Source organism: Gouania willdenowi, chromosome 19, assembly GCF_900634775.1.
Source record: "Gouania willdenowi chromosome 19, fGouWil2.1, whole genome shotgun sequence".
In the NCBI taxonomy this organism is placed as follows: Eukaryota; Metazoa; Chordata; class Actinopteri; order Blenniiformes; family Gobiesocidae; genus Gouania; species Gouania willdenowi.
Genome location: NC_041062.1, coordinates 20,347,608 through 20,491,786, shown reverse-complemented (window position 1 = coordinate 20,491,786; position 144,179 = coordinate 20,347,608). Strand labels below are relative to the sequence as shown.

Here is a 144,179-nt window from a genome sequence, read left to right as displayed (position 1 = left end):
GTGCGCGTTTTGCGTAAACTGTGCACGGAAACGAGGCAGTGCGTCTCAAACAAGTATCACTGAGCACCATAGGGTCATGGAGGAGCACTCCCAAACTCCAGTTATCCATTCTACGATTGCCAACGTATAAAGCTTTTACTAAAAAACAAAAGAAAAGTCCGGGTACAAAACTTGTGGATAAACGTCTTTGTGACCGCAACATAATTTATCTCGGCGCCGCTTTTCAAAGGTGGAGGGACTTTTGCTGCTTTTAAAAGCATTTCGAACGGACCAGAATTCGGTGACATTTCTCGTGGACAGGTAATAAACATGTTTTAATCAAAAGTTATGGTACTCTAACACTAAATGTGTAGTTATTGAAGTTATGCGACTTTGTTATGTTTTGTAAGGCGTGCACAAATGTAGAGGCGTTGCTTCTGGTAGATTGGCAGAGGCAGGGGAGGAAGTAGAGCTGTTGTGGGCAGAACATCAAGACGTTCTCTCAGAAACTATAGCAGCTTCAAGGCATAGAAGAACTTTTAAAATTATAGAAATGGAATAAATAGAAAACTTATGAATTAATAATAGAAAAATGTATATAAAAATTGTAAATTAATAAATAATCAGTGGATTTAATGAACTGTCGTTGATTACTTGGGATGAAAATCCTTTGTTTTTAGTCAATAATCCTCTTGCAGAGGAAGTTCCTTATTGTTGTATTTAACACAAAACGCAGCCATACATCCCATCATTGTCTGCGGCTACATGGTGTGTGTTAAAGTGTACTGTAATGCAGTCTCTGTTTGGACCTTGGCTTTTATTATTGCAGAGTAGGAAGCTAAAGGTACGGCTAATAGCTCATAGGAGACCCATTAGTTCCCCTCTCATCCACGCACATGCATGAGTGTGTGCACGGCTACACACACACACACACACAAAGTACACACTTAGCTCCTGTTCCGTTTGGCTTACCCCTGTCATTATCCCACAGCAGATGTGACCCATGTCATAAAACCACTGCATTGTCCTGCAGTGACTCCATGAGTCTCCTCAGTTTTCTTAAATCCAGCCCAAACTGTGGGATTTAATGATCCTCTCTAACGTGTGTTTATTATTCATTCAGCAACGTCTGATGACAGTAGGAAATGTTGTGTGTGATGTCATCAGTGCAGAGGAGAACAGGTCTAACAGTGGAGCTCTGTTGTCATCCTGCTATAATTTGACTCATTACCACTTTATTGATCAGTTTCCGTCAGGCTGCAGATTAATTCCTCTAAAAGTAAAACACGCTGAATGTCAGACACACGTGCACATTAACAATGTGATGAGTAAAAACATCATTGTAAGGTTGATCGCCCAGCTCAATAACACATATTTCCACTGTTGTTGTTGTATCTGATTCTTCACCTTGACATGAAAAACATGGAGGAAGAGGAGGAGACTGACACCCCACAGTGATGAAGAGCATTAGATAAACATTTCCTGTTAGTTTTATTCTTCCTCCATTGATCACAAGGCGGGCCTTTGTCTGCAGCAGCGCCTTCAGATTGTTCTGTGATGAAGTGGTCAGCTCCAAAATGACGACCCTGAGGTCAGTGCTTTATTATCCAACAATGATTAATGCACTGCTGTGTGAAAAAGAGGAGGTTGGTTTTAAATGCATTTACATTACTTTTCTAGTCCATCAATTGATCCATTTTCCAACCTGCTTGCTTCTTTTCAGGGTAACGGGGGTCTGCTGGTGTTTATCTCCAGCTGTCATTGGTAGGTGGGGGCGTCCCGATCCGATATCGGTCCGATATCAGCCAGAAAACGAGTATCGGTTTTTATCGGACTGCATCTAAAATCTCCGATATAGTATACAGGTGCTGGTCCTAAAATTAGAATATCATAAAAAAGTTGTTTTTTTTCAGTACTTCCATTCAAAAAGTGAAACTTGTATAATGTATACAATCATTACACACAAACTGATATATTTCAAATGTTTATTTCTTTTATTGTTGATAATTATAACTGACAACTAATGAAAATCCCAAATTCAGTATCTCAGAAAATTAGAAAATTAGCTTAAAAACAAAACAAAAAATAAAGATTTCTAGAAATGTTGGCCAACTGAAAAGTATAAACGTGAAAAGTATGAGCATGTACAGCACTCGATACTTAGTCGAGGCTCCTTTTGCCTGAATTACTGCAGCAATGCGGCGTGGCATGGAGTGGATCAGTCTGTGGTACTGCTCAGGTGCTATGAGAGCCCAGGTTGCTCTGATAGTGGCCTTCAGCTCTTCTGCAGTGTTGGGTCTGGGGTCTCACATCTTACTCTTCACAATACCCCATAGATTTTCTATGGCATTAAGGTCAGGTGAGTTTGCTGGCCAATCAAGAACAGGGATACCATGGATCTTAAACCAGGTACTGGTAGCTTTGGCACTGGGTACAGGTGTCAAGTCCTGTTGGAAAATGAAATCTGCATCTCCATAAAGTTGGTCAGCAGCAGGAAGCATGAAGTGCACTAAAACTTCCTGGTAGACGGCTGCGTTGACCTTGGACCTAAGGAAACACAGTGGATCAACACCAGCACATGACATGATAATAATAATAATAATGCATCAATTTTATATAGCGCTTTATCATAGATGGCATGGCAAACTACTGTTGTAGCCACAGCTGCCCTGGGGCAGACTGATGGAAGCGAGGCTGCCATAGTGCGCCATCGGAGCCTCCGACCACCACCAACACTCACTCACACACTACGTTCATACTAGGCAATGTAGGTGAAGGACACAATGACAGATACCACTGCAGCGACTGCCACCCCACTGTGGCATCTGGGATTCTCAGTGGTCTCCCATCCAACTACTAACCAGGCCCAGACCTGCTTAGCTTCCAAGATCTAACGGGATCGGGCAATGACAGGCTGGTATGGTCACTGACTGGAAACTTTACACTCGACCTCAAGCAACGTGGATTCTGATCTGATAAGATTTTATTTTTTTAATATCTTCAATTTTATTTTTTGATTTATTTCATTCAAACATAGAATATTTCTATTCTTAAAGGTTAATTATATGTTATCCATTAATTTATAACAAATGGGTCTGTTTTTTTTGTTTTTTTTTTTAATAATCGAGCCTTTCCTAACATTCCACACTACAAATTAAGTAATAAAAGTATGTATGATATCGTATGGGATCGATATCGGCTTTGGCCAATACTCAAGGCTGCAAAATTGATATCGTATCGGAAGTGAAAAGGTTGTATGGGGACATCCCTAGTCATTGGGCTAGGCGGGGGTACACCCCGGACATGGCGCCATTCCATCACATACATTTCTAATCTGTTCTGTCCATTTTCACAAAGATTCAAATGCCAATCATTTACTCTGCGTCATCAGTGACAGTCTAATTAGTAATGGTATAATTAACCATGTCTACATTACAGCCATAGGTCACCGCACATTGGAGCCTTGTAGGTGCGAGACAATGTCAAACTAATGAAGCCTGGTTGCGTTGGTCAGCAAATGTCTCTGAACAAGTTGTATGACAGACAGCATTTGAACTCCTTTGTTTGGGATATTTTCTAGTTATGACGGGCATGAGGTCATAGGATTAAGATCCAAGCTTCACTCAGAGTTAGCACGTCTACTCATACTTCAGCATCCTCAAGCTACAACCATATCCTGCTAATGTGATCTAATAGTCAGTCTATGTAATGTAATAGAACACCAAGAACAGGCTCCAGAGCTGACTTTTAGAAATGTGTTTGTGCATTTGTTAGCAAGTCAAACTTGGACTACAATAGCAGCTCACATACGGGATCTAACAACACTATCATCATTTACTAAAGAGGAAATGAGATGCAAAAAGAGCAAGATTGTAACCATTATTTACAATTCACAATAGCACCTTACCTTGGACATCAACGATTTTGTGAATTAGAAACACTATATTTGAAGTTGTTGGTTTAACTGCAATAGATAGATATTTTGTTCTTGCAAGTTACATATATTTTATATTATATATTAATATTTGGAATATTTCTATGTCCTTAGACTTTTACATCAACCTGCAAACAGGCTATAGATTAAAATGTACTTGTTTAATTTCATGTTCATGACTTTATATGGTCCCTTTTATCAATAAACCAATAGACCAACCATTAGGACAAATTTAGCATTGCGTTAGTTCAGGATGGCATGGAAGTCAAGCTAGCCCAGCCCCATCAGCTGACAGTAGCTGTTAACAACTGACAGCATCCATCCCCTAATTCAGTTAATCATCCAGTTGATCATGTTCCATACTTTCCACTGGTTAGAGTTTAGTCACGGCGGTGAATTTAAACTACTGCAACACGCCTACTTCCACTCGCTTCTTCCGCAATGCCTCGCAACCCACCCCCACCCCAGCTCCTCCTCTTCTGTCTAATTAAACAGTGTCTCCTGTTGGCACCTAACGTCTGTGCTTCTGTTTGACTGGGTCCTGCTAACCGCTCTCTCTGCTCATGCCTCTCCATGTAGTTAATGGAAGAGCGAGGGGGAGCTCCTTTTGCTTTGGGGTTTCCACGCAGGAAAGAGCAGAGAGGTCCCAGAAGGGAACCTTACCGCCATATCTAAACTGCATGCTAATAAACAATTTGACTAAAGTGATCCTGACAGAATAAAACTAGCTTGCATGTTTTGGGGATTTGAGAGATCTCGGAGATAAGAATGTGTTGTTTGAACATTCAGACTCTGCGCGAGATACACATCCACCCACCCACCCATATCTCCAAGTCTAGCTACACTAACCTGTGGTACAATATGGGACCTACTAAACATGACTGATTTTTTTAAGCATATCTGCATAATAATAATGGCTTGAATTTCTATAGCGTTTTTTTCGAGGAGACTGAAAGAGCGTACAGAAATCATTATTCATTCACACTTGTCATTGATATCAGTCATACCTGTGGTGGTAAGCTACATTGTAGCCCCAGCTGCCTACGGCCCCTCTGACCACCACCAACATTCATGCACAATTCATACGGACACAACGACAATGACTTGGATAGAGCTGAATTCGAACCCCAAACCCTAAGGTTGTTAGACTACCCACTCTACTGGAAGTCAAAGTATTTAGTTTAAAAATGTTTTCACAGAGAACTATATCTGCTGGCACTGAAATGACTGGTTTGGGGAGGTGGTCACCTCACATTTAACTATTCCTGCCATCATTCAGTGATGTTGTATTCAGGTGTTTAGTTGTTCTTCAGAACGTTGACATCCCGCCAAGATTCCAGACTTAGAAGCCTGCAGGGCCACCAGAGCCACGCCCAGATCAGAGCCCTGCACCTCATGTTTCCCAGAATCCTGGCATTGGTCGACACACATAAAGCAGCGTGGGTGTGTGCGTCTGTGTGTGTGTGTGTGTGCCATGGGGAGAGGGAAGATCAGAGTACGTGCCAGCTCAGATCAGAGCTTAGCACGAGGAGATAAACTGGATATATGCTGCTTTAGGGAGGTTTTGTTTTGTGTGTGTGTGTGTGTGTGCGTGTGTGTGTGTGTGTGTGTTAGTGCACTGATGAGGTTTCTGTGCAGGTATCACACACACAGGTCATGGTTCACTGATCCACAGGACCGTTTCACTTAGGCCTGCTTGTTTCTACATGCTTTTCAAACCTATACAAGGAATTACTCCTTTAATCTCTCTCCCATAGAATTAGCAGTGGGAATATGGAGGAGAGCCCAGGATAGACACACGAGGTCCTGAAAACTCATCACAACCTGTTAAGATTAGCTCATACTTATTATTTTAAGGTTAATGCACTTTAAATTTAGGCATGTTTAACAGGGTTGGGGTCAATTCCATTTTCCAATTACAATTATCTTTTTAAATGGCCTATGTTACAACTCATTTATGATTATAGTGATCGGCATTTTTTCCTTGTACAATTGAAATGACAATTATTAATTTCCCCTGAAAGTACGTACAATTACGTTCTCAATTTGTAAAGTTCAATGAACATGAATCACAATTATTCTCTGATGACAACGGGTCAGTTTTCATCCAATTTGTTGGATGATCGCTTGGTTACCTTGTTAGGCTTCTGTATCCATGAAAATATTGGAATTATTAATTTTGGTATGGTCGCTTGAGCCTTTTTTTTTTCAATTTTTCAATTTTCAATGTTTAAATGGTAAAATGATCCTTAAGAGAACTGACAGGTAGTGGGAAAAGTTGATATGAAACATATTTATATTATTGATTATTAACTATGTATGTATAAGCCATAGAACTGTATCATGGTTCCCCAGGTTTGCATTTAATTAAAATGTAAATGACAGTGTTTAACTCAATTACAATTCAATTATGATTACAACAGTAATGTATTTTTACACAATTACAATTATAATTTACCCTAACCCTGATGTTGCACTCAGCATTTAACACCAATTAGATGAAAATTAGAGCTTATAAGTTCTGCTAAAGAGTTAAAAGAAAAGAACATTTTGTAAATATATTTGTTACTGATCTCCTTAAAATAAACCCAAGTTTAAAACCAAAGGTGAATAAAAAAAAGAGGACACAATTCTTCATTACAGCTTTTCTCACATGTATTTGTTTTATTGTTGCTTTAAAGATAAGATGAGATAAAGATAACCTTTATCAGTCCCACAAGGGAAATTTTGCACAGTTTCATCGGCAGATAAATAAAATAAATACAGCGTAATAAAAAAAAAAGGGTTCTGTAGCCTGCTCCTGGAGAGCTCCTGTGTGTGTGTGCACTTTTTTTAAACCACACCTCCTCATTAAGAGTAAAATCACTCTCAGAAACTTTCTGAATCACTTTTAATCTAAGAATCTTTGCTAGAAATGTTTAAGCTAAAGCCCTATTCGTTAGGAGGCTGCAATGGAGTGTTTAGAAAACCTTTTGGGTCCCGGGCCAGTAAAACCTTATTGGCCCGTAATGTACGGTAACAAAAAGAATCTTTTGTAGCCTTCTATTTAATACAGCTGGCTAACGCTAGCAGTAACACAGCACCGTGCTGTGGTCAAAAGTCTGCGAAGTTTCACATTTTCAGATGTCTGTAAATTTCAGCAAAATCTCAGGCTTCAGTTATCCCGTGCAAATGCACCACATACTGTAAAAAGCAGACTTTGGGGGGTCATTTATTTATTACATGTGGTCCCTAGGTCAAACTAATCCCGTGCGAATAGGGCTTAAATTAGAAGCTCTCTGAGAGACTCTGAGACGCTTTGTAAATACGGGCACAAAATGCAATCTCAGTGTGAACGGCCAAAGTGGTTTTAGTGCACGTTTGATATGATGACATCACTTTATACCAACACACATCATCATTCTGCCCATATACAGTACTAATTAGTATATGGGGTGACACCACCATACAAGCAAAGCATGAAAGACATCATTTCAATTGTTCTTTTGCACATAGGAGTTGCATATAGTTCACACTGGAATCTGATACAGGTCACATTTTAAATGCTAACGTCAACTGCCAAAAAAAAAATTAGATCTGAGCAAAAAAAATCAGAATTGAATATTAAGGCTTGCAGTCTGAACCTAGCCAAAGTGGATTTCCACAAGGCCAGTGCATGCAAAGCTCAGATTTTTACGACACGTTGTGTTGGGTGGTCAGTGCATCAGACACTGGCTTCATTATTCTTTTCTGCGCAAAGTGTAAATTGATCTGTTCCTGACACAAAATGAACCAAGAAAAGTTAGTGCATGTTCCCACAAGGTGTGAATCATTATTAGTCTGACCTGTTTAGCTGTTTCTCAGCTGTAGAGATTTATAATTCATCTCTGAGAGCTTAAGAAAAGTCTTTTGGTTAATGGGTTTGCTAAGGTAACCCTAATCTGCTCTAATGCCTGCAGGTGCCAATGCTACCATCAGCATCACAGCAACCTTAGGCAGTGTTGCAGAATCAGGTTAATCACATAGCCACACCCTCTAACCCCTTTAACTTATGAGATTAACACACTTGAAAGGGATGAAGTACTTTTTTCTCCAGTGTTTACAGTTGCTACAGGAGTCGGTTCTGCAGTGACTTCATGTTAAAGGAATAAAAATAAATAGTAATTACCAAAAGCCTCCATGGGTCATGAAGCCTTTGTGTATTGACTCATTGGATTGGATGTTGTATGTTTTTCGTGCACTTTTACTGCTGCAGAATCATCTGAAGATAAATGTACGCACATGCATGAGCGCCAGTGATGGTCAAGGTACTTGGAAATAGTAATTAGTTAGTGATTAATGATTACTCCTCCAAGGAAGTAATCCCATTACTTTACTGATTACTTATTTTCAAAAGTAACTTGGCATTTTAATTACTTTATATAAATAAGGTACTTTTCAAAAATGTGATGCACAAAAACAGTAGACCTTTCAGCCTAATTCTATTATTTTGGCATGTTCCACAAATAAAAATTGAATCAAATGAAACTGACTCTAAATTAAATGCAACAAATTGTTGAACATTTAAACTTATTTATTGCACATTCCACCAAATTTTAATAAAATAAAACAACTCTTTCTTCTATCAACTTATATTTCTGATTTTCTCTGTGGCAGCTTGACGCCTTTTTTGGCCATTATTTTTTCTATGATCCGTCGTAATGATTCGGAGTCTATGGTGGAAATTAGCAACACGTCCTCAACAATATATCCAGCAACAAGCTTCTTCAGTTCAGCAGCATTAACTACTGTTGCTCTTAAATCTATTTTCACCCGTTTAGCTGGAGATGAGCTCTTGGAGTTTGGCTGGGTGGAGGTGGATGTTGATCTGGGGATTTCTCAATGACTTTTACATTCCTGTGCCGGCTTGCTAGGTGCTTATTCAGATTTGATGTGGAATTCTTCTATGTAGATACAAGTTTTCTTCCCCCGCAGAGTGCACAGCGGACGCTCATGTTGTTGTCGTCTTTTACGGAGTCAAACTCAAAGTAATGTTGGTACTTTCAAGATATTTGGACATGCTCTCTCTCGCGCTTCATTTTAGTGTGTGTTGGTTACCAATGATCTCGCACCGCTTACGTCATTTTCAAGGTGGGGATACACTGCATGATTTTTTCAATCGTTGTACTCATAGTCTCACGATTCATGTTCTCACACTATACGGACCGACACTCTGACACAACCTGACTGCTCAAACTGTACGTCCATACACGACACGTCTGGGTCTTGTTTCCGGAAATGCAAAGTACAAATTAGAAGAAGAACTCTGAAGCGTCGCCATTAAAACAGGAGAAGAAGAAGAATCCACAAGTGGATAGACACTCACGAATCTCAGCAAAAAGAGCTTTAAAAAAGAAAAGTGGCGATGTGATGGACCAGGAACTGGCTTGACAGATGTGGGCAGTACCACCCGTCAATTCTACAGCAGTCATAAGGTGTTTGCGCATGCGCAGTGTGAGAGCTTGAGGTAAGCCCATCCATGGCGCTGCTTGATCTGCGATACTGTCATGAGGAGTGACCAGGAGTTCAAACAGGTTTGATTTTCTTACGACCATAGCTGGTCGTGAGGTGTTAATCTCTTCTCGTGACCCCATGTATACTACACCATGTATACTACACCATGTATACTACACGTGATTTAGCCGAGACTCGAACTGATCCCAAAAACAGACGTACGAGTGAAAAATCTGCTCAAAATGGGCCAAAAATCGCTATAAATGTGAGATAAACAGTCAGTTTAGTAACGCAGCCTGCTTGCAGGAAAATAACTGTAATATAATTACTGTTTCTTCAAATATAATCCCTTACTTTACTTGTTACTTGGGAAAAGTAATCAGATTACAGTAACAGGTTACTTCTAATGCATTACGGTTCATCGCTGCTGAGCACACACATCAAATGCATTCTCTACAGCCTCAGAGTCAGAGTCTGACTGTTGGGGACAACAGGTCAATGTCCCGCTCTCAGACGTATGAACTGCTGCATAGCACGGACGGATCGGGGAGAGATTAGAACTTCCAGCTGGAAAGCCTGTCCTCATTTTTTCAGGCTTCCAGGCACATCTGCTGGCATTGTTAAACATCCTTGTTGTAAAAAGAGATGGATTATTACTCCCATTGGCCTCCAAATGGAAAAGAGACTATGTAACGACATGGACATTATCCCAGATAAATCTGTTATCTGCGCTTTATGATGGGATACTCGGCAAGAGGATTAAAGACACAGAGGCTGTAACAATATGCACCTAATCCCATCCTGCTTCCTGTGGTACTTTTTAATAAAACCTGGACTTAGACATATCTCACCATGAAAGTGCATTTTTATCAAACAGAGTAATCGCTCCCGGACAACTTTACTTTGAGTTTAATAGCTTGTAATGTAGAAATATGAGCTTTAAGAGCCACTTAATTGAATAAATAATTGTGCATCATTTTGATCATAAAAGGATTGACTTCAATAACAAAGAATGAAAGAAAACATCTTCTGAACAAACAGTAGGTTTCTCTGATTGATGTCCATACCCAGACTGAAAGTTACAAGTGCTCACGTTACTGTATTTGAGTTGCATTTATGGGTACATGTAAGTTTTTGAGTATACGTATTTATAAATCAGTAATTTAACTTGTACTTAAGAATGTTTTAATAGACATGAAGTATTTTTTTTTTAATTCCTACACTGGATGCTCTGCGGCCGAATTATTTCCTCATATCTCCAGCATCTAATTCAGTTACACTTTACAGTGAAGATGATGATGATGATGATGATGATGATGATGATGATGATGATGAAGGAAAGAGATTTTAACTGTGACTCAGTCACACTACAATAATCTGATCAAATCAACCTGTTACATTGTTTATCAATGAAGGTGTTTCAAATTAAAAGTGAACTTTATCATTTTCACGGATTTCAATAACATTTAGAAGTGTTGGGAAAACTCCATGTTTCATGATTTCTAGACAGCCAAAAGTTGTGCGCCTGCAGTTACGCGTTTCTCTCCTAAGTGTATTCTCCAGGTTCCTGACACCCCCACCGCGTGTGAGGAGGCGAAAAGCGTGTTTGTGTGAATGAAGGTGGGCTGAAGGAAAGGAGGCGGTGATGTCATTTTTTTGGGCTGTCTTGTGTTGTGTTGCACTGCTTTTTGGAGAATAGAGCCCGTAGAGTCCATGTTTTCTTTCACGGCGTGCAAGAACAACAGCTATGTTATGCGTTGCTGTCTTTGCCAGACGAAACAAGTTCACATTTCTGCATACAAGAACTCTACTTCTGATCTACGAAAGAATGTCACGGTAAGTTTTTTTTCCCAAGCTAACGCTAGCTTCAGTCAGTCAACAGTCTTTCGCCATCAGCTAAATTTAAACTAACTGAGATATAGAATAATTGTAAAGGTCTTGGTCTCGTCTCGGACTCTGAAGCATTTTGACTCGGTCTTGTCTCGGACTCGGGCTGCCCGGACTGGGGATTTTCTGTCAAGACCGTTCGAGACCAGCACTAATTCCTGCTATTTTTAAACTTTTTTATAATGTGATAATAACACGGAGAAGAACGGGATAAAACAATCCTTTATTCATTATTTAGTCCACCCCGTATAATGACCACAACCTTCCTTAATGTGACTGAGTGACGTGTGTGACACACTCATACATGTGTGGCTACGGTGTCAGTTTGGACCACGGAGCGCAAGGGAGAAATGAACTAATCACCGGTAAAAATCCCAGTAAAACTCCAGAAAACAATCACCAGTAATAAATATTATCTCCCTGGTAAAGACAGTAGCTCTAACAACTGGTAAAATGATAAACTGATGATATTACAGCCTGTGAAGGCTGGATAGGGGACGCACTTACTCTGCTTCTGGGTCCTAGTGCCCCGAGCGGTGAAGCCTGTTCCGTTTACCGTGTTTACTGAGGTCCGTGTGTGTTTAATAAGTCCGTGTGTGTCCGTGTGAAAGTCCGCATGTTTATGCATCTGTCCATCCACTCTTTTCATTATATCCATGTCTTTTAAGGCTTTATTACATAATGTCGGCTGTAGTCCGGGCCGCCGCCATCTTGGTTTATGTCGTCACCAGCGCGTCATCGCCGCAGAGTTGCACTAGCACAGAATGAGTCAAATAACTGTAAAGAGGTCTTATGTTAGTCTATTATCTTTTTAAAGTGGTGTTTTTTTTTTGTGTCTTTAGACTCCAATTACATGTATGTATATAATATGTTCCCCACAATATAAACAGGTTCACAATATAATTATTTTTTATAGTTTCTGTTTCCACTGTATCCAGAATAATAATAATTCTCAACAAGAACTATTGATTGATTTGTCACATGACTGTTCCAGGGTTTGTTTTATTTAGTTTCACATCTACCTGTAGCTCTTTGTTTTTTACACTGATGACAACTTGTTTGTAGTTTTATTTCAGAAAGTTTCACTTTTACAGTTACAGTTGGAAACCTTTCTTAATTGAATATCCTAGTTACATTACAGCAACCAAATTAAACTATATCAACTAAGTGAATTAATAAAAATGGCCTGTGTAAAGGCTTTTTCAAGCTAAAAAATTATCTTGTGAACTCTGTGACCTGTTAAACCTGAACAACTGAAAGAATCAGAATCGAGAATCATTATTTCTTGGCAGAAATGCTTTTAAACACTTGCTGTACATTCAGCTGACATAAAAATCTTGTTTTCAAATATGTAGAATAATTGTGAATTTATCAGTAGCAGTAGTAGTTTTAATATTTTAGTTAATTTTTTGCAGGCACCTTTTTTGTCCGTCAAATGTATTTAAAATAAACTAAAATTAAAGAGAGAATGTTATTTAACTGTTGAACCTTGCCATAATTTTATTTATTTATATATTTTTTTTAAATTGAAAAAAAAATGTTTATGGTCTTGGTCTTGGTCTCGGTCTTGGTCTTGACTCGGTCTCGGCTCCCGAAAGTCTTGGTCTTGTCTTGGTCTCGGTGCATTCTGGTCTCGGATAGTGTGGTCTTGAACACAACACTACTTGCACGTTTGGTGTTGAAGCAAAACTGGTTTGTTCATAAGTAATACTATACTGTTCACTTTAAGTAAGAATGAAACCATACACATTTCACTGACTTCAAACTAACAAAGTCTACGTACTTGAACACAGCTTATAGAACGCCAGCTCGGACTCCACCTTGGATAAGCATAGACAGAGTGAGAATCCTTTTCTAGGAAGATAACAGTGAAAAACAATTAAACATGTATCATTTTTACGATTATAGTTTTACATTTTTACATTTGCCTCCATTATTATGTGCGGCCATATTTTTTTTAATCAGAGCTTCCAACTTTGGTATGAAAATAACATTAATGTGACCCCTACAAATGTCTGGTCACAACTGATAACTATTGTGTTTGAATAAATAAGATGTTACTCAGTTCTTGAGTACTTTTTCACTCTTACTCAAGTAAGTATTTGGGATGACTACTTCTACTGGAGTAAATTTCATTTACATGTAACAGTACTTTTACTCGAGTACCATATTTGGCAACTCTACCCACCTCTGGATATAGGCGATATTTTAATTTATATATCGCCAGAAGAGAAAACTTGATATACTGCCTGTCCTACTCCAGATAAGTTTCTTAAAAACATCAAAGGCATATAAAATCAAAGAAAAGTGTGCTAAATGTCTAACAGAGACTGAACAGAGATCATCAGGTTTGTTTGGGGCCAACTGTGGATATCCCAGTACAAGATGGAGAAAGATTTCTTGTCTCATTATGGGTTCTTTGTCGGTACAGCGACCCAGTTTGGTGTAAGTGGTTCAGAAACTGAATGGAGGCCTGACTGGTTGTTAGATATGAACAAAAGGACTCTTATTCTGTCTCATTGTTTCAGGTTTGACCCAGCAGAGAACCATCTGACTGTGTTTTTCTTTACAGAGCAGAGCATGTGCTGTATTAGCCCAGATTCACGTGTCAGACCACAGAAGTGGAATAATGGTGCGTGGATGAGCCAGGATTAACTTTTCCTTCTTCATATCATGCCAACGCACGGCCCTCAGAAGGACCCTCAGCTCCTCACCTCCAACAGGATTTCAGCTCTGATGGATTTCATCAAAATTTCAGGCAACACAAAATATCCCTTTGTATCTTTAAATCCACTCACCTGTGAGTTTTGACGGATTTGTTTTTTATCACACAAACCTTGTTATTCTCCCTCTCTAAATCATTCTCTACTCATCATCACGGAGTGCTCCTCAGCATCCGAGGTCATTGTTCACTCAGCAGCGTTATTACAGCTCCAGGCGTTTCAGAGGGAGCATCAACGTCATCCCCACGTCCACATTTCAGCCCAAATATTGTCCAAATTTCCCTTCCTCCACCCCCCCAAGCTGACAGGAGCAAGTAGCCACAGACATATGACCGACCTCATTCACATGTCCCCCGGGGGCCTTCATCTCATTAGTCCCTAATAGCACACACACATATGGAGACACCGAATTAAACAGAAGGGATCACTTTGAATAAAGGAGACATAGTTTGGCGCATGCAGCAGTCTTTCTCCAGGTTCTCCTGTTCTTTAGAAACTCTCCTTTGGTTCATCTTAGACTTACCTTAGTTTCTCCTTAAACCAGGGATCACCAAAACATCTGAAACCGTGAGCTACTTCAAAGTTACAGAATAATCCGAAGGGCTACCAGTTTGATAAACAAAGTAATTTATTAATTTATGCCATTGTTTCATATTCAAGTTGCCACTTCTGAAACATTTTACAGGGAATCATCAGGTTCCTATTTTCCTTTTTTCTAACCAAAACATGTTTTTACAATTGAACAATTAAGTAAGATTTTATTACAAAATCTGCAGCATCTTATTTAAAATCCTGAGTAGCCAATCCCACAGAAATGTCAGTTTCAATACTTTTTCGACTGTTTTTGCAACTGTAAATATGTCTTTATTTTACTGCACATCAGTACAACAGTCACGCACTTCAAATAAATACGCTCATTCATTCATTTTCTGGCCTTTTTCCTGTTTGTCTGCTGCAAAGTGAGGGGTACACCCCGGACAGGACGCCAGACCACCATGGACACCACAAACACCACCTCACATCCAGCTGGCCCTACCGTTTCTACTACTTCTACATACATTCTACTTCTATTACATACATTTACATCCAACCCTTGGGGTGCTGGATGGTGGGGCGGTTGGGTGAGATGTCCAACACTTTGGCGCATGCTCCCCCTGAGGGTGTTGTTGTAGGGTGCATCTGCACCCGGTTCCTCGGGTGGTACGGTTTGGGCACCAGCTCTCGGGGCCTTGAGGATGGGCATCCTGATATTTTGAGTGTCAAGGTTGTGGAACTTGTTTTAAAGACCTGGAGTTTATAAATTGAGTTGACAGACACTCCTCCTATGGAGAGAGACACGTATTTTTGCCTCCGCTTTTATACTGTATCTGATCATTCCTTCTTCCACTTTTCTGGCATTCGTAATGCTCACTGTGTCACCAAATGACTTTCTTCTGCGCGTGCCCACCTCAACATTTAATACCCACACCTCACATTGAGTGCAATGTGTTTTATTTGCTCATTTTCCCCCTTAGTCGACCGTGAAATTTGTATTAGTGAATATTCATCAAGGGTGTTCACCGGACCTTTTGCAACGTATGGGCGGAGCAAGGCATTTTCTCATGTACGACAACCTTAAAGTAGGTGGTTTTTCATAAAGGATGTGCATGCGTCCTCTTTAATAAATCATTTTTTTCTTAGTTTTTTTTTTTGTATGCACTTCCTGGTTTTTAGCCTACGCCAGCTGAAGTGATCTTGCCTATGCATAGTTTTATAAATGAGGCCCCTGGAGTTCATAAAAAGGGAGTTTAATGACATGATTCACCTGAATTCCTAAGCCACATTTTCTGCTGTGGTGTTTGACCAACGCACAATGGCTGTAGCTCCAGGGCTTAGGATCAAAATGTAATGATGCTGTGATTGATTTGTTTTTTGAGAAATACACAGTGATTGAACACACATCTATCAATCAATAGTATTTTTTCTCTCCAAACAATCTTTGTCCAAGAGAAATGTTTGAAGACTTCAAATCCCATTCTGCAAATATTTGCTTTTGTCTTTGTTGCATGAAAGACAATATCATCAGATTCTGTCTGAACATTTTCCAGCTCATCAGAATCAAAGTCTTTTTATTGTCATTGTTCCTCTTTCAGAAGCACAACGAAATTAAAAAAAAAAGCTCATGAAAGCTTCTTTATCACTTTTAGTTTTTCACTTTTTATTTTGTTGTTTTTTAATCTCCTAGGTAGGTTGTACAGTAAGTCTAGTTTAGTGTTCAGAGCCGTTCCTGCTCTTTGTTTTTCTGGTAAAGCTCCATTTAAGCTGTTCAGAGGCCATTATCTGCATACTCTAATACTCCCACCGAGACCCCAGACGTTTGCCATTATTTCAGCCGAGAAGACGAGATCTCAGCCAGCAGTTCCTCCATCGATCCCTGAGTCCCCAGAGTCCAGCTTTGCCTTTTCAACGTCCCCATGGTGACCACTGTAGTGAGCTTCCATCATAACTCAGAACAATGCTGTATTCATCAAATGATGAGCTCACGAAGACGAAAAGCTGATTTTGATTTGTCAGGTGAATGAGGCCTACAGTAAGTGTTCAGCGGTATTTATGACTAAAAATAAGATTAGATAAGGTTTTCAAGGTTTCTGACACATTAGGCAGTGGAGAATATGTCCAAAGATGCAGAACAATAACAAGAGTGAGCTAATGTTAAACGCTAATGCTAAATGTTTAAGTCAAGTCAAATTACAACATTCATTAAGCATGAACAGTTCCAAGTTCTTCTCCTTATCATACATTCATTTTGTTGAAGAATAAACAGATCAGTGCTGGTTTTGACTGGTTTTCACAGAAAGTCCAGCAAGTGCAAGACAAAACCAAGACTTTCAAAATGTGGTCTTGAGACCAAGACTATTCTCGAGTATTACAACACTCACTTTAAGAGTGTTTAACTAATTGGTATTATACAACAGTTAGCTTTGACCGAGTGATTTGATTGGACGACAGACATTCCAAGTGTGTTGATATAGAGCAAGGACAGCATCAGGACTTCTTACTGATCATATCACTCTGCTGTACAGCTGATCTAAATACTGTTACATCTTGGGCTACACACCACAGTCACTATGTTCACACTACAGGTCTTAATGCACAATTCAGATTTTTTCAAAAACACACGTGCCGAAAAGCTCCTAAGGTGACCCATGACCTCGCAGTGTTTACAGAAGTAAATATGGAGGTGTCCAGTGTAGGACTGTGTGTCGCGCTGATAAAGTTTCTTTCCAACAGAAATCAGCACTTCACAACTTTAAGAAGAGATCCAGGTTTATCGCTCTAGCCGTTTGCTGTGATGCTGCTAAATCTTTACAATGGACTGTTTGGATGTGGAGTCAGAGTCAGCCGTGGTGGGATAGGGATGTCGTTGGCTTCAATGATGCGGAGTTCATTCAAATCAGAATTGTGTTGTTCAGACTGTCTTTAACAGATCAGATATTATATATTTGGGTAGCATTTGCCTGCATTGTGAACATAGCTCTCTCAAATGATTAAATAAACAAACTAATTGTATTATCTTGTTGAATGATAAAATGTGATTGTAGAACTGTTGTATAAAAGCAATATCACACTCGAGGTCATGCTGTTGTGTAAAATATCACCACTAGTGTAATTATCTACGGCCGAACAGTGCTGATATTTCAGCACAACAGCAGTCCTTCTTGTGTGATATTACTTAATCAACCTCGACTGAAATCTGACCAATTACTGATGCTGTACAGCTGTAACAAGCTGAATAGTCCGTAACGGTTGTTAGTGAGGGGTGAGAGGCTTACTGTATATCAATAGCATCATAAGGAATCACATGCTAATCAAATAGGACAATAACTTCAGAGAAGTATCAAAGAAGGTAGCAGCCTCTCCTTAGTTATTCTATCTTAACAAGGAGCTACAGAGCCTGTGTGCTTTGTCCTATGGTACACTGGCATTAGCCTGAGCCCACATGGCCTCCATTCACTCATTTATAAAAACCCTCCGTCCTGCAGGAACAGCCCTCCTCCAGCCAGCCAATCAAAGGGCAGTGTTCCACCGGCAACCAGCCGCTCCTTTCATAACCAGTGATCCGAGACCTGTTAGCTAGCAGAGATGTAACACACACACACATGCTTGTGTTGCAGGCTCCATAAGAAAAGACTGTCAGAACAAAAGTCACAGTTTATTGGGGTTCCTGATTCTGTTCTTTTCCACATTCATGCATGCCTTCCCTCTTGTTTCTTCATATTACCCACCTCCTCCTACTCTTCCTCTTCCTGTTCCATCCCCAGAAACTTTCCTGCTGGATTGAACCTCTGCCAGGATTGTTTCAGGCATCAACTCCTGTGAGAACCCAAATACAAAACAGAAACAAACTGTTCAAACAGGCACCAGCAGGAGAGTGCAGGGAGGAGAGTGAAGGAAACACAAAGTAAACAAAACATGAAACAAGAACTGAAAACTGGAACTACTCAGATTTAAATAAACTTAAAAGACTTACTGAAATAGGATAATTAAAGGAGGGACATGAGGGCTAAACACAAACAAAACCATACAGACCCAGACATAACCTCCTCCTTACGGAGCGGGTACCAAACACTGCAAAAACAGCGACTGGGTGGGTGAGGGATTACCTGGTGGAGGGACAGCAGCAATGTATAGGCGGAGTTTGCGATTCTTGCCGAGCTCTGATCTAAATACCATCAAAATTTTGTGGGCAGATCTGAAAAGGCGTGTGTGACCAAGGCAACCAACAAACCTGACTCAGTTCCACCAGTTCTGTTGGGAGGAATGGGCCAGAATACCAGCAAAGTACTGTGAGAAGCTTGTGGTAGGACACCCAAAACTGTCATGCAGTTCAAAGGCAATGCTACTAAATACTAAGGAAATGTATGTAAACTTTTGACCTCAAAGAAAGTACTAAAAAATTCTCTAAGAATTTATTTCTCTCATTATTGTGGCATTTAGCGAAATGAAATATTTGTGGTAATCTTAACTGACCTGAAACAGGAGAGGTTTAGTCTGATTTAACTTCAGACAGTGAAAAAAAAAGTGTAAACTTCTGCTTTCAACTGTATGTTTTTTTAGTAACACACAGATATTGGCATTTACTGGTTATGTAAGTGTGCTAAGAGTTTATTCCATTTTTGGTATTTTTGTTACTAACAACACACACTTTACCCTGAGCTCTCTGTCAAATCAGGCCTATTGGTTATTAACTACTAATCCAGTCATTTGAGTGGCAGATGAGTGGAAAAACCCACATAAAAATTCACTTTTTTTCAATCGTATTAGAGGCTTCTATGAGTGCAGCTGTGGATGCACAAGTGGCTTTTCTCCTCTCCCTCGATGGTCACCGACATTGATCCTTTACAAGACGATAGTTATGCTCCTGCACACACATGATTTCTTCAAGGATATGAAGAGGTACTGCTCCCTGCATCCTTTTCATTTCACCTTCTTTCTTTGAGAGAAAAAACCAATCAGCGTTGCTGGGTCACTACGTGGTGACACAGGAAGGATCTGGACCAGGGTCAAGACATCCAGACCTCTGCCCTTTCTGCTCCACAAACCACGCCCTCCTTCTGTTATGAGCCCACTCTAATTTCTGCTGTCAGACAAGATGACTGTGTGTGTGTGTGTTTTAAGCTGATGCTGAGAGTGTGTCATGGGGGTCGGGGGGGGGGGGGGGTTGTATGTGGACATGATTTCTATGTTGCATCCTTTGAAAAGGCAGCAGACTTAATGACCCTCCTCTAATTGCAAAGCGTCGATACAGTTGCATTTAAATTCCCAGAGCGCTCATATAATATTCACACAGATAGATGGCTCATCAGAACTCAATAGGCCACAGCTCAGCACGTTAAACACTGATCAAGTTGCAAACTCACACCATTTCGGCACCTTTGTTGGAATTATTGTTCCACTTGGTGAATCAATTTGTCTGCTGCTTTGTTTCTTTTAAATTCACACTAAAGTAGTTATAAAGAGGTGGAGTCGCTAAGAGTGATTAAAAACTGTAATAATGTGTAATGTTTGGGTGCTGATGTTGATGGATGACAATAGTATATATAATAACATCTGTTATTCTTGCAGTGACCTCTATTGATTTTTGTTTGCATCATTTATTTTCTCTCATGGTGTTTTGTTTTGTGTTTAACATTAACATCATATTTAGGAAAACAAAGAAAAAAAGGAAAACAAAAATGAATGAGATTTGAAAAAAAAAACAATTTGTGACCATCTTTTCTTTAAGAAATGTGATATTATTTGCCTGCTAGCCAAGCAGCTGAAGTCAATAATTTCTACAGTTGAAAAATAAAATAAAAATATATTCTAAGGCTGCAAACCATCTTTTAATAAAACGACTTGTCATTTATTTAAACTTAAACTACTTGTCCTTTATTGAACTGATAAAAGACACATTTTCGCCCGTATTTCAGTAAAAACCAAAGCAGTGCTCCGGCGGTCTATCATGCTGCAGGAAGGACAGGACTAGGTCCGGTTTGTCCCACAACCTGCCGTACAGCAGAGCTGGCGACAAGGAAGCCCTTGACAGGGCAGGCAGCGCTGGTGAAGAGAAGGACTCAGGCAGGACAGACGAGGACACCGGTGTATGGGACAGACTGCTGAGTGGCACCTTCTATGTGCTCGGAGAATGGCGAGACCAGTTCTGTTGTGGAAAGCTTGGTGGGGGGAGCCAGCATTGGCAGCATCAACGGAAGATACTGTGGGTGCAAGAAACTAGCGATAGCTAGCCTGGAAACTAGCAAGAAATAATGAGGTCGTCTGGAAACTAGCGGGAGCTAAAGAGCTAGCCTGGAAACTAGCAGAGAAAAAGAGCTGGCCTGGAAACTAGCAGGGAAAAAAGAGCTAGCCTAGATACTAGCGGGGAAAAAGGAGCTAGACTGGAAACTAGCCAAAAATAGGAAACTAGCCTGGAAACTAGCCAGAGATAGGGAACTAGCCTTAGAAATAGTGGGCACTAGGGTGCTAACCTGAGAGCTATAGGACACTAGGAAGTTGGGGCTGCCTTTGTGGACTGTCAAGCCTTTTGGAGGCTTCAGGGGCTTCTTTTGGATAGTGGAGTGCCCAGGTAAGGACTGCTGGCATAACCTTCCAACAACTGAGTGTTCCCACTCCTCAGCTGAAGCCTTGACTGTGGGATAACCTTTCAAAAAATATCTGCCCTGCTGGGTCCTGGGCTGGCTGCTTCATTCTGTTACATGACACAAGTAAGCAGGTACGGGGAAACGGGATACAGGAAAAACACCACGGGAAAGGAGCAGGAGATAGACATGATGGAATAAGGTTAGGGTTATGAAGCAGCAACCATTCTGTATCCAAACACTCAGCTAAATAGTGAGGGCTTGATTAGGAATGAGTGTCAAACACAATGACATCACTGGGAGGAGGAAATACAAAGACAGAAGAGTTAACACAAGAATCAAAACAACTAGAAACTGAAACTAGACACTAGTAAGTAAACACAGGCTGCGTCCGAATAGTCCCTCCTATCTTTATACATTTTTCCTTAACCCCCGGAAGTGTTAGAGTGGCGGCCATGATAAGAAGTGTTCCGATTCTCTAAGAGCTAAAGAAAGGAGACCAGATAATGCTGCCCCACAATTCCTTGGGGTTTAAAGGGACCCGCACATTCGAGTGTTCAAGGAAACTCATAATGACTGAAAACAATCAACAACTCTGTTGTTCAAAAAAAAGAGATCAGAGACATTTTAGCCACATTAGGTTTTATTAAACATATTCCATTCACTTAGAAACTTACTAACCTTAACCGCGGTCAGATTATTACATCACCTAGTGGAAGTGCATCTGATTGTCAAAACAATGTGATGACCTTTCCCCTAACTCCTTCCCATCAATGGGGTTAAGGAAAAGTGGAAAGGAAAGGAGATAGGAGGGACTATTCGGACGCACCCTAAGACTGTCAAAAATGTGTAACTAAAAGAGGACCACAAGGGTTAAACACAAACAAACTACAAACCCTGACAATTGCGTCCAAATTTAAAGTACAATATCATTTTTACACCTTCCAGGGGCGCTGTACATATTCCAGTTTCAGAAGCACGTAGGAGGAAAAACGCTCAAGCAGACAGTAGAATACGCGTAAGGGCGAGTAAGGCCAGATTTGACTGGCAGCATAACTGGGATGAAGGCAGTGACAGAGTTAAGTGGAGGGAGAGAATAGTGCGCAGCCAAAATCGATTTTCTGACTTATGAACACGGGAGAATAGGCCCCGACGTGAACGAAACAGAACAAAGGAAGTCAGATATCTATGACATAAACAAACAGCATTCTAAGACAAGAATGATCCATCTCCTCTAACACTTTCTCTAATGTATGACCTTATCACCAACAAAGACAAAGATTTGTTTGAAGGCTTTAAAAATTCAGTGAGCAATAAAAACCCACAAAACATGCCATGATTATTCACAAGGACAGCAATAAAAACAGGTCTTCAGCCAAGTACCTGACATTGAACATTGACTTATTAGCCAATAGATTGGGTGATAATAGGCAGGCGATCAATGCAGACACTCACATTTTTATTAACATCTTCAGCTGGACTGGGTTGGATCGATAGTGTCTCTAACATTCTCACAGAGACGCTTCCTCAGGAGCAGAAAGAATCAAACTAAACTTGTTTTAATACCAAAATTTGGATTAAACTCTCAGATTGTATTTATTGTGCCTTAGACCAATGTCTCACACAATCCGTTTACCCTTCGTTCTTTGGTTATTCTGATTTAAAACCAAATCAAAATAACAAACAAACGGTGTGGTTATTAAAACCACAAAAATCTTGTTCTGTTTGTGAGATATTTGGATATTTACAGGGAAGTTACAGCGAGAACTGAAGTCCATTACACCTGGTTTCTCTTCCCAGGTCCTGGACCACGTCTCCTCACCAGTGTTGGGAACGTTACTTTAAAAAAGTAATTAGTTATTGTTACTCACTACTTGTTCAAAAAAGTAACTGCGTTAGTAACTGAATTACTCTATAATAAAAGTAACTCATTACCATGAAAAGTAACTATTTGCGTTACTGCACGTAGCCTTAGCCAATCATAATCGATCACCTTGTTTTTAACCCGCCTCCTCACAACAGCTGAGTAAGAAGCCAGGGATGCTTTTGGATAACAGTTTATTCAATCAATGCATGTAACGCACCACATTTATCGTTCAGTAACGATAACGGCGTTGTAACGGCGTAAAAAGTAATTAGTTTGATTATCCCGTTACTGAAAAACAAACGCCGTTACATAACGCCGTTATTCCAAACACTGCTCCTCACACAATAGGACTGTTTAGGATTTATTTCAGCAGTGTTCTGGTCCTGCTCATGTTTTCATTGAAAAAGCTGCTCACGTTTATATTTTGTTTGATGGTCTTACTGTCCAAAATGTATCCAAATAATCTGGCGATTGACTATCGACCGTGAGGATGGTGTGAGGAACAATAGATGTTAAAACTTCTACTATTTCACACTTTTGCAAAAACAATTACAGCTTTTTTGAGGGCAATAAAAATATACGTTGTAATACCGCTAGCCACTAACAGCAGCCATCAACACACACGAAAGTTGATCACAAGAAATGAGGAGCACCAGTAGATTCATTACACTACCTCTGGTTCCTTCAATCACATATTATGTGCATGTTTTTACATAATATCCTTTTTTTGGTTTTTATTTATTTATGTATTAATAACTTGCCTTCAACACGGTCATCCCCCACAAACTCACCCACAAACTGTTTTCCCTTGGACTCCACCCCTCCCTCTGTGACTGGCTCCAGGACTTTCTTACTGGCAGGCCCCAGTCTGTCAGGATTGGGTCCAGGACTTCAGCCAGCCTTATCACGAACATTGGCACTCCTCAGGGTTGTGTCCTCAGCCCCATCCTCTACACCCTCTTCACCCACGACTGTGTCGCCTCCCACAAGGACAACACCATCCTGAAGTTTGCGGACGACACCGCAGTGATAGGACGTATCACTGGCGGAGACGAAGCGGCCTACAGGGGGGAGGTGTCCAGTCTGGTGACGTGGTGTGAAGACAACAACCTCACCCTCAACACGGAAAAGACGAAGGAGCTGATAGTGGACATGAGGAAGGAGAGGCGTCCTCATCAGCCACTGTCTATCCAGGAGCTGGAAGTGGAAAGGGTGAGCAGTTTCAAATATCTTGGGGTCCACATCAGAGACGACCTCACCTGGACCCTCAACACCACACAGCTGGTGAAGAAAGCTCAACATCGGCTGTACTTCCTGAGGAGGCTGAGGAAATTTGGGATGTCCTCAAAGATCCTCAGCAACTTCTACAGCTGCATTGTTGAGCCCATCCTGACCAGCTGCATCACCGTGTGGTACGGCAACACCACTGTCATGGACCGCAAACGCTTGCAGAGAGTAGTGAAGACTGCTACGAAGATCACCAGGTCTCCGCTGCCCTCTCTGCAGAGCATCTACAAGCGCAGAGTCCACAGGAGAGCTGCCGCCATCATCAAGGACTCCACTCACCCCCAACACGGACTGTTCACACTTCTACCCTCAGGCCGGAGGTACAGAAGTGTGAAATGCAGGACCAGCAGACTCAAAAACTCCTTCTTCCCCTCGGCCATTAGACTCCTAAATAAGTGATTGGAGTCTAATGAACTATTCATTCACCCCCCCCCCCCCCCCCCCCCTTCTCCACTGTACTTTGCACACCACCTGCATTCGCACTTTAGATGCGCCCATGCACAGCTAACACCATGTCTCTCTATTATGAAACAGCTTTTATGCACATACCATTGTATATATCACCTCTCCTCTGTATAGCTAATATATTTGTATTTTTAATTGTACAGGTGTTTTGTATTTAATGTTCAGGTTTTGTTGAATAACAGTGTTGCATGCCACTGTATTTATTATAGTTCTTTTATCTCGATTTATTCCTTTATTATTTATTCCTTTATTACGTAGGCATTCACTGGTGGTCGGCAAAGCAAGAATTTCATTGTACAGGGAAACGTGTTTCTAACTGTACAGATGACAATAAACACTTTGACTTGACTTTGACTTGACTTGTGCGTTGCTCATTTTTTTGTCCAGGAGTAAAAGTCCACCTAGTTACCGGTTTATCTGGATACTATTTGGACCGTAACACTGTTCGATAAAGTTGGCAGATATTCACAGATTCAGACTTCCAGCATTAATAACTCTCTAATGAAACATAATTGACACATGCCTCTTTGCCATCGATGTGAGGTGGACAACAAGATATGAGATGATTTTATCAAACGCAGCAGAGTAAATGTTTGCCCCCGTCTGTGGGTCCTCTCTGTGTGGTGAGATTAAAACATGAAGCTCTCGTCCTCGATTTAATTTTAAAACAGAAAAACGCTGCTTGTTTGGTTTCTCCAGTTTACCTGTATTTCTGTTTTGGGTTTAAGTCAGTAAAAGAAAAATAACCACATCGTTTATTTGTTATTTTGATTTGGTTTTAAAACGGAATAACCAAAGAACGAAGGGTACACGGATTTGACACAAGTGTTAGATTTGAATCTGTTTTAAAAACGTATCTAATGATTACATAATAGGTCATTTTTGTGTGATTATTACTGAGTCACAATGCTCTGTAACATCTGTAATAATTATGTGCTATAGGCGGGGGTACATCCAGTCCATCACAGTCTGTAAGAAACTGTCTGAGGTAAAATCTTTTGAGTAGCAGTGCATGCTGGGATTAATAAAAGATTAGAGCAAACTTTCCCTTTAAGATTAAACATGTTTAACCTTGATCCCAAACAGGACTGAGGGATTAGGAGGACTTCTATGACATGTGATGGAAGATTAGAACTTTAAAGAAGAGCTAGAAATCTGCATCATGTGCTCATACTGACACGTTTCACATTGTTTCACATCTTCACGATCACAATACAGGCAAATGTTATTTGCATTAGTTTAGAGCAGTGTTTATCAAATTGGGGTACGTGTAAGGCAAAGCAAGGCATTTCATACACAAGGCAACTCAATGTGCTTTACATGATAAAACATGCAATTGTTTCAAATCAATAAGAACATTTAAAATCATCAGTAAAATCAATTCAAATCATCAACAAACACATTACATTAACAGCATGACCAAAAATCTCTCTCTCAATCATATGCAGCAGAACTTTAAAGTCTATTCTGAGGCTGACTGGGAGCCAGTGTAAAGACTTTAAAACTAGACTAATGTGTTCTGACCTCTTTGTTCTGGTTAAGACCCGAGCTGCAGCGTTCTGAACCAGCTGTAGATGTTTGATGCTCTTTTTGGGGGATTCCTGTCAGAAGACCATTACAATAGTCCAGTCTGCTGGATATAAAAGCATGGACCAGTTTCTCCTGATCTTTCTGAGCCATTAAAGCTTTCACTCTGGAGATGTTCTTTAGGTGGTAGAAGCTGTTTTTCTGACTGCTGAATGTAAGATCTGAGTAAATCAGAACACCAAGGTTTTTGACTTGGTCTTTAGCTTTTAAAGATCGAGACTCAAGATACTTGCTGATAACAGTCCTCTTTTTATTGTTACCAAAGACAATCACCTCCATCTTGTCATGGTTTAGTTGAAGGAAGTTTTCACTCATCCAGCAGTTTACTTTTTCTAAGCAGTCACACAACACCTCAATGGGACCATAGTCATCTGGGTTCAGTGATAGATATAGTTGTGTGTCATCTGCGTAGCTCTGATAATCAACCTTACAGTTCTGTAAAATTTGTCCTAAAGGAACCATATATAGGCTAGACAGAAGGGGTCCAAGAACAGATCCCTGAGGAACCCCACAGGACATTGGTAATCTGTCAAATTCAAAGTTTCCAATGCTTACAAAATAACTTTGCTCCTTCAAGTATGACTTAAACCATTGCATTACTTTTCCATTTAGTCCAACCCATGTTTGCAATCTGTGCAACAAAATTATATGATCTACAGTATAAAATGCAGCACTTAGATCCAATAGAATGGGAACAGATACTTTTCCTGAATCAGTGTTCAACCTTATGTCATTGATCACTTTGATAAGAGCAGTTTCAGTGCTGTGATGAGAACGAAAACCTGACTGAAATTTATTAAATATTTTGCTGAATGTTAAGAATTGACTCAGTTGGTTGAAGACCACCTTCTCAATGATCTTGGCCATGAATGGAAGGTTCTGATTGGTCTATAGTTAGCCAGTATAGAGGCATCCAGTGTTCTCTTTTTTAACAGAGGTTTCACAGCAGCTACTTTCAGGGATTTTGGTACGGTGCCTGATTGGAATGATCAGTTAATTATCTGACACAAATCAGTGACAATCGACTTTACAACAGTATTAAACAAGTTTGAGGGTATTGTGTCAAGGCAACACGTTGATGAATTCAGCTGCTGAACAGTTTCCTCTATTGTTTTTGGGTTCACTGTAATAAACTCTAACATTGTAGTTGACTCGTCCCTCAGTGGTTGAAGCTGTTCAAGCTTTTTGTGATTTTGCTGGATTGTACCCCTAGGTAATATGCGATGGCACTACTTGAGAGAATGAGTAGAAAATTGAAAAATAAATGTTTTTAAAATATGGGGATTTTAAAATGTGTATTTTTGGTTAATGATCTTGATTAGGACATGAACTGAAAATACAAGGGTCAGTCTTGGTCTCATACCAGGGGGAGATGACCAGAAATGATTTTTTTTTTTTTTAAGTGTAGGATTTGTGCATTAACATGATTAAAAACATGATTAAAAACTGATTCTAGGAGAAAAAGAATGTATCTGGGGTCGCCAGAAATTTGTGATATCAAATGGGGTCACGAACCCAAAAAGGTTGGGAACCACTGCACTAAATACTGTTTTATTCCACGTATTAACACTCATGCATTCTATTACGCCTAGAATAGTTTTTTTGTTTTTTAGTGTTTTGAGAAAAATCTTGTAACCGGACAAAGGGGGTACTTTGATACAGAAATAAGGAAATAGGGGTATTTGAGCTAAACAAGTTTGAGAATCACGTGCTTAGAGGACTGAAATGTTTAAAGGATACACCAAAGTATGTATATGGTACATGCCTTCTCATGTAAAGACTCCATAATGGGAAGCTAAATAGGTTAACTTAAGGCTAGTGAAGGATAACAAGGCTCATGTTTCCTTTAACTGTCCTTTAAAATATAGACTTGTCCCTATATTTGACCATTAAACTATTTTATTAAACTAGAGGATGAACTTTGTTCGATATTTCTGAGCAGGACATTTTCTCCTTCTCCCCAAAAACTAAAGAAATGTCTTCTTCAAACCTACAAAGCAGATCGGGAAAAGGAAAATCACTGTATCTCCATCAGTATCTGCCATGTTTGAATAAATATAAGTGTTTTTGAAAGCTCAGATGTTGGACTTTACACCAATATGATGTCATCACTGTAACTTTCACCCAAATGTGGGGGTAGCCTTCGAATTAGCCGCTTTGTTTTGTGAATGCTTCAGAAACACACAGCAGACTGAAGAAAAGAGAGCAAATAACATTGGATTTATGATTAAAAAAATGTTAGCAGTAATAAACAGATTTCACCTCAGCTGCTTACGTATCTACTGTATATTTCTATCACAACACAGGTTCAACATCTGCACAACTGGATCACAGACTTGTTTTTAGCAGGTCACAAACAAAAAGTCACAAAAACTTAAAAACATTTTTCTCTTACAGTATTCTGGCATGTTCCCTTGATAGCAGAAATTAATGAAGTTTAGCAAACTAATGACAAAAGTGAGATTTTATAAACATTCTACCTATTATCTTCTTTTAATGTTCTTTTGATTGATTTATTTTAAGTTTAATAAAACTTGCTTTTCTTCACTGATTTATAGGTTTTTTTTCACGACCAGTAAAATGAGTGTCAATGTTCTTTATTATCTCATCTATAAACTTTTCCTTTTTTTTTTTTTTTTTTTCACCTTGTCTGCACATGCTGTTGAAGGTTAACACTACAAGAAGTGTAATCTTTTTAACAGCAATGCATTATTTATTATTGCAATTAAATAAATGAATTTATTTCATTGCATAATTGTGACCATCACCAGCCCTCCCTAGGGAAGGGTAAATACTTTATTAAAGGGAGGATGTAAAAAAGAGAGGGCAGTGTTACACCAGGGTGAGGGGGGTGGGGGGGGGGGTTAACAGGGAGGAGGGATACAAGATAGGAAAACGAATGGGTGGGGGATAGTCAATAAGTTTCAAGTGATGTGATGTGAAATTGTGGTTGTGTATATTGTGCTTATTGTTGTGTTATCAAGCCAGTCTGGTGACCAGTGTGCGGCTTAGGAATAATGGTGGTGGCTGTGAGCAGAGGAGGAAGTGAGTGGAAGTTACATAAAACAGGTATTTGGGAACAACGTGTCTATGGTTGAGCCCAGTATGAGTGTTATCCCACAGCCCGAGGCCAGTGCGTCCATGACAAATGTGATTCCAAGAGCCGCTACTGCAAAACCCATGAGCCACCCCCGGGCCCGAAGAAGCAGTCGGGCCAGCAGAAAGAGCGAGAGATCTAGGGGCCCCCGGCGACCACCCCACGGCCAAGCAGCCCCCCGAACGCCCCCAAGGTCCCAAGCCGAGAGGCTGCCATTGCCCCCCCCATACACACCCGAAAAGCCCCCAAGGAGCCAAGGACCCAGCGCACCACGCCACCGACTCCAACCCCCAACCCCCAGGCCCCCCAGCCCCCCACCCCCCCACCACCACCCACACCCCCGCGCCCAGCCCCCCGAGGGGAGGGCCCAGAGAGCCCCCCACCCGAGACCCCAGTGGAGGAGCCAAAGCCCACGCCCAGCAGACGACCAGAGCCACGCCGAACGGGCAGCCGGCGGGCACCCGCCGGTGAGCCCAGAGCCAGCAGGGACCCGACCCCAGGCCAGGAGGACCCGGAATGGATGCAGCACCAGGAGCAGCCCGCCCAGGGCGAACGACCACACCCCAAGCCGCATAAGGCACCAGGGGGCCGCTGGGGGTCCCCCCGCCGGTCCCCAGGTACCCCAACCTAGCCCCCCCGGGCGCCCCAGATGCTGATGCCGCCTGCGCCACGAGCTTCAGTTCTTTAAAGCCAGGGCCCCCTCCAGAGGCCAAGCCAGACCGCCCCGCCGGGATGTGGCCCCCTAATCTGGCCCCGACACCCTGCCTCACGGGGGATTGCCCAAGCAGGGGCCGCACCAGAAGGTATGCAAGGGCGCGGCACGCGCCACCCGCCCCAGAAGACCCCCGCCAGGACCGGCCCGGCCAGCCGGTCAAGCACCCCGGGCCCCTGGAGCAACTTTTCCATATTTACATTTATTGGTATTGAAGTGGCCCTGTAATGGACTGGCGCCCTGTCCAGGGTGTACTCCTGCCTAACGCCCAGTGTGAGCCGGAAATAGGCAGACCCCCATGACCCTGAAAAACAGGAACAAGCAGGTCAGAAAATGTAAATTGATTAGTATATCTATTAGTATATCTATTAGTATTAGTGCACATAAATATGCACTAATACTAATAGATATAGAACCTCTTCTTTGCACATTTTTGAACAAGTTTCTATATTTATTTATCTATCTATATATACATATATATATATTAATTTTCGTCCTGAAAAGATTAAAAACTTAACCAGAAATGATTTGGTTTGACCAATGAAATAAAACGCTTTTATTCAAGTCCAAATTTCATCTAAATTACCCTAAATTGGTGGAGTGAAAGTAAATCTCCTGTGATAAAGTTGACCTTTTTTTTTTTTTCTAATCTGGCCAGACGCCAGACTGAAGCACAGACAGATTATCCAATGATAATAGGTTTATTCAGCACAGCCTGATCTTCATTTGGCACGAGTCCTCTTCATAACAAACAATGATCCTCACGCCCAGTTATGACAGCTTCATTATATGAAGAGATATCATTATGATCCAATAGCCTCTTCCACTGAGCTATACATGATGACTGGTATTCATTTGTCTCTAACGAGTATAAACAGACGCTCATTGTTTCATTTTTCTCCAGTTGTCAACAGTTTTCGATACAAAAACAACGCTCTTATTCTGAAGGCGTCTACTTCCTGATCATGAATAACTGCTTGTAGACAAATGAAGTATACATATGTAATAAAGCTGATTATGTGCTCTGTCCTCTTAAGGCTGGTGGTAGATTATTTTAATAATTCTTAAAGATTCCCTTTGATTAGCACCAAGGTCAAATACAACAAATGACTGGATTATATTAGTTCTCCTGAGATTTATAATTAAATAGAATTTTTACTGCCTCACTTCTCTTATTCCTCTACATCAGGGGTGTCAAACTCATATAGTTCAGCTTAAATTTCCTCAGAAATTTCGACACAGGGCCTGTACTCGGAAGCTGGATGAGTATATTGAAGATATCTGTCTGTTAGCGGGGCTTCACCTAACCAAACATTATCTGTCAGAAAGCAGCTGTACTACAGTTATCGGCCCTTGGGTGGTAAAATTGATAAACCTTTCATTTCTATCTGGCTCGGTCCCCAGCTTCTTTAAAAATGCTATGGTGAATCCCATTCTTAAAAAGCCTGATCTTGATCTGGAGGAACCTATAAATTACCCATATGTAAGCTTCCCTTCATGACAAAAATCATGGAGAAATAGTGGCTAAGCAGCTAACCTCATCCATGGAACAGCATGATTTTTATGATAAATATCAATCTGGCTTTAGGTCAATCCACTCCGCTGAAACTGCTCTTGTGAAAGTTTTCAGTGACATGAGAATGGCTGCTGACTCAGGATGTTACACAGTTTTGGTATTACTTGATTTAACATCTGCTTTCGACAATGTAGATCACGATTTACTGATTGATGGACTCAAATCTGAGATGGGGTTTCCTGGTGCTGTTCTCCAGTAGTTTACTTCATATATAAATGGAAGAACTTTTCATGTTGCTATTAACGATGTAATGTCTAATGTGTCCAACCTGTCATGTGGAGTTACCCAGGGCTCTGTTCTGGGCCCTTTTTGGTTTTTATTAAATCTGACTAAATCTCAGTTGATCTAAAACTCAGTTGATCCGTGGTTTTAGAAATGTGTCTTATCATTTTTATACTGATGAGATCCAGTTGTACTGCTCCTTTAATGACTCAGAGTTTCATTTTTTATCTGAGTTCTTAAATTGTGTATCTTGTATCAAAAACTGGTTGTCATCGAATTACCTCCAGATAAATTATAACAAAACAGAAAATCTTATCATTGCTCCTGATAAAAAGATCCTTTGATTAAGAACTCCCTTGGTGATCTGGGCTCATCTGTGAAAGCCAGCCTCAGAAACCTTGGGGTTGTGTTTGATCAGTTAATGTCTTTGGAGGGACACTGTCGTCAACTGACCAAAAACTGTTTTTAATCACCTCAGAAATATCTCTAAAGTTAGGAACTTGTTATAAACATCAGATCTCGAATTGATCATCCACGCGTTCATATAATCTCACATTGACTATTGTAATTCTGTTTTCACTTGTTTTAATAAGTCAACCCTAAACAGACTCCATATTGTACAGAATGCGGCTGCCAGACTGTGGACTGGTGCCCCTAGAACATCCCACATTACCCCCATTCTTTCTACTCTGCACTGGCTTCCAGTCAAATTCTTGTTCTGACTTTCTGAGCGTTACATGGCCAGGCCTCTCAGTATATCACTGACTTGTTGTGCCCCTACACTTCAGGGAGGACTCTTTGGTCCTTAGGCCAGGGTCTCCTAAAGATCTCAAAAACTCCTGGCGTTGCAGGCTGTGGTCCCCAGACTCTTGAATAACCTGCACCAGTCTCTCCGGGAGCTCAACTGTGTGGACACTTAAGAAACATTTGAAGACTTCGCTCTTCAGAAAAGCTTTTAGTCCAATGGATGTAAATTTTTATTATCCTTTTATGATGCTGCTCCTGTTGATGTAAATGCACCTTTGTTTTATTATTCTTTTATGGTGTTGCTCCTGTTGTTTTAATTTATCCTCTGTTCTGTAAAGCACTTTGTGATTTTATCTGCAGAAAGCGCTTTATAAATAAATTACTTACTTACTTACTTATTACGAAGCAGTGGAGATTGCAGCGTCAGACTTATCACGATCACAGAGAAACTGTGTAGAGCAACTTACGTCATAATTGAAGAATAATTATTTAAAAATATGAAGAATTAAAATAATCCATCATTCAGAGTCAAAACAAAACTGTTGCTGCAGAAAAAGCAGGAAGAAAAGAAAACAGGCAGGAAGCTGCCGACATTGTTAATGTCTAAAAGCATGAGATTATCCAATAACCGACCAGGTTAGATGATCAGCCTAAGTTACCATGGTAATTTAGTCCATTAAGACGTTAGCCAGATTCGTAGTAAAGGACAACACCAAATAAATCCTGGCAGTTAGCGCGATAAGAAGAAATCCAGCTGCGTAATACAGACCCTTGTAGTACACTTTGTGTGAGATATCAATCTGTATATTTCATGTGTATAGTTCATGTGTTTTGAACATTTCAACGGTGGATTTAAGGACTATGATGTTGAATGAAGTGCCGTCCAGAGGAATAAATCCATCAGTGACAGAAGAACTATCGTGATAATTTCCTGGGTTTCCTGAGTGATATTAAGAAAAAAATGCAATGTTTCTACAACAATTTGTGATTAAATATTAGCGCAATCATGTGGTTACTACCTTAAACAAAAAAGATTGCAACATATTTAATGGATACGGTAGAACAAGGCAGGAAATAATATAACTAATCAAACGACTGAAAGATGGGCCAAACCAAAAAAAATATGTTGCAGAACCAGGCCAACCCTATACATGGCCATGGAAGCAGGTTCCCCCACCCTAAGCTGGAACACAACAAAATCCCAAACTTAAATCCAATAAAACAAATGACAAAAACATGACTATCAGTCCAAAACAAAAGAGAAGCTCTTCAAGGGAAAAGAAAACCCATGGAGCTCTGGAACACTGGAACCACTTCCCCATGATTGTTGCAGCTGGGTTGGTACATAGCTGGAGGAGATGGGCTCTCGGCAGCACATACGGTACCTGGGGTTTGAAAAAAAGATGTGCGCCCTCAGCGCATAACACAAGTGATGAGGAGTAGAGAAAAACTGCAAATATCATGGAGTTTCATTGAATTTTGAGGGACTGAGAACTAAACTATTGGAACTAAACTGAATTTGGCCTTAGACTCAGAGTTTGACATGTCTGCTGTATATTGTTGCAGGCGTCTACTGGATTTGATGGTGGAATACACCCAGGACAGGACACCAGTTCGTCACAGGACCTGACACAGATTACTGAAAGTATGGGTGTGTCCGAATAGGCCGTCCTATCTCCTTTCCTATCCACTTTACATAACCTCGTGGATGAGGAGTTAGGAAAAGGACATCACGTCTGTTCTGACAATCAGACGCAATATCCACTAGGTCGTAATAATCCAACGACGGCGAAAGTTAGTGACGCCTGCCGTGGTGAAAAATCTACAAATTTAAGAAAGTGGACTACTAACCGCTGATATAATCTAAAATTTAGGTTTTAATTTAAATCAAAGAAAAAGAGACTACCAGGCTACAAAAACCAAAAGTTAAACTTAAAGGTCCAATATTATGAAAAACACATTTTTTCTGGTCTCTACATCTATAAACTGGTCCTTCCTGAGCCTGCCAATTCCCAGAATGAGGAAAACAAGCGATTCCTGCATGGTCTCTGCAGCCTGCCTACTGGTATAACAGCACTCCTACAGGCCGTTCAGATTCAGCTTCTGTCGTTACGTAACCAAAGGAATCATTTTCATATGCCGACCTCCTCCGAGCAGTGATAGGAAACATTCGAGAGGGGGGGCGTTCATCCCCAAGGTGAAGTTTGGTGTGTCCAATGGTGAAATAGCTGCAGTTGTTTCGCAATGTCGTTGCTCAGAGCTAGACACGCATATTACTCTGTTGTTGGTTGTACAAATCAGTGCCTATATTCTGTCCTGGCTGTCGATGCCTACTACAGATTAGCATTTAAAGGTGCAGGCACAGAAACAGCCTGGAGAGCTCATTTAAACAACTTTTAGACAGCTGAAATTCAGGCCACGGATGGGTTTGAGGCAATGCATATCGAATACAGTGTTGTTGGACCTTTGACAGCTGTGTGAAATTGAGGAGGAAAAACAGTATATAATATGTGACCTTTAAAGAAAGTCACATTGATTATGGTTACTCACACTCACATTTCACTCAGAAATCAACATTATTTCAAAATAAGTATGATTTTATGAAATTGTTACATTCACGCAAAATATAGGCCTACATAACGTTGTAGGCATAAACATGTACAACTGTACAAAGCATTCCTAGGTGAATGAAATATGTTGAATAAAATATAATAAGATGAGCGAGTCCCTTTAAATGTTGTCATCGCAAGGAATTCTGTGTCAGCATTTTCTGGTCTCTTTTGGTAAAGAATGCATCGCTGTTTCCTAGGCTAAAGGAGGTTATAAAGGAAGCATTGGGCCTCCTTTCCTTAGCTTTTAGAGAATACTCACTCTGTAGCCGAGCACATGCTGCTTTATAAATACGAGACAGAGTGTGGGGGCGGGGCGTTCGCCGGTACATACATAGACTGTAGAAAATACATACATAGCACTGCACGAAGGATGCTGACATGCTCACCTTTCTGGGTGTGTTTGCTTACATGTCAATCACAGCAGAGAGCTTCTTGAAGGTGCGGCTTCTCCATCTCAGTGCCGCGTCAAAATCGTCATCAAAGTGGGAACGCGTCATCAATATTGGAGCGAGGTGTTTGGGCTCGTAGTAAGAAAGGAGCAAATGTAGAAGTGTCTTCTGGCAAGGGACTGAATCCTCGGTTGCTCCCATTGGTGTGAGAATGGGAGAATGTGCCTGACAAGTATGTACAAAATCAAGTCCATTTAATCAGCAAGCTGCCGTGAGAACATCAGTATCTAGTTTCTGTTAATGAAAATGTTCATCGACTTTGAGAAATGTTTATGCTTGTCTATGCATTTCATTCAGCACATGATAATGTGTTGTAGAAAAAAAACAATGACAAATGTATCACCATTTAATAATCTTGTTCTGTTTTTTCTTAGTAATGGACATTTGGTCTGAGAAAGCATTCCAGTGATGCTCACTGGGGTAAACTGGGAGCCCGTCCCCTCTGGTGCCACATGTGTAAGCTAAAGAGAATCATTACCAAGGCCTCTGCATAACCTCCATATTTCAGGTTAGTGCCAATAACCTGGGCTTTAAAAATGGATAAGGGTGATCTCCTCGCTCATGGAAAGGCTGTTTCTGAGCGATTAGACGTCCCTCTGAGCTGATTCTCATATATAAGTCATGCTCTGCACTCAGGATGCATCATATCGCCTCAGGACAAGCAGCTCCGCCTTGTTTAGGCCTTTTCAACATGGAGCTCATCAGACGAATGATGAAGAGAAAGTGCAGTGACAGAGGCAGCAGCACCCTGTTGCTTCTCGCTTTGACTTGTTTCTGAACATAAATTAATCAGTAAAGTTCACAGGAAATGTTCCCTAGTTGTAAAAGTCTTGTTAAAGGTGACGCTGCTGGGATTCGTCCATGATCCGAGTGACAGATGTAAATGTGTGTGCTATCAAAGAGCCAATTTGGAGAGTGCAGCTGAGCGCTCTGATGAAATCTTTCCTGTTTGACACATGAAATGTCACAGAGCTGCATTTATTCATGGCGACATTAAGATGCACATTCCTCTCCGCAGGGCCTTCAGACAAAGACTGGGGACGTCCCCAGAGGACAAAGGCCTGGAGGACGGACTCACGCCTAGCAGCTGGACTCTCTCACACACGCACACACACACACGCACGCACACACGGGCATCGGAGTGGGGGGGTAGGGGTACTCAGTACCTAGGGCCCAAGGCAGGGGGGTGGCCCTCAGAAGTCTGTTTTATATATACGTAAAAAAATGCATTTTAAACATTTTAATTTATTTATATTGGAATGAAAAATGGGCCCTGTGTGAAAATAAGCTGGTTGTTTATCAGTTTTACACTGATTTTCAATCCTTAGAAAATAAATTGCAATTATGCGCTCAATTACTACATTTCAATTACAATTAATCACAGTTACTGAGCCTGAAATAAATAACCTAATAAAAGTTAACCTTCCTCTTGTGTTTATCTTTCTGTTAACACCTTTTATGATAACGAGTCAGTTGTAAAATACACTGAAAACAGATATTTAACTCATTTCTTTCCTATCTATTGGCTACCTTGTCACTAGGCTTCCTAATCAATTAAAATATAGGTTTTAATATTTTTGGCGTGGGCATCTGAGCCTTTTTTCTGTCCGTATACCCCTAGATTTTTTTTTTTAAATGATAAAATGTTGGAAAGCTTAATTCAAAACATACATTAATAATTGTTAACTACATGTGTAGAACTGTACATAGAACTGTGACATGGTTCCCCTGTTTTGCATTAAATTAAAAAAAAGTTTTACAGAATTTTCATGGCAATAACAATTACAAAGTCAATTATATAAACTTAATTTCAATTTAATTACGACTACGACAGCAACAGATTTTTAAAATTACAATTATAGTTACACCATAATTGTAATTAATTAACAATTACACGATTACAATTATAATTGACCCCAACCCTGGCTACCACCTCGTTTAAAACAGTGCAAAAGGTATGACTCACATCTGTTTCTGCTGCTGTGCTGTAGCAGAATAGTCTGAACTGTGGATGTGATAAGGAGCGGATGATAGACAGCAGCAGGAAACCATGTCTTTCCTCAAAATGCAAGGAAAGAAAGGAGAGCGAGAGAAGGTGAAATGAAGGAAAGCAACTGCTTACTCAATTCTTCAGAAGTGAGCTTTAAAACACACATCTGTTTTAGGCAATATATTATTTAGATTGGAAATAATTACGTGCATTCTCGTGCATTTAAATGCTAGAACACTCCTTTTGCATGTCAAATCTTAATGCTGTCACCAAGCCTTAAGTAGGTAGCCAAAGTGTCCTAATCATTCTATATTTACCTTTTATTAACCAGATAAACATAGCAATATGATTAATATACTTTTAATAGTCGCACAGTAAAATTTTAGGATCTATTTGCAACCTTTCCAAGTTAATGGATTTCAGTATCAGTCACAGCAGCAGCAGCAGCAGCAGGCTCTTTTATTAGTTAAAAATGTAATTAAAAATTACCATCTGCCACTAAATTGTAGCAAAAGTATGTCACAAACACAATAATCAATAAACCACTAAAATATAGGAGAACACATTCATAAAATACAAGCAATGGATATGGGGTCATTAGGTTATTGTGAAGAAAGAAAGAAAGCTTCTATAATAATGCAAGAATACCATAGTACATAACTTACAGTTACACACACACACATACGTTGGTTAGGATGATGATGATGATCTCTGATTGGACAGAATGGCAGCAGGTCTTCTCCTCCAGCCCTGAAGTGATGATGCTCATAAATCTGTGAGTGATGTGCAATGGATGGACAGCATCTGTGTTGATGCCACGGCTGCCTGAGGAGAATGAGATTTATATATTTCACGTGTTTATAAAATTAAACAATGCTCTCATTCCTGGACTTTTGCTTTTTTTTTTCCTTTTTTTATTGAATGACACAAACTGTTGTTTTTATACACATGTTAACCATTTAACCGGAATTAAGCTGAATTTGCTGCCATTACTGCAAGACAAAATCTCTTTCTACATTGTGAATGTGGCTATCTATCTTTACTTTACATAACAACAAACACTCAACAAGATGTTCAACACATAACAACACAAACCCATTGTTTTTGATCTCTTCACAAGCCTATGGAAGAAGAAACGACAGATGCTGCCATCTAGAGGACGCCCAGAGAAATACACTTATTTGCAGACGGGCAACATTCATCTTTTTCTATAATTGTTCCTAATCCTATTGTAAACATTTTATTACAACTTTTTTATATAAACTTTCAAATTAATGTAATCATTATGAATCTCCTCAAACTATTCTGATGAATGATTTGATACAGTATATATCTAAATATTCCATAATAGTGCACTGTCATGTCTTGCTATCCTAAATACATTGAAAGGTGTTAATTACACAAAGATACTTTCACACCTCTATGATGTGTGGGCCAAACAAACTCTTGTTAAAACCTCTAATGCCCCAGCCACTTTTCTCCAAAAATCACATACCCATAACAATTTTTTTAAGCTTCTACATGACTTACTTGGCTAAAAAAAAAAATCAGCTTGAAGTAGGATCCTAAGTGGAATTTTGTAAATATATGATACTGAGTGACAATAGATCATGTTTTAAATACATGAATCTGTTGTCCACTCAAAAAAAACTTGAGATTTACATGAAATTTTAAATCAATTATCATTATCGAAGGCTGTAAAAGCAGAAATAATTGAACTAATGTATGGACATCAACTGCAGCAAGTTTGGTGATAATAATAAACAATAAACCAAATATACACATATTTGTACAAAAAAGTTCAGGCAGGAGCCCACCTTGCCAAAACTGTGCCAAAGTGATCCACAAGTTTGGAAACAAGTTTGTATCTGTAATATGTCAGTCAAACTGATTCCATTGTTAGTTTAACGTTTGACCACTAGGTGTTGCAATTTGACTTGAAATGAACACATACCCATTTTTATTTTCTTTGGTGCCACACGCAATGTTATTTTTGATTCCACTCTTTGGTGGCGTTACGCATGGCTCTAGTTCAACAATGCATTGACCAATCAGAATGTTTGACACAGTGTTTTAAAGCTCAGAGCCTGTAGAAATTGATGATATCAAACACTATAGAGGGGGTCTTTAGCCCTGGCCAATCAGAGCTGGGTAAAGGAGGGACCGGCCATTTTACGCACGAGCGCTATGTGCTTATTGGACTTATTCCTCGACTGATGCTCAGATGCATGTAGTGGCAGTATTTGTCTGACTGCACAATTTGGATTTATCAAAATGTAGAGTTTAATGCAACTTTTGATAAGAAACAACAAAGGTAAGACACAATATGTCATCATTGCTGACTTTTTCCGCAATGTTTTGGTACGTAACCTACCCGACCTGAATATCAATTGATTCAGCTTGGCCTGTAGTTTCACGTAGTTATAGAGCTCTGTTTTGATTTTGTGACTCACAGCAGTGGAAAATGACAGAGTTTGCTGAGTTGTCGACTTTTCCCTCTTTGAACATAATGGTGTGTGTGCTTCAGATTACGGAGAGATATAGAATGTGTGATTTAATTGATTCTTTACAACTTTAAGACCCGTGAGAGTCACGGAAGCTGGAGATGCCCCCGCCGGCGGGTCCGTTGGGGCTGAAGACCTTGTGTGGGAAAACACCAGGCTCTGTTCCTCATTTCTGATTTTAAAATAATAAATCTCACATAATAGGTAACAAAACTATAACTTCATAACGAATAAAGGTGTTTTCCGTTTTTCATTTTCTGTACCAAAGCAAAAGAGTTTGAATTTGAAAAACAAGGAGTTTTCTGTTTTTTTTATTTTGGTTTTGGAAACAAATATCAAATAATGAGTGTTTTTTTTGTTTTTCATGTTTTTGTTACATAATGAAAAACGAATGAACGAATGATAGACGGATTGGTGTTGACCCCAAGGCGGAACAGACTATCTGATAAACGATTTGAGAAGCTTCTTTTGATGAGGCAAAATCACTGTTTCACCTGCCCCAATGTTCCGTTAAATCAAAGAGCAAACTCTTACTTCTGTGCGTTTGCCATGTCATATGTTTTGTTACTATTATGACACTACAAGGGAAATTTAAAAGAAAAAAACAGCAGAGATTTTTATTTATTTTTTGTGTTTTTTTAGTGTAAAATTTTGCTTTTTAGCTGCATATTTATTTTATTTAATTGTCGATCTGTGGCTCCTGCTATGTATATTATTTATTTAGTAGGTCACAAAGAAAAAAAACTATTTTTTGTATAGAATTCTGCAAATGTACCATTGGTAATGTAAAATTTTTGTTTGGCAGATTTGCACGATGAAATAACGTTTTTATTGCCATACATTTGTGTGCTCCTTTTAAAATATGAGTACTTTAGTCAGTAGTTAGATTACCTTTGAAATAAAGTAACTAGAGTAATCATCTGATTACTTTTTGAAAAAGTAATCTGCAATCTGATTACTTTTCCAGAGTAACTTGACCATCACTCGTTAAATGTGACAAATTAACCTCCTGTCCGAGGTTTATCAGTCCAGTGCCTTATCCCAGCAGACCTAGTGACCCTGTACAGGAATACATGGTTACAGATGATTATTTTATTCCAGACAAACACTATGAATACATCTGTACACTGTATACGCACCCCTAGACCTCATGTAGTAGGATAATGTGAATATCCAAAACAAATACTCAAGCACTTACAATGTCATCCCTAATGGTAAAAAGCAAGGCTAGCTTAGCCTTGCCCAGGATAAGCAAAAAGTTACATGATGACCCTGCCCAAAACCAAACAGGAAGTCAGCCATCTTGGGTCAAAGGTCAAAAATGGAGAAACGCATTTGCGCACACTAGTCTGAGGGGCTTCCTCCAATTTGTTTTAAACTCGGCCAGAACACTTAGGACCCACGGAAGATTAAAAATTATTAAAGGAATTTGCGTTTCTCAAACGGTGTGGTCGTGGTACCGCCGCAAAGTAGCAATTTCAAAAAACCCCATAACTCTGACACAAAGTTCAATCAGCCTCAAATTTCACACAAATGACATTTCCCCAAGCCTATTCATGACTACATTAAAACATTTCCCATCATGCCATGCGTTTTTGACTGGCACTTGTTACGGTCTCGTTTACTGTGAGCAACGTTAACACACCATAATAGAAAAATCTATATAACTCTCTAATTCAAAGTTCAAATGGCCTCATATTTGATAGACATGATGGTTGTGCATCCCCAAACAAGGTGAAAATATCCCATCATGCCTTGCATTCTCAGTTGGCGCCACCTTTAGTGAAGTCCAACGCTAACAGCTCTCGAGGAAAGACGATATGTCGTGTTGACCTCAAAATAGTGTTGCATGAACCTAGACAGATGGGAGCAGGTTGCTGAATACAAAAAAACAGCCTGTGTTCAGTGGGAGGGGCTTATAGTTTCACTGAAAAATGCTCCGCCATTTTCCTCACCATCACATTTTATGCTGTATCTTGGCTATTTTTCAATGGATTAGCATCAAATTCACTGACCAGACTCTGATGCACTGCAAAACTCTCTAAAAGGCAAACATACACATTGGTAAATAATTACACGATCACTTCCTGTTTTTTCACATTGGTCTGTGTGTGTGTGTGCATCAGTTGCCATGGTTTTGGCTGCAGTCAATTTTAAAATCCCAATAACTGACACACAAAGTTCGATCTGCCTCAAATTTCCCACAAACCTATTCATGACTGCATTGAAACATTTCCCACCATGCCTTGAGTTCTCCACTGGTGCCATTTTTCTCGCCATCACATTCAAAATGCTATATCTTGGCAATTTTTTGATGAATTTGCATCAAATTCGCTCAGATTGATTTTTAACTGGTTTTACTAGTTTTTCCTTTCATACTGGGTTTTTAATACATACTACTGTGTAAAATGGCCTTCAAACTGCTTTTACTGGTCATACTTTTCCTGTTCTACTGCAATATAAATTTTAAATATTGCTAAGCTAATGGTAATGTTTGCCTAATGCTAATGCTAGGTAAATGCTATTCCTCGGTCAAAGCTAATGCCAGGTTATTGTTAATGCTAGGCTAATGCTAATGTTAGCCCAATCCTAATGCTAGCTAAGTTAATGTTAATGCTAGGAATATGCTAATGCTAAGCTATTGCTAGCTAATGCTAATGTTAGGCTAATGCTATTGCTAGGTTAATGTTTTTGCAAGGCTTATGCTAATGCTAAAATCTTTTAAAGGCAATATCTCAGCTGTTTTTCCACCAATTTGCACCAAATTATGTGACCTTAGGTTACAGACCCTGGCCACTTTCATGCCGCTTGCGGCTTTTATTTTGATTGTGTTTTATCCTTCTTAATTATTGCTGTTGTTTTCTCCTAGTGTTCCCTCAGTGGGAGCCCTCTGCACTGGGAGCTGTGATGGATCGTGGCCGTGGTGGTGCTTTCTCATGGGCCAGTGCTGGTGAAGGACACCTGCCTTTTTGCTGCACTGGGGGCCCTGTGTCATCGTCCTGTGGCCCCAGTCTATGATCAGCTGCTGGTGCAGATGGCCCCAAGTGATGCTGTCCTCCCTCCAAGATCCTTTGTACCAGCCGGGTATCATGTGCCATTGTCCTTATCTTAATTCTATGTGTTTGTGTGTGTGGGTTTACATGATGTTGTTGGGGTTTCTTGTGGATTGTATTTTTTATTCAATGTAAGGTTTTAATTATGTAAAGCATGTGAATTATATTCTATATATGAAAAGTGTTCTATAAATAAAGTTTGATGATTTGTTTTGATTTCACAAGTTCTCTCTGACTAGATGTTCTCAGCCAAGCCTGAGTCCTTGACTCCAGCAGCGAGGACAGAGAAGAGGACAGGGGGGTAGCAGAGAGCGGAGCACCAGGGCCACCCTGGGGATGGGGTGGGCCAACACCACCTCCTTCCTCTTCCTGTTCACCGTCTGCATGATCTCATTGGCCAGGACTGAAGGGCGCACACCGTGGGACAGCTGGCCTGCTATGACTGACACACACACATTTTGGGATTTTAAAAAAAATATTCAAAGAGAGAAGGAAGGAAGATCGTGTTCCTGATTCACTCACATTCCCTCAGTAAGCTGGCTCTGTGGCCAGGCTCTTTCATATGAGCAGGTGGAGGTTGCTCAGCACAAGCGTTGATGAAGGTGTGACTGATGGTGCTGACAACAAGGCCGTATTCCTGCACCTCAGCCCTAAGGCAGTCGAAGAAGGCCTGTGCTGCATGTTTAGATGCTGCATCTGAAGCGACAAAAAACACACACACACACACCAGGGTTGGGCTCAATAACATTTTTTAATTACAATTATGTTTTCAACTACCCATGTTCAATTACAATGCAATTACATTACAGTGACCAGTATTTTTTCCAATTACAATTATTATACAATTATTTTGTACCCTCAGAAAGTCAATTACAATTAATCACAATTACTGAGCCTGAAATAAATAACCTAATAAAAATGTACCTTCCTCTTGTGTTAGCTTTCTGTTAGCATCTCTTATGACAACAGGTCCTAAATCAGCTGTAAAATACATCAATAACAAATATCTTATCATCCAATTTTTTTCCTTGTTAGGCTTCCTGATCAATGGAAAAATTGGTTTTAATATTTTTGGAGTGGATGTCTGAGCCTTCTTTGTGTCAGTATACCCTTGATTTAAAATATTTAAAAGGTAAAATGTGGGAAAACTTACATATACTTACATATTTGAATAATTGTTAACTACACACTGTATGTGTAGAACTGTAACATGGTTCCCCAGTTTTGCGTTAATATATAATATATTGTTTTTTTAATAGAATTTCCATGTCAAATATCTAAACTCAATTACAAAATCATGGTGATTACGACAGCAACAGATTTTTAAAATGACATTTACAATTAAAAGCACGACATATTTTAAATTAATGATCAATTACGCAATTACAATTATAATTGCCCTCGACCCTGACACACACACACACACACACACACACAGCCCCTGAAGATCAATCCAATCGTTACTCAGCATAGAATACTCTCATTGTTCTGAATAGAAGCCTACAACATGTTGTACATGCTGTACTTGTGTGTGTATGAGGTTAATTATAACTATAACTAAAAATATGACATAATTATAATTGTAAGTGAAATAATTTGTTGCTGTTGTAATAATAATTGAATTGTAATTGAGTTCAGGTAATTGACTTTGTAATTGTAAAATTCTATAAAAACTGTCATTTACAATTTATTTTAACGCAAACCTGTGGAACCATTTTTGAGTTCTATAGCTTACACATGCGTAGTTAACAATTAATAAAATATCTTTCATATCAAGTTTACCTTGAAGATCATTTTACCATTAAAAACTAAGAAATAAAATAAAAGATTTAAATCTATTGCTATACCGACAGAAAAACGATTCAGACGCCCACACCAAAAATATTAATACCAATATTTTCATGAATAAGGAAGTCTAACAAGGTAACCAACAGATGATGAGCAAATTGGATGATACATAGTATTTTATAGTGTATTTTACAGCTGATTTAAGACATGGTTCAAATTATCCCAGGGGGAAATGACTGGTGTTACAGAGGTTGGAGAAATATTACAAATAAAAAGAATAAACACTAAACAGAGAAAAAAAAAAAAAGAATGATAAAAATGTGCAGAATTATGTAAAAAAAATCTGTTAATTATATAATGATGAAATACAAGTCCACACCGTACTGTAGAAAACAATAAAACAAGATCAAATAATAATGATATTATAAGAGATGCTAACAGAAAGCTAACACAAGAGGAAGGTTATGTTTTATGGGCTTATTTATTAAAGGCTCAGTAATTGTGATTAGTTGTAATTGAACTTAGAATGTAATTGTAATTGAAAAATACTGCCCACCTTAACCATAACTGAGTTGTAACTGAACATAGATAATTAAAGACGTAATTGTAATTGTGTGTGCAAACCTTCTACATTCTAGTGCTCCTGATGAAAGCATGACTTACAGGAGCTCCTGAATGGGACAGCGAGTCTTCCCTGGATGCTGTTGATCAGTATAATGTGTCCTGATCTTCTGGAGATCATTGATGGAAGGACGCCTGGAGCACATTGGACATAGACTTTAAAACCCAGAGACCGGCAGCAGATCACTACTTGTTGTCAATCCAAAGAGGAAGAGGCCAGGGTTGGGGTCAATTACAATTTTTCAATTTTTAGTTACAAATACATTTTCAATTACCCATGTTCAGGTCAAATTTGATTATGATTACAGTTACCAGCATTTTATTCAAATTCAAATTAAATTATTATTATTTTTTTTATCTTCAGAACGTCAATTACAATTGACATTGACAATAGCATTAGCAATCTTAGATGAGTGCTATTGCTAACCCTAAGCTAATGCTAACACTAGGCTAATACAATTGCTAAGCTTATGCGATTGCTAGGCTAATACGATTGCTAGGCTAATGCTAATGATAGGCTAATGCTATTGCTAGGTTAATGTTAATGCTTGGCTAATGCTAACGTTAGACTAATGCGATTGCTAAGATAATGCGATTGCTAGGCTATTGCGATTGCTAGGCTAATGTTAACACTAGGCTAATGCTAACACTAGGCTAATATGATTGCTAAGCTAATATGATTACTAGGCTAATGCGATTGATAGATTAATACTAATGCTAGGATAAAGCGATTGTTTAGCTAATGCAATTGCTAGGCTAATACTAACACTAGGCTAATGCTAACCTTAGGCTAATGCTAACACTAGGTTAAGGCTAACCCTAGGCTAATGCTAACACTAGGCTAATACAATTGCTAAGCTAATGCGATTGCTAGGCTAATGCGATTGTTAGGTTCATGCTAACGCTAAGTTAATGCGATTGCTAGACTAATGCTAATGCTAGGCTGTGCGACACGGGCCAGCACCTGCATCCTCACTTGCATTTTCTTCAGGAAATGCAAATATTCTAGTTGTAATTAATTTTCAATTACACAACTATAATTATAATTAACCCCAACCCTGGGAGAGTCTCTGTAAAACCTTTGGCTAAAGTGCTTGGACCAAAGTAGTTGATGTCCATGATGTTTCTGTCCTCCTCCAGGGAGATGCTCTGAACTGGAGCTTTAAGCTTCATGCTGCTGTTGAGGATCAGTACGTCCACACAGCCGTAACAATCCGTCACCTCGGCAACCACGTCCTCCATGCTGGCCATGTCACTGAAGTCCACGATCACCAGCTTTGGAGCAAAGGTCTACACAGGGATACGTTTAATGTACAAGTCGATCTGGTTCAGGCAACTTCTGACTGGGAGAACTGGCTCACTGTAATTGCCGTTTGCAAAGAATGGGACTAAAAAGTATTAGTAGTCAGATGTGAAAGTAATGGATTACAAGTAAATACATTACTGTATTTGAGTTGCTTTTATGGGTATGGGTAAATAAGTAATTTTACTTGTACCTAAGTACATTCTAAAAGACATAAAGTAATTCATTACATTTCTACACCCAATCGTTACTGAGTAAATTATTCTTTTTTGTGATTATTTTTTTAATATCCGTTTCATGGTTTCAAATTGAACATACGTTCTTAGTTGTGCCATTTCTGATCAAAGCCCAGCCACTTTCTTGAGTATAGGTTGTAGTTTCTACCTATATTGTTACCCACATGGCACATTTGGAATGGCACTGCTTTAGAGTTCATAAATGTAGCTATACTTCATTAACAATTGAATTTATTGTTGTTATTTTATTTATTTATTTATTTAAATTATACATTTCCAACTGTACAAGATTTGGTCTCTTCCTTTTTAAGTTCATACATGAGATGTTTACTGTATGCAAGGGAACCGTGGCAAGATTTATTACCAAAAATAAAAGTGGGGGGTGAAATTATCGTAACTTTTACTTTGAGTACTATTTAATTGAGCTACTTTTAACTTGTACTTGAGTATTTTATGTATAACTTACTTGTACTACACTAGTAAAGTGTATATATATATATATATATATATATATATATAGCTGTAGCTAGAAGCGCTAGCGCTATAATGCTAGGTTTCTTTCCCTTTAAATAAGCCCAAAAGAAAAGTCCTTGCTTGAGTGCAGTTTCCTCCTGCAAGACCTTAATTCAAAAGAAAAAGGCGAATCAGCAATGCTTTAGCATTATTCCCAATAAAAAGAACCTGTAGCTTACAGCAACGTGCACTTGTTGTACACATCTGCTGTGGATTGTGTACGTTTGACTCTTCGGGGACAGTGTTGTCTGTCAGGATGTCCTGCTATTGTGCGGAGCAGAGGAAATGCTTATCTGGGAGTTGGTGACAGAACGGATTTTGTTAAAAAAAAAAAAAAAAACAAGGACAGCATCTGATCCTTACCCTTCAACTCAAGAGTCATGTGACTGATTTTTCTGTTTGTTAACCTGAGGGAATTTTCTTATCGTAAATCCACACACTTGAGTTTGTGTGTTTTGTAGCAGGCTAGAGAAAGTTTTATTAGTAAGTGCTGTGACTCAGCAGCATTACATCATGTTAAGAGTAATAAGACTAATGGCTTTATTTTGGAAAGGTTTACTCAGTTGAGGGGTGTGATGTTAAAGTGAAAATAAACAGCGTGTCCTCACCTCCCCGGGGTCAGTGTCTGTAGTCAGTGAGTCATACAGAGACTCCAGTTTATCCCAGCATGTCCCACAGAGGATCAGCCTGGCACCACCTCGATGGAAGAGCTGGGCACACTCTGATCAATAACAAGCATTGGGATATCATTATTATAATATTATGCACAAAATGACTCCAAACAATATACAAAAGAACAATAGAAATACACAAATTACTAAAAAGAAACAAATAACAAAACAATATATAAAATGTTAATAAAAATACACAAAATGACACATAACACACATACAAAAAAGAAAAACACACAAAATGAATTGAAAAACAACAAAATGACATAAAAATACACAAAATGTCACCAAAAACTTAAAAATGTACTGTTAATGCTCAGACTGGTCATTATTCTAAACATGAATGTTGCGAATGTGACCCTCAGATCAGATACAATCCCATTGTTGTGGCCCCATAGTTGCCCGTCCGTCAGCTCTACCACTAAACATGTTGGTTGATGAATATTTGAACAAAAATAGGAAACAACAAACCAAAACCTCTTGTGCCTGTACTACGAAGCTGGATACGTATAGCTGGGATATATTGTATCTCCATTAGCAGTCTTCACCTAACCAAACATTCTCCGTCACAGAGCAGCTGTACTACAAAGCAGGATATAAACACGTTCACTTAAGACAGGTGATTTCAGACAGAATATGCGCCTCTGTGACAGGGGCGGAGATTGCGGCGTCAGACCAATCACAAACACAGATAAATGTGTAGAATGTGTATGAAGAATTAAAATCCATAATTCAGACCATGATCAACACTGTTGCTGCAGAAAAAGCAGGGAGAAAAGAACACAGGCAGAAAGCTGCTGACACTGTTATTATGTAAAAGCATGAGATTATACAATATTAATCCATGGGATGATAAACGAACAGCATTTTGATCAGTTCCACTTTATTACAGCACAGGTGTGTTTCTATTCAGGTAGTCCTCCTCAATTTAGCACACACACACTGGGATGAGAGCACATTGTTTCATTGTAGTACTGTATGTTCTGCTGACAGCGTCACTATAGAGTATTTATGAATGAGCGAAAGAATGAATGACTTGATCCGTCCACGATACGGAGAGTGTCCGACACAGGTTTTATCAGCTGACTGTAGATCAGTCAATCAGATGTAAATCTATAAATTTCCTAAAGGAAGTCATCAGTAAATGAAAGGATTGCATTTATCATTAAAAATCTTTATTTCCTAAACACAGCTGCCAGATCTGAACCAACCAGGATCTTCTAACAATGGACAGGTTGTTTTCCAAGAGAATTGATTGGTCAGGTGGCGGGACATTGGTACTCGCTCAGATCTTATCCAACCGATCTGGTTAGGTGTTCAGCCTAAGTCAGTGGTTCTCAAACTTTTTTGGCTCAAGTCCCCCCTTTCTCAGAATACCAGAAATGCTGATAACATTTTTAAATATTGTCATTTTGTAAGTAAGTGGAGTTAAACAGTATTTAGTGCAGTGGTTCCCAACCTTTTTTGGATAGTGACCCCATTTTGATATCAAAAAATTCAGGTGGCCCCAAAGACATTTTTTCTTCTAGAATTAGTTTTTGATTCTGTTTGTTTTACTGTTACAAATAAAAAGTAGCCAGGATTAGCGACAAGTTGCAGCAGCTCAGATATATTAGTAATGCATTTTATTTTAAATACATTCATTTTTCAGAATGTGAAAGTATAGAATACAGTTAAGATTGTGTGTTGTTTTAAATGTAAAGAATATGCTTGATCAGTATTATTTTATATCAATTACTAGATATTTCAGGCGACCCCATTTAAATTTCAGACAACCCCAGATAGAATCACGACCCCAAGGTTGAAAAACACTGATTTAGTGCCTCCAGAATAGATTAATTTCTATAGTTTTTATCATTTCCGGTCATCTCACGCTTGGTGTGGGACCAAGACTGACCGTTGTATCATCAGTTCATGTTCTAATCAATATAATTTCCATCATAATTATTATGATTATCATTTTTAACTGAAACTAAACATAAAACCCATATTTTTCTTGTTCACATTTGTTCATTTTCCACTTTCAGTGCCATCGCGTACCCCTAGGGTACGTACCCCCATTTCAGAAACACTGGCCTAAGTTACCATGGTGATTTAGTCTGATGTCGTAGTAGTGTGACGATATCTCGATACAGCGTTATCTCACAATATTTTTTTGCACGATCGATTATCGATATGCTTGCACTAAGTATCAATTATATTTATATATATATATATATATATATATATATATATATATATATTTTTTTTTTTTTTTTTTTTTTTTTTTTTTTTTTATCAAAACCTTTTCTGCTTTTTCACTAAAATGTACAGGTACATCTTCCCAGAAATTTTGTCACCGTTTGTTGAAGGAACCAACATATTGTTTACTGGAATATTGCACTATAATGGTGTCACTGGTAAGAAAGCACTATTGGAGATACTTATTCGTTTACATTGGTATGTTGACACTTATTTACAGAAATGTTGCACTAAAATAGTGTCACTGTTCATAGGACACTTTTTCAATTTATTGTCTTTCAGAGATTTAAAATAAAAATTGTATTTTTTTCACTTCATCTTTTTTTTTCTTGTTATGTCATAGATTATTGTAGATTGATTTCTCACCAATATATCGCTAATCACAGTATCACCATATCATGAGATAATCGTTATTGTGAGCTTTGTATCGCGTATTGTGTATCGTGTATTGTGAGGTACCCAGAGGTTCCCACCCCTAGTAAGACGTTAACCAGCGTCATAGTACATTACACAATAATGAATCCCAGAAGTTAGCGCGATAAGAGGAAATCCAGCTTTGTAATACAGGCCCCTTAGTAACATAAATATATAACAATATTTAAGAAGAACAGGCCTCTGTTGAACATGTTGTCTCAATAAAAGCTATTCATAAATAGCATAAACCACCGTAGCTACAGGCTGAGAACAAGGAGATATCAAATAAATGTGAAGAAAATAAATATGCCTTAATATCCATGACAAAAACTAAAGCAGTGATTGACAGCAGGGACATTTACCAGCACCCACTCCTGACACAGCATCAGTAATCACCACCACTTTGTTGCGGACCAGTGTCTTGGACATAAATGACATGACCTGATTGTAGATGTAGTACAGCCCTGCTGCCATGACGATCAGCATGGGTAACACCATCACAGAAGGCAGGGCCATCTTCTGTAGGAGAAAAACAAATGCAGGAAGTAGTCAAAGAAGAGGCCCTGCTGCACAGGAAAGAGTCACAAAGTGTTGATCTGGTTTCGATGCTGATTAAATCATGTGCAGTGAAGGGATTTTCCTAAACTAAGATGTTCCTATTCAATGGAAACAGTCTCTGATGTGTTAGAGGTTAATAATGGTGAATAATAGCAGAGGTGAACAAACACCTCAAGCTGTGAGCAGCTCTGTGTATCATATCATATACAGTATCATATGTCTGTTCCTGTCTTACACTGGGAAGACAACAGAGAGAAATATAGGTCAGGCCCACCCACCAACTGATTTTACAGTTGCAGTTCAACGCTTGTAGACAGGGTTGGGGGTCAATTATAATTGTGTAATTGATCATTAATTATAATAATGGAATAATTATAACTTTGATTGTAATAAAAAAAAATACTGTTGCTGTGGTAATCATAATAAAATTGTTATTGAGTTTAGATAATTGACTTTGTAATTGTAATTGCCATGAAAATTGTATAAGAATTATACTTAGGGTGCATAAGACTATATGTAATGCACCTTGTTTTTATTATTATTATTATTATTATTATTATTATTATTATTATTATTATTATTATTATTATTATTTTACTGATGGCAAATTGATCACATATTTGAGGGCCTAAACATGAACACATATTAGGACTGGCGAAAAATTTGATATTTTGGGGGAATTGCACATGTGCATGGCAAAATGACTCAATGGCGCCCCCTTGAAAATTGTATTTGCTCCCAGCTGGCACTGATGACATCATCACTGTGGCTGCAAAATTCTGACATCACTCTCTACAGTGATGATGTCAGAATTCTACAGTGTACTGAAGAACTGTTACTTCAGTACACTGAGGATTTCCCTGATCTGGGTTAGTACTGTTATTTCTTTCTACCACACGACCACAGACACACATTCCCAAAGACTACACAATGTAACCTTATTGTCTAACATCTGTTTTATACCCACACAGAAACAAATCAAGCACCTCCAGTTATAGTTTAACTCGACCGTCATTCATAGTCATAGCGCCACCTATTGGTAAAAGGAAATCAAAGGTATTATATTTGCACAGAACATTACAAGAAAATGTATTATATAATCCTTGAAAATGGTCAATTACTTCTCAACACTTTAAAATTTCTGCCACACCCCGACATGCAACACAGCGCTACGTGTGACACTTCCCGACATGTGTGTTCCCCGTTCATCGCTGCTTGCAACTTTAATTAAAATTATTATTTTATGCAAAACTGGGGAACTGTGTTACAGTTCTACGCAGATGTAGTTAACAATGACACTTTCTCACATTTTATCATTTAAAAAATTTGAAATTAAGGGGTATACTGACACAAAAAAGGCTGAGATGCCCACACCAAAAATATTAAAACCAATATTTTCATTGATTAGGAAGCCTAACAAGGTAATCAATAGATAGGAAAGAAATTAGATATAGATTCGTTTTTAGTGTATTTTACAACTGATTTAAGACCCGATATCATAAGAGATGCTAACAGAGAGCTAACACAAGAGAAAGGTTAACTTTTATTAGGTTATTTATTTCAAGCTCAGTAATTGTGATTAATTGTCATTGAAATTTAGTAACTGAGAATGTAATTATAATTGACTTTCTGAGGATTCAAAATAATTGTAATTACTTGTACTTTTTGCGTATGTTTCTAAATCAGTAATTTTACTTGTACTTAAGTACGTTTTAAAAGAAGTAAAGTAATTTGTTCCATTTCTACACCTAACCGTTACTGAATATTATTTTTTTGTTTTGAAATGATCTACGGACATTGTCAAACTACATAAAATTGAAATGACCAGACAACAATCAAATGCATCACATCAAAGCCGACCAATCAGATTAAAAGTAATGCACTGCACCAACACAACATTAAATGTTGGTTATTTTCTCAATATTCATAAATGTAGCTATACTTAGAGCCTGAGGATTTTATTTTTTTTTTTTAATTTTGAATTGAATTTATTGATTTTATTTTATTTTAAAGATGATTGTACATTTTGACAAACCTTTTATTTTATACAGATGCCTTTGTGGAAAATAAATGAAGTTCCAATTGTGTAAGATTTGGTCTCTTTCTTTTGAAGTTTATACATGAGATGTTTACTGTATGCAAGGGAACCGTGGCAACGATTTATTACCAAAAATAAACGTAGGGGGTGAAAGTAGCTAGTAACTTTTACTTTGAGTACTATCTGAGTTACTTTTTACTTGTACTTGAGTATTTTATGTATGACTTACTTGTACTTGTACTCGAGTACAATTTCAATCAAGTAACAGTATTTGTACTTGAGTAGAATATATCAGTCCTTTTTACACCTCTTTTATAAATAAAAAAAAAAAATGTACATGATTGTAAAATATAACAACATGTTTCTATCAGTTAAAAGAAGTTTGTGACTAGTAAAATAGGAACTTAGAGGAATGTAGTTCCTCAATTATGATTTACAGTTAAATGTTTCAGAAGTCGTCATTTGAAAATGAAACAACTGCATGAACTATAATATTTGCATTTCCTGAAGAAAATGCAAGTGAGAGTGCAGGTGCTGGCCTATGCCGCACTGTATTAGCTTAACATTAACATGAGCTAGCATTAGTATTAGCTAGCATTAGCAATAGCCTATTGTTAGCATTGGGCTAGCAATAATCTAGCATTAGCATTAGCCTATTGTTAGCATTGGGCTAGCAATAGCCTAGCGTTAGCATTTACCTAGTGTTAGCAATGGGCTAGCAATAGCCTAGTGTTAACATTGGCCTAGCAATAATCTAGCATTAGCATTAGCCTAGCGTTAGCATTGACCTGGTGTTAGCATTGGGCTAGCAATAGCCTAGTGTTAGCATTGGGCTAGCAATAGCCTAGTGTTAGCATTTGCCTAGAAATAGCAAAGACATAGCATTAGCATTCACCTAGCAATGGCAATAACCTAGCAAGAGCTTAGCATTAGCAATAAGGTTAAAAAAGGTAAAATGGTTTGAAAAGGTTGAAAAAAGTTGAAAAAGTTGAAATTTCCAATAGACTTGAATGCATCTTCACTAATTAAGAAAAATAAAGCGTTGAAACGTATTTCCTACTTTTTTTTAGTTAATGCTTGTCATCCTTTATTAATATATCCCTCATGGTTTAGAAAGATTGGTGATCCCTGATTTAGAGCATGAATGTGTTCCATCAACTGCAATCAATTTTATTTTTAACTCCAATTACAAGCCAATGAAATATTAGGCCCCATTGATTTAAAACTCCAAATAAGGCACCAACCAGCAGAGGCCTTTAGCCCTGATCTCTGGAAGCTTTTCTGGGTCAGAGTTTGTAACCAACTCAAGCTTTTATTTTGAAATTGGTCATGCAACAGCATCAATGTCCTCCTCTCACTCCATAGGTAAAAAAAAAACAACAGAGTATGATTTCTGAGTTTGATCTGCTTGTCGTGTAAGGTTAATGGTTTAGAACAGCTAAATATATTCTAGCAGTCACGTCCACAGAATGGTGTCGTCATTGGATACCCAGAGTGGAGCAACAGGGACACTGGCCTGCATTCATTAGCTGTGTTTGACCTCCTTTTTTACTTTGCTCAAACACATTTTTAAAAGATTCTAATCCACATTAAAACTTGTGACTGTCACAGAAGTCATGCTCCCTGCCTCAGGTTGGACTGGCACACAGTTGCACCCAATGAACATCTATAGCACACACACAGAGAGAGACACACACACACGCACACACACGCACACACTTGTAATCTGCTTTATTATTGGTTCACTTACAGCACAGACGAGGAGCTAATCCTTCAGCAGGACAGTTGTAGGTTTAGTTAGGTAACCTCCTCCCTCTGCTCCGCTGCTCCATTCACTGGGCTTTGTTACTGGTGTGTGTCCGACCCTCTGTCCACTGGAACCTGCTGCCTATTATAGCTTCTGCTGGAGTCAGCCATTAGCACACGCTTGGCAATGAGCAGTATCTGGGGTATGTCCCCTTGTTGCCAGGACGAAGGAGAAACCACTCAAGTGAAAGTGTCAGTTTAACTTTAGGGCCCAAGCTAACTGTCTGTATCACTGATACTAGTGACCCTAAAGTAAAGGAGAAGCCCATCTTGAGTAGAGCTCGACCAATTAATTGGGCCGAATTGAGGTATCACCAATTAATTGGTTGCACTATAATATATAACTGATTTATTCACTTTTGTGTTGTGTGGAGATTATGTGGTTCTGTGCTGTGTTTTCTGCATTATTGATGGCTCTTTTAAAAGTCCCATATCATGCTATTTTTCACCCATCTCCATTTGTTCTAAGAACCCTAAAAACATAGTATTTGAAGTTTATTTTCCCAAACTCGCCTGTTTTCCAGAGTTTTAGCCTCTGAAAAGTCACTTTCTGAGCAACTCTACACAAACAGGCTGATTTGCGGCCCCACTTTTGAATATTCATGAGTGGGCGTGTCTATAGACGGGACACTGATTTCCTCCTCCCCGCACGGTGACGTAGGGCCAGAGGACGGCCCGCCCTCCTCCCACCCACTCCATAGCCGAGCTCATGCTGCTTTATAAACACGAGACAGAGTGTGGGGGCGGGGCGTTCACCGGTACTTACATAGACTGTAGAAAAGGCATACATAGCACAGTTTGAAGGACGCTGAAATGCTCACCTTTGTGGGCGTGTCTGATTACATGTCAATCATAGCAGAGAGCTTCCTGGAGGCGCGGCTTCTCCAGCTCAGTGCCTCATCAAATTTGTCATCAAAGTGGGAACGCATCATCAAATTGGAGCGAGGTGTTTGGGCTCACCCTGCAGTAAGAAAGGAGTAAATCACCCTCTAACTAGTAATTGAGGGATCAATGAAGAAAACACTTTGGGCATGTGTTTGAAGCCCTAATAACACTTTTATGATGTTTAAAGCACAGAAAAGTTGTTTTAGTATAACATGTGCCCTTTAAATCAGCAGTAATAATTACAAATATACAACATTGAAAGAAGTGCACTAGGTTCCCAAAGTGGGGTACGGGTACCCCCACGGGTACGCAAACTATCATAGTGACATACGTAACATTGGAAACTAGAATATAAATAGAGCAGTTAATGTTAATGCTCGATTAATGTTATTTTTTATTTATTTGAATTAGGACAATGCATATTCATCAACATGTCAGCATAGAGCAACAACGTAAATATGCCGGAGTTAGCACAATGGCTAATTTTCATCCGTTGTCCTAAGGCAGGTTAGTGCAGTAGACATTTAACAAGACACGATACAAAGAATACATAAATCACAGGACATTACACATTACAAGTAGACCATAGACAAGTTACATATAGGTTCAGATTAAGACTTTGAGGCCCAAGGAAAAAAGTGAATAATCTAGCTGAATCCTTTCTTGTATTTTCTTCAGGAAATGCAAATATTCTAGTTATTATATATTATTTCTCAACAGAATAGATAAAATTCACTGTAGGGCTACATTATACTATATATGACATTACGTTATTATGTTATACTCTATTTGAAATAACAGAAATAACCAGACTCTATTATTCTTAGCATGTAATTACTTAATTCTATTAAGTTGTGCTTTGTTGTGTTTTTAAGTTATGCTTACTTATGAAAAAATATAGTTCCATTTACACAAAAAATATTAGTTAAACTTACTCAAAAAGGAAGAACATGTTACTCCAACTTGACATGATTTAGTTAGTAAAACCTTTTCTATAAACTACAGTATAAACAACTTAATCTTTTTAATTACTTTGAATGTTCGGGTTTACAGTACATAGTTCATTGTTATTTTGCCGTTTGATATATATCCATGTTTACTGTTTGCAATTTGAACAACTTCATTTTTGATTTATTTATATTTTTACATTGTATTACAGAAATACAGTTGGACAAGACTGCCTTTTCTTATTTGTCAGTGACTTCAAAGTCCCCATGTTGACAGTGTTACGAATTAAAGTTCCTTTTATTTATATTTGGTATTGTTTGCTTGTTTGTCTTTAATCATATTTTGTACGGCCGGAACGATACCATTTTGTCACGATTTGATTTTAATCCCGATTCTTGGGTGCCGAAGAAAAATTTTGAATAAATATCAATAAATCAATCAATCAATCAATAAATAAAATAAAATATATTTTTTATATTTTTTTAAATTGACACCCAAAAAAATCACGATATATCATAAAAAATTGATTTATTTCCTGTTTCACTACCCTTAATATTTTGGGTATAAATAATTGTGTTAATATCTACCAGCCACTACAGTTCAAAGAATAAGCATTTTATATGTTTACTACTATAAGATCATCTACAAATTCATAATGGTAGCTTCTCTGTCCAGTACAAGCTGTTAAATCTGGGTTTGTCCTGCTTTTTAAACTGTTAATAACAACTGTGTAAAGCTTTCCACCATACGCCCTAAAAAGATGTTATTTAAATATGCTTGTGGAGGATAAGGAAGAAAGAAAGAGAAAAGTAGGAGAAATTTTAATTTTAATTTAATTTTAATTTAATTTTAATTTAATTTTAATTTAATTTTAATTTAATTTTAATTTAATTTTAATTTAATTTTAATTTTAATTTTAATTTAATTTTAATTTAATTTTAATTTAATTTTAATTTTCCCTGAAGGGAAATTATGTTACACTCTGTTATCTTTAGGGACATGCTTCTCACACACACAGGCCCGAATCACACACATGCACAAACAGGACCTGTGAACATGCATCAATGAAGAGAGGAGAAGGAGTGGGAAGAAAAGAAAAACTTATTTTATATGAAGGTTTTTCCTTGTTTATTTATTTTATGTTCTAGCTTTATTTATATGCTTTTTTTCATTTTTTGTCATTACAGTTATTGTCAGTGAGTTCAATTCAATTCAACTTTATTTATATAGTGCCATTACATCAATAGTCATCTGGTGGCACTTAACAATTGGCACTTATTTCTTTTTTTCAGACAAATCTTTATGAATTTGGTAAAGATGACTTCTTACCTTTTCAATAGTTATTGACTGTGTTCTTCGCATTTTGACCCTTTATTTTATGTTGTCCTATCCTATGCCAATCTGTTTGTGGATGTGTTGTTTTGTTGTCATTTTCTTTTCTGTAAAGCAAATTCTCATTAATTTATGTGAATAAAGTCCAGTTCATCCCATGGGGTGAATAGGAAAATAAGAATTGGAGTTGGAACGATATCTTTCAAGTCCATTGTATATTGTATCATTGTGATCTAATGTTTTGTAGCTATAGTAAATAATGATGTAAATACACATATTAAAAATACTCTTCTATTAAAAATATTAAAAATGTTTCTTTAAAATCACTATTCAATATAATGCACATTTCATTGATTCTTTTACATTCTATACACACAAGTGGGTTAGATTGTAAAATTACATTGGACTACATGAATAATACCCTGCCAGCAGGAGGAGAACATGCAAACTATACATAAAAGTCATAACACTCCATGTCAGGAGCCAAACCCAGGGTCTGTTGAGAGGCTAACCACTACACTGCACAGACTTTGCTCCAGCTATAACCTTTTTTGGGTAAATAATGCCTTGTATAGCATTTTGCATTAGAATGTAATTTAAATTTAGGTGGTTAAATTGATTTATTTGTATCAAGTTTGGGGTCAATTACATTTTTCAATTACAATCACGTCTCAAATTACCCATGTTCAATTACAGCTAAATTATGATTACGTTGACCAGCATTTTTTCAAATTAAAATTATAATTTAATAAGGTAATTTACAATTACAAAAGTTCAAATTCAATTAATCCCAATTACTGAGCCTTTAATAAATAAGTATATAAAACAAAGCATCTCTTATGATAACCGGTTGGTTTTGTCTTAAATTAGCTGGAAAATACACTAAAAAATATCATCTTTAATCCAAATCGTTTTTCCATCTCTTGGTTACCTTGTTAGGCTTTCTTTACCATTAAATATTAATGTCGTTGGTGTGGAGGCGTCTGAGCCTATTTTTCTAACAGTAAACCCCTATTGTTTGAAAAGATTAAGTTATATTCAAGAGAACTGAAATGTAGTGGGAAAACTTCATCTCAAACGTACATTATAAACAACATTATAAACATATTTTAATAATTGTTAACTACATATGTGTAAGCCGAAACAAACATGTTTTCCCAAATTTGCGTTTTAATTAAATTTTAATTTATATAGAATTTCCATGCCAATTACAATTACAAAGTCAATCATCTGAACTCAATTACAATTCAATTATAGAATAGAATACACCTTTATTGATCCCCAAAGGGGAAATTCACATTTGCAGCAACACAGTATTAGAGCAAAGAGTAACAAAATAAATATAAATACTAACGTAGGATAATAGTGCAAAAAAAATTACGATATACATAATTAGAAAAATAACAACAATAGAAAAAAAGAAATTATGATTACAACAGCAACATGGATTCAATAAATAAACAGTTGATTATAGTATAATTATGCCATAATTGTAATTATTTATCAATTACGCGATTAAAATTATAATTGACCCCAACCTTGAGCTGTATTTTCCATAAAACAAAGGGAAAACGTCAAATATTTGGTAAATATTGGATGTTTGTGGATGATTTCAGTCACGTGTTCTTCCAGGAGGGGGCAGCAGTGAGCAGTTATCGCGAGAACAGGGTTATGTACGAGCCTGTGCCCGCGCGTGTGGGTCTCGTTCCACTCCCCCTGCTCTGAGGGGAAAGAAGAAAATAAACCAAGGCACCGGTGCAGCTAAAAGGGATAGTTATGGAGGCGAATCCTCAGCGTTTCTTCTGCCGTGTGTGACCGGCTGGGAGGTGCTCGCTCTGCGTGGGAAAGCCCTTCGAAGCGGCGGGGACTCCGTTCTTCTGTCCGAGGGTAAAGGCTCCAGCTGGACCGGGGGCTGGGGGCTCTGTGCTAACGGAGCGGGGCTAACCTTACCGTGTTAGCGGAACACTGCAGGGACCGTGCATGGTGTCTCTGCCTCTTACTGTGCACACCGTGGACTCTCTCAGGCTCTCTGTGTTGGACCCAGAGCTCCAACAACTGCGTGCAAATGCAGTTTTTGTGCGGCTCGGGCCGTCAGTGATGTGTGGCTGGTGAGGCTAACGGGACATTAGCCTTCTTCTCGCTTTGTGGTCCCAGGCCATTGACTGAGTGATGGGAGGACTGGTTTGATGGCAGCTGATTATTTATCAGGAGACTGAGTGCAGCTGAACAGACCTGGTCAGACCTCTCTTTGCTGTGGTTCTCTTTACCCCTGGTAATGCGTGCGACCGTGGGGTCTTTGTGGGAGTAAAGCAGGCATCTAGCGGTGATCAGAGGTCCTTCTCCGGGGAGAGAGCAGCCCTCCTTCCTTCCTCCACACAGCTCTCACACACAGGGCTCACAGAATGTCTACCGCCAAAGAAAACCCCTGTAGGAAATTCCAGGCAAACTTCTTCAACAAAAGTAAATGTCAAAACTGTTTCAAGCCCCGGGAGCTACATCTGTTGACCGACCAGGATCTGACTCAGGTGAGCGCAAACACCGTGTAACTGTGCCTAGTCATTAGTGGCTTTTTAATTTACCGCCAGGTGAGCTAATGGTTGTCATGGTGAGGAGTTGTAGATGACTCATGTGTATTTAGTCATTAACGGAGGTAAAAGTAATGGATCACAAGGAGACCTGGGCAATATATCGCGATTTCTATTTTGACGATATAGACGATTACAATATCGATACATTTATAATTTATAGCTTATTTTGTATCAAAATACTTGTTTTAGGAGTCACTTCTTCTGCTACTTCTCTGAAAAGCAGTTAAATGGATTACTAACTGTGTCCTAATCTAGAGCCACACTACAGAACTCACTCACACGTGCTGTCTCTTATAGGAATAAAAAGACTAAAGTGGCACATATTGTGCAGCTCTTTTTAGACCGGGCTACTGGACTCAAAACGCCACTCACTTTGTTGATGTTGTGTACACTAAGAGTGGGAACTTCTGGGTACCTCACGATACGCGATACAAAGCTCACAATAACGATTATCTCGCAGTATGACGATACTGTGATTGTCGATATATTGGTCAGAAATCAATCTACGATAATCTGACATAAGAAAAAAAAAGATTAAGTGAAAAAAAATTTAATTTTTATTTCATATCTCTGAAAGACAATAAATTGAAAAAGTGTCCTATGAACAGTGACACTATTTTAGTGCAGCATTTCTGTAAATAAGTGTCAACATACCAATGTCAACAAAGAAGTATCTCCAATAGTGCTTTATGTAAACAAAATAGTGTCTTTCTTACCAGTGACACCATTATAGTGTAATATTCCAGTAAACAATATATTGGTTCCTTCAACAGTGACAACATTTTTGTGAAGACGTACCTGCACATTTTAGTGAAAAAACAGAAAGGGTTTGGAAAAAAATCGATACTTGGCGCGAGCATATCGATAATCGATCATGCGAAAAAATATTGCGATATATCACCGTATTGAGATATCATCACACTTCTAGTGTACACTAGTTAAAATCACTACTCCTTTGTTATTCGTGAACAGATCAGGCTGAAGTTTTGTAAGTATAATCTATGGATGTGTACGCATCAACGCTGGGGGCCCGATCTTTTTTTTTTGGGGCCCCCGAAAAGAAAACAAAAGTTGATTTCTCATTTATTTGTGAGTCAAATATTACAACGGCCAGTCCTAACACTGTGACATATTCAGCAAATGTAACCGTGAATTGTCTTTCTGTTTGTTTTTAATTGAATTTAGTTAAAAAAAAAAAAAAAAGAATTGTACATTTTGGCAAACCTTTTATTATTTTATATAGATGCATTTTTGGAAAGTTCTTTTTTAAGTTTATACATGAGATGTTTACTGTATGCAAGATTTATATTACCAAAAATAACTACTGACTTTTATTTTTAGTACTATTTAATTGAGCTGCTTTTTATTTGTACTTGATTATTTTATGTATGACTTACTTGTACTTGAGTACAATTTTAATCACGTCACAGTGCTTCTACTTGAGTAGGATATATCAGAACTAGTTCATCTCTGGTCATTATTTAACCATCAACATGATCACATCAGTGAAGTAATCAGTCTCATGTCAAACAAAAGGAGAAAGTGTGAGGTGAGGTTTTCTAATCCTCTCCATGATGATCCCTGTCAATGATTGTGTAACCTTCAGCTGTTTGTGTGTGCTGAGGAAGACTGCCAGTGGCTGCTGTTTATTGTGGTCTGGCCTGGTTTCATCATGTTTACATACATATTGAATAATGCACAACACGCAGGTACGCAGCCTTGCGTATCAGCCGATACCGATAATGATCCAATATCAGCATGAATCATACATACTTTTTTATTTATTTTTTATTTCTCTCTCTCTCTCTCTCTTCTTTAATAACAAATAATCACTTATTTTGTAGTGTGGAATGTTAGAAAAGTCTTGATCAAGTGATGTTACTCAAACAGAACAATAGTGAGCAACAGTAGGTATGAGAAGAACTGACCAATTTATTATTAACCAATGGGTTACATACATTTTTAGCCTTTCATATAATATCTTCAGTATTATACAATTGAACAAAATAAATAAAAATAAATTGGAAAAAAAGGGAAAATCCGGAAATTGGAATCCGATCTTCGTTTTCAGTCTATAACTGCAACATCATCAAACCAAATCCATAGATTTTTATAAACAAACCAAAACAAAAATCTTTTCCTATAAAACCAGTCGATGAACGTTATTGACCTTGTGGGTTTCTTTAAAGTGTTTTAACTTTGTGGTGGTTTACTACTCAACCCAGGACTTATCCAAAACACTTTTAGTAAAGGGGAAAAAAAACTTACAACACCTGTTTTTTAAGGTTTACACACTGGCCCACAACAAACTTGTTTTGCATGCTTCACTGGAATCCAAGCACTGCTTGTTATTGGCTGATTCATGACAGATATAACCCTGCATTCTCTAAAGCAGGGCAGTGCTGCTAATAATAACAGTTCAAGCTTCAGTACAAGAGAGATAGATACTTTATCAGAATCTGAAAGGTTTTTGTTAGTTAGCCATAAAAACCTTGATGCTGGGACAGAACGCTGGAGACTGTGTGCGATGGTGCAGAAAACATGTTTGAAAGGTAGAATTTTCGCTCCTGCATCAAATTTCTTCTACTATCTGTGACAAGTGACGTATGCGTACTATGCTTTCAGTTTCAATCAAGTGACCCAGCATTTAAAAGTCCACCTCCAACTAAGAGAGAATACATCAGTGTATTGTCATTCAGGCATAGTAATTCAATTCAACTTTATTTATATCGCGCAAATGACAACAAAAGTCATCTCGAAATGCTAATCGATAATCAAAGCCTTCATTTTCAATAACCTTTTATTTAAACAGCAAATTAGACGAAATACTACTATAGAAGGAAATACAGTATTTATACACATGTATATTATTTCTTTAAAAATCAAAGCAAAAATATTTTTTTTAGCACTGAAATTCCAACAAAGCGCAATATAATTTGAAATAAAATACACAATAAAATGTTTGACTTTCACATTAACTTTGAAAGCTAGATTTATCATATTACTAATTAATACAATTAGGGCTGCTCCTATCAGGAATCTTTGCTGTCGTTACCGATCATTCATGAGTCAGATCTGCTGATCACCGCCTATACCGATCACATATATTAACTGTGCATTTTTCAATTTATTTATGGTGAGCGGTGAGTGCATGCTATTAGTTACATGATCTGAAAAAAGGAACCATAAAATCACTTTAACTTAGACCAAAACATATTTTACTTACATTTTTAAGAGAATAGATAGAAAACCTTTCCACAGCTGCACAATAAAGTGACTCTTCAGTAAAAAGGACAACTGGAAAACTCTTAAATGTACCTGCTTTCAGTAACACAATCTTTAAATAACAGATTTAAAAATATAGCTTTTATATGATTTATACAGTGAAACTTACATGGGATGAGACATCTTCTTTAAAGATACATTTGATCATGTGAGAATATACAGTCTGGTGGAGCTTTGCCAGGGCTAAATGGGCAGAATCCGATCATCTTCCACCACTGAGATAGGCTGTTCACCTAGTCAATAAATTCATTTATTTTTCGGATTATTAGCTTAGCTTAGCCTTCTGACTGTCACACTTATACAGGCAAGATGCACACTTACAGACATGTTTGTTTGGGTTTCCATTGTACAATGTGAAGGAAAGTGGGAGGGCACTACTCTACACTCAGGGTTTCTACAGGTGATTGGCTTTTGCGATAAACAAAGCATTGATAAACATATGGCGGTTACTAGGGGTGTGAAAAAAGTTATTTCACGATATATTGCGATTTTTGGGGTGCCAATTTTAAATCATTTTTTTAATTGATTTAAAATATATATATATATATTTTTTTTCTTCTTTTTTCTGATATTTAATCAATATTTTTCTTATTGTATTTTTCACATTTTTGTGAACGTGTGTTTTCTACTGTCACAAACAGGCTTATCAGCGGAGCAGTCTAACTACTGGGCATGTTGACCAGCTGCTCATAAAAACCTTGAAAATTGTGCCACTTCCACACCTCCACTCCAGTAGATGGCGGTGTAGAGCAATTTCTGTAGTAGAGGCAGTCACAGTGGCAGAAGCGGACTGACTGAAATCCCAAACAACATGGCTAACAAAATAACGCCTCCACAGTACAAAGCTGACGTTTGGGAAGTACTTTGGCTTCCAAATTAAAGGGAGTAAAACGAGCTTAATAAGGACAACGCCGTCTGCCAGATTTGCCTCGCTCCCCGTGAAATATTGTGGGAACATGACTAACTTACGAGCTCACCTAGCAAGACATTGTGCCGAGGTGTTAGCAGACAAATGGCTGCATCTCTACGTTTAATTTTAATATTAACTGGGTAGAATATCGCAATATATCGTGATATCATCGTATCGTGATACGTATCATATTGCAACATCCTTGCCAATGCTCACCCCTACCGGTTCCAAAGCAACCAGCCAATAAAGATTGGTGGCTGATCGATCGGCGCATCTTGTTGTTGCAATAAATAATGTTTATAGTATTTAAATATTAGTGTTGGTATTTTTTTTTCAGGTCTTTGTTGTGTTACTAACCCTAATGACCTAACTTGTTTCAGCTTCTTATTTGGCTCCTCCCCCAGGCTTTGTCAGACGGTGCCTCTGCTTATCTGTCCTGGTATGTTTTAGTCTCTTTGATCAGAATCCTCGGTCAGGGTGTGAATGAAGAAAAGCAAAGTGAGGCTACAGTGAGCTGTGAGTTTTTCCTGCTTTTTTGCGATCATTAGTTGAGTCTCTGTGGTATCCTGTAATTGATCCCAGATGATGAGGCCCAGCTGGGCCCTTGAACCAAACAGCAACGTCAGCATTGTCTTCCACTTGTCCTGTTCTACAAATGCGTTGGGTGGGGGACACAAGGGAGTGTTGCTTTCTGCTCCAAGTTAACCCTTCTCACGCCTGAGCCAGGACAGCCTTGATTACATCACTCCCTCTAATCCTTCCCATGATCCCGCCCTCACCCTCTCCCACATTCTCTCTGTGTTCAGATTCAGACTCTCAGAGCGACAGCCTCTTTTCAGATAGATACCGCCTGTGGCCCCTTGCTGTCGTCCTGGTTTTCTCGAGGGCTTTTGAAAAAATGCCTCCTCATCGTCGAGCTATCCAAACAGCTCGCTGGGAGCATGGTTGCACAAGCAGGTTTTGTGCATCTTTATCTAGACCAGTGAGCGCTGCACACAGGGTCATTAGCCGTCCCAAGCTGGGTTATGTAACGGTTCAAACCATGTTAAACTCCTGAGCTTCTTTCTGCAGGCCTAAGGTGAGGGTCAGGGTTTGTTTCCAGTGTTCAAGGTTGGGATCACTGCAGGTGCACAGAGAAAATAAGGCTATGAATAGGTAACCTGGGTTATCCAGAGGCCAAAGGGAGATCAAGGTTTACTGTTCAGCTTTGAAATGCTCAGGCCTACCCTGACCAGGGGTTGTGGTCAATTGTTAGGTGTGTTGAAAAATATCGATTTGCGATTCTCGGATCGATACTAAATGCATCCATATCAATTTGTTTTTTTTTTTTTTTTTTTTTTTTTTTTTTTTTTTTAAGGATTTTTTGGCTCTAGTGGCCTTTATATGACAGTTGCTTGACAGGAAAGGGGGTCAGAGAGAGCAGGGAATGACACGCAGGAAAGGGTCCCAGGCCGGGAATCGAACCTGGACCCGCTGCAGGTGAGGAACTATAGCCTCTGTACATGGGGCGGGCGCTCTACCCACTGAGCTACACACCGCCCCCATATCAATTTGTTTTAATTGAAAAAAAAAAAATAAATATATATATATGTATTTTTTTTGCATGACTTAAGGAGGAGGTAGACACACACACAGTATTTATAATAAAAATGTACTAAATGAGTAAAATAACATACTAATTTGGCCATAATTGACAACTCTACTTAAGCTCCCACTGTATGAATACATACTTCTGACGGGCACTGTACTAGTAATTCAAAATTTAATTGTAATTGGGAAGAATGCTGGTCAACGTAATTGTACGATGTATTGTCCACTGTCCAGCATTAAAGGAGCTTGATGTTATTCTAGCTCTAAACATAGTTTCCTGCTACATGTGTTCAACTCAGTCCCATGAGTGTGAGGGACACAGGTCCAGCCTGGAAGCCTCAGTGTTCACACCACGAGGAGAGGACACAGGCAGGACAGAGACGAGGAGGGGGCAGGAAATCACAGTTTCCCTGCAGCTCTTCCTAATGTTGGAGGCTTGGAAGTGAAATGTTTCCAGCTGGAGGTTAAAGTTCAGCTGGGAATGTGCCTCAAGGCAGTGATTGTACGTGGGATCAGGGCTGTGATAATAGGATCTCCTTCAATAGCACACACAGCTATTATTGGTTCCCGTCAACAAGGTTACAGTGAGACTAAACTGGCTTGACTGTGCACACAGTTTAGGCTTTCCATGTGCAATGAAATCAAAAGTACAGTCACTAAAATGAAGGTTTTAATAATTTAATATAATTCTGATCAGGTACTAGTCTCCAGGTTTTACTTTTTATAGAAAGAGCGTTTGAAGTTTCATGGTAAAGTATGGCGCCCTAGCACATGTAAGTGCTATGACTACATTATGTAATACGTACCTTTGTTGACAAAAGTGATCGTTGTGCGTGTTCAAACAAAAACCCAGAGGGATGCTTAAATTAGTTTTTTTTTTTTTAAATAGTCTTCACCAAACATTTTGAAAGTCTAACATTCTGTTAGACTAATAAAACCTTCGAACAGAAAGCCACCTGTTAGTGTCGAAACCAGAATATAAATGCTAATTAAACTTGGTTAAGTTTAAGCATCACCACAGGTGTCCTATTTTCCCATAAACAATGACTTATTTTCTATACAGATATTTTTCCACTTGAGTGAATGTTAATCATATAGAGTATCATATTAGTATAAAAATATGTATTCACCGTAATTTGTAATGATATTTAAAAAAAAAAAAATTTTCTCACCAGAATTGTTTTTCATGTATTTTTTTCCATGTCTGCATATGTGGTCATAGGTTAACACAATTGTTCCCAAACTGGGGGGGCGCGCCCCCTACATGGAAGTGTGATGTCATGGCAAGTCAAGGGGGCTGAAGGGCTGCCCGCAACAACCGCCTTGCTGCACATTGTGCATGAAACAATTACATGCTAAATAAGGTTAATAGTCAACTACTGTTAATTTAATATTTCTATGCTTCAGGTAAACTGATGGTTATGCTAAAATCATACAAGATTACATTGGGAGAGTGACGTTGGCTATACTGTGCTAACCCTCAGCCAGTTGTTTACCTGCAAAATACCATTATTTGTGAAACTTTTATTTACAGTCAACCTGTGAATCACCCTCGAGTTTTGTACAGAGCCCCTCGTCGAGGCCCTGATATTCTTTTTAGGAGTGTACTTTTGTTTTTGGATAGGAACAATAAGGAAATTAAAATCACGGTAATCAAATGTATATCTGATCAGCACTGTAGAAGTATTGGGATCAGGACTACCGTACATCATCCCAGCCCTACTGATAATACTATGGGTGTCCCAATGGGAGTTTTTTCAAGTTCCAACATGATACCAATATAGATGTCTTGAGTATTAGCCAATACCGGTATTGATCTGATACAATGTCGTCATAAATCGTACATACTTTTATGACTTATTTTGTAATGTTAGAAAAGGTTTGATCAGGTAATGCAGGATAACTCACCCATTTATTATCAATCAATTTGTTACATACATTTTATCCTTTAACATAAATACAAAACATATTAGAAGACCCTGAAAAATAACCAGAATAAATCCAATAAAAACAATATATATTATGTTTTGATTTTAGATGCTGGCCGATATATTCATATTTTTTTTGCTGATATCGAACCAATATCAGTATCGTTCGGAACACCTGTTGTAAACACATTATAGCTGGGAAAGTTTGTGCTTATAAAGTCCAGCTGGTAGGGCTGGGTGATATATTGAGATTCAAGATATATCGAGTTTTGTATTTTGGTAATATAGGAAATTACAATATCGTCTATATTGATATATTCAATTCAATTCAACTTTATTTGTATAGCGCAATTTGCAACAAAGTCATCTCAATGCGCTTATGAAGATATAAAATCATAATAAGAAAGAGAAAACCCAACAAGATCCACATAAACAAGCATTTAGTGACAGTGGGAAGAAACAACTCCCTTTTAACAGGAAGAAATCTCTGTTAGAACCAGGTTCAGAGGTGGCAGCCATCTGCGTCGACTGGTTGGGGTTAGTGGACAGAAGGACCAACAGAACAGGATAGAGAGATAGAACATCAGAGTGTCTCAGACTAGTTGAGCCGTGAGCCGAGAGCTGAGTGTTCTGCCCGGACGATAAGGCACTAACAGGTCTTTAAGATACACAGGAGCTTGATCATGTAGAGCATTGTATGCTAACAGGAGGATTTTAGACTGTATTCTAGATTTTACAGGAAGCCAATACTGGAGAAATATGCTCTCTCCTGTTATTATATATATATATATATATATATATATATATATGTACATACTACGGAACTCACTCACATGTGTTGTACCTTATAGGAGAAAATGCCAAAAGTGGCACATTTTGTGCAACTGTTGGTCAATAACGGGATGTCCCGATACAACTTTTTCACTTTTGATACGATGCCGATATCGCAGCCTTGCGCATCAGTCGATTCCGATATTGATCTGATACAATGTTGTCATGAATCATACGTACTTTTATGACTAAGTTTGTAGTGTGGAATGTTAGAAAAGACTTGATCAAGTGATGTTACTCAAACAGAGAACAATAGTCAGCAACAGTAGGTATGAGAAGAACTGACCCATTTATTATTATTAACCAATTGTTTACATATATTTTTAATAGGGATGTAACGATTAATCGTAAGGCAGTTAAAAATCGATTCATAGGTACCACGGTTCACATCGATGCTCTGAAAATTGAATCGCAGTACTTTTTTTAAACAGCAGAGGGCGCTATATATTAATCCTTCCATAAGCGGACGTGACGGGCGGAATCTGCTACTACTTTTTTTCTGGCCGCCATTTACTGTTAAACATTCTCATAAATGATTCTTTACATCTTTAGCACAGAAAGAATATCTGTAATATTACGTGAATGTCACGTTTTTCCATTAGCTCTGTCTGCTAGCATAGCATCTCTTCTTCACTGGTGGAATATCTGCATGCTAACCGACCACTGGGTTACCAGCGCCCTCTGTTGGTCCAAACAAATATCTGACGTCAACACAGTAAAATGACTTTTTTTTTTTTTTTAAAAGTCTAATTGTTAAGCCACAAAATACATTTTCAGTTGCACTTTTAAAAAGAAAAAGAACTATTATGTAGTTTTGAATTGTTTACTATAGAACCAGAATTTAAATTAATAGGCTTCTTCTTCATTTGTATTATTCCTTTATTTATTTCAATTCAAGATTTATTTTTAGATAAATTGCATTGTTTTGAATAGTTTATCAAGGGATTCTTTTGACAATGAAAAATAAAAGAAAAATAGTACAGTATTTTCCCCAAAAAAAATAAAGGAATATTTTTCAGTCATCATTTGTCTACAGTCCCATTTTGTAAAATAAATCATGAGAAAATTGTATCGTGAACCCAGTATCGTGAATCGAATCGTATCGGGAGTTGAGTGAATCGTTACATCCCTAATTTTTAACCTTCAACATAATATCTACAGTATTCTACAATTGAATAAATACTTTGTTGGACTGTAAACCACAGTCACCTATGGATAGAAGTGGTGGAGCGGAAAATTTTATCGGAGCGCTTATATCAGTAATTTTAGATGCAGTCTGATAAAATCCGATATTTATTTTCTGGCTGATATCGGACCGATATCCGTTATCAATTTCGGATCAGGACGCTCCTATTAATAAATGTGCCTGTGTGTCATTTTTGCATCAGCAAAGTTCACTCTGAATTGTCTTTCTGGTCAAACAATTATTGAGATTTATATCGTCTATCCACATTTTGTGAAAAAACATCTAGATATAAGTTTTGGTCCACATTGCCCAGCGCTATGTGACAGTGCATTCATTCATAGTAAAAAATCTAGTCAGACATCAGACTTCATTATTTCCAATGAAAACAACAGTAAAGATGTAGCATTAGCTCTTATTTAAGATAAAAGTCAGATTTTTTTCCATGGTAACGTTGTTGTAAATTTGACACCAATAGGTTCAGGGAGTGTTTTCTAACCAGCTGCTCTCAGCTGCTCGCTGACATCCTGGTCTGGCCCTCTGACACTCACTGGTGGTAGTGTGTGTTTGTGGGAGGTTGGGGGTCGTCGATCATTCCCTGTCATATTTCCAGACTGAATTGATTTATTAGCTTTCCAACATGCCGCCCCTGCTAAGTAACCTTTGCTAATGGGTTCAGTCCATCGTAAAAAGCTTCATAAGGCATGTCCACACAGGCTCAATCAGACATGTATAGATTTATGTCAGACAGGCAGTGACAGGGTACACATAGCTGCACACATGGTTTAGGTTGGTGGGCGGGGCTTGGGGTGCTACCAGCTAATATTTAACATCTAACAGGAAGCCTGTGAGAGGGCCAACCTGGTTGTGGTGAACGGTGTGCCTCCATGTGCTGGAGGGCATTTGTGTTTCTAAAACTGTCTTTGTTTTATGAATACAGTGATAAATGTTTGTTTCACTGGGTCGTCTGCTGTGATATAAAACTGCGCTACTCAAACTGTTGGTTTTCCCCATATCCCCTCAGAAACTATAGCAACAATAATTAGCTAATAGTTTTGTTTTTTCCTCGTTTTTCTTTTAAAGGCTAAACCGATATACGGAGGATGGCTGTGCCTCGCCCCTGAGGGAACGGACTTTGACAATCCTATGCAGAGATCCCGGGTGAGAACCTCCTACATAACTGCATTATAGAGCTGTTTATGAATTATCTAATCCAAATGATGAGAATTTGACAATTTTTATTTAATATGCTACTTTGTAATGCAGTTTGTTTGCAACCAGTAAAATACATTTGTACAGTGTCAGTTTGAGGGTAACATAATAACCTTAAAAATAAACTGAAATATTTAGTAAGAACTAAATATCATGTGATTTTAAATATAGTGTTAAAGCCTTACAAACTCTGTAAAAGATCATTTAACTTGTTTTTTTGGTACTTCCTTATTTCCTTCTTCTTTTTCTAACAGAAATGGCAACGCAGGTTCTTTGTGCTGTACGAACATGGCTGTCTGCGCTTTGCTCTGGACGAGTCGGTGAGTACAACACCCATTTATCTAGGGTTTTAAAATGTGTAATTATGCTTTCAGGTCATTTTTACAAGTTATTGAACTTGGTGTGTAAAACTAGGCTCTAATTATTCTGTGCAAAGCAGCATCCCAGTCAACACGGTCACCAAAACAACACGGACGTCTTTGTTAGCTTACGTAAAGTGTCATTGTTTAGTCCTTGTCATTATGTAGCTTTTTTCTTAATCCTACATGTGATCCTACATGCTCTACTCTATACTGTAGTGGCATCAGCGAATAAATATCCTCTCACAAAGCAGCAGCTTTCACTCATCTTCTCTTTTCTTTGGTGCTTACGGCGGCTCAATTAACCAAAGTTTTGAGGTAATATTTCAGAGCAGGATTAACAGGTTTGATTTCTCTTCTGGAGGCTTTAGTTTTTTCCATTGTATCTTCTCATAAAACTGAAGCTCACAGAGCACATATGCTTATATACTGACCTCAATCTTCTCTACAGTTACTTCTTAGTGACTGCAAAACTAAAAAAAAGTACATGAGTTTGTTGATGGGAGGTTACATGTAGTGATGCACCAAACAATCGGCCACCAAAAATATTCAGTCGAAAAGGAAGGAAGGATAAACTTTATTGATTTCCCAAAAGTGCAAAGAATACATTAATCACCCAAACAACCCGGCCAAAAACCAATTTTACAATATATTGTCCCACAAATTATTGACAATAGAGTATTTTTGATAACAATTTTTTTTGAGTCAAAGTTTACTACTAGTGTAATGATAATGTATCATAATATTAGAGGAAGTACACCCTTTCAAATGTGTATTTATTACCATTATAATTAGAATGTCAAGACCTTAAAATATCCTAAATGAATGAAACAAACAATAAAAAAATAAAATGGATTATCAAGTCTCAGCAAACAAAACTGCACTTCAGTTATCGTAATATTGAACATTTAGGCACAGAGGTTTTAGTTGTTGAGTGAATGTGAGTGGTTGTTTGTCTGTATGTTGCCCTGTGATGGACTGGCTTCCTGTCGAAGGTATACCCCCACCTAACGCCTAATGAGAGCCTGAGATTAGCACCAGCAGACCCCTGTGACCTTGAAAAAAGGAGCAAGTGGAACAGAAATGGATGGATGTTAAAGTTGTTCATTACTTAACCGTTAATTCTGCCAATCTAGTTAGACTTTGTGGCTTTATTTACATGAAGACGGTGTTCAAAAGGCTAAACGTGCAGGTTTTATCATCATCAAAGAAATAATTAGGTTAGATTTATTGATTTTTTAAAAACTGATCTAGAATTAGTATATTGATCCTGATCATTCCCTAAAGTGTTATCACTTGTAGAATAGAATAGAATAGCCGTTTATTGTCATTGCCCAGTAAAGGTACAATGAAATTCAGGAGGGCTCCCGTTGAGCCGTGATCACAAAAACAATGAGAAACCGGAATAAAAGTATATAATACAAGCATAGAAAAATATGTATGTGCATTTAAAAATATTCAGGATATTCCATTAAAATCCATCCATAAGCGTTTGAGTTCAGACAAAAAACAACACATACTAAAAAAATACAGGCAAAAATACAACCTCTTTGGCAGAGGTATCAAAGGGTTTGCTGGTTTTAGTTGTTTTTTTGGTATTTTTTTAAATAATTTTTGCTTTCAATCTCATTTTATGAGTTATCTTTTGTTGTCTTTTTGGGGGGTATTTTTCTGCTGTTTTGGAATAATTTGTCAGTCTGTATATGTTTTTGTGTTGTTTTTGTATTTTTAAAGTTATTTTGTGTGTATTTTTTGTTGTATTTAGTATTTTTTTTTTCTGTCATGGGTTAAATGGACTTATTGAATTTCAGATTTTATTGGACACAAAATCAGACCAATGGCTGCACGTGGCCTATGTTTGCACTGTAGTATAATGAAGAAACATTAGTTTTCCTGTGAAAACACAAGTCCTTTAGCGTGTGTGTTGTGTGTGTACTGTACTAGCCCAGCTGTGACCATCCTACAAGCTGCTGTTTGAAGTCACATGTGGTGAATCTCTTTGCGTTAGCAGCAGTGACAATAGGAGGAAACCCGTGAGGCGGCGCATACACATTTCCCCTGTGTAACGCCTTTGCTGTGACACCCACCCCAGGCTGTAGTTCATTTGTGTTTTCCTCTCATTGTCAGGACAATTCCAAAACTGTCTCCCTCATTGTCTTATTACCTTTTCATCTGCTCCTTAAGGCAGGAAGCAGTGGGCCACTTTGTGCTGCAAGCTGTCCCAAATCCTCAGAGCCGATCAATGACGTGTGCATAGTTTGTAAACAAGATGTGTGTTAGGGCGGGGTTGAGATTTACTGCCACCCATGCCTCTCAAATAGCTTTTATAGAGTGTAATGATTTACTTAAGCCACACCCGCCTTCTTTTTTATTATTGTAGTGGTTACAGTCCCGTTATCGCTTGATGACTGACTCACAAACTTCTCAAAGCCTCATTAGGCAGAATCTTTTATTGTTTTATCAGAATAAAGCAATTTAAGCTCCTGTTCTGAAGACTACCTGTGATAGTTCACCTGTAACAGTAGCTTCCCCTGATTCACAGTTTTATCTCCATACAGTATCTTCCTTTATGGTACTGAATAACCACTCTTCTCCTTGTTGTAGAGGCTTTGAAGTCCTAGTGGTATGATAAGTTGATTTTAATAGAAAATAGAGAACCCAAAAATCATTTTGATTCATGTTGACATGTATGGTCAAATGTTTGTAGCATGAGAGAAAAAATAAAATAAAGCCAACGTTTCCAAGCGCTGTGAAAGCAGCTTCAGCTTTTTCCGTAGTGTAACGTCATAGGAAGGTCTAGACTTTGGCTGACTGTTTCTAGCAATGCAAATTACTTCACATTCAGAGCTCGGTTTGGGCCGTGCCTGGTATCGGTTGATAGATATGTGGCGGTAGAGTCTGAATTGAGCCCGTTGGAGGCAAAACTCTCACTTTTTGGGGCAAACGTTGTTAGGCAGGTGAGCAAAGCTATAGCGATGCACTTGGGACCCTCATGCATTTAGCTGCCAACAACAGAGTGTGACGTGTATTCACTTGTGGATAGCACATTTATGCGGTTTTTTAAAACAATGACATGCTTTTTTTTTTTTTTTTAAATGGAGGAGGGTGGATATACGTTTATAAAAATACCCTGCTACGTGTGGACATGGCCTCAGTCACTTTTTTCCCCCAGGAAAATACTTTTAAAGGCCGCACCGTCACATAGAACGCATTCTATTGGCTGATGAGGGTGTCGTTCAGAGCACTCAGCCAATCACAACGGGCTACTATACTCCCGTTAGGAAACGGAGGTTTATATGTATTTCCTCATATTCTGATGAGTTTCCATCTTCACATGAAATTTCCTCCTCACTGCTCCAAGTCTGCATATCGGTCCACTTACAACTTTTTATGGTCACTTTTTTTACTTTATCCAGACTGATACACCCTTCGTCCTTCTTCACCATGCACCTCAGGAGCGATCATGTCGATAGGCCATTTATTTCTCCCCGGTCCAAACATTTCAATTTATTGATTGCTAATTATTTAAATAACCAGCAATCTAATTTTAGGCATAGAAAATAAAAACAAATATTCAACACATGTATGACTTCTGTGGTCACTCGCTTCCACGCAATTTTCCTCCACTCAGATGCCGTCCTGCATACAGAGCATGACGTATCAGTCCAGCTATTACAGCTCAGTCATTTCACTCTAGGGGGGACTGTCAGTAATATTTTGCCTCTCGACAGACGCTAACATTCGACACATGTCGAATGACTGAAAAATCCACACACACAGTGCTCCGCTGCTTTGGCTGGACCCTCAACTTTAAATAATGAAAAAAAATAGCATCATATACGCCGGGAAATTTGGTACTTGTGTTCCAGAAACAGTCAGCCGAAGTGGAGTCCTCCCCATGACGTCACACTACGGAAAAAGCCGATGCTGATTTCACAGGCGGACATTAAGACATGTCAAACCCATGGCCCGGCAACCAAATTCGGTCCTTTGGAGCACCCATTTCCAGTAAAAATGACAGAGAAAATATGAATCATTGTGTAAATGAAACTCAACAATATTCGCAGGGCCTCACAGTTTTCCCGGTTCTTATATTGCGTGATCGCAGTCATTTTTAATGTTAAACTGTTGGGGAAAAAAATTCTTGCAAAACCTTAAAATTACCTCAAATAATTACATATTTCTTTTAATTAAATAGAAATTGGTCACAAAATCTAGAACATTTAAAGTGACAATCCTGTTGGGACTGATATCTGTCACTTATTGCTTGGATATTGTTAGATTCTTACATATTTTGTATTTTATGTATACGTGGAAGTGTAAACTCAGGCACGGTAATATTGAAATTACTTGTTTTTCTGCTTAAAATCTGTGCCCCACTTGAGATCAAACTGTTCTGTATTTGGCCCCTGAACTAAAATGAGTTTGACACCCCTGCTCTAGGACTTTAACACACCAGAATGTAATGAGTCACCTATTCTAATGCCCTGTGCAGTGCTGCATGGTTAGTTATTTATTAGACACCTTGTATCCAACACACCTGGATATCTAGTGTTGACTCATCATCTCTGAATTATCTGTAGTGTTTGAAATCAAGCCAATTCCAACAACTTCTCTCTTGATGATCAGCTTCCACAGATAGCTAACCAAGCACTCAATGGTTTGTAATTTGACACCAGCCTTCTACCAGCTACTCCCCTTTCCCAAAGGAAATGGCCGTGATTAGAATGCATTAGAAAAGCTCTGATCTAGTTCATACCTTGTTCTAACGGGGCATTCACAACTGTGCATAGAACTTACAGTTAAAGTGTGGCTACATTCAAGATGTAAGGAGAATGGCACAAAATACAGTAGTGTTTCCTTTTTTACAGTCTAAGCAGGGTTCAGGTTAAATCCATGTTAATCTGCTTTATTTGGATAAAACACCTCTTCCAGCACGTTGAGTAATATAAAAACCTTCTGTTCATACTTAGAGGAGCATTGAGTCGCAACAAAAAATCCTACAGTATATGGGACTATTATTGTAACAGAACTATTTGTGTGTGCATTTTTCAATCTGTGTCTGTATTACCATCCGTATGCGCGTGTCATCAAATCGACACATTCTATTGGCTGTCTTTGTGCACAGGACATTTGGAACACATTTGGCGCATGTGAACATTTGAATGTTCATGTACACAAACATATACTATTGAATTTAAATGTTCACCTGCACTACTCATCACTGCACGACTGCACTATTATCCTATTATTATTATTATTATTTTTGTTATTATTATTATTATTATTATCTTGTTATATTATTTTATTTAGTACAACATACATTACTGATTCTGAATGTGATCTGTAACTTTTATATACTTGTAACTCCTGCAATACCGCTAGAAACCAGCAATTGTCGCTTTCTTTTGTAATTTAAATAAATATATATATTTTTAAATAACATGTCATATACGTTACCCAGATAACCAGCATTATTTTCTGTTTTAAAATTCTAAATCTTAATTGCGAAATCTTGTCCTTGTTGTGAGATATTTGGATACACTGTAACATGTGTTATGATGACTAACTGTGTGATCATTGTTAGTAAGCACTTCTCCCTGACCTTGACTTGCATTATGGTAATTGTTGGTTCTGGAGTTGCTGGGAAACTGGTCTCTTAGGAAGAAATACCAACAGTGTGTTGAGAAATGTTCCTTCTTTTATTCCTACTTGTTCACATTAAGTCATCTTTGCGTAAAAACGTCACTTTTAAATGCATGTCGAGTCCCTCTTTGAGAATATTCAGCAGAATGTTGCTGTAGGTAAAGCCATGCTAGCTTGTTAGACTATTGACTGGTTATGATATTATTATTAGATGTTGTTGATGTGGAAGCTAGCCATAATACAAGAACTCTCCTGCCTCATGGTATTCTTATTCCTGCCTGCTCCTCAAGGTCCAACTATTTTCAACATGAAAAGAGGCGAAGATTCTCGTCCTTCTTTCACAGCATTCCTCACCCATTCTTCCAATGCCCTTATTTGGTGAACTGTAGCACACTCGCAGTTTCAGACACCACAGAAAGCAGAAGAAAAGGGCGCGCTAGACCCCAAAAGATCCTTCTCAGATATGTTCACACATTCCTCGTACATTAGGAGCATCTGATGCTGTACACTTCTACAGTATAGCTTTAAAATGTGAAACTTTTGTATTGAAACAAGGCAGAACAGTGGATTTTTACCAGACGAAAAAACCGAGTGAGGCCACCCGGAAAGCTTTAAGGTTAGAAGGTCACTGACCACGAGAGTGAGGTGAAAGAGCTTAAAGAACGTCCTCTGCTCTAATGTTGGTGTCAGAGGTGTGGAATGAGTGCAGGCCTGTTATCTGACGCCACTGATTCCATAACATCATACGTGTTTTCTATTTTCAATGGAATTCAGTGATTATGTCTGCAGACTAGGGGTTTAAAAAAAAATCAGTTTTGGTGATATATCGCGATATTACATTGTACGAGTCTCGTATCAACTCAAAATGTATTCATATCAATTTTTTTAATTAATTTTTTTTTTTTACCTTTATTTAACCAGGAAAGTCTTTTCCACTGCAGGAGACATTGTAACTGCACAAAGAAGTGCTGAAACCTGGACATATTGACCAGCTTGTGTTTATATAATAAAATCTAAAAAGAAAGTAGTAACTTTCTGCATTTATTTGTTGTTCTAGGCATATACATCAGTTAAGTTGCGCTAAAGTCATGTTGCACTAAAGTCAAAGTTGGTTTAAAAGCCACAGGCAAATGTTAAAGCCAATGTTTTGAGTGTAAATTATGCCAATAAAATATATTTCGTACACAATGTTCTCATGAAGATGTACAAATTTACAGATTTGGTTTTTCTTAACTCATATAATAATCTCCTTTAATATCGGGATATATCGTATCGTATCGTGACCTATGTAATGTATCGGGATACGAATGGGGTCGCCAGATGCCAGGCAATACACACCCCTACTGCTGACCAGGGTTGGGGTCAATTATAATTGTAATCGCAATTACAATTATGACGTAATTATATTGTAATTTTAAAAATGTGTTGGTGTTGAAAGTGTAATTACTTTCTAATTGAGTTTAAATAATTGACTTTGTAATTGTAATTGCCATGAAAATTCTATAAAAATTGTCAATTATAATTTAACACAACCATGGGGAATCATAGTACAGTTCTATGTACAGTTCTACACATGGAGTTAATTATTAAAATATGCATAAAATAAATCTAGGGATATGCCCACACTAAAAATATTAAAAACCTTTATGAAACCTAACAGTGTACAGTAACTAATAGATAGGAAATAAATTAAATGATAGATATTTGTTTTTAATGTAATTTACAGCTGATTTAGGACCTGTTATCATAAGAGATGCTAACAGAAAGCTAACATAAGAGGATGGTTAACTTTTATTAGGTTATTCATTTCAAGCTCAGGAATTGTGATTCATTTTAATTGAAGTATAGTAATTGTGAATGTAAATGTAATAGACTTTCTAAGGATAAAACATAATTGTAATTGGAAAAAAAATGCTGGTCACTGTAATCATAATTGAATTGTAATTGTAACTGAAAAATGTAATTGAGCCCAACCCTGCTGCTGGCAATATGAAACAAGAATGTTTGAATTGTAAAGAAGTATCATTCGGTTTTCAGCGTAGCTCAGTGATGAGCTGATGTATTGTAACCCCTGTGTCTACTTATATATCGCTGCAATGTGCTATCGACCTGAATCGGATCATTTTATAACTTGTTTTGTAGTGTGGAAAAACTGACCCATTTAATTTATTATTAACCAATGGGTTAAATACATTTTAACACTAAATATAAAATTGTTCTACAATTGAATACAATAATGATAATAAAAATAAATTGGAACACTGGGAGAACAAAACCCTAAATAAATCCAATAGAAACAAGATTTTAGATGCAGGCTGATGTCATTTTAGTTTATTTGTTTAACACATAATAAAACATGACATAAAATTATAGTGAAATTTTGGCTCAGTGCAGAGGAATTATCATCGTATAAAACAGCAGTCGGCAGATTGTGTGGGAAGTGACTTTGGTCTCTAAAAAAGAGTTTTATCCATATATAGTGGGTGTTCCCCACTGACCTCATAAAGCTGTCTGAGTTTAGTTTTACCACCATCTTTACAGTGTTTGCATGTTTGATCTCAGGGTAGATTACAGAGAGTGTGTTTCTGTTGGTCTTAGATTAGACGGAGATCTAAAGAGGATCCTGTGAGAAACGCAGCAGTGGATTCTAGGACTGTGACTGTCTATACGGCGATATATCGCAATATTTTTTTGTACGCTATTGATTTTTAATGTTTAATTTTTTTTTTCTCAAAACCTTTTCTGCTTTTTCACTAAAATGTGCAGGTAGGTAGGCAGAAATGTTGTCACTGTTTGTTGAAGGAACCAATATATTGTTTACTGGAATATTGCACTATAATGGTGTCACTGGTAAGAAAGACCCTATTTTTTGTTTACAGAAAGCACTATTGGAGATACTTATTAGTTTACATTGATATGTTGACACTTATTTACAGAAATGTTGCACTAAAATAATGTCACTGTTCATTAGGAAACTTTTTAAATTTATTGTCTTTCAAAGATTTTAAATAAAAAAAAAATTTTTCACTTAAACTTTTTTTTCCCTTGTTATGTCATAGATTATCATAGATTGATTTCTGACCAATATATCAATAATCGCAGTATTGTCATAGCGTGAGATAATCGTTATCATAAGCGTTGTATCGCGTACCCAGAGGTTCCCACTCCTAGTGGATTCACTGCTGATTCTAATGAGCAGCAGTAGGATTCTGCAACCTACTAATTACTAACTACATCTCTGAAATGTTTTTATGTTAGTTTGAATCCTGGAAATTAAATCAGGATGGAGCACATTGGTGACTAGGGTTCCTGAGGGCCCCTCACATGGTCCATGAGGGATACACGTTGGTGACCCCTGATATAGTGTGTCAGTTATCCTTGCGTTGGCAGGACCTTTATCCTAAGTATTCATTTTAGAGGATGGTTCAATGTTAGGTGATTAAATCTGAGAGATATTTATTAGTTAACATTGAAAACATTCCTATATGAACAGTGAGTAGACGCATTCATTGGAGAACCTTCATATATGCTGAGTATATTTGTTTTTATGGTCAAACCAAGCTACTTGATCCCTTGGATTTGATTACCAGTGCTGTGTGAGTGAGGGCGGTTCCTTCATGTGTTTAGCTGACGTCAGTCCCAAAGCTCGTAGCCAAAAAGTGACTTGTTGCTTAGAAAGGAACCCAACAAAGGGCTGCCATTCACACACACAAATGAATTGTTTTAGATTGACTTCTGCACAACGGGGCCAAATGCATATCCTCCAATTGTGTCAGGACGTCCATTGGGGCTTTTTTTTACAGCGACTTATGCATAAATGTGACAACTTTCTCACAGGATCCTCTTTAGATCTCAGAAACACACTCTCTGAAATCTACCCTGAGATCAAACATGCAAACACTGTAAATATGGCAGTAAAACTAAACTCAGACAGCTTTATGAGGTCAATGGGGATTGGAACACATGCTATATATGAATAAAACTAATTTTTATAGACCAAAGTCACTTCCCACACAATCTACCAACTGCTGTTTTATACAGTGATAATTCCTCTGCACTGAGCCGAAATTTCACTATCATTTTATGTAATGCTTTATTGTCTTAAACGAATAAACACAAATTACATCAGCCTGCATCTGAAATCTCGTTTCTATTGGATTTATTGAGGGTTTTGTTCCCCAGTGTTGCTCAAGGCAGCAGTAGAATTCACTGCTGATTCTAATGAGCAGCAGTGAATTCTGGTTGCCTTTATTTACACACGGAGCTCTTCTTCTGTCCTTAATGGCGTCTACGAAACAGCAGAGTGGGAACTGTCGCCCCCTGTGGCCACAGATTTTTTCGGGTCACGATTTTAATTTATCATTTCTCAGTTTTTAAGTTTTACTGATTTTTAGAGCAGCACAAGTTGTCATTTTGACTGAAAAAGCGGTTAAATGATCCTGAATGCTTCACCTTCCATAGAAGTCAATGGACTAAAATGGGCTGTTCACATCACCAATGACATCATTTCAACATGGCGGTGCACAGGGTAAAGTAGTCCCAGTTTTAAAAGTTGGTAAAACAAATATGGTGCAAAATAATGCATTTTGTTAGGCATAGATCTTCTAATGACATTTCAAAGGTTTTAGGCCACATTTGTAAAAACAGTGGAGGATCCCTTTAAATAATGATTAGAGTTAACATGCAACATGCATTGATATATAATCAATCAACTGTACCAATAAACAGTATATAAATATACCATATACATCATCAATTTCATCACTGTTTTTTTTTTTTTTTTTTTAAGCACCTCAAAAACATTTGTTTGTAGGTTTGATTTTCTTTTAAGCAGATGTGTCTTAAAAAAACCTTTTCAGTTGATTGCTATGATGCATTTTATTCTCTGCACAAGTCTAAAGGTGTCGTTTATACCTCAGAATGCTAGTTCTGCTACATTAGCTGCTACTGCTGCTGTATGAGTTCACATACAGTATCTGTCAGCCATTATGACTTATTTTTACTCTCCATGCCTTGCTTTCTAATGAAGGCAGTTCTTTCCTAGCGTCTGAGTTATAAAGTAGGACACGCTATAATTGCCATATTTGGCAGCCCCCGGGGTTTACAGGCAGATCTTAATAAAGCTGAATCTGTGTTCAGTGGCCTTAAAAGGAGCTAAAAGAGGGCCGGCACCTGTTTTACATCCTCAGCCGGAGCAGTTTAGCCATCGCTGATAACAGCAGAATTGAGTAGACACACCGAACTTGGTCAGGAGGATATAAAGTTAGTTAAACTTAGGGATGCGATTTACAATAACACATTTTAGTCAACAAACACTTTTATTTTCTATGATCTCAGTGTTGTTTTTCAAAGTGTGGCTTGTTGTTCCACTCGTGTTTTCTACAATACAAGATTCCTTTGAACATATCGACTTTGTAGTCCACAGATGATTCCACTCGTCATAATAATTCCAGCAAATTCATTTTGTTGTCTTTTTTTAAATAATATGTTAAGGTTTAATTTATTCAGACAGATTTCCTGACATGTTTCCACAGCCAACTGCCAGTCTTCCTCAGACGCATCTAGTGATTGCTTTGATGTATCCCCACGAGTTCCTTCATAAGGAAGGCATCAAAGCATCTACTGATCCCTTTCATGTGAAAACATAACATATTATTGACTCTACTCGTCAGTCTTTTCTTTCCCCAACCAAGTATGTCTTTGTATGTCTTTGCACCTTGAACTGTTAACAACCAGTGTTAATTTTATTGACTTAATTTCACAATGTATTTAGATTTTTGTCAACTAATAAAAACAAAACTATAATATTGTCACATGGGAATAAATCCAATCAGAACTCATGTGATCGCACGCATTGATCGCATCAAATCTGTCTGTGTGTATTTACAGTACAAGCATTAATACCAGGTTAATATCAGGTCGATTAAAAATAACTCAATCTTTCAAAAAGAAATGATACAGATTCAGTCGATTAAAATCTTAATGTCATTTAGTTGACTAAACTAGACTGGAATTGAAATAGTCCTGATGACGATATTTTGACTAAAATTTGCTTTTTTTTTTGTCAAGCTATGAAAATTTGATGTCAAAATGAACACTTAAGCAACAAGATCATGACCACCACCCAAAGAAAGTGTGGGTCCTCCTTAGGAGTGTGACAATATCTCGATACGGCGATATATCACAATATTTTCCGCACGATTGATTATCGATATGCTCCTGCTAAGTATCGATTTTTTATTTATTTAATTTTTTTTTTATTTTATTTAATTTTTTATTTTTTATTTTATTTTTTAAAAATTTTTATTTATTTTTTCAAACCTTTTCTGCTTTTTCACAAAAATGTGCAGGTACGTCTTCACAGAAATGTTGTCACTGTTTGTTGAAAGAACCAATATATTGTTTACTGGAATATTGCACTATAATGGTGTCACTGGTAAGAAAGACCCTATTTTTTGTTTACATAAAGCACTATTGGAGATACTTATTCGTTTACATTGGTATGTTGACACTTATTTACAGAAATGTTGCACGAAAATAGTGTCACTGTTCATAGGACACTTTTTTGTCTTTATTGTCTTTCAGAGATATGAAATAAAAATTGTATTTTTTCACTTAATCTTTTTTTCTTGTTATGTCAGATTGTCGTAGATTGATCTCTGACCAATATATCGATAATCGCAGTATCATCATATTGTGAGACAATCGTTATCGTGAGCTTTGTATCGAGTATCGTGAGGTACCCAGAGGTTCCCACTCCTAGTCCTCCTCCACAGGGTTTCCTTAAAAAGTCTTAAAAGGCATTAAATTCATAAATCTAAAAATGAGACCTTAATTCTCATTAAAATGTCATAAGAATAATTTTATGATTGTAATTAATCTCACATTTCAAAATAAAAGGTAATGTATAATTGCGTTGTTCTGACAAAGCCACCATGTCTTTTTGCCAGTTAGATTAACTACTTTACCCTAGAGTGATTTGATATTAAAAGGAACCTTAGATGAGTTCTGTTGGGGGCTGGTGTTATCAATAAAACATCATGTAGATGTAATCAGGCCTTCCAGGGTGCATGGACTGATAACACTGATCATAAGTCACATGTCATGAGGGCCATAAGTTCTTAGTGTTTGTCTACTATTAAGGCACATTTGTTGTATGTTTTCTGTAGCCGAGCACGCTGCCTCAGGGCACCGTCAACATGAACCTCTGCTCAGACGTGATCGATGCTGAACCCAAGACCGGACAGAAGAACTCCCTGTGCATCATCACACCAGACCAGGAGTATTTCATCAGAGGAGAAAACAAGGAGATTATCAATGGGTAACTTCACCTCAGTAGTCGATAAACCAGTGGTTTCCAACCTATTTTCATATCACAAATTTTTGGCGACCCCAGTGACAAGAAGTCCCCCTCAGATCATTTTATTTTGCATTTTATTTGAACTAGATTTGATACTTGATAAAGTATAGACTAAAGTTGTTTGATATTGTGTGTGATGTGTTAATATTATAATATAAAATTAAAAATGTAATTTTAATTAGTATTTTATTTTTTATTTTTTTAACAATTACCTGACATTTCAGGTGACCCTCATTTTAATTCCAGGCAACACCACATGGGGACACAACTAAAAAAAATAGATTTAATCGCTCTTGAATCGATTTCATTGAAATTTTACAAAATCCGATACACAGGTGCTGAAATCGATTTTTTTTTTACTCTAAACCACAATAGTCTCGCACTTTGCATTTGCAACGTGAGAGTGTATTCAGTGCAAACATGGCAGACGAAGCTCCGTTGGGAGAGACACCCCCATCTTAGTCAGAAGTTTGGAACCATCTTATTAATATCCTATAAGATTAGAAAGATCAATACTGAATCAAAATCGAATTGTGATTAATCGATTCAAGACCTTATTAATCGATTCAAGACCTTATTAATCAATACTGTATGATTCAGGAAACTGGTCATGATACCCAGCTCTTGTCACAACCCCAAGTTTAAAAAACACTGCGATAAATGTATGAATGTGAATTCATGTCTGTTTGCTTGTTTATTCCCAGGTGGAGTGAACAGCTCATCATTTACCCCAGGACCAACAAGCAAAACCAGAAGAAGAAACGTAAAGTGGAGCCAGCGACATCACAGGTGTCATACTCCTGCCATCTAACGACGATAACGTGCACTCGTATACGCCCATTTTTCTCTTTTTACCATGTTTTTTCCCACTCAGGAGCCGGGCCCAGCTAAAGTAGCTGTGACGGGCTCTGGTATCCCTGAAGCAGAGAAGACTCCAGACTCTAGCTCTATCATCTGGCAGGAGGAGCTGAACCAGAGGGAGGCGGAGGGAGCAGCAATCTGGTCCACTGCGGACCTCCCTCCAGGATCCCCACTTTCTGCTCCAGGTACGGTGGTCTTTGAGCAACTTTGTAGAAAACTGACACCAGGATTGATTGGACACAGAATCGATGGAATGATGGTCTGTTGTTGATCTGTAGGCGACTGTGCTTCTATTGGTCAAGGCTCCGACACAGGCTCCGTCAATGGAGATGAAGTGGACCGCGCTGCACTTGCACTGCACGCCGCTGTGCCCCAACCCCACAGTGACCTCCTCTCCCCAACTGGGTCCTGCTCCAGTCTGGGTGGAGTCCCACGCTGCATCTCCCCAGCCCCCAGCGACCCCTTCCCCTCTGGCAGCTCCCTGCTCTCCAATGGGTCGCACATCAGCGGCTCGGTCAGCTCCTTGGACTCTGATGCCAGTGGCAGCACAGTCACCAGCACTGACAGCCACCCCACTAACCAGAGGGGGGGCAGCCATCACTACAGCCACCACGACACCCCTCGGTCTCGGCGCCTCGAGGCTGAAAGCAGAAAGGCAGGGAAGAGAAGTCGCTTCAGGAGTCCAGAGAGACAGGAGAGAGAGGCCGTCCTCAGCCCCGAGAGGAGGTTAGTCCTATCACATGTGTCACATGTCAACTCCTCCATCTTCCACTGGGTGCAGTGAGGTTGAAAACCTATCAACAGTGTTTTACCCAAGGGTGGGCTGGCCATCTGGCATACCGGGCATCATCCCAGTGGGCTGGCGATCCAAAGTGAGTCGGTCCAGTCCACTATGTTTTTTGCCTTGGAGATCTTCTGCTTTTGTGGAGATTATTGGATAAGTGCAATATTTATATATAAAATAAGATCCGCTGCCACCCTGTCCAGGGTGTAGCCCCAACTAGTGCCCAAAGAAAGCTGGATATAGGCACCAGCAGACCCCTGCAACTTTGAAAAGGAGCGAGCAGATCTGCCTTGAACACAGAGTATTTTATTTTGAAAATTCTTTGTTTTATTTTGTGTCTGTGCACTACTTACTGTCCCACGCAAGCTTATCTTTGCTGAATTTATACGTCGTTCCTCCGGTGTCCAACTCAGGGGTGTCAAACTCACTTTAGTTTAGGGGCCAAATACAGACCAGTTTGATCTCAAGTGGGCCGCAGATTTTATGTGGATAGAAAAAAGAAGAATCTTAACATCATTATGCCCTAGTTCTCAATTTTAGTTTAATTCACTTCAAAAAATTATTGATTTTGTCACCAATTTTTGTGTAATTTAGAGGAATTTTGTTGAATTATTTGTGAGAAACTGCAAGATTTGTGGAAAAATTTAGAGTTCATTCAACATTTTGCAGTTAAAAATGATTGCATTTACGTGATATAAACAAATGAAAATTGCAAGCACATAAAATATTGTGGAGTTTCATTAAATTGGTGAATTTGAGATATCTACAACTGACTTATTTATTTTAAACAATAATTTACACTTCTATGTATAAATAAAATATCAAATATGTAAGAAACAGATATCAGTCCTAACAGGATCTTCACTTTAAATTTTCTCAATTTTGTGACCAATTTCTATTTAATTAAGAGAAATATTATGTAATAATTTGAGGAAAATTTTGAGTTTTTTCAGCAGTTTAACTTTAAAAATATAAGCACCGGGAAAACTGTGAGCACCTTCAAATATTGTTGTTTCATTTACACAATGATTCATGTTTTCTCTGTCATTTTTACTCTCTTCTGCGGGCCAAATTAGATGCTCTAAAGGGCCGAATTTGGCCCGGGCCTCGAGTTTGACACATGTGGGGTGTCTGATGATGAGGAGGGCTCTGGCTAGTTATGCAGCATAGACGGATCGTATACGCATGCAGTCGAACTTTGACACATTGACTTTAATGGTCCGTATCAGCTCAGTTGCCGTTACGCAGCAGTTACAGATCCAGTAGAAATTGGAGGTACTGTCCCGTTAGAACTGCTGTGCTTCTGGTGACTGACTTGGATTAGAAATTAGGTTTATCACCATTGACCTCTCGGCCAGTTCATTAGTTCTTTGGCATTAACCGTGTAACGGTGTAAGTACAGATAGTCTAAACACACTCAGGGGTCAGGATTTTCCATTCAGTAATCTTCCTTCTAGCCAGTTATGCTGTAAGTGAGCAGGTCACTGACTTTACACACACATACAATACAACAGAGAGTGACATGTCATAGAGTGGAAGAGGTGGGTGGGATGGAGAGCAGGGTCACTGTTTTCTCTCCCAGGCTCAGCTTCCTGCTCTGAGCTCTTCATCTCCTCACAGCCTGAGAGAATGCATGCAGCATCAGCCCACTCACTGACACACTGACCACCACTTTACTCCTCCATGATGAATCACAGCATCCTTCTACACTGAGAACTTTTAAAATAACACTGAATAATAGCACAATGACAATCTCTCTTTGTTTTTCAATCCTTGATGGTTTCTCCTGACTGAAGCCAAATCTAATCTATTGAATTTTATACAGCATTATTTTAGATTTCACTCAAGGTGTGTGACCAAAATCATGTTGGCTGTATATAGAAGAACTTCATTGTTTGTCTATTGTACTGGAAACTGGCAGAGGTTTAATGAAGCTACAGAGCAACTGGGACGAAAAAGGCTGTACTTTTTATCTCATGTCAGCTTAGGTTCTAATACCTAAAGGTTTCTGTTGCAACTCTTATGGCAAAAATAGCCTTAGTTAACATTGAGCATGAAAAAAAAAAAAATATATATATATTATTTTCATTGCACTCAAAAAACTTTATGATTACTGTTCTGACACGTGTGATTGCACCCTTTTTTTTTTTTTTTTTTTTTTTTTTTTTGATCTTTGAAGATTTTCACAGTTTTTTACCTTTTACAAGATGGTGATGGGAGGGGCCTGAAAGTCTTTATCCACCATCGTCTTGTCTCTTTTTGAATACATTAAGTAAGTGGTGAAATTAGTGTTTCATCAAGTTTGTTTATTTGACAAAAGCAGAATTTACTCCAACATACATGATGTCAAATGGATGTCAAATCAAGACGGCAAACTAGCTTAATTTAAATGTATGGGATTTAGTTGGGTTCATGCTGTTGCCCTAAACCTAACCCGGTCATTCACCCAATATTGATTATACCTTGTACAATCTGTAAACCATCCAGAAGACATAAAATAAAGCCCCTGTCATCCCTGGCTCAGCTGTTTAATTTGTTGGGGCTAATTGGATAGTATTTGGGACAAAAAACAGTAGTTTAACTGATATTGGATCCCATTCTGAATTTGACAGACACTATTTTGACTTCAACCCCTCCCCCTTAATCAACTAACTATTGGTGTGAAAGAAAGTAAAAAACGAAGGATTGGTTCTCACCAGCGCTGTTGAGCGTAGGGGCCCCTGACGTTGTAATTGTTCTCCCTATGGAGCAATGGGGCCCCCAAACGTTCAGTTTTCAGCAACATACGGGGAATTTTCTGTTGTTTTTACCTTTTGTAACTGGTATCATCTGAATAATTGTTGCACACATGGACACAAAAGGGACTTCCAGGTGCGCACGGGTCATTTTAACTCTCTTTTTAATTTGAATAACCCAGCAACACATTCATCACCCGCACTTATTTAATACAGGATATTGGCTCGGACGCTCCCGTCTTTATCTGCGGACCTCTGCAGCCCTTTAGCTGCCCCCAATGCTGCCTGTGTGCAATACATCCTCTGCTTACGAGGAGGAGTGCGGACAGCACGGTCTCCGCTGTGCGCGGATGCTCGAATATACCGTGGCCTAGGCACAGCCCCGCTCCCAACTTGCCACTTACCGGGGCCGTGGACATGGTTTCCTCACTGAACTCTCGCCCCTCTCTGGAAAAAGATGCATAAAAATTGTAAAAATTGTTGCTTAATCGAATCGTAGCACCGTGAATCAAAATCGAACCATGAGGTCCTTTAGATGGCACACCCCTAAAAGTAAGCCAGTAACAAAGATTAAAAAACTACTTTAGCTTTACTTCACTAATTTTGGCCCTCAAAGAAATATACATTTTAAAATGTTCCGCACCGGCAGCGCTCCACGCCCCCTACGCCGTGAAAACCCTGATAGACATCAGCAGTGTTACATTTAACAGCTCTGTTTGGATGCGCTGGTGGCCATATTGGAATTTATGTTGGCTAGCACTTTTCCTGAAATAGTGAATCACACAGTATTACTATATTTATACCGAATTTCATGCTTGTGTCACCAACTGAAGGATTCTGGCCAAAAATCACATTAGCTGCTTCACTCCAGCTGCAGAGAATCAAGAAGCATGTTTGTAAAAAGTGAGGTACTTTATCGTAGAGTGTTCATCGTGCTGTCGAAACACAGCCCAGCCGAGCCAACATTTACTGTAAATGTCATCAAATTCAAATACGTGGAAACCATCATCATCACAAGGATATACATTTTTAAAATGACTGAAGAAGTTACTTAGTCTGATTGTGTGAAGCATTTAGCAATGCAACATGAAAAGCACCAATAAACCAAATTGTTAAAGCCACCATATCTCCAGGCTTAGCATGTTGTAATTAGACTCCTTAAAGCACACGTGTCAAACTCAAGGCCTGGGGGCCAAATCTGGCCCTTTAGAGCATCAAATTCGGTCCACAAAAGACAGTAAAAATTATAAAGAAAACACTTATATCACATGAATGCAGTCATTTTTTTTATCACAAATTAAGGAAAGAATACATTTTTCTCAAAAAAAAAAAAAAAAGCTCAAATATTTCCACAATATTCCACAGAAATTGGTTTCAAATCAATAATTTTTGAAGTGAAGATCTTGCAGAGACTGATATTGAAAACTAGAGCACAATAATGTTAAAATTGCTTTTTTTTTTTTCCGACCTAAAATCGGTGGCCCAGTTTATATTAAACTGGTCTATTTGGCCCCTAACTAAAATGAGTCTGACACCCCTGCCTTAATGGACTATGGGAAATGTAACATGCTTTCAGACTTTTTTTTATCACAGCAGTGATGATGAATGAGCCATGTTATGTTTTGGTTTTGGAGTCCAGTTTCTTCTGCTTGTTATATTGTAGGTGTTTCAGTGCTGTTATGTTTTTAAGCAACAACATTAAAGGGATGCTTTGGGGGGGGTGTCCCTGTGTGTTCTACAGTCGCTCCGGTGTTATTGAGAAGTTGGAAGCCTTGGAATTGGAGAACCAGGAGAAAATGGAGGTGGAGGAGTCGGGGAGAGAAACAGCAAGACAAGGTCGTAGTGAGCACAGACGCTTTCACAGAGAGGTAAGGTCTGTGTGTGTGTGTACATGCGTGCCCCTCTATAACACATGTGTCAAACTCAAGGCCCAGGGGCCAAATCCGGCTCTTTAGAGCAGTGATTCTCAACTGGTGGGTCGGGACCCAAAAGTGGGTTGCGGAAAACTGGCCAAAAAAAAACTTAATGTCTGTCATGTCAGACTTGTCTTTTATTTTGAAAGAAACTTTTCTTTTGACAGGCATGCTGTGAAATGCATGTTGCAAATACATAGATGTATGTTTTAAAAAAGATTATATATGCGCTATCTGTCAGCTATCTTTGAAAAAAACAAAATTTGGTTGGTTAAATTAAAATGGCCGTGATGACCGTGGCAAAATGTGGGTCCCAGGGTGAGACGAGTTGAGAACCCCTGCTTTAGAGCATCTAATTTGTCCCGCAGGAGAAATGTCATTAATTCATTGTGTAATCTCACCCCTTCCAAATACTCATGGATACAAATTTAGCACGCTTATATTATATGATGGTAGTCATTTTTTAATTTCAAAATGATGAAAAAACTATGAATTTTTTCAAAATCCTTGCAATTTCCTTATTATTTCACTAAATTAAATCACAATTTAAGTTTCAGGTCATTTAATGCTTGGAAACTGTCAGTCCCTTATATACTTTATATGTAATTTATACCTAGAAGTGAAAACTATGGCATATTAATGTTGAAAACACTCTTTTTCCAGCCTAAAATCTGTGGCCCACTTGAGATCAAGCTGGTCTGGACTTGGCCCCTGAACTAAAATGAGTTTGACCCCCCTGCTCTATAGAGATCAGGGGAATAGTGGAATGTTACACTTCTGATCTTGATTGTATTTAGTAGGTAAATAATGAGGTGTTGTCCCATTATTTGCTTATATTGTGATCTGGTGTTATACTTAAAGTACTGTAATATATAAATAAAAAAATCTCACAGATTTGCTTTACTTTGCATTTAATTTGTTGTCTGTGTATTGTTTAGGGCCTGAGACACGAAGCGGGTCTGGACTTTCCCTCCACACTTCCCCCGCTGAGGAGAGCCAAGTCGTTAGACAGACGGACCACTGAGTCTGTCATGACAGTGAGTCCCTGATCTGTCCGTGGTTAATAAGCTCACAGTGATTGGTCTCTGTGTCGGAACACAAATGTATCTCCTCAGGACAAAAATATTCCCATGAAGGAAATAACATTATTAGATGATAACAGCGTTTGTCTTGCTCACTATTTGGCACCACTTACGGAAACTGGGTAGTTATTGTTGGAGATTGTCTGAGGAGGCTAAACAAAAGCAGCATGGCCAACTGAGACACTCCTGAAGCAAAAATCCTTTGGAAAGCTTCAAGTGTTTTTCCTCACAGTTTCCTTACGTCCACTCCAGAATATTTGGCAGCTGAAGTCCAAAAGTGTTTAATCTTTGTCAAAGGACCATGAGTGGGAACTAACAAGGAAACCTCTTTATTTCTGCCATTTACTTTAGGTTTATTAATTAAAGATAAATTCCACATGGGTCCCAGCTTTGACGTGAAGCTCTTTATTATCATATCTGGTATATTTATTTATTTTGTTATTATTAAACTTCTGTTTATTTGGATCTTAGCATAGTAATACTGACAGCTCAGCGTGTTCCATTGGACAAAGCCTATCTTTGTTCTGCTGATCAGGAGGATTCAGGGTCAGTGCCAGAACCAGGACCAGGACCAGGACCAGGGGCTGAGCACAGAGAGGCTGATGGGTTTGTGGTTGAGAAGCTAGCTCTGCTTAGCTCACAGTTAGGTGAACTAGGCATGAAGAACATCACAGCATTAGTCAGTTGGGCTCAATTATAGTTGTAATCACCTAATTAATAATGACTTACAATTATGGTGTCATTGTAGTTGAAAAAATATGTTGCCATTGTTGAATGGTAATTGAGATTAGATAGTTGACTTTGTAATTGTAATTAGCTTAAAAAAAATGTATAAAGATTGTCAAATACAATTTAATTTAAACTCAAAATTAGGGAACCGTGTCATAGTTCTATGATTTACTCACATGTACTTAACAATTATTAAAATCTGTTTCATATCAAGTTTTCCCACTAGTGAAGAGTGAATCTTCACACTCATACAGATGGTAACGGTAATGGCTAGTGGCAGGGTTCTCGCCAGCGCTGTTAAGCGTTCCCCCCAGTGTTGTAATTTTGCTCCCCTACGGAGTAATAGTGCCCCGTACTTTCAGTTTTCAGCAACGTATGGGGATTTTCTGTTGTTTTTTTCTTTTTTTAATCGGTACCGTCGTAATAATTGTTGCACACTTGGACACAAAAGGGACTCCCAGGCAGGCACACATACATCAGCCACTCCGTCTATTTAATACAGGCGATTTGCTCCTGAAGACCGCTGCCGCTACTTAGCTGCCCACGATGCTGCCTTTGTGCATCTTCGTCCAATATAAACAGTGTAGCTTCAACCAGACGTTTTGTATAGCAACACATGAAGCTGCTCGTCATGTTTATAACTCACAACGGATCATTCTACATGCACGCACATACAGTATGTGAATACCGTCTGGTTGAAATGTGTTCAGACTTAAAACGACATGGGCTTCATTCTGGTCAGACGGGTTGGGGCTGCGTTCTCTTTGTCTGGGTCTTCTTCTGTCGCGTTCCAATATTACTGCAGGTCCCACATAAAACCTAATTTAAATTTGAAAAGCGCGTCTTGGAATCAGTCGTTTTAATGATATTTTATTTTTTGTCTGTACAGTGTCTGTGACTATTTATTAGTGGATTCAATTCAACAAAACCCTTTTTGTTTAAAAGTAATTAAAGATAATAAAAACAACTTTAGCTTTACTTCACTAAATTTGGCCCTCGCCAGTGGCACTCACTCGCATGCTAGGCGATCCCCCTACACTGTGAACATTTTTTTGGTGAGAACCCTGAGCTGGTTAGAGTTAGGATATAATTTGATCTAAACAGGGACATACAATTCTACATAGTAACAATAGTGTGAATGTAACGGATGTTTTGTCTCTAGTTGGGCTTTTACGTAACATATTCCAACCAATGCACTAAAATGTGAATGTAAAGATGCTAAAACGACACCATGTACATAGATACCACAGTCAGTCAGCACAATCGAGCTATAAATGATATGATTGAAAATTGTAATTGACCCCAACCCTGGCATCAGTCCTTTCTTTAATGTGGCAAGTGAAGACAACAGTGATATACAGTAGATGTACCTTTTATTTTAGGCTATGGTTTGGTCTCTTTGTTAGAATATTTAGTTATGGCCGATGAACGTTGGGGGTTTATGGGTTAAGACGTGATCTCATGCCTGTTAGCCTCCACATCCGTTCTGTTCTCCCATGCCTTTATACTTTGTTTAACCTGAAACCAATCTTTTCCTTGTTGCTTAAGTAGCACAACAACAGCCCCAGCACAGGTTCAAACAGGTGTCAGTATGTGTGTTGTTAAAAAGGTTTCACTTCTCACTCAGGGTGTCGTTGTTTTAGGGTAAACCTCTGTGCTGCATGTGGCAGTACATCCCCCCATTGCACCTTCTTCTCTCCAGGTTATCCTCCATATTCTCTTCTCACCTCGTGTGTACACCGCACACACTGTGTTTATGTGTGCGTGTGTGTGTGTGTGCCTGTATGTGTTGGCATCCCACTGCTTCTCATCCATGTGTGGGTCTCTGCACGAGTTTGATTCTGTCACCGTGTGGAGCACGTGGGTTCTGTGAATGTTGCAGCCCATCGTCGCGTGAGCCGAAGTTGGCCTCGAGCAATGGGTCGACACGCTTTACCATCCTCAACTTTAATTAGTGCAAACCATTGATTTGGTCAACTTCTTCCCTTTGCTGATTGGCTGTGCATGTTAGCTGATGACCACAATAGAGTTTGAGACGTCATTGAAAGATTGTAGGTTGTACATGAAGCTGAGTGACTCCATCACATGACAGCAGAGGATTCTGGACCTTTTTCAATCCTGTGCAATATTTTTAACCTAGGGTCATGGATGCTAACTTTATTAGCTATCATCTCTTTATAATATGAAGCCTGATTCATAGTTGTTTACATGGTTGCTGGTTGAAGCTCAAACTTTGCAGGCACTACTGCTCACAAAGACACTGAACACAAAGTAAACAGATGCATAATGTCCTTATATTTACACTGATGTATCATTTGTACAGGTGTCATCACCTGTAAGAGATTATTGTACATTTACTATATACAGTGGAAATCAGATATTTACATTTCTCACTGTGTGACAGAAAATCAAAGTAAACTTTTTGTTTTAGGCCAAGTAGGATTTTAAAAATATTTTCTATTTGCTAAATGTCAGACTAATGAGAAAATGTTTGTTTACACTTTTTTTTTAATCACTTTTACTAAAATGTTTTTTTTTTAAAAAAGGAGAAAAGTCCTCTCAATAAGACATTTAGCGAAGAGAAATAATATTTAAAATCCTACTGTACTTGACCTAATATAGAAAAATTGTATTCTGATTTCATATCACACAGCAAGAGAAAAGACTGTGTCTTTTTACATAGTCATGTAACGATCTGATTTCCTCTGTATGGGCGTTTCTCTCAGATGAAATATTGGTTAACACTGGGGATGTTGAAATGATCAGAGGTGTTTTCATCATCAGTAGTGTCAAACAAACTAGTCTCATATGTTCTAAGCTCAGCTCTCCTTCCTTATTTATTCATGGTCATCATTTATTCCTTATGCATGCATAAGCTTTTCCAAGGGCCAACTGTCCAGCATATTTTTATTGCCTAAATTGAGATATCGTTAGAAATAATAATAAAAAAATTTAAACAGGTTTCAGGGTAAAGAGCATTTTAATAGCGCCAGTTTGACTCAAATCCAAGAAAACTAGTAGATATGGTTTGTGTCAGAGAGTGTACTACAAACAGTACGCACAGGAAGGCTTGGATTGTAGCTTTTGTGTGTGGTTGGTTTCATATGGTGCACTGAGCATAAATGATTGATATTGGTGTGTCTTTTCAGCCGGATTTACTCAACTTTAAAAAAGGTTGGATGGTGAAGCTGGATGAGCAAGGCCAGGTAATTTCACCCATGAGCCGCTGTCCTGTTTTCTTTTAGAGACTTTTAAATCTCATATCAGACACAGAGACACACGTAAATATTCACACAAATGTTTGAGGGTCCTAATCAAATCCATATTTTTATTCTGCTGTCTTATTGTTCTAATTAGCCGTTAAAACATTCAATATGTAACTGTGGCCTCACGACAGCTTTTTACTTTGCAGTGGAAGAAGTACTGGTTTGTGTTGACTGATCACAGCTTGAGATACTACAAGGATTCCATTGCAGAGGAGGTGAGGGCACAAACCTTCACGCCGACATCATGTTGGTTACAGTGTTTTTGACTTGTCTGTTTTTCTCCTCAGGCTTCTGATTTAGATGGAGAGATCGACCTATCGACCTGCTACAGCGTCACTGAACACCAAGCTCAACGCAACTATGGCTTTCAGATTCACGTAGGAGCCGCTGTGCTTTCTCCCTCATTGAGTTCATATTTGAAATTAGGGATGTCCCAATACAACTTTTTTACTTCCGATACGGTAGCGATATTGTAGCCTTGGGTATTGGTGGATACCGATGTCTATCCGATACAGTATCAGCACGACTCATACATACTTTTATTACTTATTTTGTAGTGTGGAATGTTAGAAAAGGCTTGATCAAGTAATGTTACTCAGAGAACAATAGTCAACAATTCAAGTTCACTTCAGTTATTTTTTACTGTCAGTATATGGTGGGAACAACTGAGGGCTGGGACAAAAACAACAAAAACTTATCGGAGACTTTAGATGCAGTCTTATAAAATCCGATATCTGTTTCTGGCTGATATCGGACAGATATCAATATTGGATCGGGACACCTCTAATTTAAATGTTTCTATAAGAGTTACATGCTAACTGCACATGAATGCGTTTCTCCACTAGTATTTTGGTCCCAATGCCGATATCCAGTTGAATAGTATCGGCCGATGCCGCAGTGTTTAAAAAAAGATATGACCTGTTTTTCTTCCAATTCTTCTTCGTTTTTTCTCTTTTTTTTACTTTGCAACAACATACAAGACAATGACAAAAACAACAGTGTAAGATGCCAAAAAAAACACTCAAAACGATATTTACAAATCGTGTGTGTATGTGTCAATAACTGGAAAGGATGGGAAATACTAAAAATAAATAACTAAGTAAAAATAAAAAGATAATTGATGACAGAAAAATTAAAAAATAATAAATAAGCCGTGAAAGATCTACACACAAGTGTGATGAAATAAAAAAATAATAAATAATATATTGGCGTCCCGAGAGAAAGAGAGGCCCAACTGGACAGGCATATTGGAGGACGAGGGGGGGGGGGGGGGGGGGGGGGGGCAAACTCCCAGACCTCCTCCACTCTTTTCTTTTTATTATTATTATTTTTTTATTTCTTATTCATTTCCTGTCCCTGTCCAGGCTGTCTTGCAAGTTCCAGGCTGCTGCCAGACCCAATCAGGAGATGGCCAACCCAGAGCAGCCAGAACCCCATACGGGGGGCAGCTTCCAGACCGTATTTGGAGGGAGCCTGCCCTCACGTGTTATAATTCAGCTGACAAGGGATAATCCCAGAGGAGACCCCCCACCCCCTCACCTATCCCACCCAGACTGGATGCCCCACATCCATCCAAACGCCACAGATTAACAGCCACATACAAATTAAAATAATAATAATATTCGAGAACAAAAAAAATGAACCTTCCTTCCTCCTCTTCTAATTCTAAAGAGCTGCATACTCACTTGAATGAAAAATCATTGTTATCATAGTTTGATCTGGCAACTTTTTTTATTGCCTACCTATGGGTGACAATTTGACAAATGAATGAACTCTTTTCTGAAACCGGAGCTTTGGCTCTCAAATGCCAACACATAACATTGCGTATTTCTGTGATCAGGAGTCAGGGCAGCAGTGAGAGTCGGGAGTAGGTTAGCGCATCGTTTGAATTTGAACGATTCCTTTTTTTTGAGAGGCATGGTCAAATAAGTTGACATGTTTTAAATGAGTTGCTAACCAGAGTTGTTTCTGGATCAAATAGTCGTAAGCTCTCCATGAATTTAAATCTTATGAACTTGTTACTTTTTATAAATTTTTTCGAGGATTTTCTCACATGGCTGTTTTCAACTAGTATATAAATATCAAATCTATCAGAATCAGAATCAACTTTATTGGCCATGTAATGTTATACACACGAGGAATTTGACTTGGTGAACTGTGCTCTCTCTAATAATGTAATCATTCAGGGTTGTTATGCTTAGTTCCAGGGTTATTTCACAGAAACAGGTCTGACAATCTTTGACTGATTAGCGTTGATCAAAGTGACAGCCTGGGGGAAGAAACTGTTTTTATGGCGGGTAGTTTTGGCATACAGTGATCTGTAGCGTCTGCCGGAGGGGAGGAGTTTGAACAGATTGTGTGCAGGGTGTGAGGGGTCTGCAGTGATGGTACCTGCCCGTTTCCTGACCCTGGACAGGTATAAGTCTTGGATGGAGGGCAGATCAACACCAATGATCTTTTCTGCAGTCCTGATTATCCGTTGTAGTCTGTGTTTGTCTAGTTTGGTTGCAGATCCAAACCAGACAGTGATGGAGGTGCACAGAACAGACTGAATGATGGAGGTTATTAGCAGCTCCTGGGGCAGGTTGAACTTCCTCAGCTGACGCAGGAAGTACATCCTCTGCTGTGCCTTTTTTCTGGTTGTGACTATGTGGGAGGTCCACTTCAGGTCCTGTGAATATACTTGAATATAATTATTAGGCATTTTCTTTTCATGAGAGCTTTATTTTTGAAAACCACTGAGTTCCACGGTAACGCAAACACTTTTGGTTGATTCTTCTTTGTTGGTGTTCGGCGGATTCTTCTTTCGTTCGGCAAACTGGGCAAATGGCATCATTGCGTTAACAGTTAGTACTTGCCGTTGCCATCCTTTTAGTGCCATATCGGGACCCCTCCCGATACTAGTATCGGTATCGGCACAACATTAGTTCCTGGGGGAAATAACCATACTTGTTTTGTTTTAACTTTTAGCTTTGCACGACTTTTTTGAACTTTAAGTGTTAAATGTAGGTTTTGTTGATGTTTAGACTCAGGAGGGAGTTCACACCCTTTCAGCCATGACAGCTGGCATACGTCGGAACTGGATCCAGGCCGTCATGAAGAATGTCAGACCCTCTACTGCACCAGATGTAGCAAGGTAGGTTGACTTGTAATCAGGTTAGTTGTGTGTCCCAGATGTTTAGTGGCCAGTTTCTCTTTGGTGACTAATCGTTTATTCCTTATCAGCTCCACTGAGGATCATGGCTCCTTCTCCCCCCTCGAGGGTCTGGTCAGGCCGGACGTTGCACAGGACTCCCCCTCTACTGAGGCCTCGTCTGTGGAGAGAGAGTCTGCCCCCAACGTCACAAAGAGCCGAGCCCGTGAGCGAAGGCGAGAGGGTCGTTCAAAGACATTTGACTGGGCTGAGTTCAGGCCCATCGCTCAAGCGTTGGCTCAGCAGCGGGCACAGGAAGCTGAATGTTTTCAATCAGATGTAGGAGAACTAGACAGCAGCCAGAGGAGAGACGAACAGAGGAAGATGTACGAGACGGTGACCAGCTCGGAGCAGTCCCTCGATAAGGGCGGGAGGACAGAGTGTGACGGCGGGGAGTCGGGAGGCCACACAGAACCAACAGGGCTGGTGAATGCGGAGAGGCAGCAGATGGTGGAGGAGGTCATTGAGGAACACTGGAGACAGGTGGAGAAGACGCCCATACGGGATGAGAGGAGAGTGCCTCTGCCCACCGCAGTACACACCAGAGAGACTGCAGAGCTGTCACAGCTACTGGAGAGCTACAAGCATGGGGTGAGTAAAATATAACATTCACTCTACCTCCTGTTAATGTGTCAGCACTGCTTCACCTGCAGCTGCTGTGTTAGCATGTTGGAAAGCTAACGTTAGCCCCAAACAGCCTGAATGATTCTGTGTGCTGCAACACATCCACAATCATTGCCAGAGGTGTAAAGAGTACTGATATATCCTAATAAAGTAGAAGTACTGTTAATTGATTGAAATTGTACAAGTAAGTCATACATAAAATACTAAAGTACAAGTAAAAAGTAGCTCAAATAAATAATACCCAAAGTAAAAGTTATTGTTGCTTTCACCCCCCGCGGTTGTTTTTGGTAATAAATCTTGCCACGGTTCCCTTGCATACAGTAAACATCTCATGTATAAACTTAAAAAAGAAGAGTTCATATCTTGCAAAATGGAACTGATTGTAACTGCTCTCTGGGCGCTACACTGTGGCTGCTCCTCAGGGAGGGGTTAAGTGCAGAGAACAAATGTATCAGTATATGCAAAAAAGTACAATTACCCATAAAAGCAATGAAAGTACAGCAACACACTGGATTAAAAGTTGACTTAATTCACATTTTATTTAAAAATGATAATCATAATAATGATGATGGAAATTATCTTGATTAGAACATGAACTGAAAATACATGGGGTGAATCGGAAAGGGACCAGAAATGATCAAAACTGTAGGAATAATTCTATTTAGGAGGCACTAAATACTGTTAAGTTAAACTTATTTACAAAATTAGATTCTTTGAAATGTGTGTTATCACTCATTCATTCCATCATTATGTCCTATAGTTGTTTTTTCACAGTATTCCAAGCAAAATGTAGTTGGACAAAGGGGGTACTTGGATTCAGAAATAAGAGAAAGCCAAGAAAGTTTGCGAACCACTGAGGTACACCATTACACCTCTCACAGTAAAAGCCTGATAAGCCAAACGCCATGGCAGCAGCTGGACATATTTAGACATTTACACATCATGATTAATCCACAATAAAATAAAGTGAATGTGATTGACATTCAGTTGAACTTAGTATGTTTTTTCTAATGGAACAGAAGCCTGTCGTCGTGTTTTGAAAACTGGTGATGCACATAGGTCTTTACAGAGAATAGTCTTTAGGTAGTAAATATCTAGTAAGCAGCTGTTCTCCAGGCCGTAATAGCCCCCTTGATAACAGGACAGAGAAGAATAACAGACGAACCGCTGCCAGGTGATTAAGACAAACAGAAACCAGAAATATGTGGTGATGCATTACGTTCACACTGTGGATGTGCTGTGCACCACCTGTGTGGTGCTCGCAGGTCTATGTAGAGCAGCATCTCTGTGGAAGGAGTCTATTTGTTGAAACCTAGAGTAGATTCACTTGCACCTCACCATGACAACATTGAAAAGAAAGAACATCCATGTCATTTTGACTAAGAATATGAACTCTGGGATTTCATCTGTGTTTATCTCACACGTAAAACTGGGTTCCCGCGTATCCTTAAAAAATAAGGCCTTAATTGACATTAAAATGTTTTAAATTGATATTTGAAAAGTCTTACATTTTAACACATAAGTATGATTTTATGATTGTATATAGTCTCACATTTTAAAAGAAATGGTAACATTAGTTTTTTTTAAATTTATTATTATTTACCGTAACATCTATCATGACAGCGGAACCAACTACTAAACAGTGACGTGGTTGCAGGGGGACTCTGTGCAGATGCGCGTCATGCTTGTAGCAACTTTCAACAACATGGGGAAATGTACATTTCCTGGAAATTGCCTGTTCAACGAAGACTTTTCTTAATGTTTTTTTTAATTTTTTGTATTTTTGTCGTTTTATCGATTTTTTTAGTCTTGCGTGTTTTTGAAGTGATTTTGATTATTTTAGTTTGGGTTTTTGTGTATTTTACTGTCACTTTGTCTTTTTTTGTATTTTTGTGTGTTTACTTTGAGGGTCACCAGTTGCACGTCTGCACTAGACACTGGAAAAAATGTACCCTAACCCAATGTAATCGATGTGGCGTTTTTTCCCCCCAATTGTGTTTACTCTGAAGTTTGTCTTAAATTGAATTTCAAATGGCATTAAAAAGTCTTAAAAAGTTTTGAATTTACCCTGACTGAAGCTTTAGGAACCCTGTAAATAAAACCAATCTATATCGAGCAGCATGAAGTTGTCCTGAAAAAAAGGAATTTTAGCTCAATGCTGCTTTTTTTCCACCTGCTGCTTCTGCAGATCGAGGACCTGAAGGCCCAGTTGGAGAGCTGTCACCAGCAGCTGCTCGACTCAAACAGGAACAAGCAGGAGCTGGAACTCCAGCTGAGGACTGCTCTGGAGCGAGAGCAGGACATCCGGACTGGGTACATCTCTCCGGTAAGTTCTCACTTACAGCAAACCTTTCTCTTCGTTTTGTAACATTCTTTGCATGAAATATTAAATGACAACCCTGAACAACATCAGGACAACAAAACGCCTACAGATGTGTCTTTGCATGAGTTTATTGCATGTGGAAAACTCTGAGGTAATGTTGCTACATTGACTTCTAATAGTTAATCCTTTCTCCATTTGGTTGAAGCCTGAACTGATTGTATATATAGAGCAGCTCTTTTTCATTTTAATCCTAAACACACAGTTTAATGGCATTTCACATGACCCATACTCATGATTGTTTACTTTTAATACAGATAAGGAAAACACAGATGTTACTGTAGATGGAATGACTTGGTTTAAAAAGGTAAAAACAGACGTACACAAACATTGATAGATTGATGTATAATGCAGGTTGAGTACGGAAGAATATAGATAACTTCTGTTCATATATATTTGTATTGAGACTTATATATACAATAATACTGACACATGCACATACATAATTAACTGTAATTGGGTGTCATAATACATTTGTCTCTGGTTTATAGGGACATGTATGATCTTATGCAAATAATGTTAAATAATTTATTTTCACCTTCAGGTGAACTCAGAGTGTAACGATCTCAATGATCATTGTAGTGAACAGTTCAAAGCTTCAATGTTTAACATTTTGCTTAACATGAAAGTGTGTCAACAATAACTTCTTTGCTTGTCATCATTAACTGCAGATCTATTTATTATCTCTCTATTTGCTGATAACAAACCCCATGTCTCGCAGGGATCTGACAGAATGTGAGGTTTGAGGGCGTTTTTGTGTTTGTCTCCTAATGCGTGAGTCCATGTGCAGCAGTGGGGTTGCCTCTCTTTATTTTAGGTCTGAAGCACTGCCATGTTTCTTACATACTATTGCAGTTTGAAGCGGATGCCTGCTTTGTTTTTCTGCTTTTACTTCAAGAAAATACTAAAACATTAGAATTTCCAGTTGCTGTGAACTGCATTGTTTTTAGTGTTCAATATCTTTTTTATTCTTTTCCTCATTTATACTATTCTTCAGCCTAATATTGCATCGCTGACACATGAAGCAACTTAAACTGTTTAACATGCATGCTTTCGTCATAAACTAACCCAGCTATTCATTATTTTATTTTTTTTTTACTTACATGATATAATTTTTGGGGATTGGTTTAAATCACTGTTTTTTTTGTTGTTATTTTGTAAAATTCTGATTATTTATATATCGTAATGTTTTTATGCTCTTTCACGTTTTTTATTAGAGGGTTATGGATGTTAGGTCAACACTAAGAATTATTAGCAAGCTGTTTGTCTCCCCTGCTGTCTGTTAATGAACTGTCTGGTCCCCTTTTCCAAGCTGGAGCACCCTTTGGGTCTGGAGGCTGATGTGACGCCCCAGACGAAGAGGCCCGAACTGGTTAGTCCTCAAGCTCAGAGTTTAACAAAGAAGTACCAGGAAACCAAAGAGCTTCTAAAGCTGCAAGAGCTGAAAAAGCGAAGTATGCAAGCACAGCTTGGCCTCACACTTTCTCACCTCCCTGACAAGGAACCTTACTTTTCTGACCCCCAAAAAGCTTCCACTCTGAAAGTCCCATCATCTGAACCTGTCCAAAAAACAGTTACCGTGCTCCTGGAGGACAGTGCAGAAGCTATTTTAGAACTAGAAGACTTGATAAATGATAAACCTCTGTCTCTAAAAGAGCTGCAAAAAGTGTTAAAGTTCCATAGTTGTAATCGTGAGTCTGTGGAGAACATTCAACTTCAAAAGCTTTTAGATACATGGAAATACCAACAGGAGGTTGAAAATGAAATGCTAAGAAAGAGTCTGGCCAGGGCAGGAGACAGTATCCGTGACTACGAGGCACGTCTTCTCACAATGGAAGACTTGATGGGGCAAGTACAAAAACAGAGCCCAAAAAGTCCCTTCGGTCCTTTGTCCACACTTGAAAACCACTCGGACACAAGTGACGTAACGATTGGGATGCTCTCTCAGAGGTTAGAATTTCTAACAAGTGAGAATGAAGCATTGCAACAACGCTGCCAGGAGATAGTGAACCAGCTGACAGAGGCTGACCGGGAAATCGACAGACTGAAGGCAGAACTTAGCAGCCAGCCGGGCAGCAAACAGCATCAGCTAGCCTTGGAGGAGCTAAAAAGAGTAAGAGCTGAACTGACTGAAAATCAAGCAAATGCAATAGACAGGGAATATTATGAGAGGGAGTTAAATGAGAAGTCCCTAAGGCTTCATGAAGCTTTGGTTACCTTGGAGGAACTTGGCAGCACACTTAAAGACACCGAGAAAAAGCTCCAACTCAAAGAAGCCACACTAAAAGGCCTGGGCTTCCAGGCAGACTATGAGGACGAGGATCCAGAAAAAGAGCAACTAGCAATGACATCTGAGACTGAGGCAAGACTTCACTCTGCAGAGCAGCGATGTACCTCACTTCAGCTTAAGATCGATGAGTTAGTCCTACTGAACCAGGAACTGGAGAGAGTCGGTAGGGAGAAGCTCGCAGAAAAAGAAATAAGAATGCTAGAAGAAAAGGTTAAGATGAAAAGCAGTACAGTTGATGAGAATGGTGTGCAGTGTGTTAAGGCAGGGGATGAGCAAGTAAAAGCAAGATCACCATTAGAGCAAGTAGTTAAAGAGTGTGAAAGGAGATCTGAGGCCATTGATCAGGTAGTAGAAATGTTAGCTAAGGCAGATAAAAATGTAGATCGAATGCTTGAGGGTTTAAAATGCACTTTATTTGGTTCAAAAGAAGAGTTGATTAATGTTAACAGGAAAGATGAGAGGTTGGTGTTGGAGGGAGAGTTTTGGAGTCAGCTTATGACCGTGTCAGAACGAGAGGAAAACTGTTTAGTCAGTGAGATGGCAAAGCAGATGGTGGCAGAGATGAGCCTAATGCTGTGGCTTGGCATTAATTATCCTCAGACAAAGGCCGAGGATGACTTAAGAAGTTTTCCCTCTCTGTATAACTGGCTTGATGATGAAACCAATGCACTGATTCTCAAACTTTCAACTGAAAACTTGCAGGAAAAGTCAGACAATTTGAAACAAATGGCCTCCATTCTAATGCAGAACAAAGATGAGAGACTCTTATCTTTGGCTAATGCCTGTTTTGGTCCCTATAGACAACAAATACCATCTTCAGAGTATCTGCTGCAGTCTCTCACAGAAGCATCTTTGACTTATGTGATTAATAGAGTGAACGTCCAGCATGAGAAAGAGCTGAATCAGACTCAAACAGGACCAGGATGTTGTGTTAACTGTCCAAACTGCCTCACATTTAGAGACGTAACTTTTAGCCTTCAGACAGAAATGACAGATCTCCAAAATCAACCCTCATTAAAAACAGCCATCATGGCACCAGCTTTGACCCAGACTGATGAAGGCCCTCTTGAATCATTGGAGGAATCTATCAAGCTCCAGGATATAATGCAGAGGCATAAAAATGAGTTAGTAGAGGTCAAGGACAGGTACGAGCAGGACAATCAAAGGTTGAGGAGGGAACTGGCAAAAGCCACTGAGATTCAGCTCCGTTCTAATGAAAATGTAAAAGAAATTGAATCGCTCACCACCTGCATAGAGAACCTGAAGAAGCAGCACGATGAAGAAAGGGCAGACCTCCTTGAGAGGTTTAATCAGGAAAAGGAAGAGCTAAGGACCATGATGAGTCCTGTAAACGGTGACAGAATCAGGCCTGCGAAGGACACACCATTGCAGCAGGCCTTCGTCCATTCTACAACCCTGAAGGAGCGTGTCCAGGAGCTGGTGACCCAGGTGTTGGTGATGACTGAAGAGATGAGGCGACGTGAAGAGCTCGGAGATGCAACCACTCTGCGGCTGAAATACGAGAAAGACCTGGAGAACTTGAAGGTGGAAGCGCTCCTTGTCCTTGTCGTCGTCCATCTGTGATGCCTTGTTTTCCTTTGTGGCATTCCCAGATCCCCTTCATTCCCTCTGAAACAACCTCCCTAACCTCACCCCCCCCCTCTGTCTCCTACCCCTATTTAAATCTTTTCATCTGTTGCTGCATGCCAACTAACCCACCTTAGCTCTATGTGGTTATTGAGCTAACTCTAGTTGAATCTAGAGGAACCCATGTCATGGACTATTTTTAACCTCACATGTAGAACAAGTCCTGCATCATTTTATTTTCAGGTAATAATTCAGAAAAGTGCAGCAATGGCCTAGAAAGCCCACACATCCATGAAATGTGTTCCTCTGCAGTAGATCAATGTTCTTACTAACCCAAACTCATGCAGTACATTTTAGGATGTTGTTTGTAACCTTTTGATAAATGTTAAAATCAATAACCTTTGATTTCCTCATGCTGTTTGTACTAATGGTCCAACTCTTGGTCTTGTGAGATTGGGCGGAGTTGACAACTGACAGCTAGGACTAAAGCAACCTGAAGTCAAATGTTGGTTGAAATAAATGTGTTTTTGTCTGCTTACAAAAGAATCTCGCTACTGTTGGATAATAAGTATGCTAAAACTCTACCTACTCATTTTGGAGGGAGGAATAGATACTTGGTTATCTGGATGTTCATTGAACTCTTTTGGTGGCTCAGTCAACCAGAGCAGCCATGAATTTAGTCACAGCATAGATTGTCAAACATTCTTGTAAAAAAAGCTGCTGCATGCTCTGATGTCAGAGCAGGAAGTTTACATTACCTCTGAGCTGGTAGTGGAAGGGGGAGGTCAGTTCCTGGGTCTGCACTCTGGAATTTAGCCCTGTCAAAACACAGCAGACCTTCATTTCCCATGTGTGGCTGCAGTTCAGATTCAGCTCAGCTTAGTGGCAGTGAATACAGGACGGAAGCAGGATCAAGGTTTTCTCAGGGTCAATGAAGCTCCGTTATGTTGAAAGTTTCAGTAGGTTTACTGCAGCAATTGTAGGAATGATGACTTTCTTTTCTGCTGTAGTCCACAATGTTCTCAGGTGTTAGTCTGCATCTGTGATTGATATTTGATCTACAGATGAGCTGTGGCTTTAAGTCTGTCATTGTATGATTTCTTAAGAAATGCTGTCTCGTGCTACTGCAATCTTCTACTGATGAGCAAAGTTGGGTTTTTTAATTGCACTATAATACATTTCAAAATTACCAACATAAATATTGTAAGTCGACTGACTTAATTAAACTGAATTCAATTTTAATTTTATCTTCAGTTCCTTAGAGCCTTTGGATCTGCATGGTCTTTCTGCTCACAACTGATCTTAGAAAGAAGCTTGTGATGAAGTCTTTAACAGAGCTGCATGATGACAAAATTATTGAACAAGTGTGTAGAAGCAGGAAGGCATTCAAAACGTACAGGCTGCAGCGTTCAAGGATCAGACCTGCCCGCTCTTGCACTAAGCTCTTAGTAAAAGTGGATGTGACTGTAATTATTAGTTGGTGTGTCGGCCCTTAGACGGGCTGGTGTGTCGCCTAACACAGTTTGGATAGGTTCCCGCACCCTACAGTAATACATTAGGCCTATATGTTGCAAAAGGTGTGCAAAAACGCTCCATTTTATAAAGTTCTACAGTGGTGTGAAAAAGTGTTTGCCCCCTTCCTGATCTCTTACTTTTTTGAGTGTTTTCCGCAATTAAATGTTTCAGATCATCAAACAAATTTAAACATTAGTCAAAGATAACACAAGTAAACACAAAATTCAGTTTTTAAATGAAGGGTTTTATTAATGAGGAAGAAAAAAATCCAAAGCTACATGATCCTGTGTGAAAAAGTGTTTGCCCCCTAAACCTAATAACTGGGTGTGCCACCCTTAGCAGCAACTACTGCAATCAAGCGTTTGTGATAACTTGCAATGACTTTTTTACAACGCTGTGGAGGAATTTTGGGCCACTATTCAGCCACATTGCAGAGTTTTCGAGCATGAACCGCCTTTTTAAGGTCATGCCACAGCATCTCAAGAGGATTGAAGTCAGGACTTTGACTAGGCCACTCCAAAGTCTTCATTTTGTTTTTCTTCAGCCATTCAGAGATGGACTTGCTGGTGTGTTTTGAATCATTGTTCTGCTGTAGAACCCAAGTTTGCTTTAACTTAAGGTCACGAACAGATGGTCGGACATTCTCCTTCAGGATTTTTTGGTAGACAGCAGAATTCATGCTTCCATTTATCACAGCAAGTCTTTCAGGTCCTGAAGCAGCAAGACAGCTCCAGACCATCACATTGCCACCACCATATTTTACTGTTGGTATGATGATTTTTTTCTGAAATGCTGTGTTACTTTTACACCAGATGTAATAGGACACAGACCTTCCAAAAAATTCTACTTTTGTCTCATCAGTCCAAAGAAAATTCTCCCAAAAGTCTTGGGGATCATCAAGGAGTTTTTCAGGCAAAAATGAGAGGAGCCTTAATGTTGCTTAGCCGTGGTTTTCATTTTGGAACTGATTTTTGCCCAGTCTCTTTTTTATGGTGGAGTCATGAACACTGACCTTAACTGAGGCAAGTGATGCCTGCAGTTCTTTAGATATTGTTTTCGCCATTTGTGGATAATGGCTCTCACTGTAATTCGCTGGTGTCCCAAAGCTTTAGAAATGGCTTTATAACCTTTTCCAGACTGATAGATTTCAATTACTTTGTTCCTGAATGTCTTTGGATCTCGGCATGATGTCTATAGCTTTTGATGATCTTCTGGTCTACTTCACTTTGTCAGGTAGGTCCTATTTAAGTGATTTCTAGATTGAGAACAGGTGTGCAGTAATCAGGTCTGGGTGTGGCTTCAGAAATTTAACTCAGGTGTGATCAACCACAGTTATGTTTTAACGAGAGTCGTGGAGCAAACACTTTTTCACACAGGGCCATGTAGCTTTGGATTTTTTTTCTTCCTCATTAATAAAACCCTTCATTTAAAAACTGCATTTTGTGTTGACTTGTTATCTTTGTTTACATTTGTTTAATGATTTTAAACATTTAAGTGTGGAAAACATACAAAAATGTAAGAGATCAGGAAGGGGGCCAACACTTTTTCACACCACTGTATATGAGAGTGAAAATGCTAGGCTCTGTTTGATCTGGTAGTGGACAAACACTGTTATGGCACTCTTCCACTTGTGGTATCGGCTCGGCTCTACTCTCCTTTTACCGTTTCCACTGGGAAAAAGTACCTTTGTGGTACCTGGTGCTGCTTTTTTAGTACCTCCTTTGTTGAGGTTCTAAAAAAAAAAAAAGCAACCCTGGTCTGAAAATGTGGCGTAGGCATAAAGCAGACTGATTGGTTCAGAGAATCTTTACAAGCATACAGTCATCAACTCATGCACAAAGGAAGCATTTGGCCACCATTAATTTTTGCGATCTTGTGAAGATGGCAGCAAAAAACTTCAATCTAAGGAGTCTGGCAGTTTTGCGTGTAAGGTTGGTGCTCAATAGAAAAGCTTTGGAAAATTAGTACGGGGTCCCGAAAGCGAGGAGTATGGAGCCGTGTAGAGTCTATACCACAATGGAAACGCACCATTAGTGACTATTTTATGCTAGCTGATCATGTTTTTTTAGTCCCTCTTCGACCTTCATGCTCTCAAAAGCTTGACTCACTCATGGCTGATGGGCTTTATCTTGCAAGTTGTATGCTAAAAGTTATTGGACCATCTATACTGGATTGTGTTGTGGAAACCTTAGAGTGCCTTGGTTGTTTCCCCCACAGCCTCAGTAATGAGAGGAGCTTGTAACTCATAGCTGTGCCATTCTTGTCTCACCACAGGCCACATGTGAAAGGGGCTTTGCTGCAATGGAGGAGTCTCACCAAAAGGTGATTGACGAGCTGCAGAGGAAGCACCAGAGAGAGCTGGAGAACCTGCAGGAGGAGAAGGAGAGGCTGCTCGAAGAGGAGACTGCAGCTACCATATCTGGTAATGCTGGCCAGGAGACGTCGCCAACAGTCCTTTGCTTTTTAAAAAACATTTACTCAAGCTGTTTAAAGGTTTCTTTTTTAAAAAGGACTCTGTGTGTGTGTTTTATCTCAGCCATTGAAGCTATGAAAAATGCCCACCGGACAGAGCTGGAGAAGGAGGTGGACAGAGCACGCAAGACCAACAGCGGTGCAGAGAATGCAGATGTGGAAGAGATCCACAGACAGCATGAGTACGCTCTCCTTTCAGTCTGACATACTGTAAACTTCTAATCACAATGGTCAGGGTTACATGATGGTTTTTACTTCAGAATGATCTCTTCAGAATTAAATTATCCAGACTTTAAGTGTTCTGCTTCATGTTTACATGGAAGTAGTAATTCTTTATGGAGGTTTATTGAGCTTGATTCAATTCAGCTTTATGTCTTGGAGTTGGGAAGGGTTCTGATTGGACAGGGGGCGAACGTGACATACACGTCTATTGGGGGAAAAACATATAACGAACCTTTTTTTTTGGTTACAACATAGAAGACCACATAATAGGAACTGTTTTCACTTTTATTTTCATTATAGTTTTGAAGCAGCAGCTGGACGATAACACAGCATCACTTTTCACGTTTCACTATGTTCCGCTGAGTAGGAGAAGGGAGGCAAACGACCATACTTTGGCAATTTTTCCAGCAGTTAGTACTGCTCTATCTCTATCTACAGGACGTTGGGTTGAAGGAGAACCTAATGACCCGCATGTCATTAATGAAGCTCTGTGTCTTGGTGCAAGGCATCATTTTCCCGATGTAGACTGTTCGTTTGCCGATGTCCGTGTGTGTATATTAAGTCTGTGTGAATATCCGGATGTTTATGCTTTCGTCCATCCACTATTTTCATTATATCCGTATCTTCTAAGGCTCTTATTAAATAAATAGTCTCGGCTCGAGTCCAACGCCCTCTTCGGGTGGGCACATTGGATTATGTCCTCACCAGCGTGTCATTGAAAGGACGAGCATGCACAGAACAACCGGTATTAATTTATTATTTAATTCTGAATTAAAATTGTAATAAACCAGCCACCTAATTCAGATTTAAGTTTAATTCGGAATTACATTTTCATTCAGAGTGTTTACAAAGTCAGTTTAAAGAGGATTTAACATTTATTCTGAATTAAAGCTCTCATGTAAACGTGGCCATTGTTGTTTTTCAATTACCGGTTCTCCTCATGACGAAATCTGCTGTTCTACACCAATAGTAAACCTTTGTCATGCTCAGGGTGATACATTGGCTTCCTCTGTCTGCTTTGTTTCTAACTAACAGGCAGCTTAATGACACGTTAGAGGCACTAACTGTTGTCACTGTAATGATTATAATGATAGAAAGCATTTCCTCAGTATGTTGCAGTGGTTTTATAGCTTTCTGCAACTGAGTTTGCATTTCACTCTTTCTCTGGCAGTGAGGATAGTTTAGTGCACGTGTGAATTTAATCAGAGAACATAAACCCCTCTGAGGGGTTTCTCCCTGAGAATTCCCTGGAGAGCAGTGAAAGCCTTTGAAGTTGCACTGAGTTAGTGCAGCAAGCTGTAGACATTCAAACTGCACCATGTTTACAAATGAAACACTTTGAACACTAAACTAAGGCCCATCAATATAAAAGCTTTTCTAAAAGAAACTCTTTAAGAACTTGATTCTCCTCTTTTGCCTTGCATCATTCAGGGTTACAGAGTGGAAAAATCAGAAAAGTTATTTGTCCTGTCTCTATGTAGACAACAAACCCACGCTTTGTGAGAACATGAAGTTCTTACTCTGTCTGTGATCTCAGCTGACAGAAGTAATCCTCGTCCCTTTTGTATTTTAGGAGAACTTATGCTGGGCTCCACATCTTCTGTTAGGTACTACAGTGCCACACTCAGGTTGAAAAGAGTACTACAGCCTTTTGGAACGTTAGTGGCCTCTCATGTAGATACAGGAATTTATCAAAACAAGAAAAAAAATAAAATTTCTGTGTGAAAGAAACTTGTAACTTTTCAGATGTCTCACCTTGAAGTGCAATTTCAGGCTTGTGAATCTGCAACAAATTCTTATTGTACCCAAAATATGATTTAAGACAAAGAAGAACAACATTACTAAATTAAAAAAGGGTAACATTAATTAATAACACTGTCAATGTAAGAAAAAGGCGAACATGTGTTCAGTTTAACACTCACTAAAGACATGTCATCACCTGCCCTCTTATGTGGCTGCTATTTGGGTGTATTTTAAAATTATTTCACCTTTAGATATTTCCTAATCAATAATGACTGTTTTGCACAAATTTATGCAAAGGTTTGGTTGGAACTTCTTTTTTCTTTGTAATTCATCAGGTTTTGTTGGTAAGTTTCTTTTGCACTGAATGATGACGATGGCTTTGCTTAATTTCTTCAATCAATTTTAAAGAAAGTGTTTTTTGTTTGTTAATGGTATCTGCTTTAATTTAACTATTGTTAGCCAGTAGGAGAGGAATATCAAAAATGATCTGACTTCATTGATGTGATCGAGAACAGGGGTTCTCAATAATAATTGCATCTCTGTCATTACTCGGACCCCAGTTTGAGAACCACTGATCTACAACATTTGAGCTGTCAGCGTGGTCTTTGAAGGCAACACTTCCTCCTGTCACTGTTTCTCTCTGAGCCTTTAAAACCTGTGCTGTGTTTTCTGGCTGAAAGCCTTTATTATTTGTAATAACGTGCTGCACGTTGGGTGCAGGTGTCGCTCATGGCCTGTTGGGACATGCATGCGGGTACTGCATGTTCAGCACTGCCCCGTATGTTTAGCTGAGCCGTGGGTGTGGATTATTTTTGCTCTGTGCCTGGAGCTTTGTATTTAGCATGACAACATGGACGTGTGCTATGAATGAACCAAGTGAAACAGAACTGAGCTAACGATAACATTAGACCCCCTAAGCAAAACTGAACCTCCATGTAGCTGCTAGTCCTGTGTCAGCATGGTGCTGTGATGTTTTTCAGGGAGGAGCTGTGTTCCTTCCAGAGGGAGATTGAGGTGTTGTCAGAACAATATTCTCAGAAGTGTCTGGAAAACGCTCACCTGGCCCAGGCTCTGGAGGCTGAGAGGCAGGCCCTCAGGCAGTGTCAGAGAGAGAACCAGGAGCTCAACGCACACAACCAGGTACACGCACACACACTCTCCACATCGATGGGGCTAGGGTTGGGGTCAATTATAATTGTAATTGCGTAATTGGCAATTCATTACAATTATAGCATAATTAGGGGGCCAGGGAACCTAGGACCAGCGGTGCTAGGAACCCTATTGTATTCGTTAGGATTATTATTATTGTTACCTTTTATTTTTTCTTTGGTAAAAGTGTTGCTGCAGGCTAAACCGCGGAAGGGAGGGTGGGTCCAAAACCCCCAGCTTACCTTGAACACAAAAATTCACATATGTCCGCCAGCTGGTGGCGCTATAACAAAGGGCAACGCGTTTTGGCCTATAGCTCCCACACCGTTTGTTGCACATTCAAAAACTTCATATCCACAGATTCCTTGAATAGCACTGAATCACCTGGGCTAGGCCACGCCCATTTCCGCCTAAACTTTTGTCGAAGCAAAATCGCAAAAACTGTAAATTTTGGCTTTTGTCAAATCAGCGTGAAACTTGGCACGTAGAGTCTTCAGTTGGACTTGATCTAAAGTTCAGGGAATAATTTTGTTTGGGCAAAATATGCGCAAATTATTAACGAGTACATTTTTCTAGCTCGCTATAAAAAAACGCAAGCTGGTGCATATCTCGGTCATAATAAATGCTACAACACCAAATCTGAGATCCTTGGTTGGCATGTGACTGTGAGGGTATGCCCCAAAGTTGAATAATGTAGGCCACTAGGGGGCTTCTGCAAATATGGGATATTTCTATCTCTTAAATGGCAAGACCGATCTTTACCAAATTTGGTGGGTATGATCTTGGGTTATTAGTGATTGGTCAAAGTGGGCGTGGCTTATTACATCATAGCATATAAATAAACAAACATTTATTTCAACTGAATTATTTTGTTGAGGGCTGTAAAATTTACAGGGTAGATATAGAAGACCACCCATACCAAAAATTGCGTCACTAGGTGGCGCTATATTTGCAAACACATTTTGGCCTCTAACTTTCACATTTTAATTCACATCTTCATAAAATTCATATCCACGTGTTTCCTACATAGAGTCGCATCTTCTGGCATAGGCCACACCCACTCCCACGGTATATTTCTCTTTGTAAGTCACTACACATCAAAAACCTACTTTTTCTAACTCCTCCTTGGGGTTTTGTCCAATCAGAGCACACAGACCACCCATACCAAAAAATGCACCATTAGGTGGCGCTATAATGGGTGCAAACACATTTTGGCCTCTAACTTTCACATTTTAAATCACATCTCCCAGAACTTTCAATTCACCTGTTCACAGCAAATGACACGTTTGCCTGTGTACTGACGTTCGCCCCAAGCCCGTCATCCTTCGTGACGTACTTCCATGGGCTCCGCGAAACCTGGGGGCCGAGCCGCGAGAGAAGGCTTGGCCATTTCATAACTGCTTGTAGTTATGGTTATAATTCTAATTGGAAAAATCTGTTGCTGTTGTAATCATAATTGAATTGACTTTTTAGTTGTAATTAGCATGGAAATTCTATGAAAACTGTCAATTACAATTGAATTAAATGCAAACCTGGGGAACCATATTACAGTTTTATGGTTTACACATACGTCATTGATAATTATTAAAATACATTTTAGATTAAGTTTTCTTACTACCAGTCACTTTTCTTGGGAATCATTTAACCTTTTTTGACAGAATAAAGGCTCAGACACCCACACCAAAAATATTAATACCAATAATTTCGTTGATTAGGAAGCCTAACAGGGTAACCAAGAGATGTGAAACAAATTAGATGATAGATTATGTGTATTAGTGTATTTTACGTCTGATTTAAGACATGGGTCAAACTGACCCGTTATCATTAGAGGTGTGAACACAAGAGGAAGGATAAGTTTTATGGGGTTATTTATTTCAGGTTAGGTCATTTTGATTAATTGAAAATGAACTTTAGTAATTGAAAACATAATTCTAATTGTCTTCCAGGGGGAAATGATAATTGTAATTGAGTTGTAATTGAACATGGATAACTGAAGACATATTGGTAATTGAAAAATGTAATTGACCCCAACCCTGGATGAGTGACTTATTGAACGTCCTTTTGAAACGTTTCTCAGGAGCTGAACAATCGTCTCGCAGCTGAAATAACTAAGATGCGTTCAATGACGTCTGAGGATGGAACGGGAGACGCAGCCATCACAATTCAAGGAAAGGAGCTCTATGAGTTGGAGGTAAAGATTTAATATTACTGTTTATTAATGAAGCAGTGCTGCAGCTCTTTAAATGCTCCAGTCTTTGTGATTTTCAGGTGATGCTGAGGGTGAAGGAGTCTGAAGTGCAGTACCTGAAACAGGAAATCAACTCCCTCAAAGATGAACTCCAATCTGCCCAAAGAGTAACATTTTTTAATTATGCATTCTACCTTCAGTTGTAACATTTGATAGAACCTGTGCAATGAACCAACAAGCACTGGCATTAAAACACTGAAACCAGTCCTCTTTGTAAATGTTACATTAGTTACAGTTTCAAGGCCAGCTGAATGTTACAGTTCCTGTGAAAAGAGGCGACACTGTGTTCATTATTGCAGTAGATTTTCTCACCAAAAATTCTTGGATTGAATTTGTAATTTAATTGCAGGAAAGGGAGCAAATTAAATTGTGTTATCTGATAAAAAATTTTTTAAAAAACAAGCCACAAATTCCAGACATTTATCAACAATTGTTACAAAAACTACAAGTATTGTATTAATAACGGTAGTAAAGACAGTGTGTTATGTACTTATAATAGGTGTATTTTCAGTAGTGGCCTAGTGGTTAAGGAAGTGGACTTGTAATCTTAGGGTCCTCAGTGAGTCTAACTGCTCCCTCACTGCTCCTTAGGGATGGGTTAAAAGTAGAGAAATAACTTTGTGTTTGCACCTGTGCATATGACAATAAAGTTGGTATAATTCAGGGATGGGCTACTCTATCACAGCATGGGCCACATTATCAACATTCATGTCACCATTTAGAATAATGACCGATCTGAGCATTAATACAGGGGGAAAAGTTTTATTTTACTTTATGGTTCTGATGTTTCCTCAGTTTTTAGTCATCTTGTGTGTTTTTGGAGTCATGTATGTCTTTGTTTTTTGTGTTCTTGTTGTAATTTTGTGTATTTTTGTGGTTAATTCGTGTGTTTTTGGCATCACTTTCTGTATATTTGTTGTTTTTTTATTTTTCTGTCATTTCGTGTAATTTCGTTAATGGTTAGTGTGTCCTTGGAGCTATTCTGTAATGTGTTGTTGTTTTGTGTGTTTTTGTAATCATTTTGTTTAAGTGGTTGTTGTGTCATTTTGTAAATGGCAAATGGACTTGATTTTATATAGCGCTTTATCACCACACTGAAGCAGTCTCAAAGCGCTTTTACATATCAGCTCATTCACCCAATCACTCTCACATTCACACACCAGTGGGACAGGACTGCCATGCAAGGCGCTAGTCGACCACTGGGAGCAACTTAGGGTTCAGTGTCTTGCCCAAGGACACTTCGACACATAGTCAGGTACTGGGATCGAACCCCCAACCTCTCGATCAGAAGACGACCAACTACCACCTGAGCCACGTGTATTTTTTGGAATTTTGTGTGCCGCCAAAAATTAGACTCAAGGCCACATGTGGCACCCGAGCCGCCAGTTGCCCATGTCTGGTATAATTATTAACATTCACATCAGCCTCTTTGCTTGGTTTCTAACTCATTAGAACTAAAAACACAGTTTGTTATAGACAGATGATGAACCTGAACATGCAATATTAAAGCTGTGAAGTGTTGAACTCCATCTAAATGCTGCTCCTTTGTCTCAACTATAAAACAATGTACTTTCAGGACAAGAAATATGCAACAGATAAGTACAAGGACATCTACACAGAGCTGAGCATCTTCAAGGCCAAAGCGGAGCGCGACCTGGGCCGGCTCAGAGAGCAGCTGCAGCTGGCTCACGAGGCACTGGGGGAGCCATCGCTGGAGGAGATGGAGCGAGGAGGTTACGGTATAAAATAAACTGTGTTGTGATGGCTGTGGACAGAATGCTGGTGTTTCTGACACTTTCTGTTCTTATTAGATATCATGAAGTCCAAAAGTAACCCTGACATCCTGAGGATGGCAGCTGCGGCAGCTAAACGCTCTGAGCGCACCATGAGGTCAAAGGTAGGGTTCAGGGATTCATCATTGCTCTCTATCAACCATAATGTCATTGCTCTAACAGCAGCACTTCTGACACGTCCTAGCTGCGTTTCTGTAGGTTGACGCGCTTCTCAAGCATGTGCTGCCCTCTGCTGGCCCCCTGCAGTGTTACATACGTCTATCACACTGCTTCGTGACCCAATCAGAGAACAGTGCTTGGATTGTGACTCAGTCCTAGTCTAACACCTTCTTCTGTCCTCAGTCTGTGAGCAGAGACATGCCCTGGGACAGTTAGGGCTGCTGAGGACCTGTAGGCCTCCCTCTCCCCATCTGCTGGAGGTAAAACCAAGCAGATGTTGGGTTCACCCTGTGGTCCTCCACTTCCTGCATGATGTTCCACATAAATGCTCCAAAAATCAGGGTTGGGGTCAATTACATCTTCAATTATCCATGTTCCATTACAACTCAATTACGATTATGGTGGCCGGCATTTTTTCCAATTACATTTAAAATTAAAATTATTATTTTTCCTCTCTAAGTCAATTACGTTCTCAATTACTAAATTTCAAATTGAATTTAATCACAATTACTGAGCCTTTAACCCTTTCAGTGCCAGACGGTTTCAGAATTTCTACCCCCTCAGTGCCAGCCGTTTTTGAGCATTTTGACTTATTTTTAAAGACCCACAGAATATTTTGACACCAGATCCTCAAAGATTAAAATCTCTAATTTCACCAGAAAAAAAATAATTTTGTTTCCAGCTTGTTTTGTTTTTCTGTAATCCGCTGATGAATAGAGGCAAATTTCACACAAATCGCCAGTTTGTGACAAAAAGCTGAGAAAAACGGCTTCTTCTGAAAAAATCTATTAGTGAGGTTGAAGCAATTTTTTCTTGTTTAGGAACACCTCAACATTGGTTTCCTTCCATAAAACTACAAAAACAACACTGAGACCTGGCTTTTGATGGCAAAATTATTATTATTTTACTATCTGGGCCAGAGTTGAATGGATTTTTGACTGTATTTTGACGTTCCTCCAAGTCTCTACCCCGTCAATCTCCCCATGCGCAACTTCCTCTTCATCCCGGACATGCCAAGTCTCACCCCTTGCCCCGTTTTTTGATCGTTTTCCCTCACCATCACGACACTCTAAATAGTCCACTTAGTTCCACACATCCTCTGGTTGAGTGTGAGCTGCTAGGAGCTTCAGCATCAACTCTCGTAGCGCCATTTTCTGTCTTGCTAACTCCTTTCCTCTCCCTCTGAGCTCTGCCCAACACGGATGATCTCTCATCCAAAGGTGCGCTGCTGCCACCTACATGTCACCAGTTGGTCACTACATCATGATGCAAGTTAGATATTCACAGGAGAGCTTCGTCACACCGTTTCCTAGCAACCCCAACCGAAAAACACCCGTCATTCTGCACACACGCAACTTCCTCCTCCTCCCGGACATGCCGAATCTCAGTGCTCGCCCTGTTTTTTAATCGTCTTTTCTCACCATCGCCACACTCTCCAATAGTCGACTGAGTTCCACATATGCTCTAGTCGAGTGTGCACTGCTGGGTGCTAGTGAGAACTTCAGCATCTATTCTCGTAGCGCCATTTAATGTCTTGTATACCCCCCCCCACCGTCAATCACACAGACGTAACTTCCTCTTCCTCCCGACATGCATCAACTAACCGTTTGGCTCAGTTTGTTGATGGTTTTTAATCTCACAATCACAACATTATCAATAATCCACTCAGGTCCACACATGTTCTGTTAGTATGTGGTGCTGTGAGGTGCTGGATACTTTACAATATCACTCTGTAGCACCATAATCTCCCTTGTTCCTGCTTCTCCCTCCTTAGCAAATGGGAGCATCAGTGGCTAATCTCTCATCCAAAGGTGCGCTGCTGCCACCTTCAGGGCACAGTTGGTCGCTACATCACCCTACAGCTTAGATATTGGCGAGGGACCTCCACCAGGGTGTATTCTAGTAATCTCCATGAAAAAACGTAAATGACGTAATATTACGTCAATGGCACTGAGCATATGGATTTGAAATAATGTAAAATCATGTCAATGGCATTGAATGATTTAATAAATAAGCCCATAAAACATAACCTTCCTCCTGTGTTCGCTTTCTGTTAGCATTTTTTACGATAATGGGTCAGTTTGACCCAGGTCTTAAATCAGTTGGAAAAAAAACAAAAAAAAAATGTTTGTAATCTCTTGGTTACCTTGTTAGGCTTCCTAATCAATGAAAATATTGGTTTTCATGTTTTTGTATATTTCAATATCTGAACTCAATTACAATTAAATTACAATTACAACAGAAAAGTATTTTTTCAATTTTAATTACGCCATAATTGTAATTAATTATCCAATTACTTGATTAAAATGATTAATTGACCCCAATCCTGCCAAAGATGCATGGTGGTTAACTCTATTGGTGGTGGCTAACCAGTGGATGCAGCAGCACAAGTTCAACATTTGTTCCCTATTATAATAATAATAACAACGTCACTAATATTGGATCACTGAGGGATGAATGTCTCAGATTTGACTCACATGTCACTTTCGGTGTTCTTTAGTAATGATCTAATAATGTGGATGTGGTGTCTTCACACTGTGGTTTTGGTTCTTGAGATGAAAAGGTTTGAGGCTCATTCTGAACTATAGAGACCATAACAAGGTGAGCTATACACAAAGGTTTACATACGGACAAAGGTATTTAGCCACTCCTGCTAATCATTGAATCCAGATGTTTCAATCAGACCCATTACTAATATTTACAAATGTGTGATGGGTTTGGTTTGATGGATGTCATAAGAACGTTACCAGCCTGACTGCATTCAGACTAAAGCTGAAGGTCTCTGTTCGGGTTGGGTTCAGTCTTTAAGTATTTAAAGTTGTAGTATGATAATTTTTTTTGGCGTCTTTTGGTCATAACTCCATAATCATCTTTGAGCATAGTGTAATTCAGTGTTCTGAGTGTGGACTCCTTCTCTTGGCTTAATATTTAGACTTTAGAAATCCAGGAGCTTGACGCTGGGTTTCAGCCAATCAGAGATCTTTCTACAAACAGAGTGCTGCATGAGCTGTTTTAAGCGTTGCTATTGGCTGCTTGACTGAAGTCAGGCGTGTTCACATAGCATCGACAGTAAAGTCCAATGGCGGACGTTCCAGCAGGAGTCTTCATTATAGCGTAAAGCACAACGGTTACACGGCAAAGCAAGTGGAAAAAGGAAGATCGACGTAAGGAAACAACAGAATAAACTAAAGGCACAAACATATTCGGGCGGGACGGACTCACGGAGGTCCCTCTGACTTGGTATGTGTGAGTCCACGCACGGTCCGCCCCACATACCCACGGGATAAATCAAACCTAAAGGCTCAAACATATTCGGGCAAATTCCGTGCACAACGGCTTGGATTGTCCGCTCTCCTCAGTGCTTTCACACTCTGGAGCATCGCTGCGTAGTAGTTTTCATGGTTGTTTCTATACAAGTCTCACGATTGTACATACTGCAGCTTTAATACGGGTCGAGTCAGGCGCTGTGCGGTAAATGAACCGTTAGGTAATGTTTCGATTAGCGCGAGAAAGATGCACAAATGGATGCTGAGGAGGTGAATGGAAGGCTGGATAAATCATAAATTATGTTTAAAAACGTATAAATGACTCGTGGAACTGTGTGCTATCACATGTCTAGAGTTGTGTTACAGTAGTGTTACAACAGGCTTCACTGCAGAAGTAAAACAGGTACGTAGCGAGTAGCGACACTTAAAGCTGCATCATGGCTAGTAAATAAAGCTAATAAATTAATCCAAGAAACTCATCTCAGATCATTCTGCATGAGCGTGCACAGATGTGAATAGTGAAATCTGCTGCAGATGTAAACAATCTTTATTATCATGGGCTCGATTCGTGTCCGTTCTAATTCAGACACCTGTAGAGTTTGGATAACATTATGGGCTGCTTGATCTCTGCTAAATGGTGTTCTTTATGCTTAAGCTTAAGAAGCATATTGTGATGCTTCCAGCTTTGTGGAACAGTTTGGGGAATGCGCCTCTCTCAGTGCAACTTAAATACGTGCAGTGATGAGTTTGGGGTCTAGCACTTTTGAGATGAACTGGAATGGAGGTTGTGGACCAGGCCTTTTCATCCAACATCAGTATCTGACCTTTTTTGAGTCGTGACTCTATTTTGAGATCACATCCCAAGAATTTGTTTTTGATGTTTATTATAGTACGTTATGAACACAGATTTGCCATCTCAGATATTTTTATCCTGCATTTTATTTGAACTAGATTTATACTACAGAAAGTTGAAGTATAACTATATATATATATATATGTACACTGTATATACTGTATAATGGTAATCAAAGTTATTTTTTATCAATCACTAGACAATTTAAGCAACCCCATTTTAATTTAACTCCAAGGTTGAAAAACGCTGCTCTGCAAAATACATTGATATTTCCAATGGAAGGTGTTATAGCTGCAGATGGAGCAGCTCCATGTTAAAGTCTGTGTGTGAGAAAACGTTGTCATTCCACTTCCTGTTTGTGGAACGGTCATTTGTCCGAATACTTTAGTCCATATAGTGAAGCTGTGAATGAAATAACAGATTTTCATTAATTTTTAACTGGAGTGAGAGCGGTCTATTAGGATTGTTACGTGCATGTGAGGGCGTGACCTCATTTCTACATTGACAGTTGAAAGCTTTGTGGTGGGGTGTGGGTCTTTGAACTCACACACACACAACAGGGTTCCCACAGATCCTTAAAAGGCATTAAATTAATTAATCTAAAAATAAGGCCTTAATTGCCATTAAAATGTCTTAAATCAATGTTTCAAAAGTTTTACATTTTAACACATGTAATGTGTGTATGCAAGTATGAAGATTTATAATTTACCGTAACATTGTTGTCATACAAATGACATATTTACGCTTATTTTAGCGGTAAGCATTGCTTTTATTAACAAACAACTGTCATTGACGCAGAACAGATCAGCACTCAGCTGTTACGAATCACTTCAACGTATCAAATGTGCATTAAATCCTCCTTGTCCGTTCACACTGAGGTCACATTGAAAAAGATCTGATCTGTATCTGATTCCGGACCACATATGAAAGTAGTCTAAATCTGATTTAAGAAGATCAGATATGGGTCGGATTTGAGTGTTCACGCAGCTTTTAAAAATCACATCTGGTCACTTGACTCCCAAAAAATTAGATTTGGGCCACATTTGCCTGCAGTGTGAACGCAGTCTATGTTTTATCTGATGGACTGACCTACATTAGTCTGTTGATAAAGCCTGCATGCATCAAGCGCTTTCAGACCCATAAACAATTAAATCATTCATTCATGTATTCTGTGGTGATGCAAAGAGCCTCAGTCCTGTAAGATTATATAAAATAGAAATACTGTCCACTTCATGATGAAGGCTGAGCTGTATAAATGCAGCATCAGAGCCACAGATCAGTGATCACCAAAGCAATTTTATTTTTGCTATCCACACACTTGTTATTATTTACAGCCAAAAAACTGCATATTACAGTAAAACACTAAGTGAGTCCGTCTCAGCGCTTAGGGACACGCAGCAGCTGCTAAGTCACTGTTTCCTCCTCTGCTCTTCTAACAACATGAATAGTGCATTTAAGGTGATAATCATTTGTTTTCTCCAACCGCTGCGTTGCATTGTGTCACAAACACGTCAGATCAGCGATACGAGGCGATAGAACAGGTTCGCCAAACCACAAGAGCTGAGTACACCTCCACATGAACAAATAGTGCTGACACTACAGTGTACGTTCACTGTGGAGGTGCAGCACCAGCAGCAGGACAGTCCTGTATTTAGTTTTACCGGTAGCCATCACTCCTTTGCTAGCAAGAAAGAAATGGCAGGAGGGTATCACAAGAGCGCGCACGTAGCCAGGCTAAAATCAACTTGCTTAACTTGGCGTGTTATCGATTTTTGTAGGACAGCTTCTGTCTGAAGCAGTGCTGGGCAATTTTGCGAAAAAAAAGACATACACACACACACACACACACTTGGTTTGTGGTGCTTTAGGGTTCTGTTTGTGTGTAACAGCCGTGTGTGTTTTCTCCTGATGATGATGATGATGAGGATGATGAAGGTGTTGGCTAACCTGTGCTGTCCTGTGTGTCTTACAGAGTCTGAAGGAAGGGCTGACGGCCGAGCAGAGACTCCACCTGTTTGAGAACAAAGACACTAAGGAGTTCTGACGGCCCCCTGCTGTGCTGCATGCTCACTCCACTATATATTAGCTCTCTAATGACTTAATTAGTAACACTACACACTGGCCACCACATGCAGATGGTATATTATTATTATTATTATTATTATTAAAAAGGAACGTTGGTATGAAGTTAGTTTGCATTTCATGCACTTCAGTTAACTGTGACTTATGTTTGATGCTGTCATGTCTTACTGTAAATAGTGTTTTTAAAGCAGCATCTGCCCATGCATACACTCAAACTGACTAAGCTACTGTTTTAACTCCTGACTGTTGGCCACACAAAGGCACTAATGTGACTCCATCCCAGTCCAACTGAACCATAGGAAGAACCCGCCGTCTGCTGCTTGTATTACACACTACGTACCAACACTCAGTGGCTCATTGATGTCAAACTAACGGAGCAGACTGACCTCCACCTTTAGATGTTCACAACCACCCCTGTAGAGAGCTGAGGCTAACACAGACACAGGAGTTACTAACATAAGAGTGTGTGTGTGTGTGTGAGAGAGGAAGGCTTTGGTTTCTGTTTGTAGTCTCTCAGTGGAAGTCTCTTTGTATTTATTTGAATGGTTGGGTTTTTTTCTTTCACATTCTCATTCATCTGTACTCTTAATGTAAATATAAAGCAAATATACACCAACTGACTTCAGGTTTATTAGCAATAAATATTTTTGCACCCTTTGCAGTGTCGTGGTGTGTTCACAGTAAGTTACCGCGCAGCTGGAATCAGTCATTGTACACATTAGAGTTAGAGTTACAAGAGAACGTTACAAACTAAAAGAAAATATTTTGTTATTATTGGAGCTTTTCTTTGTTTACTTTGACAATTACGTCATATTAACAGGATAAACTTGTAATAATATGAATTGTTTTTTATTTACACTAGAAAAGTATTATGACTTGTCTTGTGACAGTAGGTCTTTATTCTCATAATATTGAGTTTTCCTCATACATTTAGACTTAAATCAACCATTTGTGCTACAGAATAGCAATTTTTTTACCAAAATAAAGCCCCACACTGAGAAAACTTATACATATTAAAAAGTAATTACATAATTTTCTCATCTTTTCCCACACGTTTTGCCTAGTTGACGACAAACTTGCTACAACTCATCGTCAGACTATCCACACAGAATTTTGACTTTACAGTGTATAAAAATGTTTGTAAATGTTAATGCAAACATATTCTTGCTTAATACATTTTAAATGTTAATTTACAAAATGTCAGAATTCTACCTCAAAAAATGTTTTTATTTTTTAATATTTTAATTTTTTTTAACCGCATATTTAATTTTGACTCCTGTGAACAATTGGAGTTAACACAAAATTGGCATTTTTAAACATCAGTTTTCCACTTATAAAGCTAATAATTCATTGTTAAAAAATAAATTATCCACATTGTCATCCTGTATAGATGCATTATGCATATTTTTGGATATTGTTTATAACATTTTTGACAGCTGTTTAAGATCTGCCTTTACACGCTAGCAGCTGCTGTCTTGCTTTACTGACTGTTATCATTTACTTTGCTTTTTCCTGGCCAGGGTTGGGGTCAATTAATTGTAACTGATAATTAATTACAATTATGACATAACTATATTTGTAATTGAAAAAATCTTGCTATTGTAATAATTACAAATGAGTTATGACAATTGTAATTGGCATGAAAATTCTATTAAAAAAATGTTGATTACAGTTTAATTAAATGCAAAACTGTGGAACCATGTTACAGTTCTATGCTCTCATATATATGTGGTTAATTATTAAAATACATATATCATGTCAAATTTACCGACTACCTGTCAGTTCTCTTTAGAATCATTTTACCATTAAAAATATATATATATAAATCTAGGGCTATACTGAAACAAAAAAGGCTCAGACATCCACACCAAAAATATTAATACCAATATTTTCATTGATTAGGAAGCCTAACAAGGTAACCAAGAGATTTTTTATTACATTTTAAAGCTGATTTAAGACATGGGTCATAAGAAATGCTAACAGAAAGCTAAAACATGGGCTTATTTATTAAAGTCTCCGTAAACTATATCTATAAAAGCAAGGAGTGTCTGTGTGTTCCTCAAATATCTGCGAATCAGGATCAGATTCACCTGAGACTTTCAACATGGCTGCTGCTTGGTTCTAGGGTGTGCAACGTCGGATTTGTTTGGACTGCAATGACACCGTTCATGAATTACTTCATAAAATTGTCTTAAATGTCGACAGGTAGTCATGGTTACTCAGGATAAGTTAGAAATATGCATAGTATCTACAGAAGTGACTGCACAAAGGGGTTTTTAAAACAGCTGAAGTGGGTCTAATATCCTGAAAAAAAAAACACCTCGTAAATATTGACCAGCAGGTGTTCTCAGTGAGCAATGTTTGTAACTAAGGTGAGTGATAATAATAATAATAAAAAATTAAATTAAAATAGGCTCTCACTATGTGTATATATATATATATATATGTAGCCTATATTACAGCGCTTAATATTATGCTCCGCACAATTCATTTAGTTGACTAGCTACACACGCACACACCTTTCTCTCTCTCTGAGCAAACTGCAGATGTATGCTAGCCTATATTACAGTGCTAAATATTAAACCTCCCACTTTTCTATAGCAATACATACTTCCTAGGGCAGGTGTCTGCAACCTTTACTCTCAAAGGAGCCATTTTGCCTCATATCACCTGGATTAAAGTCTTCCTGAGCCGAAAAAAATACCTTCTCAATGGTGACAATACAGTGTATTAAATTCTATACAGTTAAAATGAAATAGAATGCTTGATTTAGTTGACTTGATTTTTATAGATCATGTAAATGGCAATTTAAAAACAGTTTAAAATAAAATAAAACAAATTGACATCGAGAAATAAAACAGTATCTTGCATCTTCACATTCTTACACCTCTCATTTTACATGGACACAATGTCACAAAAAGAAGATTCTTTTTTTAGTTAATGTATTTGAAAGGCTACAAAAAGTAACTTGAATTTGATAACACATGATCATGTGGTCAACACATGCTAATTTCTCATTTCTTGCCACACATAAAACATGCATATTTAACCAGCACATTGGCGATTAAATGAATCTGTTCCCACACAATTAAAATCTCTATTTTCTTCCAGAATAGTGTTTTTGTTGGTTCAATTATCTTACCAGGGATTTAAAACTTAAGGTTAGCCACAGGTGCAGGAAAGTTGATGGTCTGTAGATGTTGCAGAAGGTGAAGTAAGAAGGCGGCTGAGTCATTGCACAACTTGACTTATTTTAGGTTAACAAATTGTGATATCTTGATTTTATTTGTCAGTAATCATTAATAGCCTCTGTAAAAAAGTTTAAAAAAAATAAAAAAACTATTTATTTCAATAGTTTTCTTTTTAAAGCTATGGGGAGCCATTGCATAAGAGTCAAAGAGCCACATTAGGCTCCAGAGCCACAAGTTGCAGACCCCTGCACTGCACTTGTTGTGATTCACTGTAATTGAGAACATGTTTGTAATTGACTTACGCGGGTAACATTGTAATTTTAATTTTCATTGAAAAAAAAGCCGGTCAACGTAAATGTAATTGAAGGTGTAATTGTAATTGAAAAATGTAACTGACCCCAACTCTGATCCAGGCCCCGACCATTAGTGTGCAGCAGCTGTAGTTCCTTATTCCGTCTTCGAAGCTTTTATTGTGAAGGCGGTTTCCGGTGGCCACAGCGTGTCTCTTTAGTGTAACATGACGTGCTGCCCACAGAGTAGTGTCAGTGTTCCTGTAAAGTGTGTTGAACCCCTGGCTGAGCCTCCTGTGTCTGTTATCAGCTCTGTGTGGTGGGGACATGTGACTGGATGAGGTCTTTGGAGCCTCGCATTCTTCAGGGGACGCGTTTGAAGGCGTCCTGGTGAGTTAGAGCTCGGTCTTTGTTCGTGGAGCCGGGCCTGGGGCCGATGCGCTCTGACGGACACGAAGCAGGTCCCGCCAAAGTCCATGTATTAACCTGGCGTTTTAACGCGAGGCTCATCGTTTACTGACATCACATTATGAGCCATAGACAAGTTCATTCACATATTTAAAACATACCACAGAATTCGGCGTTCATGTAACGCAAAATAAAAATTATAATTAATAATAATAATACATGTTTAAAAGGGAAATTGTCATTTACATGTTAGTTTTTAGCCTTTTGACGTTGCGAAATTGGCGTCCGAAGAAGTCACAAACTGCGCAAAAAGTAAACTTTTGTACCGAAATATATGCTTAATCTCTGCCGAACTAAAGTATGACTTTTATTAAAAACACAGAATCCACGGATGGTGTTTTTTCACTTGTGATAATTTGATTTAAATGAGATGTTTCTAGAGTGGCCCATTGTTGAAGCTAGTTCTGTGTAAACCGGCCTAGCTGGCATGCTAATGTTAGCTTCGGCTTAGCTAGTCGCATTAGCATATGAGCTGTCAGAGCTAGGGGTTAGGAAAAAGTAAGTTAGCGTTCATAACTCTAGCTCTGTTCATAACAGACGGTCCCACACTTTAATTGTTTGCTCACAGTGTGATCAACAGGAAACACAACATAATATAAATGTTCACTTAGCAGCGTTATTAAACATCAATCACACGATGTTTTTTTTTCTTGCTAATGTCAACCATATGACTTCTACTGAAAGAGCCTGTGGTCTAAAGCAGGGGTTCTCAAATGGGGGTACGTGTCAGAGTTGGGCAGTTCAATTACAATTACAGTGAACACCATTTTCCCAATTACAATTGAATTACAATTATTTTTTATCCTCAGAAACCCAACTACAATAAGGTTCTCAATTACTAAAGTTACATTATAATTAATCACAATTACCTTCCTTACTTCTATTCCTCATGTGTTAGCTTTCTGTTAGCATCTCTTATGATATCAGGTCCTAAATCAGCTGTAAAATACATTAAAAATAATATCTATCTAATTTCTTTCCTATCTATTGGTTACCTTGTTAGTCTTCCTAATCAATAACAAATATAGGTTTTAATATTTTTGGTGTGGCCGTCTGAGCCTTTTTTGTGTCAGTATATGCCACAATTTCAATTTTTTAAATAGTAAAATGTGGCAAAGCTTGATATGAAACACATTTTAATAATTAACTACATATGTGAAATTATATTTTACACTTTCTATAGATTTTTGATGACAATTACAGTCATTTATCTAAACTCAATTATAATGATGCCATAATTGTAATTCATTATCAATTACACAATTAAAATTATAATTGACCCCAACCCTGGTACGTGTACCCTTAGGATTATGGAATGGCATTATATGGGGTATTGATGGAGAGAGTGGAAAATGAACAACTAGTGTCAGTCTTGGTCCACGCCTGGCATTAGATGATCAGAAATGCTAAAAAGTAAAGAAATAAATCTATTCAGGAGGCATTTAATCAGTGTTTTTTAACCTTGGGGTTGGGACTTTTTTCATTATTATTAATTTTTTTTATTTTTATTTTTTACAATTTAAACAACGAACAATCTTAAACAACTGTATTTCTTTATTTTCACTTCATGAAATATAAATCTAGTTAAACCAGGGCTGGGTGATTTTGCCTAGGAAAAAATCTTTGATTTTGTTTTTTAAGAAAAATTAGATTTTCTATTTTTTTTTTTTTCCAATGCACTTAAAAATGACTGCAGACATCAGATATATTGTCAAAAGTGCAACTTTATTGTTGTGATTGTCCTCAAGAGTTAAAATGCATAGAACAATCCTAAAATAATAAGTAAACAAGTCTCTGTCATTAACAATTTTAAGCTTTAACTCAGGTTCAAGCAAAAGTGCAACAGCGCCTTCACAGTAGCTTAAATTTTCTGATTAGGAAATCAGATTACTACATATTTTATAACGTATAATATTACAATTAAAACAATAATAATATCTTCTCTTAGCATCTCAGCATAGTGTAAATAAAACATTAAACATGTCTGGGGCACACATATAGCCTACTCAAAGGTTAAATAAATGGAAACAAAGAGCCCTTTAACTGCGAATTAATGCCCTAGTTGCTCGACCATGTGAGGAGTGAGGGAGCGTGTGAGAACGGAGCAGATTGATTATCAGCTGTATGCCGTTTTTAGTGATTGGCAAAATAAACATTACAGCTTTTGAATTAAACCAGTCCCATGTCAGACTCAGTGACTGCTGTGAAGCAACTACAGAGAGTTGGAGATGAAGTTGCATCTACAGAAAGTTTCAGCACAACAATGATGTCATTGATCGGATCGACAAATTAAAAATGCAAAATATCGGTCGATCCGATATAGCCGATCATATCTAAAGCCTTGGAACCACTGCACTAAATACTGTTTCTTTCCATTTACTGTATTAACAAAATGAGATTTTAAAATGAGGTGTTAAATCTTTAACACCTACCGGGTCACTGATGACACATTCTAGTATGCCCACATTAAAATTACCGTAACTCTGTTAAAACTTGCTTTACTGGAAAAATTCCAGCCGTTTCTGAAAGCTAAATTGTTGCTACAAACGTTACGGTAATCGCGTTATCTCCTTTGTAGAAAGCCCGCAAGAAAGCACTTCAGCTTTTTTTTTATTGTAAATAGTTTCATACATTCTACATTTTTTATATTTGTTGAAAAATCTGTTATTTATGTGAACTTTCATTGTTTTCTTACTACTCTGTAATAAAATGTGGGGAAAAAACTGCCAATATTTTAAGTCTAAAGTGTTATAGGTTATTTACCGACCATTTTATAAACACAAAAAACAGGCAGAAATGTTAATACAGATGTTAAAGGGTTAAAATGTGTTATCACTTGTCCATTCCATCATTATGCTCTATAGTCGTTTTTAAATAGTTTTCTACAAGAAAATGTTGTAGTTGAACTAAAGGATGTACTTGGATTCAGAAATAAGAATAAAAGGAGTACTTGAGCCAAACAAGTTTGAGAACCACTGGACTAATGGGTCTGAGTTAGGCTTGAAAACACAGAGAGGAAACCATGACATCTAATGTACATTCTGGAGCAGTTTTTTATTTAAACAGGTGTAAATTATTAGTAAATATTATTTTGAATGTCTCTTTAACAGTTGCCATGGAGGAGCCTCCTGATAGCCTCGATGATCTCCAGCCTCAGGATCTATCAACATCTGGCCTTCCAGCTGTGGACCTGACCAAGACGGGAGAGGAACACGTCTTTAACCCAGGACCAATGGAAGCCCTGCGTGTGGTCAGAGGACCAGGCTGGTATTCAAACATCAGCACTGGAAACCACACCGTGCAGTTTACTGGGAGCAGCTCCTCCAACATGTCCCATGAAGCAGGGGAGCACATCCAGCCTGATGACGCCTTCTCTCACACTACTGTTACGCTTTCCTACGTGAGCAGGTCTCACATCTGCTCCAACCAGGATTCCATCTCACCCTCTGCTCTTTATAGTGTCCCACATGTCAGCAAGATCTCGCTCCATCCTCCGTGTGGGACGGAGGAAAGCCTTGAAAGAACTGGATACACTGGGAACCAGACTGAGCTTTTCCTGTATCAGGCTAAGGAGCTGCACGAGTTTAACGATGAAGTTGTTTACAGTGACAAGTCTCTTCAAGGAGACGAGGGCAGAAACCAAGGGTTAGACGATAGTCAAAATGGCAGTTTGTCAAGTTCTGAGTTGTGTGCAGATTCCTCTGTGGAGGTTCTCTCATCTGTCCCTGAGGAGGAAGCGCTAGAACCAGTGGAACCAGCTGTAGATGATGGTGTGGGCACTGGTGGAGAACCATGTTCAGTAAGCAGGGACTACATGAGTTCTTTGGAGGAGCCCCTCTCCCCCTCCTCTAACCCAGCTGATGACATAAACGGTGTGTTTATTCTGCCTTTGACATCCAGTTCACCCAGTGCACAAACCTCCAATGTAGAACTCATGCTATGTGACAGCTCCAGCCCAGAGGAGACAAACCAGTCGGGCTCTGATGTCATCAACAAGACCTCAACACCCCCCAAAGGCCGGGAGGCTTCGTTACAGCCTTCAAATGATTTGACAGATAAAGCTTCGGAGAGCAAAATTCCTGTTCCTCACGTAAACGGGAACGTTCAAACACTCGCAGCAACGTTTTCCGAACGAAAACTACCGCCGCGACTTGGCCGAGGGACGCGGTTAGCAACCATCGTCATGAGCATCAATTCAAGCAGGTATAATAGGTCTGGATCCATCCGTCCTTCAAGGAAACCCAAAGCTTCCCAAACATCAGTTGGTGAGTCCTCATTGGTCAACACGGACATTATTAGCAGTCGATCAGTGAGGAAGAGGAGGAGCAATACAAAAAGCTCTGTAAAGACTAAAACTCGAAGGAAAACGGCGAGTACCGCAAAAAGTAGTGAATCTGTCCAAAATAGCACTGACGGCGTGAGAGAATCTACCTCAGATTCAGAACGGATCAATCATTGTGACACATTAAGTCGCATCACTCCTCCAAAGAGTCTAAAGTTTACAGTAGGTCAGAGGTCAAAGAGAGATGAAGATGGTTCTCCCTCTGCGCCATCACCACGGCCCACGCCCCACAGGCCTCGAAGAAAAGCCTTAACCCTGTCTAGTCCTTCATCCACCAAGAAGACGTCTAAGAAGTCTGAGCCAGAACTGGAACCTCCTCCGGAAAGAGTTTCACCATCAACTCCCTCGACAAAAAGTCCATGCAAACCCAAACGGAAAAGCCCAGGTATCAAAACTCCTCCTCACGCTGTAAAGAACAGTCCTGCGAGGAAACAAAGAAAGACGATGGCTACAGTGAGCTGTTTCTCCTCCATGTTCTCTCCCAGGGAGCCGGAGATAAAGCTGAAGTACGTTAACCATAAGGAGGTGAAACGCTGCTCCAGGCCGGACCTTTTCTCTCCGTTTATCCACACGGAGCCTCAGCGGTCCTCCCCGTTACTCTGCACCGTCATCAACTACCCTGAGCAGGTGACGACAGCGTTAAACAAGAACCATCAGCTTCATGCCTGGAGCTCTGTTCCTGCAGCAGTACCAAGCACTTCCTGTCTGCAGCTGGGTCGAATCTCCACACACGGCCAACAGCAGTGCGCTCTCATCTGCTGCCTCTGTGGACAGTCTGCTAATGCCATGGACCTGGGGGACCTCCATGGCCCCTACTACCCTGAGGGCTTCCAGCCTAGCAGTAAGGACCACTGCAGTAGTCCAGGGCTGAAGGAGGAGCCAAAGGGCCACAGTGACTCACACACGTCTGTGAGGAGCAGGAAGAGGAGGTGCTGTGTCCCACCCACGTCGTTAGCGGTTAGACAGGGGGCAAAGCTAAAGAAAAGACGGCAGTGCAGTGGAGACGGCCTCGGCAGCCCCTCGGCGAAGAGGGCTCGGTGTGATGGGGGTGTGGGGGACGTGGACTGGTACAGCCCTCCTGTGCTGCCTTTGGAGCCGTGTGAATACTGGCTTCATGAAGACTGTGGCGTGTGGTCAGCGGGCGTGTTCCTGGTCAGGGGGCGTGTCTACGGGCTGGAGGAGGCTGTGAGGGCGGCCCAGGAGACGGTAAGGCTGAATGGGTTCGCTTCACTTTATCTCCACAACAAATATCAGATCACTTACCAAACTGAAACTAAGAGAAATGACTGTATAGTAAGAGAATGTAGAGTTAGACATGTGGAGTAGGGCTGGGTGATATATCGAGTTTCAAGATGTTTTCTAGTTTGGCAATATTGAAAATGTCAATATACAACTGTTTTTTTTTTTTTTAACTTGTTTTTATTTATAAAATCACACAGTACAAATGTACATCATATTATTTTTTTTAATGTTATTCATAGAGTACAGTCAGTGTCATTTACAATTTTCCCATATTTTGGTATTAAATATTTTATTGTTATTTTCTATTAAAATACACGTTTTAGGACTCGCTGCACACTACTTCTCAGAACTACATGAAAATCACTTTGATGGATAGCTGAGTGTGTCCTAAGCTGCCTCTAAACAAGGCTCACAACAAAACTCACTCACACGTGCTGTCCCTTAAAGGAGAAAGAGCCAAAAGTGACACACATTGTGCAGCTGTTTGTTAATAAATGTGCCTGTGTGGCACTTTGCATCAAATTTAACCCAGAATTGTATTTCTGGTAAAACTATTTAGTTAAAAATATTGATATTACAGTAATATCATGTATCGCATTTTGGAGAAAAAATATCGATGTGAGTTTTGGTCCATATTGCTAGGGATGTCCTGATACAACTTTTTCACTTCCGATACTGATATTGCAGCCTTGAGTATTGGCCGATATCGATCCGGTTCGATACCAGCACTAATTATACATACTTTTATTACTTATGTTGTAGTGTAGAATGTTAGAAAAAGCTTGATTATTAAAAAAAAAAAAAACAGACCCATTTATTATAAACTAATGGATTACATATAATTAACCTTTTGAATAAAAATCTATGATTGAATAAAAGAAATAATAAAATAAAATTGAAGATATGGAGAAAAAAAAACAGTATATCTGAGATGTTAGATGCAGTCCGATAAAATCCGATATTTGTTTTCTGGCTGATATCGGACCGATGTCAATATCGGATCGCGACACCTCTACATATCGCCCAGCCCTAATGTGGAGTACGGCTGGGCGATTTGAAGCAAAACTCATCTCTTGATATTTTTTCTCAAATTGGCGATATATATTACTGTAATCTCTATATTTTTAATTCAAATAAAGTTTGACCAGAAAAACAATTCTGGGTTAAATTTGCTAATGTAAAATGCCACATAGGCACATTTATTACCACCAGCTGATCAATATGTGCCACTTTTGGCTTTTTTTCCTGTAAGAGACAGCACGTGTGAGTGAGTTCTGTAGAGTAGCTTGTTTAGAGGAAGGTCTGGGATAGGACGCACTCGATCGATATAGGTGTAATTTTCTATATCGCCAAAATAGAAAAGTTGATAAATCTTGAATATCGATATATATTGCCCAGCTCGGCAAATTATGAAAAAAAGCCCCCAAAAAACTCAGGGAACTTAAAGCCAATGAGCTTCAAACCTGCTGCATATTAAAACCTCCAGTCTGATGAAGTAAAGCTCCTCATGTTCCAGTACAGGGCTGAGGTTCTTAAACTGTTTGTTATAGAATAGAATAAAGTTCAATCATCCACTTCTAGAAATAATGTGAGTCTAAGTTCCAATAAACAATGAACATCAAAGTCAGTCGCCCTGGAATTATTTACACTGTATATGAAAGTGCACCACGCAACATATGCAGATATATAAAATCACAAATAGGTTCATATCTCATTAATAATTAATTAATTTTTTCCCCCACGCTTTTTGTGTTTAACATTTTGTGTTTGTGTTGAACACAATCTGCCCCAGAATTTTAAATATAGTTTTATTTATTTTCATTGTGTCATGATACAGAACATTAATTTTTCACAATGAATATTAAACTTTGTTACATTCCATGTTCAGAAAGGAGCTTAATATTAGTTCTTTTTTTTTTCCCATTTTATTTTGCCTATGTAGTGAAAATGTTTTTGTCTAGTGTTATTTAACTACATGATGTTGGTTTAATTTGTAGTTGTACATGAATAATAAACATTGATCTTGTGTTTAGTCTTGATTTGAATGAAAACGTGTTGATGACCTATAATAACAATGTTTGTGATGGACTGAACACATGGTGCTGTTAATGAAATTAATAATATAGATTATAATAGGTCTTATTCTGGGTAATGGATAAAGTGATTATCTATCAGTGTATTTATTAAAAACTATTAAAAAAAAAGTGATGAATTGAAATGATTCCTCACTAATGTATGTTCTTTAAAGCTATATATCTATTATAGACTATTTAGTGACATCACTGGAAAACACTTACATTACTATTCAGTGTAAATGTATAAATGTTATGTTTAGACTTTGCCAGCAGATGGCGATGTACTCCATTATATCATGTTTATCTCCTTCATATTGATCCTCACTCATCTTTCCAATAGTTAATCAATATAATCATATAATAATCTGCTTTTCCACAGTAGCAGTAGTTTATAAAGCATCCACTGAAGTGTTTGTGATACACTTATTTACGTCATGTTCCCCACAAAGCCTCAGAACAATGCTTTTGATCCTTTTAAAAGGCGATTTAGCAGCTCCTAAATGCTGACTCATCACTTGTGTTTCCAGGTGTGCTCAGCATGTGACTGTACAGGAGCAACACTGGGCTGCTGCTTTAGAGGGTGTGTCCATAAGTACCACTACAGGTGTGCCCTGGAGTCAGGTGAGCGTTAGCATTAGTGTGTGTGTGCGTGTGCAACGTTCAAACTTTCCAATCAGTCATTAAGCCGTCCTCGCCCTCTGCTGTGTCATCCTTACAGACTGTGTTCTTATTGAGGAGAATTTTGCCATGAAGTGTAGGAAGCACAAGGTGAGCAGCAGCTTTTTATATCACACACACACACACACACATTTTAACTAGAAGTTTGTGCTCCTCATGTGTTTTTAGAACAAGTCGTCTAAAGGAAAGCGATGGGAGTGTGGCTGACAGCAGCAGCTCTGAGGTCAGTGAGTTCCACTCTGATTATTCTCCAGCTGTTTTAACATAAATCAAACATATATATATATATATATATATATTATCTGCTTATCCTGAATGTTATGTTAAAGGTTGGTAAAACAGTCCTGTACCCCTTCAGACATTAAACCTGAAACCATGTACCCCTACTCCTGCACACTTATGAACATAATAATGTAATGTCATATACAGCTCTACAGCGAAATGTGTCTATCCTGTTAAGTATTAATATATAATTGAAAGAAAAAGGAATAATAATCTGTAAGTAGACACAAGAAAACATCTTATTCAGAATTATCACTAGTTTGATTTATTTAATAATTAGCCTAATTGTATTTTAAGTCAACACTCACAGGGCCCGCCTCCACAACAGCTTTTCCAGCTACTAGAGGGTTCGTGGCACAGGACATTAAAGAGGCAATATGTGGAATATTTAACTTTTAAATATGTCTGAAATACCGCAAATAAAAATTTGAGTGTTAAGAAACATGTCCTTAGCTGTCATTCCATATGTGATTTATTTTAGATTACGTATATACATTAATAAATAGTAGAGCCGTCCCTGAACTAGATCAACTTTGGTAACAAACATCCATTAAACAGATGAACAGTGAGCTACACATTAGGTTTACAACTAACAAACAACTGCTTAAACATCATCACACATGTAAAGCTGATGATATACATCAGTCCATATGGGCCAGTCGACAACATTTGCGGGGTGTAGCAGAGAATATTGTCACCTGTACATTCAGTGGTCAGGACTGGATATGGAGGAAGTTTTGGGAAGAACAGCAGGATTCCAGCCATTTGGGGACATGGGCGTGCTGGCAATGGGCGCTGCTACCACGCCTTCATGCAGCACGGATGGGAGGGGGGGCGGGAAGATGGCCGACGAGGGCATTTGAAATTGAAGACCTGTAGCTGCGCTACTGACAGTTCAGCATCAACAGTTCCAGGTGGGAATGTAGAGAAGCAGGGGGAGGGAGTGGGGGTAAGAGCCGCCAACTGCAGAAACTTCCTGGCTGGGGAGCCGAAATGGAGATAAGCAATGTGTTTTTGATACAGGCGATGTCAATTTTCAATAGCCTTCTGTCCTGGGTCTCTCTGCTGTAATTCAATGAGTGGCCTAACCAAGCCTCCAACTTCTCCCAGTTGTTATCCATAACGCGTAGACGATCCATAAGCAGCTCTTGCTTGCTTTTGATATCGATCAACACATGAGTCTGAGTGTTCAGAGCCCTGCTACATCCTTCAGAAATCACTGGCAGCTTTTCCAAAACAGTCGTCAGCGTAGTACGGACTTTTCGATAGATTAGGAAGCCACCAGCTCCGATCAGCAGCATGCCTACTATCATTATTCCAATCATGTAGATGTCCTCCACGTCTTCCACGAAAAGGATGGACAGACACACAACTTGCCACTTGTTCCAAGGGTCAAGTGCATATCCAGCCACAAACGTCCCGCTTGGACATACGGGTTCACCACCCCCGGTTCTTTTTGTCAAAAAAATCTGGTCGATAGCACTGAGAGACCAACTAATTAATGCCATTATTCCAGTTTTGGATGAATCGCAGAGAGAAGCTCTTGTTAGAATCACAGGACCAGACAAAGTAGCAGCAGGGAGAGAAAAGAGTGGAAGGGAGGGAGAAACAGAGAGCGACTGCCTTTGTCGAGAAGTAGGAAGAGAAATGTTGAGGCTGTATATGATGGTTTTCTGTATGTGTCATTAGAGACTATTTATATTCTAGTTTCTAATGTTGTTGCACTATTTTTAATTTCTATTCACGTACCCCCATGACAATTTTTAAACCCCTGGGGGTACCCTTACCACACTTTGAGAACCTAGGCCTCTGACGATTGAATTGATCAAAATCATCTCTTATCAAATCAATCTTGCATAAGTTTGAACAACAGGAAGTTTAGTGCATTAAAGAATTGATTTTGACCAATGAGAATGCTTGTAGCATTTGAAAGTACAGTACTGTATATTTTTAAATGATTAAGTTGTTTTTTTGTTTTTTTTTTTGGCTTATTATTTTAGGTTTATTTTTTAGTTTTTCTGATTCATAATAACATGACATAACTGAAAAACTCGTACACATTTTGGCTGAAAATGAATATGAACACGTTTGTTGTGACTGTTGTCAGGAGGTCCGAGGGCGTCCCCCACCCTAAAAATGTAGAAATATAAAACCCTCTGCAACACTATTTTCTACATAATGAGGGCCAAGTTTTGTGAAGGAAAGCTATAGTTTGATTTCATATTTTTCTATAGTTTTATTTATTTGATTGTTTAGTTAGTGAACATTAGTATAAAGTTCTACTTTACGCTTTTAAACATCTGTAGCTTTCATTGTGTGACACTGTTTATAATGATCAAAGGTTTCTTTTCTTTCCCAGACGATCACTCTCCTCTTCTCTGCTGGTTACCATGGAGACGGTGGTAAAGGAACTGACAGCCTTAACTCGGCCTGTGAATCTGTTCCAAAGAGCAGCAACAACCAAACGAGCTCAGCCTAAAAACTTTACAAGCAGAATTATTTATAATTTTGTTTTCTTCTCTTGGATTTAATTCCAATAACAATTGAAAAATATGACATTTTTAAAATGGTTTTTTTTAATGTATTGTAATTATATTTTGCTATTTATTCCTGAAATGTTTTTTTATAGATTTTTTTTTTTTTTTTTTTTTCTCACTGCAAAATTTCTAATTTTTTTTTTTTTAATTTATTGATTAAATCAATGTGTAAAAAGCCATTCATGTGAATGCTGGACATGTTGGGAATGAATGTAAACGTTCATGAAGCACTTTGTTCTGCTGCCTCTGTCACAATCAAAGCTGGTTTCGTTTCACCGTGCAGGTGTGTGGCCTTCCTGTTGCTTTCAGAATAAGAGTCGACTCTACCTGATGGCCTTCGCCTCCAGAGGAAAAGGTTTAAAACGTTTTGAAGTACAAAAAGAAAGAGAATGCAGTCACTATTAAACACTTTTACAGGATCATCTTCAAATTATTAAGAGTGATATGATTTATGTACAACAGGAAGTGCATTTTTATTTAACATCTTTTTTTATAAGTCATGGATCAATGTTTTTGAAATGAGTTCACCTATTGAAGCTCAATAAGGTCACCTTTCATTGTTTAATTAAAAAAAAAAGATCATCCTGCTTTGGAATAATGTTGACTTTACACTTTATTGTTTGTTTTTTTATCTCATTGATTAAATCCTATCTTTCTATTATAACCAGCAGCAGGACGCGAGTGCAACTCCAGACCTTTGTGCTAAAGCCTTATCTGATTAATGTAGCTTATTGAAGTCTAACTTGTTTAATTCCACCTCTGGGTGATTGGATTCCAGATGTTTTCTTTGTGCATCTATGTCAGTGTTTAGTGTTTGTTTACAGAACAAGCTGCTGGTTGTTCCCCACATGGCCACTGGGGGCAGCATTACTTCACTAATCACATTATCTCTGTTCACAGGCCAATATTGAATTTCATCACATAATGGCAAAAATGGTTGAATAATAAAAGACTGTGTTCAAATCTCATGACCTCCTCCTTTTATCTTCTATAATGAGATTGACTGAGTGGATTTAATTCTTGATGACGTCACAGTTGAGACCCTGTGAAGCACTGGCAGCAGCTTTTATTTGTCTTTGTGTTAAAACAGAATCTTCATTTGTACTGTACCAGTGTTTCATGTGTGTCCATAACATTAAAGGCTTTGTTCAGCTTTAAGGTTTCTGTGAATGTGCTTGTTCTGGGTTATCGTTTCATCACATTGTTATTGCAGGGTTTCTCAAATGGGGGTACGTGTACCCCTAGGGGTCCGCGGTGGCACTACAGGAGGTACTTGAGAAAGAGTGAAAAATAACTAATAAATTGTCAGAGATAAAAATAAATGTATTCACGAGACACTAAATCAGTGTTTTTCAACCTTGTGGTCGGCTGGAGTTTTATTATGAAAACAATCATAAACAACTGTTCAAAGTGTTTATCATGTGCACAGTAAGGAAACATGTTTCCCTGTACAATTACTGTCCACACTGGATGCCACAAAGAGAAAAAAAAGTGTATTAATAATTAAAAAAGTCATTAAGATATATACATATATATATATGTACAAGATAGAAAAATCAAATATAAAGTATACTTGAGCTGAAGTTGAAGCAACTGAATTTCTATACTTTCACTTTATGAAATACAAATCTAGTTCAAACATGATTAAAAACTAATATTAGAATTAAAAAATATATACACCAAATGGGGTCACAATCTAAAAAAGTTCTGGAACCACTGCACTAAATAAATACTGTTTATTTCCACTTATTTACAAAATGAGATTCTTTAAAATGTGTGTCATCACTAATTCATTCCATCATTATTATTTATACAGTATTTGTTGTTTTTAAATAGTTTTCTAAGCAAACTGTTGTAGTCGGACATCAGGGGGGTTCACATTTATTTGTTCCAGACAGAACCACAATCATCCTGGGCTTTGAGTGTCATAACCATTTACTCTGTTACATGTACTTGAGTATTTATTCATTCTTTTAATAAATTGTACTTTTAGGAGTCGTCATTTTGCTGAATACTTTTACTCGAGTAAAATTGTGAGAAAATGTGTACTTTTACTCTGTTACTTTGGGCCACATGCACGTCTTTACGATCATTTATCTATATTTATCTGGGCTGACAGAGACATTATTTATCGATCAAATCGAAACCTTGGGTTCGTGGCCCAATGTGGGGTCGTCTAGAAATAAAATAGGGTTGCCTGAAGTCTCTAGTAATAACAAAATAAAATAAATTACTGACATATATATATTGTATTTATTCCCTTTTTTGGTAATACTTTAGTTTAGGGAACACCTATTAACCATTATTTAGTTGCTTATTAGCATTAGTAACATATTAGTCATCATAAATGACTAATTAATGCCTTATTCTTATTTATGCCTTATTATAGACTTAATGGCAGTCTCGCAGTCCAAACAGGATGAGGGTTAATGATAACCTTAACACTAGCCTGTTGAGATTGTAATTCATATACAATAACTTCTTTACTTACTACTAATAAGTGTTAATGAGGGAAAACTCTTAATTAAAGGTTTACTGGTTGTATAATAAGGCATTAATAAGTACTTAATATTGACTAATAAAGAGTCAATATGTTAATAATTTGCATGCTAATAAGCGACTAATTAATGGTTACTAGGTGATCCTTAAAGTGTTACCATTTATTTGTATTTATCTATTTTGCATAACTAAAAAACAATACATAATATCACATAAATAGACGTACAGCGCCAGAAGAGGCAGAAAGCTGAAAGACCTTCAATGTTTATTTTCATCATTTTTCAAATTAAAACACCACACACAACTGTATTCTATTTCACTTTCTCTAATAAAAATATAGTTCAAATAAAATGCAGTATGAAATATAACAGAGCTCGCTTTGTGCACTAATCCTCACTACTTTGTATTTGTAACACAGTAAAAATAAATATCATCAAAAAACTAGTTTTAGAGAAAAAAAAGCCATAAATTTGTGATATAAAAATGGGGTCACGACCCGAAAAAGATGGGAACCACTGATATACACACTTTATTGTGTTGATTCTTTTTTTATACAGACTAGTTTATTTTAATGGATGAATCCACGCCTCATTCAGGAAATGATGGTTTGTTTTGCAAGTAATACATTGCATCTGAAGTTAGTTTTTGACTCTTACTTACAGTAAGTACTTATTTTAATGAGTAATTTTACTTCTACTTGATGAACTATAATATGAAGTTACAGTGTGTTTACTTGAGTATTGTTGTTGTTGTTTACTCTACCAACCACTGGTGGTGATAAGAACAAGTCAAACTTCACTCCAACAAGAACTCTTGTTTTATTGATCAAATCTCAGCGTACAGGAAGACATGTTGTATTGCAAAGACAAAGTAGGGGAAGAGTTGTAGTTGTGTTCTCGTCGACTCACCACAACTTCACTAGAACCTAAAACCACCAGAACACTTTGATGGAGGCAGCAGTGATGAAAATACTGAACATGTATGAAATGCATCATTGGTGCCACGACTGAAAGTCATCCTTAGACTTCATTTATCAAGTTATTATTATTATTATTATTATAAATGCAGCATAGGAACAGAGACACTAAAGTCAGATATTGATTTGAAATATGCAGGTTCACTTTCATCATTAATGGGCCCCAGTTCCACATATAGACGTTATGTAATGTATGTAAGGCACCGACAATATCAGAGCAATAAGTGACACATCTGATGTAAACTTCCATTTATTTAGTGTCATTTTGAAGAGTTTTGTGTGATTTTATTTTTTTCTTTTGGGGGGAGGGATTACAGGATTCATAAATAAATAAAAAATTAAGCGTTCTTTTAACACTGAGATTAACAGTGAGAGCAGTTATGTGATAAATAAGCACGTGAGTTACTTTAATTATGTTTGTAATTTACACAGTGAGTCATGTTCTTCCTCCCACAATGCCCTAAGGCAGGGGTGTCGAACCCATTTTACGTCAGGGGTCAAATATCTTCAGTGGGCCACAGATTTTAGGCAGTAAAATTAGTCGTTTCAACATTACTGTGCTCTAATTTGCACTTCTACGTATAAATAAATGATAAAATATGATTTTGTGGCCAATTTTTATGTAATTTGGGGAAATATTGTGGAATAATTTAAAGACAATTGCAGGATTTTGTTCTTTAAACAATGTGAGTCATGCAAACATTGTATTATTCTGGAGAATCTACAACTGATTTAGTTGGTAATAATTTACAGTTGAAACATGTCTGAATAAACCAAACCTGAACATATGAAACATATTTTAATAATTGTTAACTACGTATGTGTAAACCATAGAACTGTAACTTTGGTTCCACAGGTTTGCATTTAATTCAATTATAATTGACAGTTTTTTATAGAATTTTAATGCCAATTACAAAATCAATCATCCGAAGTTAATTACAATTCAATTACAATTATATATAATTAAAATTACATCATGATCTTTATTAATTATCATTTATGCTATTACAATTATAATTGACTCCAACCCATTCAGCATTGTGTACTGGTTCTATGTGTGTGTTCTGTGTGTGTTCTGTGTGTTTGTTCTGTGTGTGTTCTGTGTGTGTGTGTTTGTTCTGTGTGT

At 38.6% G+C, this 144,179-nt stretch overlaps 3 protein-coding genes and 1 pseudogene across 8 annotated transcripts; 2 read left to right on the top strand and 2 right to left on the bottom strand.

Annotated features, from left to right (window-relative positions):
• Positions 1-2,792: 2,792 nt before the first annotated feature.
• LOC114482064 (uncharacterized) lies at positions 2,793-2,910 on the bottom strand (annotated as a pseudogene).
• A 38,388-nt stretch (positions 2,911-41,298) lies between these two features.
• dhrs7cb (dehydrogenase/reductase (SDR family) member 7Cb) lies at positions 41,299-55,587 on the bottom strand. The gene is given in 8 exon segments (XM_028476937.1): positions 41,299-43,585; positions 43,587-43,723; positions 43,804-43,977; positions 45,733-45,825; positions 46,770-46,980; positions 48,351-48,463; positions 51,431-51,587; positions 55,415-55,587. Coding segments are annotated over 7 exon segments (951 nt in total). The 5' UTR covers positions 51,585-51,587; positions 55,415-55,587; the 3' UTR covers positions 41,299-43,516.
• Positions 55,588-60,319: 4,732 nt separating this feature from the next.
• LOC114481218 (myosin phosphatase Rho interacting protein) lies at positions 60,320-125,130 on the top strand. 6 transcript variants are annotated; one of them, XM_028475806.1, is made up of 25 exons: positions 60,320-61,160; positions 72,034-72,111; positions 72,417-72,482; positions 85,337-85,488; positions 86,232-86,316; positions 86,402-86,573; positions 86,667-87,114; positions 91,649-91,775; positions 92,759-92,857; positions 96,781-96,837; positions 97,044-97,112; positions 97,185-97,274; positions 99,924-100,033; positions 100,123-100,681; positions 102,903-103,040; positions 104,407-106,929; positions 110,761-110,908; positions 111,023-111,140; positions 113,904-114,063; positions 116,150-116,263; positions 116,341-116,427; positions 117,897-118,053; positions 118,132-118,217; positions 118,456-118,532; positions 124,364-125,130. In XM_028475806.1, the coding sequence occupies exons 1-24, from the start codon at positions 61,038-61,040 to the stop codon at positions 118,486-118,488; spliced, it is 5,799 nt and encodes a 1,932-aa protein (XP_028331607.1). In that variant the 5' UTR covers positions 60,320-61,037; the 3' UTR covers positions 118,489-118,532; positions 124,364-125,130. The 6 variants fall into 6 exon arrangements, with proteins under 6 accessions (XP_028331607.1, XP_028331606.1, XP_028331605.1 ...); XM_028475805.1 differs by having other exon boundaries at positions 117,897-118,059; XM_028475804.1 differs by lacking the exon at positions 118,456-118,532 and having other exon boundaries at positions 86,691-87,114; positions 117,897-118,059.
• Positions 125,131-128,167: 3,037 nt separating this feature from the next.
• Positions 128,168-140,654, top strand: LOC114482056 (transcription factor 20). The gene is made up of 6 exons (XM_028477260.1): positions 128,168-128,344; positions 131,533-133,970; positions 136,609-136,702; positions 136,800-136,849; positions 136,928-136,982; positions 139,401-140,654. The coding sequence occupies exons 2-5, from the start codon at positions 131,538-131,540 to the stop codon at positions 136,964-136,966; spliced, it is 2,616 nt and encodes an 871-aa protein (XP_028333061.1). The 5' UTR covers positions 128,168-128,344; positions 131,533-131,537; the 3' UTR covers positions 136,967-136,982; positions 139,401-140,654.
• The last annotated feature ends 3,525 nt before the right edge of the window (positions 140,655-144,179 follow it).

Coding starts and splice junctions, on each gene's coding strand:
- LOC114482056 (XM_028477260.1), top strand. CDS start 131,538: ATGGAGGAGCCTCCTGATAGCCTCGATGATCTCCAGCCTCAGGATCTA. Junction 133,971..136,608: donor TGAGGGCGGCCCAGGAGACG/GTAAGGCTGAAT, acceptor TTGTGTTTCCAG/GTGTGCTCAGCATGTGACTG. Junction 136,703..136,799: donor CAGGTGTGCCCTGGAGTCAG/GTGAGCGTTAGC, acceptor TCATCCTTACAG/ACTGTGTTCTTATTGAGGAG.
- LOC114481218 (XM_028475802.1), top strand. CDS start 61,038: ATGTCTACCGCCAAAGAAAACCCCTGTAGGAAATTCCAGGCAAACTTC. Junction 114,064..116,149: donor AGCTCAACGCACACAACCAG/GTACACGCACAC, acceptor AACGTTTCTCAG/GAGCTGAACAATCGTCTCGC. Junction 116,428..117,896: donor AACTCCAATCTGCCCAAAGA/GTAACATTTTTT, acceptor ATGTACTTTCAG/GACAAGAAATATGCAACAGA.